The sequence below is a fragment of the Toxorhynchites rutilus genome, chromosome 3 (assembly GCF_029784135.1).
Source record: "Toxorhynchites rutilus septentrionalis strain SRP chromosome 3, ASM2978413v1, whole genome shotgun sequence".
Classification (NCBI taxonomy): Eukaryota; Metazoa; Arthropoda; class Insecta; order Diptera; family Culicidae; genus Toxorhynchites; species Toxorhynchites rutilus.
Genome location: NC_073746.1, coordinates 146708255 through 146852433, shown reverse-complemented (window position 1 = coordinate 146852433; position 144179 = coordinate 146708255). Strand labels below are relative to the sequence as shown.

At 39.3% G+C, this 144179-nt stretch overlaps 1 protein-coding gene across 3 annotated transcripts; it reads left to right on the top strand.

Annotated features, from left to right (window-relative positions):
- Nucleotides 1–32042: 32042 nt before the first annotated feature.
- On the top strand, nt 32043–101261 carry LOC129778752 (neural cell adhesion molecule 1-like). 3 transcript variants are annotated; one of them, XM_055785848.1, is made up of 10 exons: nt 32043–33007; nt 85981–86150; nt 87504–87581; nt 90844–90976; nt 91054–91173; nt 91243–91348; nt 91439–91536; nt 100585–100627; nt 100700–100942; nt 101061–101261. In XM_055785848.1, exons 4-9 carry the CDS (start codon nt 90877–90879, stop codon nt 100710–100712), a joined length of 480 nt encoding a protein of 159 aa, XP_055641823.1. In that variant the 5' UTR covers nt 32043–33007; nt 85981–86150; nt 87504–87581; nt 90844–90876; the 3' UTR covers nt 100713–100942; nt 101061–101261. The 3 variants fall into 3 exon arrangements, with proteins under 3 accessions (XP_055641823.1, XP_055641821.1, XP_055641822.1); XM_055785846.1 differs by having other exon boundaries at nt 100585–100942; XM_055785847.1 differs by lacking the exon at nt 85981–86150 and having other exon boundaries at nt 100585–100942.
- The last annotated feature ends 42918 nt before the right edge of the window (nt 101262–144179 follow it).

Genomic DNA, 144179 nt, shown 5'->3' with positions numbered 1-144179 from the left:
AACAGTGGAAATCCCATTTCTTTTCTGCCACCGGACTGAACAGTGGCTTATAAGCCTGTGTCAGCTCGGAAATCCATTCAGTTGCTATTGGACAATAGTTTCTCTCGCTCGCTCGCCTAAACACAATGCGATTCTCTTCAAATCCCAGTTCTTTTCTGCTACGGGACTGAAAAGTGGGAATTGCTAGAATTTTGGTTTTCTCTCCCATTCCGAGTTCTTTTCTGTCGAGAGACTGAACAGTGGAAATCCCATTTCTTTTCTGCCACCGGACTGAACAGTGGCTTTAAAGCCGGTGTCAGCTCGGAAATCCATTCAGTTGCTATTGGACAATAGTTTCCCTCGCTCGCTCGCCTAAACACAATACTTTTCTCTCCCAATCCCAGTTCTTTTCTGCTACGGGACTGAAAAATGGGAATTGCCAGAATTTTGCTTTTCTCTCCCATTCCGAGTTCTTTTCTGCCAAGAGACTGAACAGTGGAAATCCCATTTCTTTTCTGCCACCGGACTGAACAGTGGCTTATAAGCCTGTGTCAGCTCGGAAATCCATTCAGTTGCTATTGGACAATAGTTTCTCTCGCTCGCTCGCCTAAACACAATACTTTTCTCTACCAATCCCAGTTCTTTTCTGCTACGGGACTGAAAAGTGGGAATTGCTAGAATTTTTCTTTTCTCTCCAAATCCGAGTTCTTTTCTGCCAAGAGACTGAACAGTGGAAATCCCATTTCTTTTCTGCCACCGGACTGAACAGTGGCTTATAAGCCGGTGTCAGCTCGGAAATCCATTCAGTTGCTATTGGACAATAGTTTCTCTCGCTCGCTCGCCTAAACACAATGCGATTCTCTTCAAATCCCAGTTCTTTTCTGCTACGGGACTGAAAAGTGGGAATTGCCAGAATTTTGGTTTTCTCTCCCATTCCGAGTTCTTTTCTGCCAAGAGACTGAACAGTGGAAATCCCATTTCTTTTCTGCCACCGGACTGAACAGTGGCTTTAAAGCCGGTGTCAGCTCGGAAATCCATTCAGTTGCTATTGGACAATAGTTTCCCTCGCTCGCTCGCCTAAACACAATACTTTTCTCTCCCAATCCCAGTTCTTTTCTGCTACGGGACTGAAAAATGGGAATTGCCAGAATTTTGCTTTTCTCTCCCATTCCGAGTTCTTTTCTGCCAAGAGACTGAACAGTGGAAATCCCATTTCTTTTCTGCCACCGGACTGAACAGTGGCTTATAAGCCGGTGTCAGCTCGGAAATCCATTCAGTTGCTATTGGACAATAGTTTCTCTCGCTCGCTCGCCTAAACACAATGCGATTCTCTTCAAATCCCAGTTCTTTTCTGCTACGGGACTGAAAAGTGGGAATTGCTAGAATTTTGGTTTTCTCTCCCATTCCGAGTTCTTTTCTGTCGAGAGACTGAACAGTGGAAATCCCATTTCTTTTCTGCCACCGGACTGAACAGTGGCTTTAAAGCCGGTGTCAGCTCGGAAATCCATTCAGTTGCTATTGGACAATAGTTTCTCTCGCTCGCTCGCCTAAACACAATACTTTTCTCTCCCAATCCCAGTTCTTTTCTGCTACGGGACTGAAAAGTGGGAATTGCTAGAATTTTGCTTTTCTCTCCCATTCCGAGTTCTTTTCTGCCAAGAGACTGCACAGTGGAAATCCCATTTCTTTTCTGCCACCGGACTGAACAGAGGCTTTAAAGCCGGTGTCTGCTCGGAAATCCATTCAGTTGCTATTGGACAATAGTTTCTCTCGCTCGCTCGCCTAAACACAATACTTTTCTCTCCCACTTCCAGTTCTTTTCTGCTACGGGACTGAAAAGTGGGAATTGCTAGAATTTTGCTTTTCTCTCCCATTCCGAGTTCTTTTCTGCCAAGAGACTGAACAGTGGAAATCCCATTTCTTTTCTGCCACCGGACTGAACAGTGGCTTTAAAGCCGGTGTCAGCTCGGAAATCCATTCAGTTGCTATTGGACAATAGTTTCTCTCGCTCGCTCGCCTAAACACAATACTTTTCTCTACCAATCCCAGTTCTTTTCTGCTACGGGACTGAAAAGTGGGAATTGCTAGAATTTTTCTTTTCTCTCCAAATCCGAGTTCTTTTCTGCCAAGAGACTGAACAGTGGAAATCCCATTTCTTTTCTGCCACCGGACTGAACAGTGGCTTATAAGCCGGTGTCAGCTCGGAAATCCATTCAGTTGCTATTGGACAATAGTTTCTCTCGCTCGCTCGCCTAAACACAATGCGATTCTCTTCAAATCCCAGTTCTTTTCTGCTACGGGACTGAAAAGTGGGAATTGCTAGAATTTTGGTTTTCTCTCCCATTCCGAGTTCTTTTCTGTCGAGAGACTGAACAGTGGAAATCCCATTTCTTTTCTGCCACCGGACTGAACAGTGGCTTTAAAGCCGGTGTCAGCTCGGAAATCCATTCAGTTGCTATTGGACAATAGTTTCTCTCGCTCGCTCGCCTAAACACAATGCGATTCTCTTCCAATCCCAGTTCTTTTCTGCTACGGGACTGAAAAGTGGGAATTGCCAGAATTTTGCTTTTCTCTCCCATTCCGAGTTCTTTTCTGTCAAGAGACTGAACAGTGGAAATCCCATTTCTTTTCTGCCACCGGACTGAACAGTGGCTTTAAAGCCGGTGTCAGCTCGGAAATCCATTCAGTTGCTATTGGACAATAGTTTCCCTCGCTCGCTCGCCTAAACACAATGCGATTCTCTTCAAATCCCAGTTCTTTTCTGCTACGGGACTGAAAAGTGGGAATTGCTAGAATTTTGGTTTTCTCTCCCATTCCGAGTTCTTTTCTGTCGAGAGACTGAACAGTGGAAATCCCATTTCTTTTCTGCTACCGGACTGAACAGTGGCTTTAAAGCCGGTGTCAGCTCGGAAATCCATTCAGTTGCTATTGGACAATAGTTTCCCTCGCTCGCTCGCCTAAACACAATACTTTTCTCTCCCAATCCCAGTTCTTTTCTGCTACGGGACTGAAAAATGGGAATTGCCAGAATTTTGCTTTTCTCTCCCATTCCGAGTTCTTTTCTGCCAAGAGACTGAACAGTGGAAATCCCATTTCTTTTCTGCCACCGGACTGAACAGTGGCTTATAAGCCTGTGTCAGCTCGGAAATCCATTCAGTTGCTATTGGACAATAGTTTCTCTCGCTCGCTCGCCTAAACACAATACTTTTCTCTACCAATCCCAGTTCTTTTCTGCTACGGGACTGAAAAGTGGGAATTGCTAGAATTTTTCTTTTCTCTCCAAATCCGAGTTCTTTTCTGCCAAGAGACTGAACAGTGGAAATCCCATTTCTTTTCTGCCACCGGACTGAACAGTGGCTTATAAGCCGGTGTCAGCTCGGAAATCCATTCAGTTGCTATTGGACAATAGTTTCTCTCGCTCGCTCGCCTAAACACAATGCGATTCTCTTCAAATCCCAGTTCTTTTCTGCTACGGGACTGAAAAGTGGGAATTGCCAGAATTTTGGTTTTCTCTCCCATTCCGAGTTCTTTTCTGCCAAGAGACTGAACAGTGGAAATCCCATTTCTTTTCTGCCACCGGACTGAACAGTGGCTTTAAAGCCAGTGTCAGCTCGGAAATCCATTCAGTTGCTATTGGACAATAGTTTCCCTCGCTCGCTCGCCTAAACACAATACTTTTCTCTCCCAATCCCAGTTCTTTTCTGCTACGGGACTGAAAAATGGGAATTGCCAGAATTTTGCTTTTCTCTCCCATTCCGAGTTCTTTTCTGCCAAGAGACTGAACAGTGGAAATCCCATTTCTTTTCTGCCACCGGATTGAACAGTGGCTTATAAGCCTGTGTCAGCTCGGAAATCCATTCAGTTGCTTTTGGACAATAGTTTCTCTCGCTCGCTCGCCTAAACACAATACTTTTCTCTACCAATCCCAATTCTTTTCTGCTACGGGACTGAAAAGTGGGAATTGCTAGAATTTTTCTTTTCTCTCCAAATCCGAGTTCTTTTCTGCCAAGAGACTGAACAGTGGAAATCCCATTTCTTTTCTGCCACCGGACTGAACAGTGGCTTATAAGCCGGTGTCAGCTCGGAAATCCATTCAGTTGCTATTGGACAATAGTTTCTCTCGCTCGCTCGCCTAAACACAATGCGATTCTCTTCAAATCCCAGTTCTTTTCTGCTACGGGACTGAAAAGTGGGAATTGCCAGAATTTTGGTTTTCTCTCCCATTCCGAGTTCTTTTCTGCCAAGAGACTGAACAGTGGAAATCCCATTTCTTTTCTGCCACCGGACTGAACAGTGGCTTTAAAGCCGGTGTCAGCTCGGAAATCCATTCAGTTGCTATTGGACAATAGTTTCCCTCGCTCGCTCGCCTAAACACAATACTTTTCTGCTACGGGACTGAAAAATGGGAATTGCCAGAATTTTGCTTTTCTCTCCCATTCCGAGTTCTTTTCTGCCAAGAGACTGAACAGTGGAAATCCCATTTCTTTTCTGCCACCGGACTGAACAGTGGCTTTAAAGCCGGTGTCAGCTCGGAAATCCATTCAGTTGCTATTGGACAATAGTTTCCCTCGCTCGCTCGCCTAAACACAATACTTTTCTCTCCCAATCCCAGTTCTTTTCTGCTACGGGACTGAAAAATGGGAATTGCTAGAATTTTGGTTTTCTCTCCCATTCCGAGTTCTTTTCTGTCGAGAGACTGAACAGTGGAAATCCCATTTCTTTTCTGCCACCGGACTGAACAGTGGCTTTAAAGCCGGTGTCAGCTCGGAAATCCATTCAGTTGCTATTGGACAATAGTTTCTCTCGCTCGCTCGCCTAAACAAAATACTTTTCTCTCCCAATCCCAGTTCTTTTCTGCTACGGGACTGAAAAGTGGGAATTGCTAGAATTTTGCTTTTCTCTCCCATTCCGAGTTCTTTTCTGCCAAGAGACTGAACAGTGGAAATCCCATTTCTTTTCTGCCACCGGACTGAACAGTGGCTTTAAAGCCGGTGTCAGCTCGGAAATCCATTCAGTTGCTATTGGACAATAGTTTCTCTCGCTCGCTCGCCTAAACACAATACTTTTCTCTACCAATCCCAGTTCTTTTCTGCTACGGGACTGAAAAGTGGGAATTGCTAGAATTTTGCTTTTCTCTCCCATTCCGAGTTCTTTTCTGCCAAGAGACTGAACAGTGGAAATCCCATTTCTTTTCTGCCACCGGACTGAACAGTGGCTTATAAGCCTGTGTCAGCTCGGAAATCCATTCAGTTGCTATTGGACAATAGTTTCTCTCGCTCGCTCGCCTAAACACAATGCGATTCTCTTCAAATCCCAGTTCTTTTCTGCTACGGGACTGAAAAGTGGGAATTGCTAGAATTTTGGTTTTCTCTCCCATTCCGAGTTCTTTTCTGTCGAGAGACTGAACAGTGGAAATCCCATTTCTTTTCTGCCACCGGACTGAACAGTGGCTTTAAAGCCGGTGTCAGCTCGGAAATCCATTCAGTTGCTATTGGACAATAGTTTCCCTCGCTCGCTCGCCTAAACACAATACTTTTCTCTCCCAATCCCAGTTCTTTTCTGCTACGGGACTGAAAAATGGGAATTGCCAGAATTTTGCTTTTCTCTCCCATTCCGAGTTCTTTTCTGCCAAGAGACTGAACAGTGGAAATCCCATTTCTTTTCTGCCACCGGACTGAACAGTGGCTTATAAGCCTGTGTCAGCTCGGAAATCCATTCAGTTGCTATTGGACAATAGTTTCTCTCGCTCGCTCGCCTAAACACAATACTTTTCTCTACCAATCCCAGTTCTTTTCTGCTACGGGACTGAAAAGTGGGAATTGCTAGAATTTTTCTTTTCTCTCCAAATCCGAGTTCTTTTCTGCCAAGAGACTGAACAGTGGAAATCCCATTTCTTTTCTGCCACCGGACTGAACAGTGGCTTATAAGCCGGTGTCAGCTCGGAAATCCATTCAGTTGCTATTGGACAATAGTTTCTCTCGCTCGCTCGCCTAAACACAATGCGATTCTCTTCAAATCCCAGTTCTTTTCTGCTACGGGACTGAAAAGTGGGAATTGCCAGAATTTTGGTTTTCTCTCCCATTCCGAGTTCTTTTCTGCCAAGAGACTGAACAGTGGAAATCCCATTTCTTTTCTGCCACCGGACTGAACAGTGGCTTTAAAGCCGGTGTCAGCTCGGAAATCCATTCAGTTGCTATTGGACAATAGTTTCCCTCGCTCGCTCGCCTAAACACAATACTTTTCTCTCCCAATCCCAGTTCTTTTCTGCTACGGGACTGAAAAATGGGAATTGCCAGAATTTTGCTTTTCTCTCCCATTCCGAGTTCTTTTCTGCCAAGAGACTGAACAGTGGAAATCCCATTTCTTTTCTGCCACCGGACTGAACAGTGGCTTATAAGCCGGTGTCAGCTCGGAAATCCATTCAGTTGCTATTGGACAATAGTTTCTCTCGCTCGCTCGCCTAAACACAATGCGATTCTCTTCAAATCCCAGTTCTTTTCTGCTACGGGACTGAAAAGTGGGAATTGCTAGAATTTTGGTTTTCTCTCCCATTCCGAGTTCTTTTCTGTCGAGAGACTGAACAGTGGAAATCCCATTTCTTTTCTGCCACCGGACTGAACAGTGGCTTTAAAGCCGGTGTCAGCTCGGAAATCCATTCAGTTGCTATTGGACAATAGTTTCTCTCGCTCGCTCGCCTAAACACAATACTTTTCTCTCCCAATCCCAGTTCTTTTCTGCTACGGGACTGAAAAGTGGGAATTGCTAGAATTTTGCTTTTCTCTCCCATTCCGAGTTCTTTTCTGCCAAGAGACTGCACAGTGGAAATCCCATTTCTTTTCTGCCACCGGACTGAACAGAGGCTTTAAAGCCGGTGTCTGCTCGGAAATCCATTCAGTTGCTATTGGACAATAGTTTCTCTCGCTCGCTCGCCTAAACACAATACTTTTCTCTCCCACTCCCAGTTCTTTTCTGCTACGGGACTGAAAAGTGGGAATTGCTAGAATTTTGCTTTTCTCTCCCATTCCGAGTTCTTTTCTGCCAAGAGACTGAACAGTGGAAATCCCATTTCTTTTCTGCCACCGGACTGAACAGTGGCTTTAAAGCCGGTGTCAGCTCGGAAATCCATTCAGTTGCTATTGGACAATAGTTTCTCTCGCTCGCTCGCCTAAACACAATACTTTTCTCTACCAATCCCAGTTCTTTTCTGCTACGGGACTGAAAAGTGGGAATTGCTAGAATTTTTCTTTTCTCTCCAAATCCGATTTCTTTTCTGCCAAGAGACTGAACAGTGGAAATCCCATTTCTTTTCTGCCACCGGACTGAACAGTGGCTTATAAGCCGGTGTCAGCTCGGAAATCCATTCAGTTGCTATTGGACAATAGTTTCTCTCGCTCGCTCGCCTAAACACAATGCGATTCTCTTCAAATCCCAGTTCTTTTCTGCTACGGGACTGAAAAGTGGGAATTGCTAGAATTTTGGTTTTCTCTCCCATTCCGAGTTCTTTTCTGTCGAGAGACTGAACAGTGGAAATCCCATTTCTTTTCTGCCACCGGACTGAACAGTGGCTTTAAAGCCGGTGTCAGCTCGGAAATCCATTCAGTTGCTATTGGACAATAGTTTCTCTCGCTCGCTCGCCTAAACACAATGCGATTCTCTTCCAATCCCAGTTCTTTTCTGCTACGGGACTGAAAAGTGGGAATTGCCAGAATTTTGCTTTTCTCTCCCATTCCGAGTTCTTTTCTGTCAAGAGACTGAACAGTGGAAATCCCATTTCTTTTCTGCCACCGGACTGAACAGTGGCTTTAAAGCCGGTGTCAGCTCGGAAATCCATTCAGTTGCTATTGGACAATAGTTTTTCTCGCTCGCTCGCCTAAACACAATACTTTTCTCTCCCAATCCCAGTTCTTTTCTGCTACGGGACTGAAAAGTGGGAATTGCTAGAATATTGCTTTTCTCTCCAAATCCGAGTTCTTTTCTGCCAAGAGACTGAACAGTGGAAATCCCATTTCTTTTCTGCCACCGGACTGAACAGTGGCTTATAAGCCGGTGTCAGCTCGGAAATCCATTCAGTTGCTATTGGACAATAGTTTCTCTCGCTCGCTCGCCTAAACACAATGCGATTCTCTTCCAATCCCAGTTCTTTTCTGCTACGGGACTGAAAAGTGGGAATTGCCAGAATTTTGCTTTTCTCTCCCATTCCGAGTTCTTTTCTGTCAAGAGACTGAACAGTGGAAATCCCATTTCTTTTCTGCCACCGGACTGAACAGAGGCTTTAAAGCCGGTGTCAGCTCGGAAATCCATTCAGTTGCTATTGGACAATAGTTTCTCTCGCTCGCTCGCCTAAACACAATGCGATTCTCTTCCAATCCCAGTTCTTTTCTGCTACGGGACTGAAAAGTGGGAATTGCCAGAATTTTGCTTTTCTCTCCCATTCCGAGTTCTTTTCTGTCAAGAGACTGAACAGTGGAAATCCCATTTCTTTTCTGCCACCGGACTGAACAGTGGCTTTAAAGCCGGTGTCAGCTCGGAAATCCATTCAGTTGCTATTGGACAATAGTTTCTCTCGCTCACTCGCCTAAACACAATATTTTTCTCTCCCAATCCCAGTTCTTTTCTGCTACGGGACTGAAAAGTGGGAATTGCCAGAATTTTGCTTTTCTCTCCCATTCCGAGTTCTTTTCTGCCAAGAGACTGAACAGTGGAAATCCCATTTCTTTTCTGCCACCGGACTGAACAGAGGCTTTAAAGCCGGTGTCTGCTCGGAAATCCATTCAGTTGCTATTGGACAATAGTTTCTCTCGCTCGCTCGCCTAAACACAATACTTTTCTCTCCCAATCCCAGTTCTTTTCTGCTATTGGGAATGGGAATTGCCAGAATTTTACTTTTCTCTCCCATTCCGAGTTCTTTTCTGCCAAGAGACTGAGCAGTGGAAATCCCATTTCTTTTCTGCCACCGGACTGAACAGAGGCTTTAAAGCCGGTGTCAGCTCGGAAATCCATTCAGTTGCTATTGGACAATAGTTTCCCTCGCTCGCTCGCCTAAACACAATACTTTTCTCTCCCAATCCCAGTTCTTTTCTGCTACGGGACTGAAAAGTGGGAATTGCTAGAATTTTACTTTTCTCTCCCATTCCGAGTTCTTTTCTGCCAAGAGACTGAGCAGTGGAAATCCCATTTCTTTTCTGCCACCGTACTGAACAGTGGCTTATAAGCCGGTGTCAGCTAGGAAATCCATTCAGTTGCTATTGGACAATAGTTTCTCTCGCTCGCTCGCCTAAACACAATGCGATTCTCTTCAAATCCCAGTTCTTTTCTGCTACGGGACTGAAAAGTGGGAATTGCTAGAATTTTGCTTTTCTCTCCCATTCCGAGTTCTTTTCTGTCAAGAGACTGAACAGTGGAAATCCCATTTCTTTTCTGCCACCGGACTGAACAGTGGCTTTAAAGCCGGTGTCAGCTCGGAAATCCATTCAGTTGCTATTGGACAATAGTTTCTCTCGCTCGCTCGCCTAAACACAATACTTTTCTCTCCCAATCCCAGTTCTTTTCTGCTACGGGACTGAAAAGTGGGAATTGCCAGAATTTTGGTTTTCTCTCCTATTCCGAGTTCTTTTCTGCCAAGAGACTGAACAGTGGAAATCCCATTTCTTTTCTGCCACCGGACTGAACAGAGGCTTTAAAGCCGGTGTCTGCTCGGAAATCCATTCAGTTGCTATTGGACAATAGTTTCCCTCGCTCGCTCGCCTAAACACAATGCGATTCTCTTCCAATCCCAGTTCTTTTCTGCTACGGGACTGAAAAGTGGGAATTGCCAGAATTTTGGTTTTCTCTCCCATTCCGAGTTCTTTTCTGCCAAGAGACTGAACAGTGGAAATCCCATTTCTTTTCTGCCACCGGACTGAACAGTGGCTTATAAGCCGGTGTCAGCTCGGAAATCCATTCAGTTGCTATTGGACAATAGTTTCTCTCGCTCGCTCGCCTAAACACAATACTTTTCTCTCCCAATCCCAGTTCTTTTCTGCTACGGGACTGAAAAGTGGGAATTGCTAGAATTTTACTTTTCTCTCCCATTCCGAGTTCTTTTCTGCCAAGAGACTGAGCAGTGGAAATCCCATTTCTTTTCTTCCACCGGACTGAACAGTGGCTTATAAGCCGGTGTCAGCTCGGAAATCAATTCAGTTGCAACGGGAAAATAGTTTCTCTCGTTCGCTTGCCTAAACACTATGCTCTTTCTTCTCTCGCATCCCCATTTTTGTTCTGCCATCGGACTGAACAGTGGCTCTTCTCTCCCAAACCTATTTCTTTTCTGTCTGTATGTAAAGGAAATCGGGGTTTTCGAAAAAAAATTTTGATGCCAAATGTCTTAAGATTACATGAAACGTCGAGTTCTGGTGTCATCTCGAATATATATTTTTTGACGTGGGACTACGTCTAACCGGAATATATGGAGGGTAAAATGAAAACCTAAACACAGAACATGCAGGAAAAAATGAAAGATTTCGAATGCTTATAGCTCGAACATTTCGTACTGGATAGGAGAGATGTTTGCATCACTTGATAGGGAATATTTCTACGCATCTATCGCAACTAACAAAATGTTGTTTTTCATTAGATAAACAATTGAATAACTGTAAAATATTAGGCGTTATCTAAACGCCCTAACTGCATCGTTTTGATTGGCCCGATTTTCGGTTTCCAACCAAGCAGCCTTGGGGAAATCGGCATTGCAAATACATGAAAGTAGGGGGACTTTTGTTCTCATCGAAAAATGTTCCCTAACACAGACTTTAAAACCAAGCAGCGAAATCGGCATTGCAAGCACACGAAAGAGCCTAGAGGCGAGTGAACTGAAAAGTTTAAACCCTCTTAAAGCCAAAAAGAAGAAAAAGAACACACGAAAGTAGGGTGAGCTTTTGTTCCCACCGAAATGTGTTCCCTAATAGAGATTTCTAAACCAAGGTGCCTGGAGAAATCGGTATTTCAAATTCATGCAAGTCGGGGGTATTTTTGTTCCGACTGGAATGTGTTTCCCTAACACAGACTTCAAATCCATGAAGCGTGGGGAAATCGGCATTGCGAATTCATACAAATCGGGGGTATTTTTGTTCCGATTGAAATGTGTTTCCCTAACACAGACTTCAAAACCGTGGTTTCTGGGGAAATCGGCTCTGCAAATAAATGCAAACTGCGAGTACTTTTGTCCTCGCTTGCCTTTGTGCAGAGTGGAATATGTCTGTCCTAACATGATCTTCTAAACTTAGGAACCTGGGAAAATCGTGCAGCCACTAGAAGCGAATGAACTTCCCAGTTTCAAGCAAATTCGAGATTCGAGAAGTATGTACACTTTTGGGATGTAAACTTCAGAGGGAAATGTAAAATAAAATAATCGTTTGATAATTTTTTTTTGTCTTTATTGGAAAGATTTTCAGCCTTAGGCTGGTTCATCAAACGTTTGATCATCATACCAAACGTAAAAGGTCCGCCATTAAATTTACTTGTAACGAAGAACAATCAATCACAATAAATGAATTGACTTTACACGGCATTTGTTCATTTTTTTCACTCACAGAGCAAATATATTGAACTCAATTGAATTTGGAAACTGTTTCATTCAATCAAGAATTTAATCAATACAAACGAATGATTGCTCAGCTAAGGTAGTTCCACGTGAACCTTGCGGTTATATCAAAGATATAACCCACTAATTTTTTTTTGATCAAAAATCGACACTCTGGGACATAAGACATTTGGCATTTGGTTTCATGCAATTTTATAACATTTGGCATCAACAAATTTTTTTCGAAAACCCCTATTTCTTTTACAGACAGACAGAAAACAAATGGGATTGGGAGAGAAGAGTCACTGTTCAGTCCGATGGCAGAAAAGAAACGGGATTTCCACTGTTCAGTCCCGCGGCAGAAAAGAAATGGGGATGCGAGAAAAGAAAGAGCATAGTGTTCAGGCAGGCGAGCGAGAGAAACTATTTTCCAATAGCAACTGAATGAATCTCCGAGCTGACACCGGCTTATAAGCCACTGTTCAGTTCGGTGTAGAGGTGGGCAAAACAGTTCACTTTGATGAACGGTTCAATCACTAACCGTTCACTAAAGTGAACTGGTTCTTTCAGACAGTTCACTCACTCTTTTGTATGACGCAGGGAAATGTTAATGTAAAATGAAAAATAAGTGTTACCTAGTGTTAATGTTGTTTATTCAATTGTTTGCTAATGAATGATCACAACATTTTGTTGAAAATAGTTCAACACAATATAAAATCCAACTATCGAGCTACTTCGTTTTTTGTTTGTTTTTTTTTTGTTATTTTCAAATTACATTTCATCTGTCAAAATATCACACTTCTTCAAAACAATTTCGCCAAATAGATCGTCAACCAGTTGGAAACTAACTAAAAATTTCTAAAAATAATAGAATGATATTCTAATTATTACTTTTTTGACAGTTGGTCATAACTCTCAGCTGTTTGATGCTAATGTTCGATTGTTTCTGGATATCACAGTAATCAGTTTCAACTGTTTTGTTGAAAATGTGCTTTTTGAATAAAATAATATAATAGATATAGATTTATAATATAGTCCACCATATCCAAACATAGCTGATGAACAGAAAGAAGACTGGGCATATGCGGCATATTTTTTTTTCTTAGTTAGGAATTTCCTAACTTTTGAATAATTAAATTCCAAGTTTTTACATTTTATGATTTTTAATAAAATAAATTATTGATTATATCATCGACTAGCCCAGGCTGGGAAGAGGTAAGATGTGATCTTTCCAACAAAATCAACTATTTATTATATATTTTTTTGAATACTTATATTTTCTTTTTGTTGCGAAGGCGGGTTGTTAAGAACCGCTTTGTCTATTCGAATTCAACGAAAAACATAAAACACTTACTGGATTCAATTTCAGATCGATATGATGAATCATTACGATGTAGAACAACACATTAGACTCCAAAGTAGACTACACTGCAACACGTTGAATGGATTCGAATTAAAAATTGTGGAATAATAAACTCTTCGATTTTGTTATATTTTCTTTTTAATATGTATTTCTTTCAAGTTATATGGAAAAATTAAAAATATAAATATAAAAATTATCATTTGATATTATGGCTCACAAAAATCAATTTGGATAAGTTTTTTGTAGTCAGTCTACTCCGCTTTTCCGTGCAAATGTTTCCTGGACGCTCAGATCGATAAACATATGTGTTTCTAGTGTGCATTGCTGGTACTCCTGTTCACATCAACCAATACAATTGGATGCGGTTAAGGAGTTAAAGGAGACAAAGGACCCGGTTAAGGAATAGTGTATCGCACGGTTCCACATGGCAACATCCAGTGTATCAAACCCGCTATCCGTTGTTTAGCTCACCGTGATGGTGTCAACGAAACCCTTGCAAACCGACGCACAGAAGCCGAAGATGCCAAAGCCAAGGAAAGCAGCAGCGACTCCGAAAAAACTACCGCTGCCAAAAAGTTAACAACTACTACATCCGACTGAAACCTCATTACATTAGCACGCAGCAGATTCCATACAACCCATTTAACCATTCCAGTTCTTTTCAGGACTTTCGATATTGCTTTGAAACGAAAGAGTTTAATTTATTATTTTCCACTTATCATAAAAATGATATAAAACTACGATCAAAAATACTGTTTACTTTTCATCATTCTTTGTGTGGACACCGACTGGACAACATCGTTGCTGGACGGGCTGGACGGCGAGGGATCGAGTGCCTTTCTCAAGGCAAGAGGGCGGAGGTGGTAGCGCTGGAGTAGAATAGAGTAGAGTTTTCAAAGGGCCTTTCTCAAGGCTAGAGACGAATGAACTGCAAAAGTTTAAAGTCTCTATAATACAATACCTTCCTTCCTTCCTGTTTACTTTTACATTTTCTTTGATCATGTGCAACTAACAGGAAACTTATCACGTCAGAAACATACTTTCCATCAACCAACCTGACTGGATGCAGTAAGGGAGGCGAATGACATATGTATGCATATATATATATATATAGCGAAACGGCTCCGGTCATACACAGCACGTTTCAGACAAATGCCTCAAGGAATTTTCTAAAATAATATTTTGCCGATGCCTTTGCGCGAACTACACAGGCGAGTAGCACCATAATAGCAAATCAAATGTCGAAGTTCGTGATATGGGTGCGTTCATCGCTATTCGGTTCGGCGTCGGTTTAACCCTTTCATTACGGCAGTGTGCTCCGCCGAAGTGCTACCCCTGTACGAAGCACTGCGCCGAAAAGTATGCACATCGCGCTGGTGTGATCGAAGAGCAGTATGAATTTCATGTCGTCTAAAGACGACGCTCGTACACACAGCTCGTCGCGTGGATGTCGTCTATAGACGACATTCGTACACACAGGACGTCGCGCGGATGTCGTCTATAGACGACGCTCGTAACGGATGGGTTAACCATCAATAACTACGCTTGGCAACATTGACATCTGGCAATTTTCATATAAGATTTTTTCCCCGCATGTTAAAAGTGGTTTTTCATGTACATAAAAGCGTAGCGTAGTATGTCAACTGCTTCCCGGTTAGAAAATAAATGAGCGACCCGTCCAATTTCAAACGCTTATTGCTCATTCATTTCATGATGGATTGATGAGATGTTTGCATCATACGTTGTCGGCACTCCATAATAATTTTTCACATTGAATAAAATAATATATATCATGTAACTAACAATCGAACAATTAAAAAATCTCAACCACTATCCAAACAGAAGATACCTAGGCCTGATTGATCGAAATTGACGTCATTTCTTTTTCGCGCCCGATTCGTTCGTTCACCGGCAAGCTGTATGACAATCGAGGAGGAGGCGCCTACTTCACACATACCAAATGATATAAAAGGATGGAGCGTTCGTGGATTTTATTCATTTTTACAACGGACGTGGAACGGCCAACAGTGGAGAGCAGCAGCAGTGGACGCGGCTAATGTATAGACGAGCATCGAAGCTGTGTTGTCAATAGGCTAGCTGTGCCTCACATCAAGCTTCTATGGCAGTATAAGCAGCGACAAACTACTACTACTCTACTAGTGGCAGTAGCAAGCATCGCGAGCGGAGCATTTCGGGCACGCTCTCTCCATCAGAAGTGCGAGCACATGCTTCTTGGAATCGTGAAAGTGCAGCAGTGAACTTCAAGACGAGCATCGAATCTGAGCGGCCAACAATTGAGCTGTGTCTCATATCGAACTTAAGTGGCAGTAGCAGCAGCAGCGGCGGTAAACATCGAGGCCTAACATCAACAATGGAGCTGTGTCCCGCATCGGTCCAGTACTGATGGCAACAGCAAACATCATGAGCAGAAAGTTTCAGGCATGTTCTCTCTTTTTGCTGATGCTGCTGCTCAGTCAGATTTCTCATTTTGTTCGACGCTCAGATAGGTAAACATATATGTTTTTAGTGTTTTAAGTGTGGTCACATCAGATCAACATCAACCAACATGACTTCATGCGGCAAGGAAGGCAAAGGAGGATCGAAGCGTATCGCAAGGTTCTACATGACAATATCCAGTGTATCAAATTCGCTATTCGCCGTTTAGCTCGACGTGATGGTGTCAACGAAAACCACCAAAATAAAAACAGAAATAAGCAGCAGCGGCTCCGAAAAAGCTACCGCTGCCAAAAACAACATAAGTGAATTATTGTTTTTATTGCTCCATAAAGTTTTACGCGAGTAAATATGTCGGAATATATGTTCACGCAATATGAGCGCCAATCTCGTAAACGTGCATCGGAGCTGGAACAACTTTCTATCACTGATACCGAAAGCTCGATTGTAACACTGGTGAAATGAACAAAAAATACCCAACAACCAAATCAAACGGCTCTTTTCAGGGCCATCAGATCATTGTCAAAGAGATTAACAATATATTTTTTCAAACATCCAAAATCAGCATGCGACAGATAGCCTAACGTAATCCTACGTCAACTATGCGGTCGTGTCTCGGACACAACCTTCTGTGACTTTTTTAATAATCTGACATGTTACCGTTCTATAGAATTTGGTTTTATACCACACAAATGAATCGCTCCAAAAAGCAAACAAAGTATCAACACTGTGAATATATGCTATATTATGAGTCATGAGAGACTGTCCAAATTATTTTCGTTTTCCAAAGTCTTTTCCTAGGGAAGAAATATTGATTAACAAATCAACTTAATGAATTGTTCACTACCTTACCGTAAGCTTCAAAATATAAAAATAAAATTTGTGAAAAATAACAATTCAAATGAACAATTTGAAAATCAACGTATCCTCAAACAGCTAACCAACACGAGTTTTAATTTGAAAATGGCAGTATCGGCTTCTTAGTTTTGTTTTGTATTTTCTTAGGGCTATCGTTTGTTTTCATTCGTTTATTTAAGCACTATTCACCTTTCAGCACAGTTCAGCCACCGTTCGTTCGTTCACTTCCCACTTGTACTGCGGTAATCACACACAGTTCGTTCTGAACTGTATGCATAGTTCAGCCAGCGGTCAGTTCGTTCTGAACTGTATACACAGTTCCGCCAGCGGTCATCTACACAGTTCGTTCTGAACTGTGTTCGTTAGAGATGACCATTTTCATTGGCACCCTAATGATGGTTCTCGAATACACACAACGGAGACGCTCACGATAAGAAAAAAAATTCACCGCAGCATAGTTTCTCAACAAAAGCCTGTATTCCGGTTACCATTATTTTTCTCACTGTGGCTTTTCCGAAAAGGAAGATGTTCATGGTGTAACAAGACCATATTTATCATGTTTAGGTTTTCTGGATTTTGTTATTATTTAGAACTAAAAATGTTGCGCTTGTTTGATGTAGGAATTAATCATCTATGTGATTTACAGCGACTTCTCGATTTTGGAATTTGTATTGTAGGTCATTAGCGTTGGTAATTTTCGTAGCAAAATTAACTGATTTAGCGGTAAGGTTTAGTCTCAATAAATTACAAACAAAAAACTCCAATAAATCTAGCTGGTATTAACTCTTTTTCTATCACAAAAATTCAATTCAATTAACTCTCAGAATCACATAAAACAAATTGCACTCACTGTCTTCTAAGATCCGTTTAACCAAAGCACAATTTGCTTCAGAATCCCTTTTTTAAAAACGATTCTGACTCCTACAAGGCATGGGTTAGTGGGTAAATAGAGGATATTTGTACAGTTCCCTAAAGCCTAAATGTACAATTCTAGGTTTCATCTGTATAATGGTTGATTGTCCTGTCCGGAGGAAGCCAAACCTATAATTGTGGGAATTTCTCCAGATCGTTGTACAATAGTTTTTATATACAATGAATGATATATTTCAAAACATAAAATAACCGGGCAAACGTAATGCACCAGGCAATCTTATGCCCCCCGAAGCTCACTAAAGCTCGGTCGGATCTCACTAAAGGATCGTATCCTATGTTTCAAACAGACCGGGCAATCAGTTTGCTTGAACACATGTTTGTTTGCGAGAGACCGTCGCTTCCGATGACGGGTCGGCGGCTGACTCGGATCGCGTTACCTCGGCGGAGGCTCGGAGGCCGCCTCAATTCTTATCCTGGTTAAACGGGGACTTCACCCTCGTTATATTGACCTCAGAATAAATTTCGAAAAACCAAGACGGAAAAAAAAATGGTTTTAGTTCTAGTTAAATGGCGATGCACGGAAAATGTCTATAGGTGAGGCCACACTAAACAGCATGAAGCATGACACTTGATACTTGCAAATATTGCCTTTTTTGTTGTGTTTATGAGTTGCCAAAGGTATATTGAAGTGGTTATGTAATGTGGAATAACAGCAGGTGCTGGTATAAGAAATATTTAGAGCCCCGCAGGTCGATAGTTTGGTCCAAAGATGATGAATTCTCTTGACTTTTTCCAGTCAAGGCCGATCTGAACTTTTTGGGTTCTGATGAAGGCATACTTGGAAACATGTGAGGGTAACGGAGTTCATTTCATCTTCTGAGAAAGATCGAAGAAAAATATCCAAAATTTTTGGAAAAAAATGGGTGGGTTATATCTATGATATAACCGCAAGGTTGACGTGGGACTACCTTAGCTTAGCAATCATTTGTTTGTATTGATTAAATTTTTGATGGAATGAAACAATCCCCAAATTCAATTAAATTCAATATATTTGCTTTGTGAGTAAAAAGGTTGTATAATTCTATGTAAGGTCAATTAATGCATTGTGATAGATAATGTTCTTCGTTACCAGTGAATTTAATGACGGTCCTTTTACGTTTGGTATGATGCCTAGGACAAAATATGTGAACGGAAGAATTATCAAATGATTATTCTATTTTACGTTTCCTTCTGAAGTTTGCATCTCTCAAGTGTACGTACTTCTCGAACCTAGAATTTGCTTGATTTGATGATTTGACGAACCTAGAATTTTGGCACTAAGTCTCTATTTTGACATGTACGGCGAACGCATATTGCTTAATCAAAAGGCGTTATTGCAGCAAAACATTAACAACATTTTGCCCAATCATCAAATGATATGCGTTCGTACCGGCCTTTGTAATCCGTGTTAGGAAAACACTTTTCGGAGTGCAAAAAAATGCGTGTGCAGAAGTACCCCCGGCTTGCATGAATCAACAACTTCAACTTCTACTTTTTATACTTCAGAGGCTTTAAACTTGAAAGTTCATTCGTCTCTAGTGTCTGTACGATTTTCCCACGTTCCTAAGTTTAGGCGACCGTGTTAAGGGAACATATTTTAGTTTGCACAAAGGCAAGCGAGTACAAAAGTACTCGAAATTTGCATTTATTTGCAGAGCCGATTTTCCCAGACATCTTGGTTTTGAAGTCTGTGTTAGGCAAATTTCAGTCGGAACAAAAATGCCCCCTACTTGCATGAATTTGCAATGCCAATTCCCTCACACACCTCGGTTCTGAAGCCTGTGTTGGGGAAACACATTTCGGTCGGAACAAAAATACCCCCGACTTTCATGTATTTGCAATGCTGATCTCTGCAACGCTCCTTGGTTTAGAAGTCTGTGTTAGGGAACACATTTTGGTGAGAAAAAAAGTCCCCATACTTTCATGTATTTGCAATGCCGATTTCCCCAAGGCTGATTGGTTTTGATGGCTGTGTTAGGGAAACTGTAGATCGGGCCAATCAAAATGAAGCAGTTAGGGCATTTAGATAACGCTTAACATTTTACAGTTATTCGATTGTTTATCTAATGAAAAATAATATTTCATTAATTACGATAGAAGCGTAGAAATATTCCCTATCAATTGATGCAAAAATCTTTCCGATCCAGTAAGAAATGTTCGAGTTATGAGCGTTCGGAATCTTTAATTTTTTCCTGAATGTTCTGTGTTTAGGATTTCATTTTACCTCCCATATACTCCGGTTAGACGTAGTCCCACGTCAAAAGTCGGTGTTGAAGATAATAAGTAGTCAAAGATTAATGATTAATGATTAATGAAGGTTTGAACAGGTCGATTTATCTAATAGATAATATTTATGTTTAATCAAATCAATTACCAAATATTATAGAACAAAAATCAAAGCGAACTGACTCTTTTGTCAGAATTCATAATAAACGTTTATAATGTTTCTTGTCTTGGAAATTCGAGAAAAATTTCGCTCGGCAGCCTTCACAAAATAACCACAACATCGTAACACCTTCTAACCTTCAAAATATGCAAACCATCTGCGGAAAATTGTATTTGTTGCCATCGCACATTTCAACACTACGTCTGGCAATCATAAAAAACTTCAGGATTGCTGTTCGTATGCTTTTGCAATGTCATCTGGAAAACCAAAATCACGCAGGAGAATCGGAGAACGGAGAATCATTAGAAGTGCAATAAAGCGTTTACCGCCAAAATTTTCACACCTGGAAAAAGTATTTATGCCCAAGTCGTGCCAGTCCCTAATGACATTTTAAAGGTTATCGTGGTTATCGTGGGCTGCATACAACGTCGAGGAATTGAAGTTTCACCCGGTTAACAAAAATCAAATACCTGATTCCAATGCTAATATGCTGATCTAGCCAGACATAATATCACAATTGAACTTTCTCAATATACATATCGCATCAAAACAAGACGATTAATGCTCATAGAGACATCTTTCAAGCGCCTTGGAGCTTATTTCAGTCACGTAATCGATAATTGTCATTGACTATATTTTTTGCTATCCGCTACTCTCGAAACGTTGCTCAGAAGGTGAAAATTATTTCACGAAAAAGACATCCTTCGCAAGTTGACACCTATCCTCCATGATGAAGCATTATCGCCCTCTCTACCCCTACTCGACTAGAAGTAGTTCGATACGATAATTAACTAGTTTCTGTTCTGTCCCTTTTGGTGCAGTGAAGCAACAGTGTGATGGCATCACGTTTGGGAAGATCATTTGGGGCCGCACATTGGGAAAGGTGTACAACTGTGTTCTCTAAATGCTTAACATCTGTGACAGCGATAAGAGAGAAAGACAGAAACGTCAGTGTTGTTATAGTCCTGCCACGAATAATAACAATTGGAAAAATGAAGGAAGCTTCTATGTTCACACATCGAATCGCACTCGAACTCAATTATGCATCAACTGATCGGAACTGTTTAATTAAAAAATAATGAGTAAGTAGAACCGAATGATTAGGTTATCCGGATAAACTTTTCCGGATTTGTTGTCGAAAAACCCCCCCGAAAAAAAGAAAGAGAAAAGGGTAATCCCTCCTAATCCTCATCCGTCGAGGGCGCGTACAAAAGTTTTCGGATTAAAAAAGCATGTTGTGCGTGAGCACCGAAGTGAAGTTGTGTTTGCCACCTTTTGTCGATTTCTTTTCAAAAGAATTTTCGTTTGAGGCGGCTGCAACTTTTTACTTATAGCATCGATTTCTTCGAAGTCATTTCGGTGAGTTGTCAGCACAGGGCTTATCGCGTTTTGACGTAGGACTACGTCTTACATTAAGGGTACCAAATCAGAAAACAGGTCATGTTTTTATGAAATAAAGTTAACGTTAATAACTAGTTTTGCTGCGAGCGGATTTGCATACCAATCGAATCGGAAATTTTCTAAGATATGTTTGATATGCTATACATTACAATCCCATTGTCTATATATAGTTTAAATTGATAAAAATTGGAAGCATTCCCATTTCCCCATACATTTGTTTTGTCCATTTGTGTGCTTTCCCGAACAGAGCTGTCAATAACGGGCAACTTATGCAGCCGCTAAAATAGAAACAACGAAGGGGGATAGCGAAAAGAGAATATTTGCAAAGTAAACTCCACCCTTGCATAGTAAGTAAGCTGTCGCTAGCGTATAAGTATTGCATCTACTCTGAGGAAAATTCTCAGAATCTTTCTGCGCCCGAAACAACAAAGGTTGCTTATTCTGCTCGTTTTGTGTTTTCCCTCAAGCTGTGAACGCTAGCGAATATTTCACATGAAGTGCATCTGGCATTGCAATGGCAAAGGCAATGGCATTGCCATGGCAAAACAGGCGAAAAAAGAGAAGAGTGCAAATGATTATACCTCGCTTCTGTGGTCTTCGGTGTTTAGCTTTGTGTGTGTGTTGCTTTCGTTGCGCGAAACTTAGAACTTTTTCTTTCCTGTACATGTGAATAGCACGAACGATTTTTCATGAACGGTCATTCTCGCGATGTTTCATTTTTATCACTGTAACTGTGTGCATCTGTTAGACGCGTGTTTGATGCTTGTTGAATGGCGATGCACGGAAGATCGGACCTCTCTTTAAATATTCAGTGCAATGCGTACATTGATATAAAGAAACAAACTGCGACATATGGCCAATTAGTGTAATGTTCTCGCATAGGCGAGTGTTGGTACTGGCAACACGGCATAAGTCGAGTATTAATTAGCGGTGGTCGAAACGTCGTTGTGACAAAACACAGGAAGAAATAAAAGAACGGGAAGAACACGAGCAGTTATTGTCTATAGACTCGTCATCATTCCTGCATGGAGCATGAAATTAAAAGGTTGTGTGAATTGAACAGTTTGAGTACTTTTTCTCAAAATTATATTTTTTTAAACTATTCCTAAAGTCTATCTAAAATTATTTGTTCTTAAAGTTAAAACTATTCTATACATTGTAAGTACCTACGATAAAATTATTTATTTACTAAATTACTCTATACTCAACCTAACCTTACATAATCAAATAGGAAGTGGAATCGAATAGTTTGCTGTTTGCTGAAAATTTGTCTTATACTACACCGGCAAACCGATTTTTGTAATTTAAATGTAATACTTGTGAGCTATTGGAAAACTAAACTAATAAACTTACAGCTAAAGCTGCGTTACAACGAAATACAAGATTTGTGACTGGCTCGAAGAAATCAGTCCGAAAGGCAATTTCAGAAAACATAACCCAACAGCAAGAAAGAATCGTTGCTTCTCGAAATGATTGTACAAAACCACGCAAGCGATTAAACCCTTTAAGAGTCCCCGGAACTTTTCACTAAAGAGTTATTTATGAAATTTCGACGGGTTCGCAAATAATATCTGAAATGATAAAGCAACAAATTAAAAAAAAAAAGATTGTCGTGTCTCGGATACAACCCCTCGAATTTTTTTTTCTCACATATTGGTAATGCTGAAACTTAGCTGTGGGTAATAATAAACTAAACTCCATTACCAGGCTGTCAAAAATGTGTTCAAATCAAAACAAATCACAGTTGTGCAAAATGTTTTTGGAAGAAGAGTTGAGTAAGCTTCATAACATTTTGAGCGATAATCCGCTCGTGTTTCACGCTGATTCGAACTTCTCGGGAGAAACTTCTGTCACACAAATTCGCTGTAATTTAATTTACCGCCCATTAACCCACTTCTTCGTTGTATTCCCAGCTCTGGGAATGTGCCGGGAAATTGCCCGGAAACGGCGGCTCTATCTATTTCCAAAGCTCACCTTATAAATTATGCATTCATGTATTTAATGCGTGTGCAGAGAGAGTGTTTCAAGTGTATTTCACGTGGCCGAAGTAGCTCATAGCGTGGATGGTAATTTACAGACAATGGTAGCACGTTTGATCCACTTGACTGGTACCGTGAATATATAAAGTATTTCCTCTTTTAAAGATTATTAAAGCTGTTGTTTAAATCAAAATACCTGCGATTCGAACGAGTTTATACATCCTCCAGTATCTTCGCATCATACCTCAGCTGATATGAATATTAATTGAGCATTGAACGAAAAGACAAAACAGAAGCCATCAGCTCCGATTATGTATCTTGAGGAAATATCCCTAGAAACTTCAATTGATATTCCTTTATCAAGTATTTGTGATTAAATTGTTCTCAAATGTTAGGTGTAAAATGGATTAACGTTTTAAAATGAACTCCAAAACTGAGTTTTTGGGTTAGAATTGAATACGAAGTTATAACTCGATTGCTTATACCGAACTTTAGATGGGCTACCATCTTGAACAGCACGCATAAGGTTCTAAATACTACCACATGAGTTTCATTTCTTTCATTTCTTTGTTTCATTTCTCAATCCTTATGCATGCATTTATATATGGTAAAGGGTCGATAGTTATCGCGTCGTCAGAAGGCTCAAAGTAAGCTCATCAAACGTGGCCCATGTTAACAAAAATTCCCCTGTGTGAGCTTTGGGTGCCCCCATTTTTACGATTGAAAGTTATAGTGTGACACGGTACTGAATATAAATTAGCTTCTAAATTAATTTCACCAATAATGACCTCACAAAGCTGAGATAAATGGTCAACGATGAAGAACAAGGGCAGTGCGGGTCAAGTGGACTTTCACCAGACGTTCGAGTTTCGCAAAGTCGTCCCATACACGAACGGACCTGCACAGAGTATTCAGTTGGGGTATTCCTATTTAATTATTCACTGAATACATTTCTGCGTAGGAGAATTCCATTTTCCAAAGCGGCTTTAAATTATTTCTTAATCTATTTAGACAGGGATTACCGTTACTGCTGCTACGGAGATCGTCGCCCTTTTCCAACAGAGCTTCCCCCGGGCGCTGGCGACACGATGAAATTTCGTGCAAACAATCGGCAGAGAATAACAATGCGGAGGCGTTAATGAGAGGGATTGTGTGAAACATTATTTGCGAACTTTACCTCTGCTTGAAAACTTTGTCATATTGTTCGAGAATGGTCTACCAATGCCAAACAGTAGGATGACAGGAACTTCTAGTGAAATGGTCGGGTCATCTGGCCATTTTTCCTCAAAATAGGCCTCAGTTTCGGTAATCACTTCATCATCGGCCTTAAATTTCTTGCCAGTTAACAGTTTTGCTGAAAAGTTCATAAGGTTGACGTCTAGATGGCGCCTCTTGCATAAATCTACTTGACTATCACAAAGCACCATTTTTCAATAGATACGTGTCAAACTTCTTTGACAGCAATCGATCGATTGGTTCGTGAGTTACAACATAGAGAGTGAAGCAACTTTTGTTATTGTGAAAAAAAAATGGAAAAATCACAAATCAATGAGAACGATGGCAAAATTCCATTAATTGGACTTCGAATTGCTTCCGCATCCTCCGTATTCTCCAGATCTAGCCCCCAGCGACTATTTTCTGTTCGCAGACCTGAAGAGAACGTTCGCTGGCAAGAAATTTAAGACTGATGATGAAGTGTTTCGGTAATCACTGAGGCCTATTTTGAGGAAAACCCGAAAGAGTACTACACTGCGTTTCATAACTATAGAACCACTCCATTTTTCTAAGTTTGCAGAGATAGTCGGTTAAATTGAAGTATAAAGTTTAGAATACAATAACTATCTTCATTTATAAGACTGGTAATTTGAACTTTATTGTTGTGTTCAGTCGCGAAACATTCAAAAAGCTAAAATTCCAGTATTCCAATAACAGAATAATAGATGCAGGTTACAAGAAGTATGAGTGATTTGAAAAGCTCAACCGAACAGTATCCTCTGCGTAGAACGAGATACACACTACAACATAGCGCAGATTGGTCGAAACCACCCCGAATTGATTATTTGAAATGATTGAGCACTAACAATAACCTACAAATTGTAAACATATTGTAATTCATGTGAAATTTACGTTAATTTTATTAAAGAGTGAGTGTTTTTCCATTTGGTTCTACAGTTATGAAACACTGGAATTTTAGTTTTTTTAAATGTTTCGCGACTGAGCACAACAATAAAGTTCAAATAGCCAGTCCTATAAATGAAAGTAGTTATTGTATCCTACACTATATACCGTCGATGGGGATGAAATGGGTTAAGGGGGCGAAATTGGGGTTGAAAATGGAGAAAGTTACTATTAGTAATATCTTGACAAATATTGCGAATATTTTTGAAAGCTGTAAGCCGTTTAATAGGTGACATATTTCCACAACTTCCAATGTATAATACTTAACTGTAGTACAAATAGTTATTATTTAAAAATTCATTAAAGTTTAATGTGTAAATAGCCATCAAATAACACCTCAGAAAAAAAGCTGATGCCCAGCATTATACAGAACTACTAAAATTGTAAATATTGGATAGAATGATTCTTTAAAGTCTTTCCAGATGAGTCATTACTGATTTTGAACAGCGAACTATTTTTTCCATTCGAATTTCAATATTTTAGAAAAAATCGCTTATTTACACTGAGTGGGGGTGAGAATGGGTCAAGCGCAAAATTGAATTCCACGCCAAACCGATATAGTGATTGTCAGATTTCCATGAAAATTGGTAGTTTTATTCCTCATCGTAAAATATTAGACCCGTATGTTTTATTTTTTTCCATCAGGGTGTCCATTTCCATTTTAATATGGTCCGAAGAATCAACTTTTCCCCCATTTTTCCAAAAATGATCGTTTTCAAAAATTCATAACTTTTGAACTACTGCGCCGATTCAGATGATCGATATATCAAATTAAAGCCAATAAGCTAGCTTTGACATAACAAAATTAAAAAAAAATTGATGCGTAGATCATCCAAATCGGTACAGCAGTTCAAAAGTTATGAATTTAAAAAAAAAAGTCATTTTGGGAAAAAATAGGAAAAAAAATGATTTTTTGGGCAACCCTAAAATGGAATTGATCACCCTAATGGTAAAAAATACGGGTCTAATGTTTTACGATAAAGAACAAACTACCACTTTTTACGAAAATCTGAGAACCACTACATCGGTTTGACATGGAATGGCTGTATACGAGGGTCGTTCAAAAAATAAGTTTCAGTGCCTCAGAAATCGCGGAAAAATAAAGTTAGGACAAAAAACAAGGTGCTTTCCGTAATCTACGTTTTATTTTCTATTTTTCTACATAATCACCGTAACGTTCGAGGCATTTTTCCTTGCTCCCCAGACCTCGCTCCTAGCGACTATCACTTATTACCGGTGATGAAACAGGCGTTCGGCGGTCAACGATTCGATAACACTGAAGAAATTCGTGACGCAGTTACATCGTACTTCAAAAAGTTGGACGCTAAGCACTTCGCACTCGGAATAGAAAAACTCGTGCCACGCTATAAAAAATGCCTCGAACGTTACAGCAATTATGTAGAAAAATAGAAAATGCAACGTAGATTACGAAAATCACCTTGTTTTTTGTCCTAATTTTATTTTTCCGTGATTTCTGTGGCACTGAAACTTATTTTTTGTACGACCCTCGTATAACCATTTCCATCGCACTTCAAGGTAGATTGACACTATTTTCGTAACTCAAATAATCATTCAAGACACTTACATGTTGTTAAATTATCTTGAAATTATTCTTAGTATAACATTCAGTACACAATTCTTAATAGAAAGTAATATTCACTACGTCGATCCATAGTCACCCCTTCTAAGGGCCGTAGTTCATTTATTCGTAGTTCAGTGAAAACTTAATATTATTCAACAATTCCTTGAACACTTACGAGTGTTCATCATTCGAGAACATTTATACGTAATCAGAATTGTGTATTTCTCTAATTTACGATAATTATTTAACAAAAAGCCAACTACCTTTTTTGACCCATTTTCACCCCCATCGACGGTACTTCAATCTAATCGACTTCTTACATATCTTTCTCTGGAAACTCAGAAAAATCGAGTGGTTCTAAAGTTATGAAATGCAGTGTATGAAAATGGTATCAAGTTGCTAGTCGCTGTATCGCCCTCGAAGGCAATTATGTTGAATAATGAAATTGAATTTTCCAAAAATAAAATGTTTTACTGTGTTACCTAATAAACTTTTCAGCCGAACTGTTATGTATGTTGCAATTGACGAATTTCATGTCGACTGACCATTATTGGCAGCACCATCTCAGATTGCGGTCATTTGAGCAACGTTGCACACTTCAAATCTAAAAAGTTTTTTTTCCTTTAATTTCTACTACAATTTCCAACTAAAAATTAAAAGATCTACAATTTTTTTTTTCAAAGAAGAAAGTGAAATTGCTAGATAGTTTGTTGAAATTGATTGGTCATGAAAAAATATAACGAAACATTTTAAAAAAAGGAACTGAAAAAAGTATTCAAAAAATTAAAATTCATTTTTCAAAGTTTTTATATAAGTTCTCAAAAAAAAATTACGAATGGCCAATAAGTCATCCATACATCGAAAGAATGGAACTTCTACAGGAAAAAGTTTTTTTCTAACAACGACTTTTCCATGTTTTCTTTGAAAAAAATACAACTGATCCTAAATTTGTTTAACCTATTAAGGACATAGCTGTAAACAATATTTTTTAACAAAAGTCATTGGTGTAATTTTAATTATTGGCGTTACAGAAACCCTTCTTCAAATCGTCAAAGATTTAATTAAATTTTTAGATTTAGTTAAATTTAGATAAGTAATTTTTATATATAGAAATTTAGATAAGATTTAGTTAAATCTTCAAAGATTTTTTTTCGTTCTTCCGTTTTCCAGAAAATGACAAAAAATCGAAAAATCGCCAAACAAAAACATTGGCCAAAACCTAAATTTTTGTTCATCACAATATGTGATCATTTATCAAAGTAATATTATAGAAAAGTTTACATATTTCTTAATTTTATAAGGTTATGTTTTTATTAGGTTAGGTGAGGTTATGTACTTTCCGCACATAGTTGCTTTAAACCGAATTTATTGCCCAATAAAATTATTAAAATTATTGAAAGAAATTGATAGTAAGTGGTTGCTAAGAGACTTAGCTAGCATTTGATGCCAAAACCTTACCATATGGTTGCTTTCCGAAGCCATGAAAAGTTATCAAAGTTACTGTTCGATTTTTCGAACGTTTGGCATAAAAGGAGTTAAAGTCAAACTAGCGATACAGTTTATTTGGAAAAGCCGCACAATTAGAGCCATGTTCTGATAACCCAAGAGATGAAGTAGCGTTAGACGTTTTCTTCTGCACGTTCGACAGCGGAACTCAGAGGTACAATCTCGACTATAGTGGTCGAGGCGGAGAAAGTTTCCGCACAGCTTGTACGAACTAACAACCTGGAAGCGCCCATCGGCCTATCCAAAGTCAACTTCACAGAAGCAGGACAGTTTCTATAGCAATGTTGTGTAGAGGAATATTAAAGTTATATTTCTCCCAAAAAAATTGTTCAATCGATGGTTATGTATTGCGATTTTATTATGACATCGGTTCTTGATTCACACAAACTAGTCGCACAAATAATAATATTGCACCTAAACAGTCACAAAAATGAGAAGTCGCACAAAAACAGATTTTTCTGTAATCTATTCCAAAACAAGATTCATGCAACTAAACAGAATCGAATAATGAAACTACATATGACCCATTCCAGCGTGACGTGACAACGGGTTGACTCAGTAAAACTTTTGACTTGTTTTTCTCGTTCTCATGTATAAATCACACGATTTCCAAATGGTAAACGATTTTAAAGTAAAATTGAGAATTTCCTACAAGAATCTTCAGTTGGAGAATATTTTGCAGTTGAATTCGCTTGTTGCCGTAACAACACCTGTCTTTTTGCGGGTTCCGACTTTTGAACATTGATGTTGTATTTTCAGTTCCGTTTCAAAACATACAAATAAACTTTCTTCTATGATTTGTCAATGAAAGATGAAAGAAGATTCCTGTATACTCATTTTTCTAAAAACTCGCAAGAACTTGCATTTTGACGGCATGCACTTTGTGACGTGACAACGCGCTCTGTGCGAATAAACAGTCTCCACGAAGCGTTGTCACGTCACACAATCAGTAAATTTTATTAAATAAGAATGTCACCGTATTGTAGCAAGCGCTATACTATTTTTTATGTTTTTTTTATTACTCTGAATACTTCTTACTTTCCTCTGAGATCTCCTCTTCCCTTTCCAAAAGTCCATCCTCTAGGGGAAGGTGGTTCTGAACCTACCCTCCTTTGTCGCTCAGGAACGGTGCTTCCTACTGAAATTTCAATAGTGTCAAATGAAAGGTGTCATAACGCTGACAATTTGATGATAACGAAACAAAGCAATTTTTATTGTTTATGGTATGTTCATCAAACTAAGCTATATAGAATGAATCTACCTGTTACCTGTAATACACGGTATGTCCTTATTTGGGAAAAGTCGGGGTGGTCCTAAACCGACCTCCAGTTTTTATATCGTGATTATTCAACACGTTCACTCTGGCGCTTGCCATCAATGTCTAGCACAATTCTGGTTCATCGGGTGGCGCTCACGACAGGGGGAACGCATTTGATTTTACTATCAGAAACTTTTAATAAACTTTTTGTATGCATCAACGCACATACCTGTGCAAGGGCGTTTATGTTTGCGTGTTGAAGATGGCTTTGACTTTGACGTTGACTTTGATCGTTGATCATTGATGTTTGCGTGTGCATTTGTATGTGTACTTTCTTTGTATAACTCCACACACGTCGCTCTAAAGCTAAGTTCTTTCCACTCAAACATTATCTCTCTCTCACTTAAATCCTTTCTCTCACAATCAAACATTATTCTTTTTTTTTTATTCCTCTTCACGCACCCATGGATATATGCCAATATAACCATTCACGATCGTATTGTGGGATTTCATGCAAATCCCGGTCTTTTACATCCGTTTTTAACGAACCGGATTCCAAAATGGCATCGGAATACGATATTCGACTTCCGCTGGTAAGCCCATATCGTATGAGGTTTCCATATTTTTTTAGCATTCAATATTACCATCAGCAAACCGGAAGTTGAAACAAGATTATATTTTACATTACGGAATATACGTTCATATATTGTTTATAAAACAAAGGGAAAAGATCATTTGTATGTTTTGAAACGGAACTGTAATCAATTAAATTAATCATTAATGTTCAACAGGCCGAACCAGCAAAAAGTCAGGTATTGCCACGTCACAAAAGTATTTGACTGACAACAAGCCAATCTAACTACAACGCGGACTCGATTATATACAGTTTTTGATTTCTTTTCACTGTATATAATCGAATCCTGTATATAATCGAGTCAAAAAAAAAATTTTTTTTATTTGTTTTTTTTGGATGTATTTTTCGTTTTTTAAAATAAAAGAGGAATTTGATTATTGATGTATCCCCTTAAAGTCAGAAGACACCTTTCTCACATGAAAAAAATAATTTTTTCCAGATTATCTCAGGAAGTGATAGTCGATCATATTTGATGAAAAAAATCGTCCTACGCATATGTTCAAATTTCAACAATGACAGAGATATATAACTTTTTTTTTTGTCTCGGACTCTGTTGCCTCAACCTGACTCTACATTAAAAAATACGCTTCGGAAGACGATTCTGATGCTTTCATTCGAAATATGAGAAAATTTAGTACAGGATATAGTAGTGGAACAACTAAATTAGTGGATTTCAATAACATTTTGGGAGTGAAAAACTTTAAAGTTAATAATTTTTAATGCGTTATCATTAATTTTATCCTAAAAAATTATATTAAACTAGATTGTTTCTATCAATTAAATTGAAGGTTTTTAATCGCTCTACAATTTGTTCTTTGACGTCCAACTTCTATCTTTCTTAATTTGGCTGCAATATGGATATAAACAATTCCTGGTGAAAATTCAAGCAAAATGTTCAAAAATTACGATTTTTACCCCACTGTACATGTAATAGCCACTTAAACTTCACCTTAACGTTGAAAGGTTACATTTCTTCTTGAAATTTAAAAAAAAATATTTTTCCAAACTGTATATAATCGAGTCCAAAATTGTATATAATCGAACCACATAGAATCGAGTCTGTATATAATCGAGTCCGACCTGTATTAAATATTCTGCAACTGATGATTCTCGCCACTTGAAATTGAACTTGAAATTTTCTTAATTTTACTATAACATCGTTTAATTTTGTGTTTATAGTGAGTCAAAACGTTGTTACGTGACACTGGAATGGATCGTATACTTTTCGTGACGCGACAACAACTTCTGGAGACAGTTGATACTCCTCTATTTGTTGACCGATCTAAATCTAAATTTTGTGGGTTGTCGACCTTCATTGTTTGCTCAGATAAACCCAAGCATAAAAATGTTTGAACTTATGTTCATCTAATCAACTAAAAAATGGTCTATTTTTGTGACGTGACAGCGCTTCAAAATACCTGTTTTTTAAACGCTTGTTTCTCATAAATTACAAAATGAAACGTAGGTCTACCCACGGCTCTTCAAACAAGCATTTAATCACCCATTCAATGGTATATAGAAATTGAAGTTTGGTTTAGCATGTGCAGTGATATGTCAAGAAACATAAAAATAGTTCAAACCTGAAATATTTGAAATATAATTATGTAGTTTTTCAAACTCGCCTCTCTCAAAGGTTGGTGCATAAAAATTAAATTTGTTTCAACAAATTTATGATATAGCTAGCTTTTTCAAATAACTTTTTCAATTTTCTCCTAAAACTAGATTTGAAATTTGGTTCTCTGGTGCATAACCTCATGGAATGGGTCATATTTTTCAGCAACATTTTACAACCCGGTTCGTGTGAAACATTTCATCCTGCATGGTATATCTCAATCGAACCACGTGTTCGAGTATGCTCGGAGAACGCGTCCTATGCTGGAACTCGCGAGAAACCCGAACCGTAAATGTTCGTGAACGGTTTTTCTCCTGCGCTCGCTCGCTCGGCCGAATCCGTCTGACAGCAGCCGGTCGATTGCCTCACTGCGGCAATGGCACCCAAGATGTTGCAATGTGGGCAAAGCTTTGTTCAGTACGTAATCAACGGTTCCAGCGGCGACAGTTGCAGTGCAAAACGTTCACAGCATCCGTTTCGTGCGTGTGGAAGGATCTCAAGCGCGGGAAATTCGCACTTGATTTCCGCATCCGCGTGGAATTGTTCAGCGGAGCAAAAGAATACGGCTCGAGTGCGTTGGTGCGCGGAATAATTCATTCGTGCCGAGAATTATGTGGAATTATTTTTCGGGGCTTCGCTCCATCGTCAGACGTTTTATGGGAGGGATTCTCTTGCGGATGTAGTTTCTCCGCCCGTCGTTGTTACAACCGGAGAATTAGGCGAAGCAAATTTCATTGGAGCAGTTCCGGCGCCCACTTGCAACAATAGCGCTGGCAGAGAGGGAAGCAGATAAAGTTTCGCACATTGTTGAAAGTTCGGGCTCTTCAAGGGACGCTGTGACGAAACGAAGTGTGTATCCGCAGGGAATAATCGTTTGGTGAATTGTTACGGTGCTCGACGAATTCTTGCTGCTACATTGTGTGGTCCCTGTCGAAGCCTTTTGAAGAGGTTTGCGTGAGTGAAAATTGTAAAATTCATTAATCACAAAAAAAGGAGAACATGAAGTGTTTACTTGAAGTGTGTACTTTGGAATTAATTGCTGATTAGTTGTTACAGCTACAGCGTTATTAATAGAAGTGTTGAACGATAAATAAATAGATCGGTTGAGCGGAATATGTGATGAGAATATACAACTAAGCCCCAATTTGAGTAATTTGTGTACCAGATGAATGTTTACAACAATATATAACAATCAGTTATTGAATTGAATTGCAATTGCCTTCGGCACAATGAAGGATTCTACTTTAAATGCGCTATTGAAACAAATCTGAGCAGTGGCAAGTTACAAAGATCATTTAGCGATGGGTTCGCTTGCGATTGGATTGTAGCAAGCTGAATTTTGTAAAACGTGAGTATCATTCAATGAGATTTGTTCATTTATATTGTTTCTTATGTAGCGTATCAAATATTATTCGATTCTATTTGGGTAAAGTGAACTTTTCTTGATAAGTCGATCGATACAAGAAGTTCACGTCTTTCGATGGACGCGTATGGAGATTTGAATTATTCATAGATAATCGGTTTGAAAGACAAATCTAACACTGCCAAAAACATTAAGATGTAAAAACGTTAAAAACGTTGAAATAGTATTAGTATTTAATTATTTTTCATAGAAACTGGAATCTTGGTCCCATACTATACTACAGGAAAAACTGTTTTTGTGCGGTTGCTTTTTGTACGATTTTTCATTTGTTTAGGTGCGATTTTATTATTTGTGCGATTAGTTTGTGTAATTCAAGACCCAATGTCATAATAAAATCGCACAAATGAGAAATCACCCAAAAAGGGACCGCACAAAAACAGACAAATGTAGGAAGCATAATCAACAAAGCTTCCTTCCTATGAATCGCCCGATAGAAACTGTTTTCGTTCATAACACAATCAAGGCTCACATATTCTGATGCGGGAAGATTATTATGAATAGTACATGAAGGGTTACAATTTTGCAAAGGTTTTTAAGTAATTGATTGATTGATTGTGTTATTAACTCTTTCTTATGGGATATAAATGATATGGCGTGAATACCCCTGAAACCCTGTACTTATTACATCGATATGCAGTTTGCTTTGTCCTAGAATACCAATAATGTTAACGAATGTTTTTTGAAAAATATATTACATAATGTTTCCAAGAAGATTTCTAGATCCTTTCTTGCCATTGTGGCAACAATACACGAACTGGTAATGTGTCGCAATCTATTTCTCTATGTCAATGCACGCATTGCACTGAGTATTTATCGCGTTCCCAGCGGTCTTTTCGCTTTTAACACACATACTTGGTCACATGCGATTAAATATTTTTTCCACCAGCACCCACTGTTATTCCATATTCATTTAACCACAAAATTATATATAAACAACATAAAAACAACAAAAATGGCAATATCTACAAGCAACAAATGTCATGCTCCATGTTGTTCAGTGTTGCCCCAGTTGTATCTTACCTATAAACATCTTCCGCCATTCAACCAGCACTAAACATGCGTCCCACAGAGAACGCACGCGGTAACACACATATGCATCGATGAAAATGAAACATCGCGAGAATGAGAATATGTTTCTCAAATTCTCAGCCAAAACCATTAACAAAGCTAGAAGATGGCTGCACCAGAACGGGATGACATGCGCATGACAGCAAATACAAATGGCAACTAGGGAAGTAAAGAGAGTGCGCTATTTTTACGTACAAGATATGAACAAATTGAAAATTTCGCGCAACGAAAACAAGCAACACACATAAAGCCAAATACTGGTGGCTCAAAGCGACTTAATATATACACACCTGTAATCATTTGGCATTCTTCTCAAAATAAACTCCTCTGTTAGTATTATAGGCCTCGATGTGTTGATTGCAGTGCAAGAGGCACAGCGAGTGGAATATTCACTCGCGTCCACATCTCGAGGGGACAAATCTTAGTTAATATCAGATTCGATTGATATGTATATTTGGGTGAAAATGAACGTGGTCATTTCCAATTTCAAAAAATTACCCCACAAAAAATGTTCACCACCTCGAAAAAACACCCTATGCTAAATATCAGCTCAATCGGACTTAAAGGAGAGTGGCGCAAAGCGGTCGAAGTTTGAGTTTTTTGAAAATCGAAAAATCACCCAAGGAAGGAGTAAAGGAAATCGGGGTTTTCGAATTTTTTTTATGTCAGATGTCTTAAAAATGCATGAAACGAGATCTAGTGTCATCTTTTTTTTTTTGTCAAAAATCGGCACTCTGGAAAATAGTTTTTTTTTCGTAATACGAAACGAAAAGTATGGTTTTGGGTGTAAATAAAAATATTTATTGAGCTGAGCTGAAATTTGACATAGGGTGTTTTTTCGAGGTAGTGAACATTTTGTATAGGGTAGCTTTTCGGAATTTTAAGGTCGATTTTTTCCCACACATTCATTGCCACCCTAAAGCATATCGACAAAACCCGTTCGCAGCGGAAATAGTTAAAAAACGTAATTAACATTAACTTAGTTTCAGAAAAACATGACGTGTTTTCTTTTTTGGAACCCATAACGAAAGACGTCATTCTACATCAGAAACGATACACTATTGATACACTAGTAGGATTGCCTCAGAAGATCAGGAATTCGTAAATTACGCGAAAACGAAACGCGACGATGGAAGCTGCAGATAGAGTATACTTCTAATAAACAATCCTTTTATTTTCTAGACAAGTAAAACAAATATTCCGATACAGAAGATCTCGCGAATACATTGACATTTAACTGAGATACAATTTCTAATTATGTTTGGAAGATTATAACTATACCCTGTCCAACTTTCATAAGACCACCCTATATATCTTACCTAACAGTTCGGCTGAAAATTTTATAAGGTAACATAGTAAAACTATTTTTTTTTTTTTGGCAAAATTCAGTTTTATTTTTCAACATAATTGCCTTCGAGGGCGAGACAGCGATTATAGCGATCTTGCCACTTTTCGATACCATTTTTATAGTACTCTTTTGGTTTTTCCAAAATAGGCTTCAGCTTCGGTAATCACTTCACCATCGGTCTTAAATTTCTTGCCAGCGAGCATTCTCAGATCTGCGAACAGAAAACAGTCGATGGGGGCCAGATCTGGAGAATACGATGGATACGATGGAAGAGTCAATGTTTTAATACATTTTTCAACTCATTAAGATGTATTTATTTAAGAATCGATAGAATCGAATTTCTAGACTTCAATATACTTATTTTTACCCATAGAAGTTGGACAGAGTGTATATTTGAATTGATGAAAGAATAACAAAACATGTTGTTTTCACTTATGCAAAACAAAACTACTTTCTTGTCAACCTTCCTCTTACTCCGAGCACTTCAAACGTAAAGTCAAATCCGTAGGTTGCATGAAAACGATCCAAATTCGAGGAAGGCCAAGGCGGTGAAGTTGACAGGCACAGTTTTTTGCGCATTCGTCTTGAAAATTGTGAGGATTTTTCACATAACATATGACGAAACCAGAGAGGCGTTTTTCTTCGTTTTTGAGTTATGATTTTTCAAAGTTAATCGATGGTCACTTTTTTCCAAAAATGACTTTGCTCAAAAGTTTATTACTTTTGAACTACTGGACCGATTCAGATGATCGATATATCAAATTAAAGCCAATTAGCTAGTCTTTTTTTTTTTGAAAAAATGAAACATTTGCCAATTTATTGAATTCTAGTCGCATGCATACAGTCTAGTCGCATAGAAATATTGAACGAAGATTGAAAACATGTTAACTTTAAAAAATCATAACCTAAAAACGAAAAATAACATATCTCTGATTTTTGGATATGTTATGTAAAAAAACGGCAAACGCAATAGCTAAACAGGAAGGTTTAACCGAACAAGATGGGAATATCGAGTGATAACAAAAACACAACACCAAAGGTTCTTTCCAGAACCATCAACATATTCATAAAGAGTAAACAGTAAACTAATCCATTTTTCAGGTAGATAGGTAGGTATTCACGTAGGAGAAGAAAATAAAACAATATATTTAAAATATATATTTAACAAAAGCTGTCCCCTTTGTATAGTCCTACGTCACTCCGGTTATGTCCCCGACATTACCCACCCGTCTTTTTTTAGTCTATTTGATGTTTGCGCTAACGAAATTGATCTTTGTTCGAAAGTGGAAATGGATTTTAATGTGATAAATCGCGCTCCTATATCTTCTTCTATCTATATAAACAAAAATGGATCGCCGAATGTGTTGATGAGAGCAAAACTCGAGAGAGGAATTATCCGATTTAGGACTGTCTTTATTCTATCAAATTTTGTGTATCAAACATTTATTCCATGTTACGGAGAAACATGTTATTTGCAAGTGGTTGAAAAATCTTGAACGTGAATTGTGTCTGAAAATAATACCCTAATAATAATATTATAATGACGAGTTTTGGTAGAAGTACTAGGAATTTTATAGTAAAAGGTTATTTTAAAGGGTAGTTTTTTTTACTTAAATATAAACATGTTGCCTTAATTCTATGGTCAATACGGTAGGTAACTGGACAAACCCTTAGAACATTTTAATGATCTGTCAATGTCAAAACGTTAGTCAAAATAAACATTTCCATCATGATGGAGTACACGAGCAACGTCAAAGTTGAAACTTTAAGAGCGTTTGATCCAATTCTCGGCCGTAATAAGTGCGATTCACATACAACATACACGTCACGTTCACGTCCCGTCACGTCACGATACGTCAATGATTCTACCATGCAATTCTCATGAAAACATTCACATACACCAGCAACGTAACGACCCGTCAGCATACGTTCAACGAAAACGACCGGTAGGGTTTGTAGAAAAGAATAATTGACGGAGACGGACGGCTCGTTTGGTTTTTGTCTGGGCTTTGTGTCTCGGCTTTTGTTTTTATTTGGTTATACAGTAATTTACATCTACATCGACATTAAGCTAATTAAACAGATCTGTGATGCAACAAGTTTAATTAGACATTTTTATCTCTAGTTGGACATTTTTGTAAACATTGAGTTCGGGGCCCAAATTATGGCCCCACATTGAAAGTCGCCACCAGTCGCAAATGTCCAATTACTGGTCAAAACCGACTCCAATGCGAAACTGAGTGGTGCCTCAGCATATCGCTTTATAAGTAACTAACTGTACTTTTTATGCCAACATATCTCTTAGCTCCAAATTTCGGAGTGAAAATCATTCGCGATTAGTTGAAAGAATTATTCTATTTATTATTGTTATTGCATAAGGGTCGGACTTCGGGGTTTAAGCATTTAAATAATTGAATTCTCGCGTAACTTTTGAAAAGGTCCTATGTAACAAATGTAAACAAATCGAGTTAATGGATGCATGCTATTAGTCATTGAATGCATTACAAAAACAATCGTTCACGTATCTATTTTCTTCATCTTTTTATCGCCGATACAAAAAATATCCAATGTACAGATTCGTATTTTAAGCACCCGGCTGTTACTTCGGACGCCACTTTCCGCCGATGCCCGAAACGTCCGAAGTAACAAAGCAGTCAAAACAACACGAAGTCGTACTTCGGTCGTTTTAAGTTTTTGTTTCTTACAGTAGTTGTTATCGATTTCAGTTCAATTCAACGGGTGATAACAATAATAATCTGTCTTTAGAACGAAATGCTGATTTTTGGATTGTTGTTTAGTAGTTAGTTTCAAATTCTTATCGTACAACGTAATATGTCCAATGTGCAAACGCGGACAGTCAAAACGACCAATGTAACATTTTTCGCTCATTGGCTTCAACTTTAATTTAATTTGTTTTTTTGGACTATAGGCTGTAAGCCCGTTAGCCTTCTTAAAATTAAACGTGAATACAGAACTAAACATAAAACATACAAACTTAGAATTTATACATTCAGTTGGTCTCTAAAATATAATCTTAATCTTCTTCGAATTTCTTCTGATGTCATATTTACAGAAACAACATTTTGCAGCACGTTGAACTCACGCATAAATCTGGCTGTCGGTTCATGCTGGGTGTAATTTCTGTTCCTCAGGGGTGGGTCAAACATCCTCCGTCGACGAAGAGAAACGGGGCTGGTGTTAAAACGAATCCTGTCGTAGAGACGCGGGCTTTTGATCCGTCCGTTCAACTTTAAACTCAAATTACGGCACAACAGCTACGATTGGTTTTGGAGAGTTATTCTTGATCGCTAGTGGTGAGGGGAGCGATAAAGGTACGCTGTTAAGACAATACGCGGAATAATGTTCGGGTCTTCAACTTCGTTTTTCTCGAGTTGACGAAAATGTTACATTGGACCTTTTCAAAAGTTACGCGAGAATTCAATGATTCTCATTGAATTTTTCAAAAATTTAGAACTGATTCTAGGCATGCTGATTTGAAAGAGGGCATTGCAATTTAAAATTGTTGTAGGTGGCGACACCATGAATAAAATTAAATAAATCATTCGTTTGGCATTTGACGTGACGGTGCTGGTGGAAGCATTGACTGCATGTGTGAATTGGTGGAGACGTTGACGGAACGTAGACGTTCTTCTCCGTAACGTGCTATGTGAATCGCACAATAATCGTCTCAGCCGGCAGACTGTGCATAGTTTAGTGATCAAATTTGAGTCTACATTTTCGCTGCCAACGAAAAGACGCCCCACACAAAAATATCTCAACCACTAGTGCATCCATCCGAAATGACCCAAATCAGTCAATTGCATGGCGTTCTCAAGAATAGGGCATCTCCCAAGCCTCATTGTGGCGTATTTACCTTACAAGAAAAATTGACTCAAGAAATAAAGCCACTTGACCATGCAAAAAACCGAAACTTATCCGATTAGGCTCTGGTGAATCTTGAAGGAAATTATGATTTTCATCACAAAATCGTCTTCAACGTACAAGAGTACAAGAAATGTTTCTGTGATAGTATGGCACCCCTCCCTCCACTGGAATGGAGATGGTTTTCCATAAAAATATTACACATATTTCAAACAAACATATTCCAACCAAACATGACAATTAAAAATTTTCGGAAAACTCAGAAGGAAAATTCGGAAAATTTAATTCGCATATGTTTTACAATTACATAGTGACAAGCGTTGTTAGTCCATTTAATGTTTGCGCTAGCGAAATTGATCTTTGTTCGCAACTGGAAATGTATTTTAATGTGATAAAACGCACTTTTACATTTTCTTCTGTCTATATAAATAAAAATGGATCGCCGAATGTGTTGATAAGAGCAAAACTCGAGGAAGGGATTGTCCAATTTAGGTCTGTCTCTATTCTATCATATTTTCTGTGTCAAAAATTTATTCCATGTAACGGAGAAACATGCTATTTGCAAGTGGTTGAAAAATCTTGAACGAGAATTGTGTCTGAAAATAATCTGATATTATAATGATGAGTTTTTGTAGAAGTACTAAGAGTTTTATAGTAAAATGTAATTTTAAAGGATCGATCAACGATCAATCAACGAACAGTTCTGCGATTAGACCCATGAACGTGCGCTCAGTAAGAAAACGTGAATGTTTGAAGGTATTGATAACAAAAAAATGAATTTTGGGCGAAGCGTAGTTTGCCGGGTCAGCTAGTGTATAATAAATCAATATTTATACCCACACTCGTTCTGTTAGAATTAATTTTTAACGCTGTAACGACTACTAAGACATTATTTATTACTCAGCTGATGAAACAAGTTAGAAGGATAAGGAAAGAATGGGAAAAAGTTGTACTCAAGCACGATAAAAAAAAATTCTTGTCAAATGGAACAATGTGAGTCGTATCCAACGAAGAGCATTTCAAAATGCAATCCTTTGATATAAGTTTGAACATTGAACAGGAAAAGAAAAGTCTTCATTCAAGTACTGATTGTGTCTCGTGATAAACATTGTGCTGGATGAAACAATTATTAGTGGAAAATATACTGGGAAGATGAATAGATAAATGTCAAGCACAGAACTCCACTCAAATATTCATAACCTAATCCCACAGTGGAAGTATCAGATCAGGCTAATAAATCATAAACAATACAAAATTTCGACTTTCCGGCTATGATATATAGGCTGCATTCGTAATGGCCTCAAGTTTGAACAACGTTCAAACTTTGCTCGTTAATGTGAAGAACAATGATTCATTGAAAATCCTGAAGTGTTGAGACAGCAATCGTTAATATCCCAGCCGGCGTCGTTCCACTTTTGTTTCGTTTCAATGTCTTTTTTACGGAAAATCATCCTCATCTTTTCTGCTCCATCACTATATAGCTTTAACTTTCATGATAATGTAGATGTGATCAATTTTGTCCACTCCTTTTTTTGCATCCCCAATCAAGCATGAATAATAAAATATATACTGTACTACATACCCATTGAAGAAAAAAGTTACAGGAGGGTTGTGTCCGAGATACGACCGCATAGTTGATGCAGGATTGATTTTGGATATGTTGGAAAAACTACATCGGTAAACCTTTTGATAATAATTTGCTGACCCTAAAAAATGCCGTTTTGTTTGGTTGTTCGGTATTGTTTGTTCACTACACCAGTGTTTACCGAGTGATGATGATAGAAGGATGGTAAACAGTCGATGGATGGTGCGCAATGAGGTACATATAGAGGTGGAGCAGTAGGCGAAGTATATCTGTATTGGCAAGCAAAATATCGTGTCGTAATTATTTGCATTCAATATGGAATGTATATGGAAGAAACAAAACAATGTTGAAAGTTCTCACGATTGCATGATATTTTGAGCCAAAATTTTCACGAAATCATTCAACTGTTTGTTTTTTAACAGATGACAATTGTATCATGGCTTATTTCGATTATCTATGTGGTAAAAAGATCCAGAGAACAATCGTATGCTTAGTTCATGAAATCAGTAACATTTCCGGCGAAATTCTGATTAATTGGCAATTATTCTCTCACAACATACACACCGAAACTAAGAGCCCTCGAAACATACACTTCATAACGTTAAAATAATGAAACTTCGTTTGTTTCTATGAACGCGGGGGAGTGAAAATGGCACATGTAAATATCACTTTTATCCGTCTTTTTCGACGTGATTTCACAAATATTCATTGCACACTATTACATAAGCCTCATATTCAGCGGAAACTCTAAAAAAATTTACGTTTTTAATTGATAAATTACTTCCTAAAAATAGCATTTTCACATGAATTCGGAGGGCAATCAAAGATAAACACAACGACTGACGTCACTATTTGAGAAATAGTTATGGCAGCGCATGCTATGTCGCACGAAACTCTACCATCTTCATTACCTTTTTTCCAGGACATTGGATGGTGCGTATCAGATATAAGATGCCGAAGTGGAACAAGATATGATGAAAACCGCCCTCTGTGATCTTTGACGAGATACCTCCTATGTTATGCATGGATGAAATAAAGAAAAAACTCACCAATATAATATAAGAAAATTACCAATACCGAACGCAATTATCAATTTTTCTCATCAGTAAAAACTTGTTACTTTAATATAGAGAAAACATATTTGAAATGGAAAAGGTGATTTTCCCTTATAATTTTTACTTTCTGAGTGTTTATTCAACCCAATTCGAATTTTAATTGGATTAACAACACCTATACTATACTATGTGTAGAGCATACGAGAAATCACTTTTTCTAATATTTCTTCACTTTTCTAATTTTTCTCGCCGTATAAACTTTCATTGTGTGAAAATGAACACAACAAAATAGACAACTTGAACCATACGACCCGTTCTGGAGCGGGAACACACCTCGGTTATTTATAAAAATTGGAATAAATCATTTCATATATCAAGTTATTTTAACACAACTGCTACCATATAAAATTCTACACTTACACTTGAGCTAAATTTTTCAACGATCGGTCATTGATATGAAATTTCACGAAGCAACCAATATTAAAGTTCCTAATTAAAATTTTATTTGCTAGAATTAATCATATCACTTACCTTATAAATAAAATCGCTAAAAAATAAAGCGCGGTCGTCGTGAACAGTCGTAAACGGTCGTAAATGTTCGTATTCTTGACGTAAACACAAACATAGTGAGAGAGTGAGCAGTGAGCAGCTGCGATGCGTTTTTTGTGTGAGAGAGTGTGTGCGTCTACGTGTGTTCGTTTGCGTGTACATTTGCGTGTATGTGTTTGTGTGTGCGTGTGTGTTTTTTTTTTTTTTTTTTTTTTTATAGAGGTGAGGAACGCTCTTCCAGCCTTATCTGGGAAGGGATAACCCAGACGTCGAGTGGGGATCGCACCCACAAAAACCAAGCCCTCTACTCGTAGCCTCATTCCCCCCGGGACCACATCAAGGCGACTACTTCAGGGGGCGGCTGTGCTCATGCACTTCACGAGTTTTCAACGCTAACTAGCGTTGATCCTTCCCTTTTTCTCTATACATCTCATTTACGTTTCCGTTGTACTCCGCCACGCACATCCGCAGCACAGGCTTCCTTTTACCCGTCGAGACGTGTACCGATTAGGAATTGCCCTCCAACTTGACGCGCAACCCGTCACAGTCACCCTCGCGGGGTTTCTCACCTGTCGAGACGTGAACCGATTAGGAAGCGCCCTCCATCTTGACGCGCGCCCCGTCACAGCCACCCTCGCAGGATTTCTCTTCCCAACGGAGCGCCGATTAGGCAGTGCCCTCCAACATAACGCGCACTCCGTCACAGCAACTCTCGTGGGGGTACCCACCGATTTGATGATGCTCTCCTAGGCTCTCGCTCCGCCGAAACGACCCTCGCAATGTTCCTCTCTCAATCCACCCACAGGCATTGCCAGCATTTTCTTGACCCTGCTCTCCAGATTCCGCTTATCCGTCGAGACGTGTACCGATTAGGAATTGCCCTCCAGCTTGACGCGCAACCCGTCACAGTCACCCTCGCGGGGTTTCTCACCTGTCGAGACGTGAACCGATTAGGAAGCGCCCTCCAACTTGACGCGCGCCCCGTCACAGCCACCCTCGCAGGATTTCTCTCCCAACGGAGCGCCGATTAGGCAGTGCCCTCCAACATAACGCGCACTCCGTCACAACGACTCTCGTGGGGTACTACACTTTGCAACAGCCCTCGCATTTGTTCCTCTTCTATGGTCAGGGGTTATTACTACGCTGGTCGGCCCTCCACTTCCGCTGTAGCTCGGACATGATGTGTATGATTACACTGTTCACAGCGTTCCAGGTGCCCTCGTCGCGACACATTTTCTCTACTATGTTCCCGGCATGAAGGGCAGGCAGCCCCTCGCGTCTTGCGGTGAACCTGGGACACACAAATACCACGTGTTCTGGTGTTTCCTCCACATCTTCACACTCCGGACAGAGTGGCGACGTTGCGTGCCCGAACCGGTGCAAATATTGCCTGAAGCAGCCATGTCCAGACAGGAACTGTGTCAGATGAAAATTCACCTCCCCGTGCTTCCTGTTCAGCCAGGTCGATAGAACCGGTATGAGCCGATACGTCCACCTGCCTTTCTCCGCAGTGTCCCATTCCTGCTGCCACTTCAAGAGTGATTCTACTCTCGCTGTTTTCCGGATACCCCTGATTTCCTTTCGTCTGTAGCACTCTCTGTCTTCCGCCAGAGTTATGCCAATAGGGATCATGCCGGCGATAACGCAGACTGCCTCCCACGAGATCGTCCTATACGCGCTCGCAACTCTCATCGCCATGAGCCGAAACGTACGGTCCAGTTTTCTACGATTCCGGTGGGTTTCGAGAGCCGCCGACCAGGCTGGTGCTCCGTACCGCAGTATGGACGAGGATACAGCAGCCAGGAGACGCCTTTTGCTACTGCAAGGTCCTGCGTTATTCGGCATTATTCTCGCTATCGCGCTAATGGACTTCTCTGCTTTCTCGCAGACGTAGTCGACGTGGTTGTTGAAATTCAGCCGGTCGTCGATCATAACTCCCAAGTATTTCAACCTACGCTTAGAAGTTATCACGTGTTCCCCGACTGTGATTTCCGCTCGCTGCACGGCTTTGCAGTTACTCACCAACAATACTTCCGTTTTATTATGAGCAATCTGCAGTTTCGCTGCTTGCATCCAGTTCTCTACTGAGACGATGGACTCGATTGCAAGCATCTTCACCTCTTCGAGTGTCTCGCCTGCCACTGTGAGAGCGATATCATCCGCGAAGCCCACGATCTCCACGCCTTTGGGAAGCTTCAGATTCAGTACTCCGTTATACATTACGTTCCAGAGCGTTGGGCCCAGGATAGAGCCTTGTGGTACTCCGGCCGTTATATTCAACGTTGTCTGCCCCGTGCTCGTCTCGTAGACTAGGACGCGGTTCTGGAAGTAGCTTCCTAGAATTCTGCACAGGTACCCAGGAACCTTCATACGGTGTAGGGACTCGGCAATGGCTTCCCAGCTAGCGCTGTTGAAAGCATTCCTCACGTCGATCGTTACTATAGCACAATGTCGGTCGCCCCTCCGCTTTTGCTGTGACGCCTTCTCTGCCTTTTCAACCACTGTCCGGATAGCATCAACGGTGGACCTACCTTTCCGGAATCCAAACTGCATCTTTGACAGACCATGGTCACTCTCCGTACATTTCGTCAGTCTGTTGAGGATAATCCTTTCCAAGAGTTTCCCAAGAGTATCCAGCAGGCATATAGGTCTATAGGATGTTGGTACCCCCGGGGGCTTTCCTGGTTTTGGCAGCAACACTAACTTTTGGATCTTCCATTTCTTAGGAAAGTGACCATCATCCAAGCATTTCTGTAGCACTATCCTGAAAATGTACGGGAACGCCTGAATCGCCGTTTTCAAGGCCGCGTTGGGGATTCCGTCGGGGCCGGGCGCTTTGTTTACCTGCAGTCTCTTCGCCACTGCTACCAGCTCTTCACTGGAAACTTGAGAACGTTCGGTAGCTATTTCGGCGTACGGTGTCGGTGGCCATATCGTAGGATCATGCATCGGAAATAAACCCTCCACAATGACCTTCAGCTTCTCGGGACACGATTCGACGGGCGTCACAGGTCCTCTGATCTTCGCCATCACGACTCGATACGCGTTGCCCCATGGGTTGGCATCTGCATCTCGGCACAGCTCCTTGAAACAGTTCGCTTTGCTCAGTGTAATTCCCCGTTTTAAGGCGGCTCTAGCTGCTCGGTACACCGTATTTCGTTCCTCTCTATCAGCGCTATTTCGTGCTCTCTGAACGCGTCTTCTGGCTTGAAGACAGCTAGCGCGAAGGTTGCGAAGAGAGTCGTTCCACCAGTAAGCTGGGCGTCTTCCATTTTTTGGTACAACTTTCCTCGGCATGGTAGTGTCGCATGCTCTCACCAGTAGATCTGTCAACTTTTCTGCGTTCCAATCTGAAGCTCCGCCAGCTAGACGAAGTGCTTCGACGAAAAGGTCATTGTCGAAAGCATTCGTCTTCCACTTCCGCTCACCGCTTGTTGTCCTCCGAACTAGCACGTGGTTTCGTTGACCGATTCTGTACCGGATCGCCTGGTGATCACTGTGCGTATACGACTCGCACACTTTCCACTCCGTACTCGCCAACAGCGACGGACTGCAAAAAGTAACGTCGATGATGGATTCGCGCCCATCTTTCCGGAAAGTGCTAGTGGTACCTTCGTTTAGTAACGTTACTTCCAGCTTTGCTAGAGCTTCCAGTAGACTGTACCCTCTGATGTTGGTGCATCTACTTCCCCACTCCACCGCCCACGCGTTGAAGTCGCCTCCAATGACGATCGGTGTTCTACCGATTAGTTCCTCGGTCATTGCGTCTAGCATCTGGTGGAATTGCTCAGTTGTCCATCTCGGGGGTGCGTAGCAACTACACATGAAGATTCCATTAATTTTGGCGATTACGAAACCTTCATGTGAACCTCCAACCACTTCCTGGATAGGATATCTGCCCATCACCTGTATTGCAGCAATCCCTAAGCTATCCGTCGCCCAGCTGCCATTATCACGGGGTACTCGGTACGGCTCCGCTATGATTGCAACGTCGCATTTTGTCTCTGTTGTCGACTGCCACAACAGTTGCTGAGCTGTGTTGCAATGGTTCAGATTGATCTGAATTATCTCCGTTACTGCGATTCTGCTAACGCCTTCTTATACGAGGGACACTTGAAGCTTCCTGTCGCATGGTCGCTGCCGTTCTCTGGTTTGCAGAGCAAGCATTTCGGTTGCTTCGTGCAGTCTCTCGCAACATGCCCTTTCTCAGCGCATCTCCTGCACAGTTCAGACCTGTCGGGGCCTGTGCAGCTTCTTGCCTGATGTCCAAAGCCCATGCACTGGAAGCATCTCTCCATCCGCTTGGCCACCCGGGGCACCATCTTCAGCGAGCAAACCGACCAGCCAACTTTTATTTTGGTCGTTTCTACCATCTTATTGGCTGCGACTGTTGAGAGCCGTATCGACGCCGTCTGCGTGCCACCATACGCCTTCCTCATACGGATCGTCATTGGTGTATTGTCCAGCTTACACTGTTCTATTAACTCGCGCCTTAACTCCTCGTCTGTCGTGATTTCGTCGAGATTTCTGCATTCGACCACTGATTCCTGGGATAGAGCCCTCACCTTCGCCTCCTCACCGAGCGACTTCGCAACCAGTTCCTTGAAGGCTGAACTTTTGACCGCCGGATCCCTCTTGAGCTCGAAGAGCATCTCTCCTTTCTGGGTGCGCCTGGTTTTCACCACATTCTCTCCCAGTTCTTTCAACTCCGGATCGTCTCTCACTTTCCGCAGGAGTGATGCGTAAGTCACTCCTTCCTTCACCTCGACGATCAGAGCATCTCCCTTACTTCGCTCGTGTCTGGGCCTGGTTTTTTTTGTCTCCTGCACACCTTTCTTCTTTTCTTCTTTCTTCTTCCGTTTCTCCGTCTGTTTTTCGACAGTTCGCCATCCACTGCCTTCACCTTCCTTTTTGTTTTCCAGGTTGTCATTTTTAACCTTCTTCAGGTCTTCTTCATCCCCTGGGGTATCCCTCTTCCTTTTGTCCGATCGTGGGTTTCGTGGCGTCTTAGGCGTCTCCTGTATCTCGACGGACATCTTCTCCCTTGCTTCAGCGAGTGCTTTTTCAACAACCTCTGCTCGCGTGATCATCTCCTTCTGTTCGCGGTCAGCAGCCGTAACGGCGGATTTGATGCTTGTGACTAAATGTTTGATCTTAGTATGGACATTGTTTTTGTCCTTAATGAACTCGTAGAGCTCGTTCACTTTTTTCTTGACCTCCATCAAGCTTGACCTCCCGACCTGCAGCCCTTCTAAAGAAGTGGTGGTGTTGGCTTTATGCGTTAGCACTTGTATCAGGCTAGTCTCTCCTTGTTGTGGATGCTGTTGGTGTCCTATAGGATTCGCTATGGCTGTCTGGTTGCGAATTGGTGATCTCTGGAGCTTACCGCTCCTTGCGAACACGCTCGCCTCTCCCGTTGGTGTGTCTTCATTACCGTCGTTTCGTCTGTTGAATTGTTCGATGATATTCATGTCTGTTGGGTCCCAACTTCGGGCCGCTATCTCCGCTCGTTGTACATAGTCGCTATCAGTGATCCCATGGTTGTCTATGCAAGCAGTGAGGCCATGCAGGGGTTGACACGGTCCTTCATAGGGACCGTGTTCAGAGCCAGATCAGCGCAAGTCAGGAATGTGACATCTGACGCCTAGTACCTAGTGCCTGAGCCTAGACGAGCATCGAACGTACCCGAAGACTTGCCAAGTTATTACCGGGACGGGGGCAATCGCACTATTAGCCTACACGCCGTTTCAGAAAGGTGTCACCCTTCCTTACTCAGGGAACAGGATAGCACGACTGTCAGCCTTTAGCGTCGTGTTGAAATCGTTTCCGTATCGTGTCCGTTTTCTATGTCGTAACCAGTATGTCGTAATCAGGATCTTACTGGCGTCAATCCTGATGTGCTTGGCACTCCTTTCGTGGCTCCTGTACACGGTATTTCCCCCGTGCAATCTCCAATAGGCTTTACCGCGCCCTTACTCGCGTTGTCACCCGATTAGTCGCCTCATACGACAGGGACAGGGACCAAGACCCGAAGTGCTATTCTAGGCCGGCAACTCCACGGCACTGTGTGCGTGTGTGTGTGTGTTTGCGTGTACGTGTGCGTGTGCGTTTGCGGGAGTGTGTATTTTGGTTAGTTGGTTGGTTGATGTAATCAAAAACAGTGTGAGAGAGTGAGCAGTCAGCAGCTGCGATGCGTTTCTTTGTGTGTGAGACTGTGCGCGTCTGCGTGTGTACATGTGTTCATTTGTGCGTGCATGTGCGTGTATGTGTTTGTGTGTGCGTTTTTTTAGAGCAGCGAGTGGAGAGTAGAGAGAGTGGAAAGGAGAGAGGAGAGAGTAGAGAGTAGAGAGAGTAGGGAGGAGAGAGTAGAGAGTAGAGAGTAAAGAGTAGAGAGTAGAGAGTAGAGAGTAGAGAGTAGAGAGTAGAGAGTAGAGAGTAGAGAGTAGGGAGTAGAGAGTATAGAGAGTCATACTGGCTCATACTGGCTCTTAATCTGAGCGCCGACGGGCTAACAGGAACATTGGTGAGGGCATGCGATACAGCGATGCCGAGAAGACTGAACCCGACGAATGAACGACGTCCAGCCTACTGGTGGAACGAGACACTCAGCATCCTCCGCGCTAACTGTCTACGAGCCAGAAGAAGAGTCCAGAGGGCACGAACCGATGTAGAGAGAGAGGAGCACCGCGCGTCTTTCCGAGCGACCAGAGCCGCCTTGAAACGAGAGATACGTAGGAGCAAATCGAACTGCTATAGGGAGCTGTGTCGTGACGTCGACGCAAATCCTTGGGGTGAAGCATATCGAATCGTGATGGCGAAATTCCGTAGTTCAACGACTCCCATGGAATTATGTCCGGAAAAACTCGAGGTCATTGTGAATGGACTCTTTCCGCAGCACGACCCACCGACGTGGCCACCCACACTGTACGGTGAGGACGAAGCAGAGAACGCACAAGTCACCAACGAAGAACTCATCGCGGTGGCAAAAGGTCTAAAGTTGAAAAAAGCACCCGGCCCCGACGGAATCCCCAATGTGGCCCTGAAATCGGCGATCCTTGCTTTCCCCGACATGTTCAGGGTGGTGCTGCAGAAATGCCTGGATGACGGTCTCTTCCCTGCGGAATGGAAGATACAAAAGTTGGTGCTGCTCCCGAAACCAGGAAAGCCACCTGGAGATCCAGCGTCGTATAGGCCTATTTGTTTGTTGGATACTTTGGGAAAGCTCTTGGAAAGGGTTATTCTCAACAGACTGGTGAAATGCACGGAGGATGACCACGGATTGTCGAAAATGCAGTTCGGGTTCCGGAAAGGAAAGTCGACAGTGGACGCTATTCGGACAGTTATCGAGAAAGCTCAGGTCTCGCTTAAACAAAAACGAAGAGGCGACCGTTACTGCGCGGTGATTTTGATTGACGTGAAGAACGCCTTCAATAGTGCCAGCTGGGAGGCCATCGCCGAGGCGCTACACAGATTGAAGGTCCCTAGCTACCTGTACAGGATACTGAGGAGTTATTTCCAGAATCGGATCCTGGTATACAACACAGACAGGGGACAGATAGTGAAGAATATCTCGGCGGGAGTTCCACAAGGCTCCATCCTAGGTCCTACGCTTTGGAACACGATGTACGACGGTGTTCTAAGGCTGAAGCTACCCAGAGGTGTGGAGATCGTGGGCTTCGCGGACGACATCGTAACAACGGTAATCGGCGAGACGCTTCAGGAGGTGGAAATGTTGGCGACTGAGGCTGTAGACATGATCGGTAGTTGGATGGACAGCGTAAAGCTCCAGATGGCACATCACAAAACCGAGGTGCTGTTAGTGAGCAATTGTAAGGCAGTGCTGCGGGCAGAGGTATCGGTCGGAGGACATACCATCGTTTCGAAGCGGGCGGTGAAGTACCTCGGAGTCATGATCGACGACCGGCTGAACTTCAACCAGCACGTCGACTATGCATGTGGGAAGGCGTCAAAGGCCATCAACGTGGTGGCGAGGATCATGCCAAATAGCTTTGGCCCAAGCAGCAGCAAGAGGCGTCTCTTGGCAAGTGTATCTTCGTCGATACTGAGGTATGGTGGCCCTGCCTGGTTGGCGGCTCTGGAAACCCACCGAAATCGGAGGAAGCTGAACAGCACATTCCGACTCATGGCCATGCGAGTCGTAAGTGCTTATAGGACCATTTCGACAGAAGCTGTGTGTGTAATCGCCGGAATGATTCCCATCTGCATCACTCTGGCGGAAGATAGCGAGTGCTACAAGCGACGGGAAAGCAGAGGTATCCGGAAATTGATGAGAGCGGAGTCGTTGGACAAATGGCAGTATGAATGGGATACGGCAGAAAATGGTAGATGGACGTACAGGCTGATACCGGTACTTTCGACCTGGTTGAACAGGAAACACGGTGAAGTTAACTTTTACTTGACGCAGTTTCTGTCTGGGCATGGCTGTTTCAGGCAATATCTACACCGGTTCGGGCACGCAGTTTCACCCCTCTGTCCGGACTGTGGAGATATGGAGGAAACACCGGAGCACGTCGTTTTTGTCTGTCCCAGGTTCATCGAAAGGCGCGAGGGGCTGCCTGCACTTCATGTCGAGAATATTGTGGAGGAGATGTGTCGCGACGAGATGATCTGGAATGCCGTGAGCAGTGCAATCACACAAATCATGTCGGAGCTGCAGCGAAGGTGGAGGGCTGACCAAAGTGCTGACAACGTCCGACGGTGAAAGGTGAACAACGGCGACGGCTGTTGCAAGAGATGGTACCTCACGAGAGTAGCTGTGACGGGGTGCGCGTTGTGTTGGAGGGCACCACCTAATCGGCTCTCCGCTGGGAAGAGAAATCCTGCGAGGGTGACTGTGACGGGGCGCGCGTCAAGTTGGAGGGCGCTTCCTAATCGGTGCACGTCTCGACAGGTAAACGGATACTGCCGCGGAGAACAGCAAAAGGCCTACCTGACAACGCCTGATCGTGGCCTGGATGGAGGAACACCGCGAACATTTCGAAGGAACGAGCATCAAGGATGAAGCCACGATCAAAATGGTGAATACCCCACGAGAGTAGCTGTGACGGAGTGCGCGTCAGGTTGGAGGGCACTGCCTAATCGGCGCTCCGTTGGGAAGAGAAATCCTGCGAGGGTGACTGTGACGGGGCGCGCGTCAAGTTGGAGGGCGCTTCCTAATCGGTTCACGTCTCGACAGGTGAGAAACCCCGCGAGGGTGGCTGTGACGGGTTGCGCGTCAAGTTGGAGGGCAATTCCTAATCGGTTCACGTCTCGACGGGTAAATTCAAAATGCCTGCGAAGAGGACATCAGCGCAGTGGAATTAATAACGAATGGAAAGAAAAAAATATTGAGAAAAAGGGAAGGACAACGCTAGTTTGCGTTGAAAACTCGAGAAGTGCATGAGCACAGCCGCCCCCTGAAGTAGTCGCCTAGATGTGGTCCCAGGGGGAATAAGGCAACGAGTAGAGGGCTTGGTTTTTGTGGGTGCGATCCCCACTCGACGTCTGGGTTAACCCTTCCCAGGTAAGGCTGGTAGAGCGTTCCTCACCTCTTTAAAAAAAAAAAAAAAAAAAAAAAAAAGAGAGTATAGAGAGTAAAGAGAGTAGAGAGTAGGGAGAGTATGAGGAGTGGAGAGAGAGTAGAGAGTGGAGAGAGTAGAGAGTAAGGAGAGTAGAATGAGTAGAAAGTAGAGAGAATAGAGAGTAGAGAGAGTAGAAAATAGGGAGAGTAGAGAGATTAGAGAGTAGGGAGAGTAGAGAGAGCACAGAGTAGAGAGTAGAGATAGTAGAGAGTAGAAAGTAAAGAGAGTAGAGAGAGTGGAGAGTAGAGAGAGTAGAGAGTAGAGAGAGTAGAGAGAGTAGAGAGAGTAGAGAGTAGAGAGTAGAGAGTATAGAGAGTAGAGAGAGTAGAGAGTAGGGAGAGTATGAGGAGTGAAGAGAGAGTAGAGAGAGTGGAGAGAGTAGAGAGTAAGGAGAGTAGAATGAGTAGAAAGTAGAGAGAATAGAGAGTAGAGAGAGTAGAAAATAGAGAGAGTAGAGAGAGTAGAGAGATGAGAGAGTAGGGAGAGTAGAGAGAGCACAGAGTAGAGAGAGCACAGAGTAGAGAGTAGAAAGTAAAGAGAGTAAAGAGAGTAGAGAGAGTAGAGAGTAGAGAGAGTATAGAGTAGTGAGAGTAGAGAGTAGAGAGTAGAGAGAGTACAGAGTAGAGAATAGAGATAGTAAAGAGTAGAGAGAGTAGAGAGAGTAGAGAGTAGAGAGTAGAGAGTAGAGAGTATAGAGAGTAGAGAGTAGGGAGAGTATGAGGAGTGAAGAGAGAGTAGAGAGAGTGGAGAGAGTAGAGAGTAAGGAGAGTAGAATGAGTAGAAAGTAGAGAGAATAGAGAGTAGAGAGAGTAGAAAATAGGGAGAGTAGAGAGATTAGAGAGTAGGGAGAATAGAGAGAGCACAGAGTAGAGAGTAGAGATAGTAGAGAGTAGAAAGTAAAGAGAGTAGAGAGAGTGGAGAGTAGAGAGAGTAGAGAGTAGAGAGAGTAGAGAGAGTAGAGAGAGTAGAGAGTAGAGAGTAGAGAGTAGAGAGTATAGAGAGTAGAGAGTAGGGAGAGTATGAGGAGTGAAGAGAGAGTAGAGAGAGTGGAGAGAGTAGAGAGTAAGGAGAGTAGAATGAGTAGAAAGTAGAGAGAATAGAGAGTAGAAAGAGTAGAAAATAGAGAGAGTAGAGAGAGTAGAGAGATGAGAGAGTAGGGAGAGTAGAGAGAGCACAGAGTAGAGAGTAGAAAGTAAAGAGAGTAAAGAGAGTAGAGAGAGTAGAGAGTAGAGAGTAGAGAGAGTAGAGAGAGTAGAGAGTAGAGAGAGTAGAGAGTAGAGAGTAGAGAGAGTACAGAGTAGAGAATAGAGATAGTAAAGAGTAGAGAGAGTAGAGAGTAGAGAGTAGAGAGTATAGAGAGTAGAGAGTAGGGAGAGTATGAGGAGTGAAGAGAGAGTAGAGAGAGTGGAGAGAGTAGAGAGTAAGAAGAGTAGAATGAGTAGAAAGTAGAGAGAATAGAGAGTAGAGAGAGTAGAAAATAGGGAGAGTAGAGAGAGTAGAGAAATGAGAGAGTAGGGAGAGTAGAGAGAGCACAGAGTAGAGAGTAGAGATAGTAGAGAGTAGAAAGTAAAGAGAGTAGAGAGAGTAAAGAGTAGAGAGAGTAGAGAGTAGAGAGAGTAGAGAGTAGAGAGAGTAGAGAGTAGAGAGTAGAGAGTATAGAGAGTAGAGAGAGTAGAGAGTAGGGAGAGTATGAGGAGTGAAGAGAGAGTAGAGAGAGTGGAGTGAGTAGAGAGTAAGGAGAGTAGAATGAGTAGAAAGTAGAGAGAATAGAGAGTAGAGAGAGTAGAAAATAGAGAGAGTAGAGAGAGTAGAGAGATGAGAGAGTAGGGAGAGTAGAGAGAGCACAGAGTAGAGAGTAGAAAGTAAAGAGAGTAAAGATAGTAGAGAGAGTAGAGAGAGTAGAGAGTAGAGAGAGTAGAGAATAGAGACGGTACAGAGTAGAGAGTAGAGATAGTAGAGAGTAGGGAGATTAGAGAGAGTAGAGAGAGTAGAGAGAGTAGAGAGTAAGGAGAATAGAGAGAGTAGAGAGAGTAGAAAGTAGATAGAGTAGACAGTAGATAGAGTAGATAGAGTAGATAGAGTAGAGAGAGTAGAGAGTAGAGAGTAGTTCGATTCCCGTTCTGGTCGGGGGAAATTTTCGTCAAAGAAATTTCCTCCGACTTGCACTGTGATCACGCGTATTCTTTGGCATAGAAATCTCAACTAAGTACTAATAAAAATGACGCAAGTAATACTACGTTGAGACGGCGAAGTTCCTCTAGGAACGTTAGTGCCATTGAAGAAGAAGAAGAAGAGAGTAAAGAGATTAGAGAAAGTAGAGAGTATAAAGAGTAGAGAGTAGAGAGTAGTGAGAGTGGAGAGAAAGTGGAAAGTTTAAAATAAAGAGCAGAGAGTAGAGAGAAGAGAGAACAAAGTATACAGCAGATAGTAAGAAATGAAGAGTAGAGAGTTGAAATTCAAAGTCAAAATTGGAAGAGCAACAATTGATCGCAGAGAAAGAGTAGATGTTCGAGACATAGAAATATTTGGACTAAAAAAGAAACATTGAATAAAAGAAAAGAAAATAAGTTGCGAGAGTCTGTTTGAGTGCAACAGCAAAGCTATTCCAATGACTTTGCGGTAAACTTATTAAAACATAGAATTGGGCCGCTAGTTGCAATACAAAAATGCTATCGACTTGCCTATATTTGCAATGCCGATTTCCCCCACGCAGCTTGGTTTTGATGTCTCTGTTAGGGAACCGCCGCATGTGTCGTCAATTTCGACCAATCAAAAGTGAATATTTCCGTTAGGATAGGGGTTAAGATTTTTCAATTGTTCTATAGTTAGTTTCATGACATATATTATTTTCTTCAATATAAAACATTGTTACGAAGTTCCGAAATCGATTGACGCAAAAATTTCATCAATCCATCATGGAATAACTGAGCAATAAGCGTTTGAAATTGGACAATTTTCACGATGTGCTCGATTTTCGATTTGTACCCCAATATGTTCCCGGAAGACGTAATCCTACGCCAAAATAAAATCGACAGATCGATTACACTGAAAGAAATGCTGAAACAGGTGACACAGGTGAAACAGAGTAACACTGGGCCAAGGCTGCAAAAAGCAGACCGAAACGGACTGGTTGTACACTTCCGGGTTTCAAATAACCGCTGAATAGGATTGCATTACTGAAATATGGCATGCAAATGTTTTTTTAGTTTTATGCGAAGCTGCAGAGTGAGTGCTCGTAGATGAGAACATTATTATTTTTCTGCCAGAAGCTGCGACAGCAACCTCAATAATAGTAACAAGATGATTTTACTAGATACATAAGGTCAGGCAAAATACAGCCTGTTATACAACCGGTTCCCTTACCAGGCAAATTACCTGCTAATCGCGAGTCATCCACTAATAATCGGTTACTAATCCATATACAATGATGTGAATATAATAGAATTTAGCCACTTCAAACCTATGCAACCATGGCTGCGAAAACTAACGAATTTGAAGAAAAGAAGCTAAGCTATAAAGCTTTCTACTTTGATAACTATTTGAACACCTAAATCATCGAATAAAATGCTTTTCAAATGAAGCGAATAAGAATCAAACTTCGGACACTAAATCAAATTTCGGACAGATTGAATTCAAATTTCGGACACTTTATTTTGTAATTTTTTGGACGAAAATTACATTACACTTGATTATATTTTATAGTCAACTACGAAACAATTACCAAGCAATTACAGTAAACTGTTAACAATGATGAGAACTGATGAAACACGGGAGAAATTTAAATATTTATGAACGGGTAAATTCTACAAGCTCACGCTAAACAAATGTCAAACACAAACGATAATCAGTAGTGGTGTTGAATTTTTCCTACTATGCAATCATTCAAATGTAATTCCCAAATGAAGTGATAGGTGTGAAGGCCGTGCCAGATGATGGTGGGGGAGCGAGCGTTCTGCTTAAGCACTTGTGGAAGGACACTAGCACACTTTCATGTCCTTTGAAAGGACGGATTGGTTCCACAAGCACGCTAACAGAACCACCTCGATCACAAGTGGACTGTATCACTTTTTGGCACTTTCTCCTGGATGGTTGCTGGTTCTTTGGTGGAATCAGGATGATGATTTGCTAATTACTAGTTGATGGTTTTGGCTTTTTACAACTTTATTTGACACGGTTTAAATACACGGAATTGACCTGTACTCAGTGGTGGTTGGAATTGGAGTGAGAATCAAATTAAATTAAAGGATAACATGTACACACATTCTCTATATACAAGGAGTTTTCTTCTCTTTCTCTCCCGTTGCATTGGCTGGTGATAATATCGAGCGGGCGGGGCATGCGTTTCTGCTTTGCTCGCGTGTCAGGCCCAGACCTGCGATTTGTCGTTAGAATCAAGTGATGATACTCACACAAAGATAATCAACAAATTTTGTACTACGATTATCTTTAGTGACCATCCCAAAGTCAGTCCAATAGTGTGAGAAGCAGTGCTGAAAATATTCACGTTCACGACATTCAAATTCAGCGAATTGCTGCCTTCCTTGTATTGATAACCTATTGCTCAAGCGAGAGTCGATAAATATGGAACAACATTGTCAATGAACCCCAGTGGAATGAACATCAACATCAGCTTGCCATGAAGTTCATTTTTCATTTGCACCTTCCTTTTCGTCATGGTATTCGTAAGGTCGAAAAAGAAGATCATTGCGTGTTAGTGAAAATCAAAGCATAAAATTCAACGTCACCAATTGAGAGTAAAATCGATTGATGGTAAAGGATGGCAATCCATCATACAAAATTCTTGTTTTTGGCGAGTTCGGCAATAGAATGTATAGAATAACTCTTGCTACGTTTTATGAATCTACTCACAATTGCCCGGAAATGACATACACCACCATTTATATGTGGGTGACACGTTTTCAATAAAAATTCACTGCAAGCGATGAAGATCAACTTAACGTTCGTGATAATCACCTGAAATTATTAACAGTAATGGAAGTGCCTGAATGCAGGCTTTTCGAAATTCGTTCATGCTGTTTTCGTTCAATATACCAGACAAAGCCCATGCGTCTCGACTCTTGTGTTATACTCATTATGACAGATATGATGTTGAGTTTCAACAGAAGAGAATTCATCCGATACTGGGAAAAATCTAATTCCTTCATTCGTGAATAAATTTTGATAATTTGTGGCACTGGTGAGAAGAGTATTATCACAACACTAAAGGCTGATTTAGACGATGCCAGCCAGCGCTCTAGTTGAATTATCCAGTGAATAGAGAACAGACACTCTGTTCAAGTTAGAGGCCAATTACTTGTTCGATACTGGTAAAAGTAACTTGAAGAGAGTGTCTGTTCTCTGTTCACTGGATACTTCAACTAGAGCGCTGACTGGCATCGTCTAAATCAGCCTTAACGCATGGTGAACTTCTACTTGACAGTAGTAATCCGAGCTCCTTGGTGGGTGTCCTGTCGCTGAAATGTCAGAATAGTGCGACACTCAAAAGTCTAGCTGATGGTTTGGTGTTTGGCGATATTCACAACATTCGCCTCTTTGTGTTCGTTCTTTGTGACTAGGGATGCCAGATGTGAATATACAGCTTCATTTTAAATACAATTCGAAGAATATTGTGTTTTCAGGCATGTATTTTCTTTTCAACTTTTCAGACGGCCTTAACGTTTTTAGCGGCACTTCGCCGACTCTACGTAGTAATAAACGTGTCATTTGTATTAGTACTTAGTTTGTGGAATAACACGCTATCACTATCCCCTCTATTCCGGCTCCCGATCGGGTTTGAAATTAGCAAAAGGATGCATTTTGTAAGCCGTTCGACTTCGATTTTTTTACCAAATTTGTTTCTCATCATTGCAAGGATACTAAATTTGCAGACATGTTCGCAATTTTACTGATATTTAATGTCCTGTCTATCCTGTTGCAAACTTCCCTGCGCTTAAAACCCCTTTTTTAAAACATTACTTTGCTATTCTCGCGGTTACAAAAGTATCTGCATCTCAGATTTCATCAACATTTCAGATTTTTGTCGAAGATTTTCAAAAAAATCATCTGGCATCTCTGGGGGTGTATTTACTCTGACAAAGGCCAACACGAATACAACAAGTCAACAAGTATTTTTGTATTATACAGCAAATATTTTTGTGTACAATGGCTCTCTGAGTTGACCGCTACCGATCGCGCCAGCTGTCCAAACTGGACTACCACAAAACGCAAGTTGCGCATCTGATTAATCTTCGCTCCCAGGGAGACTTCCCGCATCTCATGTTATACGGTCCTTCCGGGCCAGTAAGAAAACTCGCATCATGTATCTGCTGTGGAAACTTTACCAACCGGGTTTGAAACGGCTACGCAATGAAATAATAAACTTCACAACGCTCTCGAACCGGAAGGTGGAAATTAGTACCATCAGCAGTAATTACCACATCGAGTTGAATTCATCGTTTACCGGGATATATGACAGGGTGGTCGTGTCGGATTTGATCAATCAAATTGATCCCAGCGGGTAGAGTGAATATGAGACTCGTCTTGCCCGTGGTGGATTAGCTGACCAAAGATACCCAGGATGCGCTGAGAAGAACCATTGAAAAGTATGTGTCTAGGTGCAGATTGATTTTGTGCGCCAATTCTACTTCGCGGGTTATTCCCGCGGTGAGAAGTCGTTGCTTGGGAATAAGGGGGCCGGCTCTATCTTAGGAGGATATTCTTAAAATTTTTAATGTAATATTGTCCTTGTTTGTTTCTTGAATGTAACAACACTATTTGCATTCCAGCACATTCCTTCGGAGAAAAGAATTAAGCTATCCTCATGCTGGAAGCTTGCAAGGTACAACAGTAACCGTTCACGGTCAACTAAGAAGTACCGGAAATTGACTGGCAAATATTCCATCGAGAAACCGCCAATCAGATTGTCCTCGAACAAAGTCCACAGAAGCTGGAGGGGGTGAGCGAACGGCTATACGAGCTGCTATTTCTAGGCGTTCTATCGAATGTTATAATCTGTGGATTGGTACCGAATCTGGTTAAAAATTGCGGTATGAGTCTGAAGACGCAAACATTCAATTTTGCCGGGCATTATGAACACTGGATGCATCAAGGAAGCAAAGATATATTCCATCTGGACGTGTTCGTGGCGCAGTTTGTAATACTGTATAAGAAGTTTCTCAATAAAGCCTCAATAGAAGTGGATGATTTTTGAGCGATTCTTTGAGATCGCAATTTTCTTTCGTTTTATAAAAAATTAAATTTTTGTGTTCATCTCACGTTTATTAACTAAACTTCAATAGTTGTGATAAGGGTTAACTCTAAATAAAAAAAAAACGCCTTTTCGGGTTTTACTTCAACAAACACATCTAAACCAAGGAAAGTGAAGTGGAAGGTAAAACGTAATGTCAGAATTGCCGTTCGGACGTATCCCGTAAGTTTGAATTTATTTACATAGATGATATCCAAACAACTCTAAACATTGGCTACAGTTTCGTCGGCAAAGTTGATTGCCGTTCTGAACCAGCACAAAAAACAAAGCTGCAAATTATGCACCATGTCGGTACCACGATCAAAGCATTCCCTGAATAAATCATTTCACATTAGCCGAGCCAGCTGGCGGAAGCATATGCATAAAGGTTACTAGGTTACTATTTTCAACGACAATTGTTTATTTATTATACTGCTTCAAATACCTTCGACGAACAACGTCTTGCCATTCCTCATACGTCTTTTCTAAATAGTGTAAATTACGAGCCACCTTTTAACTCCACCTTCTTGATCTAAGCAACCGTCGCGATTATCAATAATGATTGGAACTGTATGATCATCACATTTCTACTACCATCATACGCCACAACCGAGATGGAAAATGAAAGGTGGGAAGATTTTTAAATCTGTGACGTCACATATTTTGTTTATGTATGTTACTTTTTTTATAATAGTCCACTACATAGGAAACGTGTTGTTATTAAAGTAAAAATAAGCAGATGAAATGAACAAATTAGTATTTTTTCTTAAATCAATGCTAGCGTTCAAAATCATAGGGGCCCAACTGAAATTTCAGTATTGTTGAGGTGTTCTAAACTTTATTTCAATCTTATTTTACTTCTCGTTACATCGACCAAAAACGTAAATGAACAAAGTCAGAGTTACAAAATCTTTATTTCTTTGGCGGAAAACATTTTACAGCGCATGAGAAAAAAGTAGCAAGTTTTTTCCCGTGTAAAATGCACTTGAAAAATAAATTGAATAGACTCCATATGACCTAAATTGAGACGAAAAGTTTTCTGCTTCCGTCCTAGTTTTAGACGAATGAAGTGTTCAGCACCCTAATTGTGAAAAAAGGAATTACAATTGCTGACAAGAGATAAACTACCATGAAGATGCTCTAAAATCCAAACATAGTAAAAATTAGAATACTAATTCTGATATTAGATAAATGATAAATAACAAAAATGAAACATTTTGGTTCGTGACATGTTCTGTTTATTTTTCAAATGATGAATGTAACGCGAAAAATATTTTTTGGAAATATGTAATTATTTTCTGTATATCCTTTTTCAACGTTATTCGTTGACACATTCAATTTTGTACCATTTGAGTAACTGACCAGGCATAAGTATGTGAACTTCTTATCTTCCTGGCTACTAATACAATAAAAGTTTAACACAAGCAAAACCCGTGAATCTTCCCACATTATATTTTTCATCTCGCGCCACAACCACCGCTCTCGTAACGTAGAGTTGTAAACAGAGCGATCGGCACTGAGAGGCATTGGAACCAACCGTCATTTGGTAAGGTGTCAGAAACAAAAGAGTGAGTATCACTACTGAATATTTGGATCTCACGTGCCGTGAGAGGAATTGAGTGACTATGGTCAGATTTTTTGTGACATTGACGGTGATGGATTGCAGCTCTGGTCAGGACATGTTGGGGCGCGAACAATAGGGAAACCAAGGAATTACTCTAAAGAAGCAATTGTGATATTAATTTTATAGTTATATCATCAGTGCATTAAACATTTCAAGATATTAGATCAAAGTGTCCGAAATATGATTCCGAACGGTATAACATGTATTTGTGTGGATGCATACAGAAGCGTATTGATTTTAATGGAAAATATTTTAAATACACATTTTATTTAAAAACATATTTGAAAACCATTTATCAACACCAGTTTGTTTCCACTCTGTCACATATGGATCACCTCTCGGAGCATTTGGCTTTATTTAGCACTTAGTTTTATTTCATCAACCATTCCGTGACAGAAAATATCTAGAATAAATCCTCAGGATATAAAAGTGCTTGTTTCTAGATACGAGTTTCCACTAACCATATTAAATATTGCTCCCTCAGCAAACATCCAAATCATTTGATGATAATTAGAACCGATCTCTCGGAATCTGCTCAACGTATAGGATGGATTTCAACTCTGTTTTCCTCATGATTAATTCGTAGCTCTATCGGCAAAGAATTACAAACTTTGCCGATGAATGTATACCATTCTGATTTATGTGGCTAATATTTCTTATCAAGGCACGACCAGCTTAGTCCACTTATTAAGTTTACTAACAACACTATCGAAGGCGTAACGCTACTGAGGAGCGACACGTGATGCTCGTTGAGAGCATTAATCTTGTTTAGCTATGCGGCAATCGTTTCGGTTATTTATGATACGGTCGGTTTGAAAAACCCACTGCTGAATATTAGATTGGTTGCAAAAAAATTATATAGATTGAATCGAGTTGAGAAAAAAGTCGAGAGGATTTTTATTCGAAATATACCACCACAGTCTGTCTGTCGCCAAGCATCTGACAGTCTGAAAAAAAAACGCGCTTATTCTATTTACAACAAGCCAAAGTTCCCCAGCATTTGCTTTCCATGAAAACAGATCTTTTTCTGCCAACACAAACAAGCTCATCGTCGGCCCAAATTGTACAAATTCCATTGACCAGATTGCACAACCAATTTCAGGTGAGCAGAGCGCGTCGCGAACCAGCCCCTAGTGAATCCTACCAAGACAAACAATGAAGACTCAATCGGTGCTTTGAATGAAGAAAAAACACCAAAACTAAGCGAAAAAAGTTTCGGCTAGTTTCATCAATCGAAAAGTGAAAATCCAATAAAACAAAAATAAAAAATGCAGAATAAAGGTGAAAACAGAATGCCGCGTTGTGCTTTGCTTCTCATCAGCTGTCATTGATTGCGTTTTGTGCTAAAACATTTGCCCGACGCAGTATGCTGATTTGTCATCACATTCTAGCGTTCGCGTCGCCTCTTTTCATGTAAACAAACACAAAGTAAAATTCAATCAGTCCACTTCAACCAACTTGTGAATCTGTAATCAACTTGTGAAAAATAATTAAGCATCAATTTCCGTTTATTCACCATTACCTTAAATATAATGAATTCAGCCGATGTTCAGTTTGCATCGGTTGCCTAACTTTGCATAAGTATGAATACATAATAACTTCTTTATACTCCTTTTCAATGAATTTCAGTTGGTATGAAAATCTTGTTCTTGTTGTGTCCACGAATCAGTTGAATGTTTTTAAAAACAACACATTGACATATTTGGCGCTAGCAGTTTAGAACAAATGTTGGCGTTTAGTACAACGATGCTAAAGACGCAACGCATTATTGTGGGCTGCTAAATGGAAACACACATGTTTCAAATGAAGTGTCCAAGCACAATTGTCGCGACGCAACGTATAGCGCGGCATTCTGGTCCCACCTTAACACTTTCTTCGCCCAGAGCAGTCGAGTTTCTTGCGGGGCCCAAATTCAACTGTCGGTGTGCTAGAGGAATAAGCGGGCAACGATAATAATGGATTTGGGTTCGATTCAGGACTACTTTTCTGTTAAATCCGAATGAAATCACACCGAAAGATTTTAAAAATAATGTTTCGATCAATTTTACAGTGTTGCCAATGATTATAAAAAATGAAATTGAACTGAATGTACTTGCTCCTATATACTATATTCGAAGACGACGAAAAACTACAATTTTATTGGAGAATATGGAATATTCTGTTCAATCAATTGCGAAGATTCTGTGAGTATAGCATACCAAGATCATATGTCCCTTTTCTTGGAAAATAATCGTCATAATCACATTTGGCAATTCCGTGATTCGTTTTCATTGTTCTTTGCGCTTGGTAGCTTGGTAGCTGAAAGAAGAAGCAAGTTGCAAGTTTTTTTTTTTTGAGAATGAGAATAATAATTGCGCAACTCATATAGTCCTCTGTTTATTCCAAAAAGTCCAAAAAGACGCACATGTGTTTTTTTTCATCCTCAAAATGTTCTCCGGACGGCGTAATAGTAAATCTGAAAAGGAGCGATGTGCAGCAACTCTACAGATAAACATGCATACATACTGGGTCATGCTAAATAAAACTGTTTGAAAATATAGTATTAAAACTATATTTTTATGTTTTTGATTTTTTGATTATTCTACATATCCCATACTTACATTTAAGTGCCTATTCTATCAAATTCCGTTTGAAAATCCTATTCAAATTAAACGAGGATAGTGTCACCCATATCTGGGTGACGGGGCCTCCCAGGAAATACACCCGTCACCCAGATCTGGGTGACGGGGCGTTGAAAGTGTTAAATCATCAGCGATCTAATCCTGCTAGCGAACTTCCATCTCAACAATCACAAAGCGAACGGTGAGTACTATCCCGATTAAACATGAAATCGAAACATCGACAGGGCGAACACGAAATTATTGCGACACATTCAACAGGGCATAACTTTTTTACTATTGGGTAAAAATCAACCAAATTTTGCACACTTTCTCATTGATGTGTATTGTCTACATGCTGTCAAACTCGAAGTCGTGTTTTTCGATTCAACGAAAATGGAGGTGAACCAACGCGAGTCTTTCCAAACACCTGGAATTTCCTGACCTGTCGCACCGGCAGTTGGGAAAAATGTTGAACATTCACCATTCAACCGTCTCCAGAGTGTTGAAGCGGTTCCAAGAGCGGTTGACGTTGGACCACGACAAGAGCGGTTGACGTTGGACCACGGGTTGGACGGCTAAAACTCGGGCACGGGAGCTCTACGAGAAGATGCTGACAAAATATGGCTGCTGTGTGATGGATTTTCACCGGCAAGAGCAAGTTCGATGTGGACGACAAATTTAAGAAGAAGAAAATGTCGAAGTTCGCCTCCAAATATCTCGTTTGGCAGGCCATCTGCTCTTGCGGACTGAGGAGTGAGCCTTTCGGGACAAAGGGCACAGTAAATGGCGAGATCTACAAATCTGAGTGCCTCGAGGAGCGCCTTTTGCCGTTCTTGCAGCAGCACGACGAAGCTCCGCTATTTTGGCCAGATTTGGCATCATGCCACTATTTTAAAAGTGTCCTGGAGTGGTATGAGGCCAATTATGTCCATTTTGTTCCAAAGGACATGAACTCGGACATGAACTGTCCGGAGCTGCGTCCGGTGGAGCAGTACTGGGCAATAATGAAGCGGGAACTTCGGGAGAGCAAGAAGACAGTCAAAGACGAGAAGGACATGTTAAGAAAATGGAAAAAAAACTGAGAAACTGGTACCGGATGACACTGTAAAGTCTTTGATGGAGGGCATCAAGCGAAAATGCGTTAAATTTTACACTCAAGGCTCCATCGATTAACTTTTCTTTTGATTTTTGAAGTAAATATATGTATAAAACTACCCTAAAATTTTGATTTGATTCTAAACATTATAAGAAAATTGGCATGACTTTTTCGGTGTCGCAATAATTTCGTGTTCGCCCTTTATGCACTATACACATTGTAAATATGTGCGAATTGGATCGCTTATTGGAAAAGTGCGGGGGAGTGATAGAGAGACAAACTGCATTAAAATTAATTGGATTTTCGGTCACTCTGCGAGAGATTTTAGATTGTAATCGAGCAATTATTGGTTATTGAAACAAAGCAAATTTTTATTGGGTTATTCAGTGGATTATTTTCAAATATTTTGATATTCTTTAAAATCGGTCGGGGGCATAGGATGTCGTTTCGCATATTAAAAAAACTGAATATCGAAATAAAACAACATTTGTAGTTTTTTTTCTAATTAAATCGAATATTTGTTGTCAACCATTAATTGCTTAAGGGGGTATTCTAGTGTAGAGACACGAATTTCGGACGTTTTTTCGAACTCCGTAAAAATAAAACAAAGAATATTTGTACTATACATTATATCATTATTCGTTTATCTATCTTTCAACAATAAAACAAAAATAGGACGGAAAAAAAATATTCATAATTAGAATAGTTACATGCTGGTGAAGTGAGGGTGTTCAAAAAAAAGTTGTGCCATGGCGTACACGATTCCAGTCCTTCTGGTTATCTGAAACAAAAAATTCGAACAGATTCTGAATCAGTAAAGATGTCGCTATGGCATGAACCTCGGACAAGTCAAAAACATGGGTTTTAACAAAATGGCGGCCGTTTGAAAACAAAAATGCTGTTTAAAACGTTTTTTTTGCGTTTACCGATTTTTTAAAAATAGTAAAATTAAAAAGTTATAATTTTTTATTGGTTCATGCGATAGAGAGATGTATGCAGATTATTTTCATATAAATTTGACATAAATCGGTTCAGTAGAACTTGAGATATCGTGTACGCCAGTTAGAAAAAAACTAGTTCCGAGAGAAACGCGTTTGAAGTTCATTGTGATGGCCGTAACAGGTTAGATACCACATCACTAAGATGGCTCTAACTAGGTAAATAATAGGATTTTCGATAAGTTCTTTCTAGAGTATATTCTTGAATGCCTAAACTACAGAAATATGGTAAAAAAAAAAATTCGATTTTTTTCAGATTTCTAGACTAGAATACCCCCTTAACCTTGTACGAGTAAATCTCAAAGCAGTTCATCATTGAAGTAGTTAAGTTATCTGACTATGCACTAGGCTGCCAATGAAAATGGTCATCACGAATTTCAAAAAGTTACCCCATAAAATGTTCACCACCTCGAAAAAATGCCCTATGCGAAATATCAACTCAATCGGATTTAAGGGAAAGTGGCGTAGAGCGGTCAAATTTCGAGTTTTTTTGAAAATCGAAAATTAAACCCAAAGGGGGTTTTCGTTACAAATGTTGAAATTTGAGATTTTTTAGAAAAACGAAAAATCACCGAAAATCGAGGTTTTCAAAAAAAATGTTGATACCAAATGTCATAAAATTGCATTACTCGTCGAGATTTACAGTTATCACGAATTTTTTTTTTGTCAAAAAAAATGTTTTTTTTTGCACTTCCGCCTGAAAAATCGATTTTTGACAAAAAAATTAAGAGATAACTGTAAATCTCGACGTATCATTCAATTTTAGAACTTTTGGCATCAATTTTTTTTAAACTTCTAATATTTTGCATAGGATATATTATTGTGCAAATCAACATTTCGTAGTAAGTTCCGAATGAAAAATCGAGATAACTATTTTTCTTGGCACCCAAAACGATACTTTTCGTTTCGTAAAAAAATCAAATTTAATATTTGCTCTTTGTTCCATTGTATTTTTACGACACAAGCACAAAATATACTGTCATTAGAAAGCGCGTAACTTTTTAACCTGTCAACCGATTTATATAAAGTTGGCTGCGTTTGAAAGGTGAGACCTTTACCTTTCTAATGTCATCAACGTTCAACAAATGGCGTTAAATGAAAACAACAGAAACATTTATTTTTATCATTTTGCGTGAGAACTAACGGAACACGCTAAGGTGATTTGTTTGACACTACTTTTCCGACATTTGAGCAATTATCGTTTGTTTGTTTAGTTTCAACATAATTGTCCTAATTGACTTGATTGGATCAAGTATACACACAGTTGTAGTATAATTGAAATAAAAATAGAAAATTGTAGAGGCACCTGTATTTCACGGAAACGCCACAAAGAAGAACCCGTGGTCTTCTCGGAATAAATTGTTGGCTATGGACAAACAAACTGTCAGAGAATTAACTCCGGATCGCATCAACCGGGAAATGTGTTTCATGTCAGTGCTGTTAATTTCAGAGTCTAGTCGGATTCGAGTGAACATTTTCTTTGTATTCGTTAAAAACGATCTCAATACGATGTATGGTTGAAGCTGTTAACACATGTTCGGACCAAGTGTACCAATACAACAAAACTAAACTAAAATTGAACACACCTCGTATATGATAAAGATTGTTATGAGCAGGTCCTACTTTTCGACGACTAGAACTGGAACGAACAAGTTTTACGAATTTCCACTCCGAACTGTGTTCTGTGTTGTGTTCTAAGGGAAAAAAGAATGGAATTTTACTTCAGAATGTAAAAAATAGAACAAAAACGTAACCATTAATATATTTGTCGCCATCACTTGTGTCTATTAGGACAAATTAGTGCGAATCTATGTGATTCGAACTGATCATATCTCCATCCGTTCTCTCGAGCCATTTCTCCGTAAGAGTTGTCAACATATTTCGCCACGCCTACGCATAGGTGCTTGTTTTCTGCAGATAATTGTTACGCTTGACCCCAAATTCGTGCTAAGTAATAAACGGGAAAACACATCGAGTCCATTAATTAATGATGACAAGGACATATGACCTAGAAACCCTCCACTCGATTAACCTGTTTCTGATAATGTATTATGGTAAACGTTCGTTCGTTCGTGATCTATTTGTCCGAATTTATATTGCTATACAATTTCAATTGATTTCGGTTCATGAGTATCCACAAAACCCCTTTTAATAACGTAAACTAATAATATTAATAAGAGAGAGAGAGCACTTGAGCGCAATATAATTCGGCCAGATAAAGTCCGGTTCATCAAAATTAAGCGTCGGTTGACGAAAACTTGATTGCACATTCAAAATTTATCCCCGACATGACAACAGTCTCTACAAAACAGTAATGAAAATTCGTCCTTTGTCATGCCACAGAATAAATTTCACATAATATTTCCTGCATGGGCTTTCTCTGGCAAGCAACTCATTTTGCTCTACTGCCCACTTCAATTTCCGGTCGGATGTTTAATTACAGTATTGTAGTGTATGTCATAATCGTTTATCCGCAATATCATTGCTTCTTGGGAAATTTCTGGGTAAAAATGTAAATGAATCTGCTGAAGAAGCAGATTCTATCGACGACACAAAATAGCTGTGTCTATTTCCGAAAATAGCATTCTGCACGAAAGCAACTTGCTTGACTCAACGTGAGATGATATATGCGAGCTAATCAATTATACAAATTGCGCATTCTAGATAAAGGCAACACTTCTCACGTAATCGTATTAATTTTATACTCAATTCAACTTCCCAGTACACTTCTGGGCAAAATATTGACTCCACCGTATTGCTCCCAATGTGAAACAAATAAACTCGCTCGGAAACAACATTCGAGTTGATTCTACTAAAATAAATCTTTTACTTCAACATAATTTATTATGTTTGTTCGAACGTGCGTTTATGTGAGTTTATGTGTTCTATTCCACCGAACATTTGGTAAATTGAAGAAGGAAATAAATTATATTCAGACCTGAATGGCTTGCTCGAGTCGAGCCTCGAAACTCACTCTCTAATAGCGAATTCGTTTTTAAAACTGAGTCAGTGCCAAACTGACTCTGTAATAAAAAAACGTTTTCAGTTTCACGAATGCAGTGTTTTGTTGGTGTGCGTTATATAGTCTGATTTGTTTATATTCGCGACGATAAATGTACAGTGTCGACGTCTAATGGCGATATTAATGCTTGGGAGGTAAATTATTCTCTATCAGAAGTGCAGTGTAAAAATATAAAAGTTTGAATGAATGTTTTCACTTCATATTGTTTTATTACTTAAAACACTTATTACTCTGACACTTACTTAACCATTTGTCGATGCATTTCCTGGTTTTTCCACAAATAATTACTATTATAATATAAAATCATCATTAGCCACAGTTTTCGTTCAATATGTTTCTGTGATATCGAAAAAAAAACCTCTTATTTCATCACATGAATTAAATATTCGATACGTTAAAGTAAATTTTCATTCATAATTTTGATTTTGAAAGCAGGTTTATTCCACCTGAATATCCATCATTATTTTCGCCTCCCAATGAAAGCACACGTAGATTAATGCCGTCTGCTCGAATATACTTTCAAAGTCAGAATCCGAATTGGATTACGATTCCAATAATACAAAAGCAAAAGCAGCAGGTTTTTCATCTTCATAGTTTTTATTTTTAGATTTTCCAAAATATACTCGGAACTTGACAGTTCGGTATAGTTGTATTGGTGAACCCGAGTGCCAACCCGTGAAACATCTCAGTGCGAAACTAACAGCTTTCGGGGCGAACCAGTGCGACACTGAGTGCGAAACTGACTGAATAAAAAAACGCTTTGACAGCAGTTAGTGCGGCACTGAGGTTGAAACTGAACAAAAACGAATTCGCTATAAAGTGGCTTTCAATATTTTCTTTTAGCTCTACTTCTCCTCCCACTACCATAAAAGGGGTGGACATATTGCTAGACGACGTGTCGCAGGTTTTTTTTCCGGTGCTCACATGAACAGAATAATCAGAATCAGTAAATCAATCACGATTATTTTCCAGCAGCAGTTTGTTTCGTCGCTGGACTTGCTGACCTAAAACGGATATTAGCAGAGAAAGAAATAAATGGTCGCCGCGATAACCAGCAGTTGAGAATAATGGAATCGATGGTTTGAATGAAAGACAGATATTTAAACAAGATGGGGATTTTAGGGGCTTTAACATATACTGGCGTACCAGACTATTTTACAATGTTTTGTTATCGATATTACTCAATCGAATGTTTATAGGATGGGTGGATTGCGTCAGTCCAACAGTTCTGGTGAGATATGGGAACATATTAGTTTGGAGAAAACCCTTTTCTCGAAAATTACATGTCTTCATCTGACATAGAATAATCCGATTTAGGTCGAATACGCACCGTTTTGTTCGATAGATTGTTGCCATTTCGAACGCTACTGTATTGTGCCTCTCTTAAAGAAAGTACCGTCCCTATTGACAAAAGAACAAGCTTCTATTGAGGTGAGTTTTTCACCAGCAAAAATAATTTGCCTTAGACAGGAATAGGTGATAGTCATTTATCCGGTTCAAACTGTAAGGTGGATGTACAAAAACTTTCCAATCCATACCCCAAGCTCTTCTCATTGTTATTAGTTTAAGAGTATTTCATTTTCACAGATGATTTGAAAATATATTTGAAATAAAAGCTCGTTCTGAAGCATCTAGGTTCTATGAAGTTTGAAAGAATTTTTGGGTAATGCGATTGTAAATGATGGACGCGTACCGTTCTGAATTATATTTCGGACGCTTAAGGTTTATGATGCAGATATCAGATCTCAACTTTATGCACAGATATTATTTGGTTGATATTTTTAATAAATTAGTTCAATATGCTTTTAAGCTTTCCACTTTGGTACCAATTTAATTGAAAACATAAAAAAATCATCGAATAAAATGCTTTTCAAATAAAGCGAATAAGAATCAAACTTCGGACACCATTTATAAAAAAACAAATTTCGAACAGATTGGATTCAAATTTCGGACACTTTATTTTGTAATTTTTTTTAATGAAAACTACTTTACACTTGATTATATTTTATAATCAACTGCGAAACACTTACCAAGCAATTGCAGTAATCTGATAACGATGATGAGAACTGATGAAACACGAGAGAAATTTTAATATTGATGAAGGGGTAAACTCTACGTGCTCACGCTAAGCAAACGTCAAACACAAACGGATTTTTTCCTACTATGTAATAATTCAAATGTAATTCTCTAGTGAAGTGATAGTGAAACCAAGGAATTACTCTAAAGAAGCAATTGCGATTTTATCAGTGCATTAAGCATTTCAAGATATAAGAACAAAATGTCCGAAATATGATTCAGAACGGTAGTTGAATTTTCCTGGATTATGTGCAGTTCAAAAGGTTAAGGAAAAGGCACTGAAATTTCATTTGAAGATCATCATTTTTTATACCCTCCACTAACCCCCACACCAAAAGACTCATAATCCTGGTAGTGGACACTTACTAACATGAATGAAAAAAAAACACATTTAAAGAAAAAAAAGAAACGCTGCGGGTAAACTAATAACTACTAAACCGAGTGAAATCCCAGTGGAACTTAGTTCCTTTGAAGGGATTCACTCAAAATAGAAAAACAAAAAAAAAATGGACAAAACCAATGATAACATTGATGGCTTTGGAAAAATATTGTAAACTGATTTACAATAGAAGAATAAAGAAAAAAAATTAATAAATAAAATAAAATGAACCGAAAAATCTACAAATTTAACAATTAAAAAATCGAAATGATAGAAGTCTAAATTAGTTGGCACTTTCAAATAATATACTCATTTACGTTCCTGATTATACGATGTTTCAGCTTACTTTTAAAGATATTGTCATTGGTTATTGCTTATTGGTTGGGAAGTGAGTTAAATTTAAGTGGACCGTAGCTCATAATGCGCTTGAAACCCAAAATTGTATATGCTCTATATGCTCGTATATGCTCGGGTCGAGAAATTTATGTTATGATGAAAAGTACTATTGTGTAGAGTACTGTGTACAAACATAATTGTTTGAGTATCGCACAATCCTAAATTGGAATAATTCTGTGGTGTAAACGTGTATAGAGTGCAACTGTCGGATATAGGAATGGAAGATTAAAGATCACTTTCACACATCTATTCTGAGTGTCTGATTTTTTTTTAGTTTCGACTTAGCAGCATGACCCCACAAAATAATTAAATATTGAAGTATAGAATGAATACATGCGAAACAGAAACGCAGCAATGCTTCTTTGGGTAAATTTGGTATAAGTATTTAAACACATTTAAAGAAAATAGACTTCAATATATATTTACCTCAATCAATGGATAAAAGTATAATTTAATTTGAGGGCGCAATTTGGGCCTAGCTAGTTTAAATAATGCTTGACATTTTACATTTATTCAACCGTCGAGACATTTCCGATCAATTCATGCAATCTTGTTAAAGGGTGTGTCACATCAAATTGCATCACGGAAAAAACGCTGTAGAAATTCGCCCAGTAGACCGATCCTTTTGAAAATTTTAGACAGTAAAATAAAAACTATTAAACAACTTTTGGCATTTTCTTTTTATTCATACTTCGAGCCCAAGCCCGTATGCTCGCACCTTCCTCTTTACCCCGTCCATAAGGTTCTGTACAACCTCAGGTTGTAGTTTTTTTTGAACAGGAATCCATTTTCTCTTGAAGTCCGCCTCCGATTTGACAACTTTTGGGTTCTTCCGGAGGGCCTGCTTCATAATCGCCCAATATTTCTCTATTGAGCGAAGCTCCGACGCGTTGGGCGGGTTCATTTTCTTTGGCACGAAGGTGACCACGTTGGCTTCGTACCACTCCAACACGTCCTTTGAATAGTGGCCAGAAGCGAGAGCCGGCCAGAAGATGGTCGGGCCCTCGTGCTGCTTCAATAGTGGTAGTAAGCGCTTCTGTAGGCACTCCTTAAGGTAAACCTGCCCGTTTACCGTGCCGGTCATCACGAAGGTGGCGCTCCGCTTTCCGCAAGAGCAGATCGTTTGCCACACCATGTACTTTTTGGTAAACTTGGATAGTTTCTGCTTGCGAATCTCCTCCGGAACGCTGAATTTGTCCTCTGCGGAGAAGAACAACAGGCCCGGCAGCTGACGAAAGTCCGCTTTGACGTAGGTTTCGTCGTCCATTACCAGGCAATGCGGCTTCGTCAGCATTTCGGTGTACAGCTTCCGGGCTCGCGTCTTCCCCACCATGTTTTGCCTTTCGTCGCGGTTAGGAGCCTTCTGAACCTTGTATGTACGCAGGCCCTCCCGCTGCTTGGTCCGCTGGACGAATGAACTTGACAAATTCAGCTTATTGGCGACATCCCGGACCGAACTTCTCGGATCACGTCTAAACTGCTTAACTACGCGCTTGTGATCTTTTTCACTGACGGAGCATCCATATTTGCCGTTCTTCACCTTCCGGTCGATGGTTAGGTTCTCGAAGTATCGTTTTAGTACTCTACTGACCGTGGATTGGACGAGAAAAATGACAGTGAAGCATGGCCAACGTGATCTATACACTCTTATCTGATTATAAGCGAAAGCTGAAGATATAATTCCTAAAAATTAAATTTCTACAGCGTTTTTTCCGTGATGCAATTTGATGTGACACACCCTTTATCAATTGATTGCAATCTATGAATAAATTTTGATGTTACAAGTGTCCGAAATCTTATATTATTTATGACATGTTGATTTTTCCAATCTAATATTTTAAATTTTTGTTTTGTCGTTCATATCTTTCTGTTAGATGTGGTCCTACGTCAAAAACCTGTAAGCATTATTTTCTTAACGTAATCTTTTTTAATTTTCTACAATACAATTTTCTTAACCAATCAGATATTTCCGTTAGGATAGGGGTTGAGATTTTTCAATTGTTCAATAGTTAGTTCCATGACATATATTATGTTCTTTAATATAAAAAATTGTTATGGAGAACCAAAATCGATTGACGCAAAAATTTCATCAATCCAACATGGAATAGCTGAGCAATAAGCGTTTAAAATTGGACAATTTTCACGATTTGCTCGATTTTCGATTTTCAATTTGTACCCCAATATGTTTCCGAAAGACATAATCCTACATCAAAATAAAATTCATTAAATCATATAATAACTCGAGAACAACCCTCCAACCCTGTAAATCGTAAACCAACCCACAGATCCTCAAAGAGCATTCACGTCGATTTGTGCCACAACATCGAATCGAATTTTTCGCACCTGCAGCTTTGGTAGATTTATTTTGATCCATTTCGTTTCTTTAATTGTCGTCCTTTGTTAATGGTTCCCCTCCTGGGTATAACTAACGACAATGGTCCCATAAAGCGTCCGCGTAAAGCAAAGTACAAATTTATTGTTATAGCTTCCGTGAAATTAATCCCATCAATATTCATGTTTTGCGATCGAATTGTCGGATTCGATTAATAACTGAATTAGCCGTCACCTCGCAGCACAACCAAGCGAAACATTAACCGAAATGGTGGTTGGTAGCAATACTGAAGTTCGTACTGGAACTGGCAATCGTCTGCAAATTGCGGTTTTATCAGCTGTGGTTGAACTATTTGCAGTGGCGACCGGATGTAAGATGAATAAAAAAACAGATAAAAAGTTGTGACCCATGGCAGCTAGTTGCATGTTGCGGGGATTCTGCTTGAAAAGTGTGAACAACATATCATGAAAGTTTTCCGTTCGACGGAACCCATTTTTGAACTCTCCAAGTCACGTTCGAATTGAATTCTGCTGTCGAATTAGTGGACGAACGAAAAACTTTTACCCTTCAGCTAGAACGGATTGTATTTCTGATCTTGTTTGTACATGCCTATACTCGGAGTCACGTTTCCAGAGTGCAACCGTCTGTTTGAGAGTTTATTTATCAAACAGATTTAACCTTTTCTCAAGCGAACTGTAAGAAGGCACTGAAGCGAACGACAAAGTTTTCACCCTGGCTCTGGATCACCACGGGAACACATCAAAGCACAATCAAGTCGATGCTCTGCCTTCATTCTTCTCGAGTCATATCAAAGGGCAACCCTTTTCATGATGGTGCGATATTTTTGCGGCACGTATAAACGGATCCATGCATTTTTCTCACTTCAGATAATTTTAGTATTGAGTGTATAGCAGGATTTTTTTTTTGTTTGTTTGCATCCAATTTGAGAGTTGCAATGATATCAAATCGTTTAATCATGCATGAAATTGTATTAACTCAGACACAGCGACCTTAGCAACTAGTGGAAGCACAGGCGCTTGGATAGTTTGGAACGACATCGACATCGATAATGTTTTCTACACAGGTAGAACGGAAGGATGTGCATGTGGAAAAATCTCACTTATTCATACAAAACTTTGTAACGACATGAGATCTATCTAGCCTATCCACTGTCCACTATTCTCTTGGATTCGAGCAGACGGACTTTTTGTTAAATAATATTTTTTTCACAATTATACAGATCCCATTGATAAATTCCATCAAATTCCTTTCAACAACAACAAAAGGCTCTATTCTTTCCCAAGAATGAGCAAATTAATTACGTTTCTACCACTACCACCAACCCTATCCCCGGAATGTGTACATCTGAAAAACCTTTCATCAACAAAGCCCAACCTCTTCCGGGCCATTGTGCGAAGCTGTTATCGATGGAGACGACGGGTTGATCAATTTGTGTAAAATCTATCAATCATACGGTCCCTATGTGATACGCTGGAAACCCTCTTCTAGTTACGAGCCGGTAGATGAAATCCTACAGACCGCATTACTTATGCCTCGGCTGAATCAATGGAGAAGATGATTGAACCCTTTCGCTGAGAATGACAAACACAATGTGATTGAATGTGTACTTCTGCGAGGCAAATCGAAACGAAGAAATAAACCAGAAATATATGCCCGATTTATTCAGTGAAGCGTTTTTCCATGGTTGAATCGATTGGTGTTTTACGGTCGGGGGAATCAACCACCGAGTCACGACGTTCGATGAATGGTATTACCCCGGATTTGGTTTTGACAAACCGCATTTAGGGAAACATGCTGTCCGAAACGATTGGACTCTCAGGACGATGCATGATTTTGTCAAGAAAATATGTCCACTGATGTTGTTCGATTGGCAACCAACCGTGCGCCTCCACGGGAGAGAGGAATCGGAGTTAGATTTTTGATCAGCGTTTTTGTGCCACCAAAAGGAAAAGCCACAGCGTGATGGTTGGAATCTAAATTATGCGTGCCACATTGCGTCTCTCGGATGGTGGGCAGAATGCAGAGTGACAGAATTTATTTCCTCGCGTTAGATAAATGAAATGTATTTCGTATCCGCCCCGAATTTTCGTGGCAAATATGCGCCAAGTAGTGGAGAGTATTAGTTCTATAACTCCTCCCGGATAACATCTGGCCACAAGAAATGGAGTGTAACTGTTAAACTCGGCCAAAGTCATGATGTATCGGCGTTATGTTTTTCGGTTGTGGATCGATCCGTGTCATAAATTTTGGAACAGCAGGATCAACCCCACCACACTCTGGTTGTGTGTGCCTTGTAGAATGGAAACACGGAGAAAGCATAGCAGTAAATTTTCTTTATGATTGGCTCGGGAATTATGAAAATAAATAATTTAAAGTCTTTTGGTTTCGCCGTAATTTTGCCAAGTTATCTTGGTTTTGTTGCCACTCTTCTCGTGCTGGGATCGGACGGTGAAACGGGACTAGCGATGTGCCAATCTACCGAGTTGGCCAGGCATTTTTTCAGATCGCTATCAGATGGGCGAAATACTGCCCAGGAGCGGTGACAAGACAGAATCGTTTCGGGTGCTCATAAGTGTGTTATGTGTATCAATCATGCCACTTGGGTTATGTCCTTTGATGAATCATACTGCGTGATGGAGCGAAATAAAATAAAAGTTTTTCTACGTTGATGAACCGGGAGGTAGAGTAGCTCATTTCATTTGCGATGATTATGATAATGGACGTATTGCACCCGGAGGAATAATCATCCTAATAGCGTCTTCAACTTTTTTTTTCGTAATTATATAATCAGCCCTCTTATTGCTGTAGGAACTATAGCATCTATTATAATCAATTATGCCTTGAACTGAACCTTGATATTTGTTCATCGATTGGAGAGTTACATGATGATAGGAGCATTTCTACTCAGTAGTTTGTTGATTGACATTACAAGCGAAAATTAAAAACCTAGTTGTTGAATTGATGTTCAACTAGACTTTTTCTCTAAAATCCTTTATTAGTCTACAGTATAACATCACATTTAAAGTTTACAAATTTTCTAAATGAAATTTAACAGCATTTGCGTCAATATCGTCATTAAATTCCACGTTAATGAATTTGACGTAGTTTATGAAAAGTTTCATTATTCTGTATCTGTTCTCTCTTGAAGTGTTAATGTTGTGGATGCGGGTTCTCCAGAAACAAATGTTTCGTGATTTTGCACGAAAAGCTGTGTGAACTGTCTTTGTAGGTTTAGCATTTTACCTTTTAATAGGTTTATCGTGGAAAGCATCAATCGATTGCCGTATAAGGTACTGTAAGGCTCACGGAGTTGAGCATGTAAAGTTTGATATTTATTATGGAAATCATCAAACTTTTGCTTAGTTTTCCATTGTAGAAAGGATTTGATCCTTAGTTTTGCAAAGGTTAACCACCAATGCATCAATGAACTATAATTTCGCCTTTGGCGTGTCCAGTAATCCCACTTCAGTTGAAATTCTTCCATATTGTCCTGACTCAAAACGTGGGGTCTTATTGACCAGTATCCTCTACCTACATCTCTCCCGAGGCTTGGTAAACATAGCCTCATTGTTAGTGCATGATGGTTAGTAAACGAACAGACGTGAGTGTCAATTTGTCTTAGATCTCTCAGTAATGCTGACGAAACATGGAAACGATCAATGCGGGAAGCCGAATTATGCGTAATGTAAGTGTGTTGAGTGTTTCCTTTCCGCAAGTAATCCCACACATCTGTAATTTGATTCTGGTTGACTGTGTTTCTAAACGAGATGCTGAAGTTGCTCTCTCCTGTAGCGTCCTTTGGGTGTATTACAGAATTAAAGTTCCCACCGAGTATCACATGTTCGGCTGAGTGGCGGAGATAATATGCAATCGTTGAATTAAAGAACTCTTCCCTTGAAGCTCGGTTCTGAGTACCAGAGGGTGCATAGACATTAATGATAGAGACCGTATCGTGTATTCTAAGAGAAATTAATCTAGAATCTAAACTTCTATCTACCTGTGAGAATTTAATAAAGTTTTTCAACGTTATCGCGGTTCCTCTTCGAGAATTATCGACATTCAATATAATGTTAAATCCTGGAATAGTTATTTTATCATTTTCCACTTCCTGAAGAAGTGCAATGTCCAGTTCCATAATTCTGATAAAATGCTGAAGAGAATTAAGCTTATTTTGATTAGTAATGTTATTAATATTAATTGTAGCAAATTTGTAACTCATCGAAGCCATTTCAAAGCATTATATAGTTGTTATATTAGTCACTGCTTGATTTTTTTTGGCCGACCTCGGCAGCGTTTATCGACTACAGTAAATGCATTTGATTCATCACTGGTTTCATCGTCATCTGGTTTATACTTACCCACTTGTTATTTACCGTCAGTATTGAAAACATTCAATAACGCTTGAATAGTACTAGGAAGTACTAGGTACAGCGTTATCTGTTTTTGAGTTAGTCGCCTGTGTCTTAGTTGTTTCGGAGATGTCAGATCCTCCTGATTATCCATTGACTACGTCTTTTCCACTTCTCGTCGTGATCGGTTGATCAGGAAGAACAGTATCCACGTACTGTACGTTTCAGCGTCGTGTCAGAACCTGTCGCAGGGTTTGCTTCGCCATCTCGTCCAGAAGAATCCATGTTGATTGACGAGTCCAAGACGAATCCGGATCTTCCCGATGTGCCAGATGTTCCTTTCCTCGCAGATTTAGCGGTATGGGAGAGTCCTGTTGAATCGCCTCACACAGCACCAGCATACGAGGATCCTCTTAGCCGATCGTTCAAACAAATTTTCTGTTCCAACAGCTTCTTGTTGTGAACGCATGTTATCCCAGTATGCATGAATTCTCCACAGTGACGACATGTTTGTCTTTGCTTTGGGTATGTCAAATATGTAGTTTCTCCGTCGATCGTGATATACGATTTGATCGGTTCTCTGAGAACCATTTGAACTGATTTGTCGAATGCCAGATGAGAACCCAGGGAAGTGATGTTTGACATTCCACAAAAATTCTTGTATAAAGAGAACTTCTCCGTAAACCGAGATGTGCTTTCGGATTTGTTCATCCGAAATGTTTTCGGATAAGTCATGGAGTTTCACTTCCACACAGCCATCCGCCATACAAAACCTTATTTTGTATTTAACTCCTTTGATTTCATAATCGTGTATGTTGTCGTATTGGTCAACAATTTGTTGAGCAATAGCTTGTTCCGTTACCTTAACAAAAGCACAATTTTCTGTGTTGCTCAATTGTATTTTCACCAGCTGAGTACGTGTAATGCCGAGCTGAACCCCGACAAATGTATGTACCTCTTCTGAGGTTGGCTTTTTTGGTATGTTCGCGAATTCCACACGAAACGTGTTTTTTCGCGGATTTTGCGGCTGCTCATCTCTAACGGTTGTCTGAGATGAGACGGCGTGCGGAAAACTATCTCCGGCCTCAATACCGGGGCTCCGGGGCGCGGCACGCCGCCGAACTTCACTGGTGCTGAACTTCTTCAACCGAGCCACGAGTGATCAGAACAACGTGTTAACGCTTCTACTGTCGAAGCCTCACTGCTAGCTAAGACAAAGAGCCTCCGCAGACTGCATACATTTTATCCGACGATAGTTTAGTTTGGTTGGACCTTAGTTTGGAGGCAATTGGGAAGCCCATCAAACTGTTTTATCGACCGATATTGAATCGGTGTAATGTGCGCATTTGCATACCTCTCGGTACTTGACAAAAGACCAAAGACCAAACTATCGGTTGATAAAAATTCTACAGTCTGCGGTGGCTCTAATGAAAAACACTATCACTGGAAGCTGAATGCGAGGAAAGACCCGGCGAAGTTCGTCCCGTCCAAAACTGATTTTTTAAAATTTAAATCATTTTGGACATCCACGATTCTTCCTAGAATTGTTTTTCGACGATATCGTAGTAAATCTTGCCTCATCATCGACTCGTATATGTTGAAGTTCAGTTAACTGACGACATTGTTGGAAATCACAAACGGCAATTTAACGCACACAAAATTAATAAGGACATCAAATTCAAACTTTAAACCAAAAAATCCATTGTGAACAAATACTTTAAATAAATTACTTCAAAGTTTTAGATGTTTTTTTCCAACTAATCAACTGATTTTCATAACTTTTTCGTAATAAAAACCTGTTGCATACCGTAATGCATCAATCCTAAACATAATCATTCAAATTTGTTGACTCGTCCTATACGGATACTGAATCATTTTTATTCAAATAGATATAAGTGAACAAAATTTTCTAAATTTATCACTTTTTGATTTTATATATTTTTTTTCCAAATTGTCTATTGATTCGTTTTTTTTATTATTGAAACGCAACTCAATTCATCAGGTTTTGTCCGGTTGATATTTCATCTGTTGGTAGCAGGGTTTGTATGCATTCCTTCGATTTGACATATGACGAATTTCATGCCAACTCGCCTGAGGAGTCGGCAGCACGATCTCAGATTGCAGTGAAATGTTATGGGTTCAAATGCATTGGTCACATAAGCAACTTTGCATACCAGATTTTCCATATTTTTTCACAAAAAAATATACTCAAAAACTATAATATCTATAAAGTGTTGATCAAAGGAGGAAATATTGGAAAGAGTTTGAAATTCCAATTCATCTGAAGATGAGCACATTTACAGAAAAAAAGTTTTTCTTACAACTTTTTCACATTTTCTTTGAAAAAAGTGTCACGTTGGATCAAATTTGATAGAGCTCCGAACTGTTGATGGAAAAAAGTAGAAGGGTCTGAGCCTAGGGGCACGGACGGGAGTTTGACGTAGGACTGTGATTGTTCAGAACACTTGCTTATTTTTAATGTAATTCGTTTCATTGTTCAGAAATCTGTTAGTTTCACTCTTTTGAAACTCTAAATAGTAAAAGGGCCGTTTGTTGTGTGTACTCATAACCTTCAAACGGTTTGTAATGAACAAAGAAAGACAATAAGCTTCTGTCAGGAAGTTCAACTGTCTAACTGTGTGACACATAACAGGGTGGAATGGCAGATTTTTTTTTTGGTCTGTATTATAGTGACTTTCAACACTTGGTTGGTTCATCTCTTTAACATCACCAATTTTTAGAAGAATGTCGAGAGTGAGAGTTCAACTCGTGACCTTGAGCGTCAGAGGTACGGATGTTACCACTACGCCAGATCGCCTCCCGGAATGGTAGATGAACTATAGGTGGATCGGTAAACAAAAAAATATCGTCATTGATTACACTAAATATAAAATTTATGGGGAAGAAACGAAAAGACGAGTTGAAAATACTCACGATTTCGTGATATTTTGAGGTAAAATACACATGAAATCATAAAGTTGCTTTATTTTTAATGGATGGGTATGGTATTGTGATTTCTTTCCATTGTCTTATTCTTTATTAGTCTTATTCTAAGGCATCGAAAGCAGTTATTTCGGTGAATGGTAGATGAACTATAGGTGGATCGGTAAACAAAAAAATATCGTCATTGATTACACTAAATATAAAATTTATGGGGAAGAAACGAAAAGACGAGTTGAAAATACTCACGATTTCGTGATATTTTGAGGTAAAATACACATGAAATCATAAAGTTGCTTTATTTTTAATGGATGGGTATGGTATTGTGATTTCTTTCCATTGTCTTATTCTTTATTAGTCTTATTCTAAGGCATCGAAAGCAGTTATTTCGGTGAAATAATTTTCGTTTGCAGACAAGTCTTTGCATGATAATCGCTGCCTCCTCCTTATTAATGAACCATTACGGTATGGGTGACACTTTCCTCGTTGCTTTGATGAAATCTTGCATGAAGTATGAGTGATGCATGAAATATTGCATCTGATTACTTTTACATCTTGCTTAATTGTTAGATATAAAGAATTATTACACGCAATTTTGTTTTACATACAACGTTCATGGGAACGAAGTTGAAAGAAAGAATGCATAATACATTATTTACCTTCGCATCCACTCGCAAAACATACCTCTTTTATTTGTTAAATTGCTTACTTGTTGATCACTGTTGATGTCTCAGGTGAAAAAATACTGGATAAATTTGCCATCTAATGGTATATATTATAACGTACATCGTAAGAACGATTCTGCGTAATATGCATTTGAAAACTCTTAACAAACGTTATATTTTTCGTAGAGTGACCCCTCTATATAGAAATCAAAGACGTAGTCCTACGTAAAAATTACAAATTACATATGGTTTAAAGTTAAGATAGAAACATGAGATAATATATAAAATATGGATTTTTGTCAAAGACGTCAACATTTTATCTCTTATAGCTTCTGAAATATATGACTTTTTTGCGAGGATACTTCTTCAAAACTATTGTTTTACTCTTGACATTTTTGTGTGTAAATTATCAGGAATGATATGTTTCTAAATGAATAAAAGTAGATGGGTAGGACTGTGAGGGCTTGTAGTAATTGCATTTTAGTTGAGTTTTTTCATTGCTCAAAAATCTGTTATTTTTAACTCGTTTGAAACATCAAATGGAGGTCCTGGGAAAACAGTTTCTTATATCAACTTATATTCTTTAAACGGGAAGGACGAGATACAATCAGGAACCACATAACTTGGACACGAGGAACTCGACACTATTTATTTTATATCGATGTTCCAAAATGTGCACGGAATACCATTAAAGCCATTACTACCCTTTTTTCTATGTATTTAATTATGCAGAAGAGGACAAAGAGTCATCATTTATCAGTGCATTTCTGAATAAGAGTCTAAATAGATTAGATTCATATAGATATAAACAAGAGTCTAATAAATCAATAACTGCACAAATATAGTATGGATAAAATTAGCATTTTCTCCTACGTTGTCACGTTGTCCGGAATATTGTTTGCAGAGGTTCGTAATAACTTTATAGCCAGGTTAGGTATCCTATGGTCATGAGTGTTCTTTTGGGAAATTCGTGTAACTGCAGGATTCAATTGATCTCATCGGGTGTTAAGTTCTGCTTATTTATAGGAAAGGGAATGGAGGACGGACATGTGAATTCTGAGAAGTGAATCGGGCAAAATAATAACATAATCACTTCTAACGAAGGCATATATGAGTAACATAATATTAGGTTGGGTAAAAAGTAATCCATTATTTTTGGGTGAAATCCAAAACTATTTTTAATTTACTTCGGATTGTCCAATTTGGGTCAAATATACACCGTTTTGTTGGAAAATTTGTTGCCATTCTAAAGGTAGCTTCACAATGTCTCTATCACAGAGGTCTTGGTTTTTATTGACGAAAAGCTCTAGCAATAGATTTCTTCAATCTTCTCTTGATCCCAATTTCTTATCACACTAAAAATTTTGCAATGCGGTGGTGATAACCACTTGGCCAAGCCAGGTCCGAACTATATGGTGGATGCGTTTAAAACATTAAAAAAAAAAAAAAATTATACCTGTCGACTCACATTGTGAACTAACTCCCGAATGTAGGCAAAATATTGCTCGTTGTGTGCGTTATATCCATTTTAATCGTCAAATTTTTAACCTTTTTTACTATATTCACTATTAATGCTTTAAACAAAACAAAAAAAAAGCTGGATAAATTTCCTTTCTAACGGTATACAATATAACATATATCGCAATAACGATTTTTCGTAATATACAGGGTTTTCCAACTTAAAATTCCGAAAGTAAATTGAAATAAAACTTAGAATTCGAATTTCGATGAAACTTTTATTTCAAATTAAAGTTTGGTTTATGCCATTATGTGTCAAATACAACATCATTCAAATGTCCACCTAGGGCTTCCTCGCACACCTTGATCCGGAACAGGTAATTTTCGATGACTTTTCGGCACCTATGGGGCGGTATCTCGGTCATAACTTCATGAATGTTGTCTTTCAAATGTTCAAGAGTTTGCCGAGAGTTGGCATAGACACGGTCTTTCACATAACCCCACAAAAAAAAGTCTAGCGGGTTCAAATCGCATGATCTGGACGGCCAATTGGCATCACCAAAACGCGAAATTATGCGTCCCTCAAATTTCGTTCGCAATATGGCCATGTTCGGTCGTGTTGTGTGGCATGTGGCGCCGTCCTGCTGAAACCACATGTCATCCGTATCCATATCTTCAATTTGTGGCAAAAAAAATCGGTTAACATGCGGCCATAGTGCTTACCACTCACAGTTATCGTCTCGCCGTCCTCATTTTCAAAGAAATACGGACCGATGACTCCACCAGACCATAATGCGCACCAAACAGTGACTTTTGGCGGATGCAATGGCCTCTCAACAATCACGTGTGGATTTTCTGAGCCCCATATACGGAAATTTTGGGTGTTCACATAGCCACCGAGCTCGAAATGTGCCTCATCGCTGAAGAAAATTTTATGCGAAAATTCAGCATTTTTCTGCTGTTGTTCGTTCACCCAATCGACGTATGCCCGACGCATTCCATGGTCACCACGCTCTAATTTTTGTACCAGTTGGAATTAATATGGATGTAGGTGCAAGTCCAAATGCAAAATTCGCCACAATTATGTGTTTGACAAGCCCAAATTGCTGAGCACGCCGTGGAATCGAAAAATTCGGGTCATCCTCCACACTGGCAGCAACAGCAGCAAAATTTTCGGCCGAACGCACATTACGATGATGCACAGGTCTCACAATATCCGCTACGGATCCAGTTTGTTCGAATTTACGCACCACATTAGCGATCGTGTGCTCTGTAGGCCGTCCATGACGACCAAAATCCGTCCGTAATGCTCGAAAAACATTTGCCGGTTTTTCATCATTTTATAGTATAATTTAACAAAATTAACACGTTGTGCGATGCTAAAACGATCCATATTGTAAAATGGCAGACATTCAACTAACGATATGACGCTTTGGTTGACAGCTATGTCAAACGGTTGTCAGCGCAGGGCTGTATACTTTCGGAAGCCCGAAATGGAAAACCCTGTACGTTTGAATTTTTTAATGAATTGTTACATGCCTCATTTTCAATTTTGTAGAGTGACCCCCTCCCCCCTATTTAGAAATCAAAGATATAGTCCTACGTCAAAAGTTTGCAGAACATGTTAATTACAAGAATTTTCTTGCATAAATGTTACGAGTTAAACATTAGTTGTGATTTTACAAAGAAAAACATGAAAAAAATATTATTAGAAAAACCCTTTTTCCTGTAGAAGGGCGCCACATTGTGACGTATGGACGTTTGTTTCGTTGATTGTTGATTTTTATGAACTATTCATATGTTTTTTTTAGAATTCGAAAAAAACAACTCTTGATGAAAATGAATTTTAATTTATTTTTTTTAAAATAGTTAGATATATTTTAATAAAAACTTCAACAATTTCCTACATTTCATTATTTCATAATAAAATTCATTTTTGTCAAAAGAGTTTTTTTTAAATTCACGGAAAAAAATATATACGAATAAGTATACTATGTGTATCTTGAAACATTTTTGTGAGAGAATGCTTGCGATTGACAAGTTTTGCAATCTTTTAAAGTAGGACTACATCTTATATTAAGGGTGTCAAATCAGAAAACAGGTTACGTTAATATGAAATAGAGTTAACATTAATAAATATTTTTGCTGCGAACGGAATTTAACGATTTGCATACCAATCGAATCGGAATTTCTCTAAGATTTGTTTGATATGCTATATATTACAATCCCATAGTCTGCATATGGGTTAAATTGATGAAAATTGGAAGCATCCCCATTCCTCAATACATTTGTTTTGTCCATTTATGTGCTTTCCCGAACAGAGCAGTCAATAACGGGCAACTTATGCAGCTGCTAGAATAGAAACAATGAAGGGGGATAGCGAAAAGAGAATATTTGCGAAGTAAACTCCACGCTTGCATAGTAAGTTAGCTGTCGATAGCGTATAAGTATTGCATCTCATCTGAGGAAAATTCTCAGAATCTCTCCGGAACTATTTATTAAAAAAAAGATTGCGTAGCCCTTCGTCCAAAGCGGTCGTGTCTCGAATACAACCCCTCGATTTTTGTTTTTTGTAAAATATCGACCTCTTTATTTATGTTAACATGTGAAATTCTAATTTATTTTCAGGTGTTAACAGTAGCGTTGAGTCTGGCAGGGCGCAGCAGGAGACCCAAAGTGTCATTAAAAAGTTCCCTCCGCATCCGTTTTTTGACTTTGACGTGCCGCGGAATATAACAACCCGCGTGGGCCAGACGGCATTCATAACTTACCGCGTCGAACGGATTGGAAACAAATGGGTACGTGCAAGCAATTTTTTTTGAATAAAATCGTTTTTGCAAGTTTGCTACGCGGAGCGATGGAACTGTCTTGCCAATGGATTATAAATTGACACAGATATTAATAACTGCAGCTAGTTGACAATACGTGTTCCTTCGGTTGAGTGACTTTATCTTGAAATTTTCCGCTCGAAAGCGGAAAATGCTAAAGTGTTTAAGGAACCATTCATGGGGAAAATTCAACACTGAAGCTTGTTGTTTTCTACTATAAGGTGTGGATGATGTCTAGTAAAGTGTGAATGAATTCAATTAAATTTGTACTCACCTGTTAAATAGAAGCAATTGATAATTGAATATTAAAGATTTATTGACCTGTCGATTGAAAAAAAAACTTAAGATAGAGATTGTAATAATTTAATGATTTTAGTTTTGGATGATCCATAATTTAATAATTTAATTCACTTTGAATAAACTGTTCATTCTCATACTTTTGTTTGAAACTTGCGATTAACCTTTGCCTCGCCGGAAACGTTACCGATAAAAAAAAGTCCAAGCGAATAAATCAACAATGTAGGTGCCATCTCATTGCAAAATTTCCAAGAGCACAATACATGTCACTCTATGCCTATCATTGATCCCTCCATCGCCGGTTTCCACGAAGAATTCTGCAGAAAGCTGATTGAAACCAAGGTTAATCCCATGTCAGCTATCGATAGCATGTATTTTTGACAAAAGAGTCACGCATACCTGACGCGAATCCTACATAAAGGCGGATGCGATTGACATCTTTCATCGATGGATGGCGCAGTAGAGCTAGCACAACCTTCCAACATCCTGCTGAAAGGAAATCTGCTGATTCTGTTTGATTGTTATGGTTTCGGAGGCAAGCGAAATTAAACTCATTGTATGGTTTTTCCCTGAAGGTTAATTTGCACCATTTCCAAAAAATTGCGCATGAGTAATTGGAGCAATTATTTCTTGATCATGATTAATGCTGTTATCGACAGCATGTCATTCGTGTCCGCTGTGAAACATAACTGCTACATTGAGTTTCCAGAGTGTGCCTCATTAAAAGCGTCTTTTCGTTAATCATTTCCGCTGATATCGTGTGGCAAAATGTTCATAAGGTATGGTTAACCAATTGGGAGACAACACCTTCGTGCCACTAGAGACGACATCTAGGTAACCACACATTAATCAAACCCTCTTCATGAAGAACTTCCACATCGTTCATTAAGAGGATCGTTTGAGGCGAAATTCTTGGGGAACGGTTAAGTGTCATGGGAAGGGTGTTATTTATAGATATTCATTTTACTTCCCACAGTATAAATAAATTACCGATTGTTTGTCCACTTTCTTCCACCTTCTTGACAGGTTTCCTGGATAAGAAAACGATATCTACACATCCTGTCAGCGGGAATGGTTGTTTATAACTCTGACGAGCGTTTTCAAGTAAGTGGGTGTATGTCTTTAAATACAGTAAACGTATTTATTCAAATCATAAAATACATTTGTTATATAAAAATACCACTATGTAGAATAATTGATCATGCATGATTTGAAATTCGCTTTGATGATATACTTACTTTAACTCTGTCTATATGATGTCATTAACAGGTTGGTTCGGAACCCTTATGATACATATCAGCACATTTTTCAATCAAGCTGAAGCTAGTTATTCTTAGACTAAACCTAATTGCTATCGGAGATAGGGAGCAGACAACTTTGAACTGCTCCCTAGAAACATTAAAATCGATTTGCTTCAAATTGCTTCAAATTGAGTGTAATTAAATCACACAGGAATGATTACGCAGATTCCTCCTTCTGACCTAGAATTTACGCGACTTATTAATTAGGGCCGATTTTGGCTTGGACAAGAACGATATCGAAAAGAGCCTTCATTGTGTCAATTCGTTCGCCTCAATGATTCAACCTTAGTAGTTTACAGCAGTATTCATAGCTGGAAATATTTCGAAGATAATTCGAAGGAAAGAAAACGACAATAAAATTAGAGCAGCTTCTTACAACAATAAGATTCTTTGATTTTGATTTTGGATGAATTTTTGTTCCCCCTTTTTGCTTCACAATTTATTCATAGATCATGTACAAATGTACAAATCGATTGGAAATATTAGATTGGAGAAAAATTTATCCATTATTTTTGGGTGAAATTCAAAACTATTTTTAATATGCTTCGGATTGTCCGATTTACACCGTTTTGTTGTGAAATTTGTTGCCATTCTAAAGGTAGCTTCATAATGTCTCTATCATAGGGGTCTTGGTCCTTGTTGGCGAAAAACTCTAGCAATTGTTTTTTTACTTCTTCTCTTCACTCAGGAAATTTTACAATACAATGAAAAGGTGGTAATCGCTTGGTGCCAGGTCCGGACAATATGGTGGATGCATTAAAACATCCCAATCAAGCTCTCGGAATTGTATGGCCTTGCGCTGTCCTGATGGAACAAAAAACCTCTTCTGTTGGTCAATTCTGAACGTTTCTGGGCAATTACAAGTTACAAACGGTCCATTTGTTAACAGTAGAAATCTTTATTTAGTGTATTGCACTAAAATAAAAATAAAAAAAAAATTAGAAAAAAAATGAGGAAAAAGTTTAGAAAAAAAATTAAGAAAAAACTTTGAAAAAAAAATTAAAAATTTTGAAAAATTTGAAAAAAATTTGACCAAACTGAATGGCTCTTGTGAGTTTTATACCATTCGAGTTTGGAACAAATTCCGGTGGTTCGAACTTGAAATAGTCAATAACTATACCGGCCACGCCCTTACTGGAAACAATGTTAGCATACTCCTACGATTATCATGAGAGGGATAAGTGTTATTGAGAAAGGGTAGGATCCAGCATTCACTACGGTAATGATGTGATTCTGTTATCACGGACGTTCAACCAGCGAAACCCGAAAATCAAGTATTTCAGATGTGCTAATCGAAATTGTCCGTTAAATATTTGTATTCGAAGTTATCCCCATTTGATTCTGCACATTTCGCCCAACATATTATGGATTCCTTTCCAATAAAGTTTTGTTTTTTTTTATGGGAACCATTCGCCGGCTCATTTCTCGTCATTGTTATATTCGGCAAAGCGCTGCTCTGCAACTGCATGTCCCATTGAAGCAAAAAAAAAAACGATAATCTGACGGGGCCATGTCTGGAGCATATGGCAATGTCTCCCAGTTAAAAGTTTTTTTGTGTCCTACACGGCTTTAGCCGTATGCGCCGGTACGTTGCCATTGTGTAATATCATTTTACCGTGACTTCGGGCTCATTTCGGTCTTTTTTCCATTAATGCAAAGTTTAATTTTATTATTCGTTGTTAGTAGCGACCGATTCATCTGGTTTTAGTAGCTCATTGTACACCATACACTCCTAGTGCCACCACAATCAGAGAATCGACTTCAGACCGGGACGATTTGTGTTTGCAGTGGATGGACCGATTTCATCAGGTTAAAGCCTTGACTTTTTGGGCTTGGGGTTCACGAAATAACGTTATAACAAGCAAACGATGTGCTTCGGCCGCTTTATTCTTCAAATGAAAAGAAAGATAGCGACCGCCGTTTTATTCGGAAAGAATCTCGACATTTTAATACAATTTTAATGAAGAATTTCATGACTTTTGAGTCACCCTGTACTGCAGTGGAGCTTTCGCATGTCAAGATATAAATAAAAAAAAAACGCTCTCCTGGCAGCCATTCGGCCGTTTTGTGCGTTTCGAATTTAAGGAATTTCTAGTGAAATTTAGTTTATTTGACCTGATATTTGCGACAAATCAACAGTTTGGATGCTGTTCACATATTCTAGGGGAGGTGAAAAGATATGTTGTTCAATTTCAGCGATTATTTCGCATATTTCGCATTTGGTTGTTTGGAGGGGGAGCAAAGTGGAGGATTACTACTGACAATGGTCTGTTTTCAAAAGCTGATATACCTTATCACCTTCTGCTCCTAAAGGGGTCCCTTTCGTGGTTTTGACCCAGAAAAAATATGCCACCCCAACCAATCCGCTTACTATCTTGAACTACAACAAGTTGATCTACAATATTCTTCGAAGAACAGGAATTTTAGTGGTATGTGGACACCGGAAATGGGCATGTTCCTTAGGGCGGCCACATTCCCCCCAGTTCCCCTATATGCTTCTAATGCTGTCCTGCTCACTTTCCAAAAGTACCAAGCGAAATCTACAATACTGGTTAATAATTCTATAAATATACTTCTTTTGAACTAGTAGTTATAGGGACCAAGCAGAAAGTTTCGAACAAATCTGCTATTTCAACAACATTCGAAGAACCGGTAATTTTGAGCAGAAAAAATTGTATGTTCGTGCAATAAAATGCGCAGCGTTTATGCATATAATTAGCATCACATTATCGGTCGGATCGGAAGTTGTTGAATCGGGGCAGGAAATTATTGAATTTCTACCATTCCCCATCGTTCTGCAGTCGGTACTGGATCCAAACACGTGTGAAAATTGTTAATTGTAAATTAATTTAACTGAAATTATACAAGTTTCCTTCCTTTGTGAGGTTCGACTCGAACCGTTCCACCAGAGGTGGTTTTAGTTTTGACTCAATATGTAGTTATGGCTGAATTAGGAACACGTGGAATAACGAATGTTTATTGTCGGAATTCCTGTAGTCACAGTTTGCAAGCATTCCCATAGCTGGTTACGGTATAATTCATTTGGGATTATATTTCTCTAACAGGTCGCACGATCGGAGAAGTCCGAGGTATAAACGATGCAAATTAAATTTGCCCAGCAACGTGATTCTGGCACCTACGCGTGCCAAGTCAGCACAGTGTCTAAGATGTCAATGACATTCCAGTTAAATGTAGTAGGTATGTTACGAAGCGGATGTTGGATGAATATGCCGCAGTTTGATTGTGTCTTTTTTCTCTCATTTCCATTGATGCAGAAGCGAAAGCTCTTATTGTCGGACCCACAGACGTATATGTGAAAATCGGTAGTGCAGTGACACTAACCTGTGTCATCACCCAAGGGCCACACGATTTGGGTACAATCTGTTGTTACCGAGGTAAGCAAACTAGTTTTGCCCCTAGTTGAACTTTTACGATGTGAAATATGTTTCCTTCTCATCGCACAGGGACGAGCATAATCACACCAACGGAAACTCATCCCAACGAGACGTCGATCACATATCCTTCACGAATATCCGTAGAACTGAAGTGGACAGAAGCTTTAACTTCTAGGTAAGTTATCCAATCTAAATTCTCGTTTTCTGGAAAATATCAGAAAATACAAAATGGATTTGTTTTTTTTTTGTTCACCAATGCACACAGACTGGAAATTCTGGATGCTAAATTGTCGGATTCGGGTAACTACACCTGTATGCCTACATCAGCGGAAGCCAGCAACGTTATAGTACACGTACTGAACGGTAAGTTGTTTCCGGGGCAAATGGAACCAATCAAATTCGGGATTGCAAATTCGCTACCACGCAACATTGTTCTAGAAGACCATATGCAGTGTGGAATCACAACCCAGATTTACACTAACCCAGATTCTAAAATTCCATTGAAAATTTACCTCAGTATGTACGGCATTTATAATCATTTGTAAGCAGATTTCCCTCACTCATTCCAAGTAACAGCAAACGAAGAATATCTTCCAACTGAGTGAAATGAAAATCGACATTTTAATGATGCGAAACGGAACAATTGAAAAAGCCTTTCTGATCATAGCTGTGAGTGAAAAGCGAGAACGAATGAAATGAATCGGAAGGAAAACAACCATTGTCCATTATGTAAATCGATTTGTGTTTATTTTTCTCTGTCCTATCAATGCTTCGAGCTAAATAGACAGAAAATTAATTAACTTCATTCGACTCAACAACTCGTATAGTCACAGAAACCGTATTTAATAGAATGTACCGACCTCCGCTGCGGTGCACAGTGCGTTGAATATATGGGGATGCGGGACAAAACAACCCTTATATTAAAATTTATTATTTGCATTAAAGACTTATGTAGTATACGCAATCGCAAAAGTGTCTTAAGCGCCAAATTAATAGTGTATAGTACAGGGTTTTCCATTTCGGGCTTCCGAAAGTATACAGCCCTGCGCTGACAACCGTTTGACATAGCTGTCAACCAAAGCGTCATATCGTTAGTTGAATGTCTGCCATTTTACAATATGGATCGTTTTAGCGTCGCACAACGTGTTAATTTTGTAAAATTATACTATAAAAATGATGAAAAACCGGCAAATGTTTTTCGAGCATTATGGACGGATTTTGGTCGTCATGGACGGCCTACAGAGCACACAATCGCTAATGTAGTGCGTAAATTCGAACAAACTGGATCCGTAGCGGATATTGTGAGACCTGTGCATCATCGTAATGTGCGTTCGGCCGAAAATATTGCTGCTGTTGCTGCCAGTGTGGAGGATGACCCGAATGTTTCGATTCCACGACTTGCTCAGCAATTGGGCTTGCCAAACACATCATTGTGGCGAATTTTGCATTTGGAATTGCACCTACATCCATATAAAGTACAACTGGTACAAAAATTAGAGCGTGGTGACCATGAAATGCGTCGGGCATACGTCGATTGGGTGAACGAACAACAACAGCAAAATGCTGAATTTTCGCATCAAATTTTCTTCAGCGATGAGGCACATTTCGAGCTCGGTGGCTATGTGAACACCCAAAATTTCCGTATATGGGGCTCAGAAAATCCAAACGTGATTGTTGAGAGGCCATTGCATCCGCCAAAAGTCACTGTTTGGTGCGCATTATGGTCTGGTGGAGTCATCGGTCCGTATTTCTTTGAAAATGAGGACGGCGAGACGATAACTGTGAGTGGTAAGCACTATGGCCGCATGTTAACCGATTTTTTTTTTGCCACAAATTGAAGATATGGATACGGATGACATGTGGTTTCAGCAGGACGGCGCCACGTGCCACACAACACGACCGAACATGGCCATATTGCGAACGAAATTTAAAGGACGCATAATTTCGCGTTTTGGTGATGCCAATTGGCCGTCCAGATCATGCGATTTGAACCCGCTAGACTTTTTTTTGTGGGGTTATGCGAAAGACCGTGTCTATGCCAACTCTCCGCAAACATTTGAAAGACAACATTCATGAAGTTATGACCGAGATACCGCCCCATATGTGCCGAAAAGTCATCGAAAATTACCTGTTCCGGATCAAGGTGTGCGAGGAAGCCCTAGGTGGACATTTGAATGATGTTGTATTTGTACCCTGTATATTAATAGTGACATAAAATTAAATTGTTTTCTGGAATGCTTCTCCTGTTTAGATAAAAGGCTAATAACACACAATCTTTTATATCTCATCCGACGACACAGTGACCTAAACGCCACCGTGGTGATTTTTAATTTTTTTATACATTTTTTCGTCTAAGTTGCTAATGCTTCATTTTTAACAATTAAATACATTTTACTCTAGGGCAATGTTTGATTTATATATTCTTTCTCTTTGCATAAAAGACTAATGCTTTATACGATTTTGTTTGCATAAAAGACTAACGTTTTGTATATAATTGAAAAGTATTTTAAACGCCAAATTAATAATGTTATGAAGAAATAAAATGCTTTCCGGAATATTTCTCCTGTTTGGATAATACACAAATAATACAATCTTTTATTTTTCATCCGATGGCAAAGTTACGCAAACGCCACTGTGGTGATTTTTCAATTTTTAAACGTTTTCTATTCTAGGGTCACATTTAATTTTTACATTCCATACATGTATTGTATAGCAGGAGAAACTCTACACTATTTATTATTTATTTATTATTTTGGAATTTTCCTTAAAGGTATTTTTTTTTCTCTATTTTGTAATATTTGTTAGTTTATGAAAAAGTACAGCTCTTTTAATTAATGTGATGAGAAAGCTTATGTCTTATTTCTTTTCTTACATATTTCGATTATTTTGTAAATTATACAGTTTCATTAAAAAGACAAACAGAATCAATTACAACTGTATCAGAAAAAAAAGAAGAAATATCATTGACATCCGTGTGATGATTATTCGCTATAGTTTTTCTCTTCCCTGCTATGGAAGGGTCAGACAAAGCAGCATATAGTTCATCAAGTCCTTATTTCTGTAAATTCTTGATGCTTTCCTTGTATGCTTCAACCTGTTCTCCCTGATTAGCCTATGTGTAGCTTCTAAAGCCTCTTTCGATAACTGGCCAATGGGCAGATCAAATGCTTCCATAATATTTGAACTGTGTATCAATAACGTATGCACCTTTACAGGCATAAAATACCATCCGTACAGGCTTATGTAGAGATCCCTTGTATCCGACGATAGTTTCTGGTATTTGGACATTTCAATCTTTCGCCCCGACGATATTATACGGAGAATTGTAGTGAATTTCGTTATCAGCTCCAAACTTACCCCTGTTATTTCCGAGCTGGTTTGTGGATCCGAGAAAAATGTTCGTGCAGTGTTGCCGTCATTGCCCATCCTTGACTTGAACGCCTATTGAATTTCTCGCTTCCTGCTTTCATACTCTTGCTTATGTTCAGCAGTTTTCGCTTGCAAGGTTTTGAATGGCAATTTGTTGAAATGAATGATAGTTATTATTTATACACTATTAAACATTCTATAATGCTAACCTGTAACCGATGTGAATTACGCATTCAAAACATTTTATCTTGCAATGGAGTGGTGACAGGCCTAGCTTGTAAGTTTCGGTATTTGGTACTGTCTCAACAGCCTCCGATGTATTCATCTCTTTCGGAAAAGATCCACAAATTAAGCATTTTGCAGAAGCTTTATTTCCGGAAAGCACATTTGCCACCTTTCCATAAATCATAGTAAGATGGAATTCAAAATTTACAATGATCTGAGCGCTATCGTTGTTGATGATGAAAATCTGTAACGCTTTAATTTTCTTCTCCATTTCTGACTGAATACCAAGAATAGCTTGTGAGTCTTCCTTCGTGAACACAAATTTAAGCGGTCTACAGTACGAAGCGGTCTACAGTATTGATGTTGGCCGAGGATTCATCCAGATGATAGCGTTATTTACGGAGTCGATCAGTTTTAAGGGAAGCAGCGCAACGACTAACTTTCGTCTGAACTTCCTGCTTCCGTAAACTTTTGCTTGTATGTACTATGCCCTGAACTGCCGTCAAAACCCCATTTACAGACGAGATTGACTGAAGTTGAAGTCATTAGCGAAATTTCTTTGACGATGCTAGCGGAGGTGCAATTCATAAGATCTTGTTAATCTACTTCAGCGGACGTCTCGGTCGCAGAGATCAATTTAGGTGTTATTTTTGCTTTTTCTTGTTTCAATGCATAAAGACTTGGTAGCAAATTTGGATGTATTTCATCCAAAGTACTTCGAAGTACATTGTACTTTCTTTCAGAGAGATCTAAACCAACATATAGAGACAGTGCTTGTGCCGCCGTCAGTGTTTTCTCCTGATTTCCACTCGAACAATTTGATACATTGGCAGTGAATGCAAGCTCTTCAGGTGCATTGTTGTTAACAAGATCTTCAACACGTCGCCTTTTTGACTTTTTCGAACATTCGTTAAACGATTTCTGAGGTCTTCCTTCACCAATTTGAGAAACAGACTGCAAATCGTCTTTAGTTTTACCTTTCTGATATGCCGGAAGCTTAACTGGTTTTGACAACCAGTCAGAATTTTGCTTTACGAATTTTGAATATGATCTGCAGCATTTCGACCATCTCTGTTTAATTTTGTAGCAATAAACTTTGCAAAATTTCAAAAGCCCTTCTTAAATTTTTTTAGAGGAATCATTCGTATCATAAAAACTCAACAAAAAAGTGAAAAAACTTAGTTTGGTACTTAGGTACTTAGTTTGGGTTAATATAAAAGTGATTTTTTTGACTTTTGCCTATGGGACGCCACACTGTGCGGTATTTGCTTGAACTATACGGAAAGCAGATAGATTTGACGGAACAAAATTCACATCATGCGGAGGCTATAAAGTCTTGTCCAGTTAGAATCCGTACGGAAGAAATCATTTATATCTCGGAGATAGAATGACATACAAAAAAGAGTGATCAACCAAAAGAAAGATATATTCTTGCACTTTTACAAAAAAATGTCCTTAAAATTATTTTTCTTCATTTCTGATGAAACTTCTCACTTTTCTGGTGATTCCTCCCATCAAACGTTGCACAGCGGCAGTGTCGACCTCTGTGGCCAGTTTTTTCCAGAATCTGGTCATCCCTGCAGCGTCCCGAGCCATTTTTCCGGTCTTCTTTAGCTTCCGCTTCATAATCGCCCAATATTTTTCAATTGGGCGGAATTGGGGGCAGTTTGGTGGGTTGAACTCCTTCTCGATAAAATCCACCCCGTTGTCGCGGTACCACTGGAGAACCTCCCGGCTATAGTGGCAACTCGCTAAGTCAGGCCAAAACTTAACGGGACCATTGTGTGCCTTTATGAAAGGCAACACACGCTCCTTCAGGCACTCTTCCTTGTACAATTTCGAATCCATGGTCTTTGTAGTGATGAAAACCGGCGTCTTCGCACCACAGGTGCATATACCCTGCCAGATCATCATCTTCTTGGCAAATTTGTCCATGAACATGAACTTGAATTTGGCGGGGACATCGCCTCGTGCCGTGGAAAGATAAAATTTTTGTCCCGGAAGTTGGCCGAAGTCCATTTTTACATAAGTTTCGTCATCCTGGAGCAGGCATCCATGGTACTTCGTTAGTACCTGATAATACAACTTACGAGCGCGAGTTTTCGTCACTAGACTCTGCTTCATCGTCCTATTTGGTTGCTTGATTGCTTTGTAGGAATGAAGTCCAGCTCGGTGAATGATTCGTCGAACGGTACTACGAGCGGCACCGTATTTCTGAGCGATATCATGTTCGGACAGTCCAGGGTTTGCTCTGACGGTTCTCAACACCTTCCAATTCAGCTGACGATCGTAGGTTCCGCTTCGACGCTTCTTTTGAACCGCCCGGTCCACGCTGTTCCGCTCGCGGAATCGTCTGAGCACATCACATACGGTAGTTTTAGCGATATCCAACTGTTTCGCGATCTTCGCACCCGACCACGTTGGATTGTCAACGTGGGTGTGCAAGATTAATTTTCTTCTTCTGTCTTCCATGTGGAATAACTCCGGACTTACGGCACGAAAAAATTTGAAACTTTTACCACCAGAAGAGGAAACATTTGTAAACAAACCGCTGTAAAAACTTTCTTGCAGCGGCCACTGACTGTGCCGCTGTAAAATGTGCAACGCGTACGGATTCTAACTGGACAAGACTTTATGATAAGTTCTTGGTCTAGAACAATTAAGACGCGTCCACATTACGCCAATAGGCTTTGGCCGCCCGGTAAAGCCGACTCAATGTGGACGTACCGCCCGGACTTGCCGACGTGCCGAAAACCGACTAAAATCAAACCGAACCAAAAACCCGAAACAAGTGGGTTCGGTTCGAGAATGTCTAACCAAAACAAAACGAAGTAAATTATCGTTGACGACATTGTGCTTCTTGTGTTCGTGACAGCTTCGTGCATCCGATGGGACTTCGGCTTCGTGCACCCGATGGGGCGTCCACATTACATAACGAACCGATTATGCCGCCTGGTACAGGCTGACCGGCATCATTCTGCATAATGTGGACGCGCCTTTATACTCAACCTGCGGCCCGCTGGTCGCATGTGGCCCTGCGGACTCTTTTGGTTGGCCCATCTTGTGTTACTTTATTTGAATAAATCATCACCTATTTTTATGACGAAGAACTACGTCTGTAATGGTACCAAATCTGAAAACAGAGGGGAATTATCTGTAAAATTTTAAATCTTCTACAATTCAAACCATGATCATGATCATCATTACACAGGATAGATATCGCACACAGTGATGCAATTTTGTTCGGAGGAGGCAGCGCGCCGATCTATATGCCGCTCGGTGAAAGGTGCTGCTGCATTTTTTGCACCACATCAAAAATCTATAAATATGCTTGAAAGTCCATCGAAATCAAGATTGGTCGGCGGTTGATGCATGTCGCCGGATGGCCGTGAAAGTACCATCAAGATTGAGCTCGCTCTGGCCAACCTCAGTTTCTGTTTTGCTATTTCATATCGTTATGTACAGATTGGTTGTGTGTGATTGAATCACACTTATTATACATGTTATGCACTATTAAATAGATAACGGTGGTGAAGGAACAAATATATCGAGAAGAATTTTCACCTGTGTGCATTGGTAATAAGGACACAAATCTCGTGTATCGTTCTGGCGAGAAAAATGCGTGTCGAAAATAGGAAAAATGTCTCCAAATTGATTGGCCTCTTTTTCCTGACATTGTCCGTAAACTGAATTATCAAATTATCTGTTCTTGCAGTCACCAAAATGTTGGAAAATCTGATGGTCCTTGGTTGGGTGTTTCGTAATGTGGATAATTTTGCTGTTCTATGGTGTTTTTGCAAAGTTTTATTCCCGTTTGGTTCGCATTATTAACCATGAAAAAGGTTGCCAACTACAATTCTAAAAAAACAGGAAGAATGAAAATAAAAATCAGGAAGAAATCAAGATAGCTCATATTGGGTGAATCGGAAAGTTCGTGCCGATTTTTGAGAAAACATAATAAACATTTGATTAAACATTTGCTTATTGGCGCTTGAAGGCCGCCTCGTAAAATTATGCTTATGTTTTCTCAAAACTATATCCTCCTAGAACATATTTGTTTTCTCGTATGATTATTACAGAGTAGTAGTGTTCTATGGATGTGAGTTTACAGTCCTATTTTCTATTTCACATTTTTCTACAGATAGATTTCCAAGACGTATATATTTGGTACATTAGGTTTATGCTGGCCATAGAGCTGAAGTTTTTGGTTATTGAGAAAATTCTTCAGAGATCTTTTGTTCATTCATATTTTTCTCAAATACCTACAGCGTCATCACAGTGAATTATAGAGGTATCAATATTAAGAATTTCTTTGAATTCAACGTTCATACTGTAGAACAAATTTTTACTCACCAAATGAACAAAGCATACCAGCATTGGGTGAATTGATTTTTTTAAATTTTTATGTTATTTGATTCGATAATAGATATATTACTATAATTTCACCTTTCAAGTTGATTCTACTTTGAATCTGGCGAGCATAATTGTTTCATGAAATTATTTCTATTTTGAAAAGCCTCGAAACATTTGTGCGTAGTGAAAATAAATCGACATTTTCACTTATTCACTTATTCGGGATTTGTCCTTATCATGAAATAAAATTTTGTTTATTGAGCTAAATATTTTGATTTTATTGAGTCCTTTAACTAAAAATTTACCGACTCCGACTCCGACTCCTAACACAATGAAATTCCTTCCGACTCCGACTCCGACTCTGACTCCATAGCCTTTTAAGGCTCCCAGAGTTTCTCAGTTCATTCGCCTTTCGCTTTAAAAAAGGACAGTTGGGAAACTAAACTTAAAACTCGTTCTTGAGAAAGGCCATTTGGAAAGCATCACTGTCGTTGGCTAGATTAATAAATCGGGAATTACTAATTGGTGACTTTTTCCGTTCGATCATTTTATTTTCGTGAATTCGAGCATTGCTTCCCGGTTAGGGTGGCATCATAGGGCAGCGATGAGACCTGCGTTCTTCGGTGGAAAATTGAAGGTGAAATTTTGTGCAGTAGTTGTCACAACCACGCCACCAATACACATTCGATTCGGTTCGGATTTTCTGTTGCTATTCAGAGTGTATTTTGAAGCGTTTGAAATGTAATTTTGCTAAAGATACTGAAAAATAGTGATATTCAGCAAGTTCGGGGTTTCAGTGCCGCTCTACACAACGAGCAATCAACAGTACATGTTAATTCTGAGAGTTAAGTTCAAATTGGCGTTTTATTGCTTCACGAATTGGTATTGGTCCCTCACTCAATGAAAGCATTCTTGTCAGTGCTACCAAAAGTTTGTATAGAGAGTTTCATTCTTAAATATGATTGTTTCTCGCCGGTTATAATTACGTTTTCCAACGTTAACAATGCGGTCGTGTCTTGGTGGTGTCCTTCACTCACGGTTGTGGCCCCTCTAATAAAAAGGTTGAGTAACGCTGGTGTAGAATATATGGCTAAACATGTACTTAAGAGCGATTGAAGTTACAACTTTACCAAGAGTAGCGGTATCATGTCTTGTATCAAATCGTATATGCCATCTTTTAGAACCATCGTTTAGGAACCCTCGTTTTAGAATTCCCAAAATCTCGTTTTGAATTATTCGAGTTATTCAATATTGAAACATTAATTTCGAGTGCCCCTCAAAATCGTTTACATTTCAACTAATCATCACATAAACTGCATCCGGTATGGTCGTTATTTCACACATCAACACGTGTCACGGACACGCCAATACAATCCACAACGCCGTATATATCATATTTCTTCATTCCATTGCCCTGATTGAATCTTTTTATGGTGTTGTTTTTCCCATCTCATCTGTTTACAGAGGAAAATCCTGCGGCCATGCAGCGAAGTGACACCATTGCCAGGTACAGCATAACGGTGCTCCAACTCCATCTGGTGGTAATGCTAGTGATCCTGTTTTCGCGGTATCGTGTTAGCTGGTACTCGTAGCATCTGCTGTAAAGCCCCCTCGGCTCAGTTTGTTTTGTCGGCTGAGGATGGATGTATAATTGTTTCTGCGGAAAAAAAAACCTCGGCGCGACAGGACGAGTTGTTCAGTTTCTCGGTGACCGAACACAAAACTGCGGGCACCGTGGAAAGACCAGAGCTTCATGGGGCTCACAGGGAAGCGGAGATCATTTTAAAGCAGGAGCACAGCGAATGCATTTTCATCGAATAAGGTGCGTTGAGTGGTAACATAGATGGAATAAGTATACTATAACACATGAGTCATTGTGCCCACATTATCTTCTGAGTTTTACATCAATTACAATTCGATATTTTTCTTATTCTTTTCAGGGTATTTCGCAACGCATAAACTGATGAAGTGAGATTAGAGAAACGTAGTTAATTCGAGTAGAATAAGTTGAGACAGCGGTTCATTCATGGGAATACCAGATCATGTGTAAATAGTAGAACGATAAGTTTGTTTTTAAAAATCATAAACGTATGAACAGATTCTTCGGAAGGAAGAGACCAATACCTTACTTGCTGTGATGTCCCCGAAAAAAATGAAGTTTAAAATTATTTATCGAATTTTTACTGTTCCTATCACTCTCCCTTTTCCAGTAGATATTTTGAAACAAAACAAAAATATTGTTCCAAATATAGTGGGAGGAATTGCGAAAACTTTAACTGCACATTGGCTATTATATTTGGAAATAACATAAATCAACGTTCATCTGTTTGACTCCACCATGAAACCACTTATTTAAAAAAGCAGTTGACCACATTTGCTCTCCTTTTCTGTCCACACAGCGTTCCTCTAACTAAAATCACTTCTGAGAAATGTTTTGCTTGGCTCCGTTCCTCTGCGGGTTCCCAGTGCGGTAAGTAATTCCACCCAATTCATATGATTTCGGTTCCGGAACGGTGGGAGTCTGGGACTTTTTCACGTGAATCAAGACTCATAATTCATTCTCTTAACAAGATTACCGCTTGGACTAACAAAATAAATGCTCTGAAATGCCCCCACAATGGCTCACGGTAAGGCCATTACACGGTGATAAATATGTGAATGATAGCTTCATTTGAGGCAGCCTTCATGAAGGATAGCTGCATGAACAAAATCGGGGCAATAAATATTCACGTAAAGATTATGAGTTCACAGTGGGGCGATGAGTTAAATCAGCATCATTCATTCCATAGCGTCGTTAAATTGACGGAAATGTAGCTGATTGATACATAATTTCCATTCATAATATTATGAACTGCAAAACCAAGAAGCTCGAAATGATTCCTAAAACGCTGTAGAAATTTAATTTTTAGGAATTATATCTTCAGCTTTCGCTTATAATTAGATAAGAGTGTATAGATCACGTTGGCCATGCTTCACTGTCAATTTTTCGTAAATTTGGAAAAATGACGTCGAACGAAAAAGAGCGTCGTGAATTAATCCTGTGCACTCATTTCGAGAATCCGGAGTTGTCACATCGGGACATCGGTAAGATGCTGGGAATCGTCCAATCCACGGTCAGCAGAGTACTAAAACGATACTTCGTGAACCTAACCATCGACCGGAAGGTGAAGAACGGCAAAAATGGATGCTCCGTCGGTGAAAAAGATCACAAGCGCGTAGTTAAGCAGTTTAGACGTGATCCGAGAAGTTCGGTCCGGGATGTCGCCAATAAGCTGAATTTGTCAAGTTCATTCGTCCAGCGGACCAAGCAGCGGGAGGGCCTGCGTACATACAAGGTTCAGAAGGCTCCTAACCGCAACGAAAGGCAAAACATGGTGGGGAAGACGCGAGACCGGAAGCTGTACACCGAAATGCTGACGAAGCCGCATTGCCTGGTAATGGACGACGAAACCTACGTCAAAGCGGACTTTCGTCAGCTGCCGGGCCTGTTGTTCTTCTCCGCAGAGGACAAATTCAGCGTTCCGGAGGAGATTCGCAACCAGAAACTATCCAAGTTTGCCAAAAAGTACATGGTGTGGCAAGCGATCTGCTCTTGCGGAAAGCGGAGCGCCCCCTTCGTGATGACCGGCACGGTAAACGGGCAGGTTTACCTTAAGGAGTGCCTACAGAAGCGCTTACTACCACTATTGAAGCAGCACGAGGGCCCGACCATCTTCTGGCCGGATCTCGCTTCGTGCCACTATTTAAAGGACGTGTTGGAGTGGTACGAAGCCAACGGGGTCACCTTCGTGCCAAAGGGAATGAACCCGCCCAACGCGCCGGAGCTTCGCCCAATAGAGAAGTATTGGGCGATTATTAAGCAGGCCCTCCGGAAGAACCCAAAAGTTGTCAAATCGGAGGCGGACTTTAAGAGAAAATGGATTTCTGTTTAAAAAAACTACAACCTGACGTTGTACAGAACCTTATGGACGGGGTAAAGAGGAAGGTGCGAGCATACGGGCTTGGGCTCGAAGTATGAATAAAAAGAAAATGCCAAAAGTTGTTTAATAGTTTTTATTTTACTGTCTAAAATTTTCAAAAGGATCGTTCTACTGGGCGAATTTCTACAGCGTTTTTTCCGTGATGCAATTTGATGTGACAAACCCTTTACAATTATTGACATGATTAATATCCGAGACGAAATTTCGGTTTGTATTAAGGCATATCATTGAAACTTTTGCCGCGTTTCTCGGAGACATCTCCGTTTGAAAAAAAAACCAAATTAGTGGTTTAGGTTTCATGATCAGCTGCTTTTCTCTTTCTGTCACTTCCGGGTTTCCTGTCGATGATGTCGAGACATACTCCGATTTGTTTCAGGACAATTCACAAGACACACACCGTGGAATCGAGATAGTTGAATAGTTCAACTAACTCGCGAGTGGACAGTGCTAAATTTTTATTGCGAACGTGCAGGTTTGGGTGATCACGGATCGATTCTTAGACGTTCGATGTTTTCCGTTACGATTTCCAAGAAAATCGAGAATATCGATTTTTTTGCTTTCGATTTGTTTCGATCTTAGAAAAACTTTTTATAGATTTGTTTATTAGTATACATCTATTTAATCTCACCAAAACCCACCTGAAAATTGTTCAGAACATTATGGGCCTGATTCTCGAATACACTTCACGGTGGAAACGGAAAGAAACGTATCCGCGATGACAACGGTACGGTGTCGACATCGGGATACGAGATTAGTTTCCCACTAAACTTATCATTATAATATCAAATTATCTTCAGATGAAATTTTTGTATGAGATTTACATTACATTACATTACATTACAATTACATTACACGAAGAAAACAAAGTTTTCCACTCACATTGAATACCACTTTGATACGGAGAAGTTAATTTTCATTAATGATTTTGTATTTGAAAAGTGCTCATTCTGCCTGAAAACTCATTATTATCTTCGACACTTCACTAACTCGTAAAACGTAGTTCAATGGCGTGCCGTTTATTTTGTTTCCACCGTGAAGTGTATTCGAGAATCAGGCCCTATGTCAACATTTGCATCAAACACCAATTCCTATATATCTCTACCATAGCCAAAGAAAAAACGATTTCTTTTTTCTTTCAGTTCTTCAAAAAAAAAATGTGAACTAACCCATTTTTTTACAAATCAACTCAATATATATATATTGAGTTGATTAGTAAAAAAAATATATATATATATATATATATATATATATATATATATATATATATATAAATGGATTTCTGTCTGTCTGTCTCTCTGATTCTTATGGACCCGGAAACTACAGAACCGATCAACATTCCGATTCCGGGGAATGAGAAGGCGGACTCGCTAGCTAAGGTGGGTGCTTCAGAAGGCACACTTTTTGAAAGGCAAATTGCTTATAACGAATTTTTTCACATTCCTCGTCAGGACACACTCGTTAGTTGGCAGCGCATGTGGAGTGAAGATGAGTTCGGTTACACACGATTATCCCTAAGGTCTCGACGAGTGCATGGTTCAAGGGATTGAATGTAGGTCGTGATTTCATTCGCGTGATATCTCGGCTTATGTCCAATCACTACTACCTAAACGCGCATCTCTATCGCATTGGGCTCGCAGCAAACAATCTTTGTGATTGTGGCGATGGCTACCACGACATCGAGCATGTTGTCTGGTCGTGTATCCGGTTCCATACTGCTCGCTCTCAGCTCTCTAGAGCACTGAGAGCACAAGGCATACAATCGGATATCCCCGTCCGGGATATCTTAGGTAGCCGTGATCCTGTTCTTCTGCTTCATCTATACCTGTTCCTCAGAAACGCCGATGCCATACAAATTCATGATGACGATGAAACGCTGCCATACAAATTCAACACAAATTTCTACATTAATCGGGAATTAATCAATCAAATGAAACGAAATTTGGCATGTGGAGGTTTTAGGGTGCAATAAATGATTCTATGGTTGTTAGACTCTCCAACCCCCCCTCTTTAAGGGGGGCTGCCATACAAATGAAACACAAATTTCTGCATTCCTCGAGAACTAATCAAGCACAATTTGGGATGTGACGGTTTTTGGGTATAAGAAATGTTTCTATGACCCCTCCAAGTTTTTTTTTCTGAAAATCAATGATTAAGAATGTTGGGATGGGGTTGAGCCTAAGGGCACGAACGGGATCTTAACATAGGACCCCGATTGTGTGTAATAATTGCATTTGAATTTAGTTTTTTTATTGTTCTAAATCTGTTTTTTTTTCTCTCTTTTGATACATCGAATGGAAGCCCTGAAAAACTGTTTCCTGTATGAACTTGTATACTTAAACTTAGAACTTAGTTTAGAAGAGATAACGTGGTAGAATCCGGAACCACATTCTGTTCAAAAATGTACACAAAAATACCATTGAAGCATTGAGTATTCTATAGCCATAAGTGCTCTCTTGGGAAGTTCGTGTAGCTGCTGAAGTGAATTGATCTCATTGGGTGCTAAGTTCTACTTATGTTTAGGAAAGTGAAAGGAGAATGGGCATGTGTATTCGAAGAAGTGAAGCGGGTTTCTTAAGAAGACATATAAGGGAAGCATAATATTAAGATCGCGAATACTCAAGCTATCATAATCTGATATGCGTGAGTATACCCTTTCGATCTTCTAAATCAGCAGCCAGTTAAATTCATTAGTTGCGAACAACATGCTCGATGTTATGACATTTTGAACCACAATTACATAAACTGTTAGTAGCAAGACCTACACGATGAAAATGTGAATTTAGAACGAATTGATTGGGCAACATACAATACAATAACTGATAAATGCCTATCATCGGTAAATGGAGAATAATTCATTATACGCATCAACTCACATTATGAACTAACGCCCGAATTTAGGCAAAAAGTTTGCTCGATGCGTCGGGGAGGAAAGCGAGTTGTTAGTGCAATCGAAGGAAAACATACCCATTTTAATCGTCAAATTGTTAACCTTTTTTTACTATATTCACTGTTCATGTCTCAAGCAAAAAAAAAAAGAATGCTGAACAAATTTCCTGTCTAATGGTATATAACACAACATATTGCATAACGATTTTGACATAACATGTCTTGGACTAATTATAAGTGACAAGTTCTAGAATACGCATCTACCAGCGCATATAGGCAGAACTTTCTTTGACAAAAAACTGATTAGATCGGAAATTGAATCTCGTGCTCTCATTATAATATTTGTGACACTATGGGCCCTATTATAGAAATCGAATCGAGGATTCGATACAATCACCATCACTATCACACCGAGTAAAATCTGGAATAGAAATCGAGGAAAACAGCTCGATTCGTTACTCTGCTCGAATGTTAGTAGCCGTGCTAAAATATTTTGAAACGAGTTTGAAATGTTTCACAAAGCACTATAGAATGGATGCCAAATCTTTTTTTGAGACATCTGCTATGAAAATTATAAATATCTATATTTCCAAAAGTGTTAATATGGTTATGTTTTGGAGAAAACTGATATTTCCTCGACGTATGAAGCTTACTAGACGTAATGCATGCATGGATGTGTAATAAAAACGACATCATGGAACAATTTGCTTCACAAAAAATATAATTATTAGAAAATGAAATTTCTCATGTATTTTCACAACTGCAATCTATGGAATTCGTAAGGAGTCACGCTTGAATCCCACTTTTCTTGACAAAATATTTGCTTGTTGCATGTGATTCTCTTTTAGCGTCGATTTCTTGTTGTAGCGGCGTCAATAGCTTTATTGTATTGGGCCACCACCTGTGGCCCTAAATTCGCGCTTGTTGTGTGCTAGTGTTTTCTTTACCTTTCACCTCATGTCAATCCAAATCTGTAATTTAAAAAAAAAATTATTGTTTTGCAAAACATTTCAGCTTTAGCAAAGTTTGGTATAGTATAGCAATGAAAAAGAAAATTGCTGTCAAAAGTAACACGTACAAATGTACGCCAGCAGAAATATGCAATTTTTAGGTAGGAAATTCGGTTGATAGTAATTCAAAGAATATGATAAAATTTACTTATGAAGTTATATGGATCGTAGAAGAAACACTTACTTTCTGCCATTCTGAACCAAGACACATTGATGGTCTCAGTGCATGAGGCTCCTCAATGAATTCCTTCCACGTTTCCTTAACTGAGATTCTATTTGAACTGCCTCCACAAATACCTCGAGCAATGTTTACATTCGCTTTCATTAGTTCAACGAGTCGTTCAAACTGGTGGTGTTTTGTCTGTGCACTCATTTTCAGCCACTAAAATATGCTCTGGAAGTAAGTTCTGCATTCTAAATTATAACATGATTAATATAAATAATGCTGGATTGAACACTTACCTTGTTTAGACTATTCTGGCAGCACCGTAAAACAAATACTGATCAAAACAAACGAACATGTGTTGAAAATTGCATATATTCAAGCGTTTCTGAAATGTTTCCCAAATGAAAATGTCAAGGACGCAAACCAAAACAAAATAATTCTCTGAAGATATGCAACAAGCGAACCATAAAACAGGAAGTGGGTTATATCTATGGTATAACCGCAAGGGTGACGTAGGACTATCGTTGATTTAGAGATCATTTGTATGAAGTTGAATCTGAATTCATTCAGAATGAATGAATATTTGGAGAACTTCGAAAACGAGAGCGTTACGTTGGTGGCACACGGTTTTATGCATCCAATATTGGATACGGAAATATCCTACTGATGGGGAAGAATAATCTTCAGAAGCTATCCTGTTGATTGCGATTGATTGAAAAATCACAAAACCTAATGTATTTGGTCACAGTGTTACATGGATAGAAAACATTAAAATAAACTCTTTCATATGAATGTAATTTTAAATTCCCAGATAATCTGCCAGAGGAACTGGCAGATTATTTTCAGTAACGATTAGATATTTCCACATTTTCCTCGATACTGGAAGCCCACCACTTGATAATAGCACTTGATTGAAACATATTTGGTCACAGTGTTACATGGATAGAAAACATTCAAATAAACTCTTTCACATGAATGTATTTTTAAATTCCTAGAGGAACTGGCAGATTATTTTCCGGATCTTTCTCGATCCAAACGGAAAGAATTCCGTGCGTGTATGTGTGTGTGTAGCGGCTGCTTCGAGATCTTCCCGGGGAACCGTTTGTAGCATCACTCTCCTCCTGATGGATTCCCTTCTGGCCTAAGGTGCACAAACAGGCTCTTGGTGACACCGTTCATCCGCGCTTTCATGATAAATGAAGAGCTTCACCACAACAGCGACAATATGCTCCAATCGCTGTTCAATTAGAACTGAGTGGATTTCCGAGCGGCGCTCGCTTATATACCGATTGGTGATTTCAATAGCCTATTTTGAAAGCAAATTTAAGACTATTGAAACAAGTTTTTGGATCAGAAAGTAACAAGTATAGAACGCGTAGACATTTTATCTATCGAATGAAGTGTTTATCATACCATTTCGTTCAGTTGTTTAGGAGCTATTAACACTCAAAATCTTGGTCTCCGGCGTAACGCTTTCGTTTTCGAAACTTTGATTTTACACCCCGGTATAGAAATGAAAGACGTAGTCCTACGTCAAAACTCGAGAAGTTCTGACACTTGCATCGATAGCTATCACTCGCTCGTTGGTATCGAATTGCTCGATTTCTATAATAGTAAAACAGAGCTAACGAGCAAAATTCTTATCACCTCGACCCTATACCACTTGAGCTTGAGCTTGGGTAGACTGTACAATTCGTAGTTGCTCTCCGTGATTGACCTGAACCAACCAAATTGCACAAAGAACACACAGAATGACGCTTGGGACTAGCAAATCATTCTCGTTGTGCAATTTTCGGCGATTCAAACTTTAAATGGTCAATAACGACGCCGGCCACGTCCTTACAGTCACCAGGGGAAGGGAAGGAATGTTAATATGATATTCGCCGCCCGAAGGCCAGAAGGGTCGCCTCTATAGCGTGGTTCCCTAGCGTTTATCATGGAAGGGATAGTTGTTAGTGGGAATGGTTAAGAAAAAATCAGGATTCACTGCGGTAAGTGATGTGATTCTAAAATCTTAAATTTTATTTTTTTAATATTTAAATTTTTTAACTTTTAATTTTCAATTTTAAAGTTTTCAAATTTTTAAATTTTAGAATTTTGAAACTTTTTTTGAAATTCTCAGATTTTCAGATTTTATTTTTTTGATTCTTAGACTTTTAGAATTTTAACAATTTTTATTTTTGCGTTCTTTAATTTTTAATATTTAGATTTCAACACGTTATGCCCCGACTTTCTCCCGCCGCGCCCTCCATTCGGTGCGCATCAAGAGCGTCCGCACAACATCAGTGTCGGTCCCAGCTCCCAAATATATTTATTGTATAAATAAAAAATACTCAGCAATTCGACTAGACAGTAGTCACATTTTGTAAAACATCCGAAACCAAACCGTACATATTTTCATTTTACTACTCAACAACGGATGAAGAACCTCTAATCTGAGTTTATAAACTCATTCTAGTGCCTGGAATTTAAAAACCAGGAACCAAAAAACTAATATAAATATATAAATGCTTTCAACTAACTCACTCCAAATGAAAACTGAAATTAGAGCCTTCTGACTCAAATTATGAAATTTAAAATCTCTAACATAATTAAACCCTGGACCTGACCATGAACGCCACCCAACGGCGAAAACAAGACGAAGTGTATTTAACCTTGCATACAAATCATCTCGTCCCCACCGCGAAATGGCGCTCAAAGATTCGATGCACCTATGAACGAAAATGCGACCGAATCGTATGCAATTGCGAAAAGCAGACGAATACACAGAATTGCAGCGGTACGGCAGCCAATGCAAATCAAATGAAACCAGTATGATGTATGTGTGATAGAGAAGAGAACCTTGCTGGAGAAGAGAAGAGAGACTTTGAGAAAAACAGCTCCACTTAGCTCAACAAAACAAACACCCTCTCAACACATACACACAATTAGGAACGTCACCGCACATAACAGCGTGTGATCTTTAAGAGCAGAGAGTCCGTGGTACGCGAGAATCAAAGAGACTTGCACCTCATATCGCTTCCAAACTTTCATCTGAAATACTGCTTAAGAGAATACAAATAAAAAAAAACTTAGCTCGCGATTTGGCCATCGCATAACGCCTGCAGATTCTCCCTCGGTGATACATTCACTGCGGCACACAAACACACACACACTTCGTATTAAAATGGAGGAAAAAGAACACACGATAACAAAATCCCGTCCGCATTATAATTAATCGTGAATAAACGCGCACAACTTTTTCTTCAGAAATATGAACGTCACTTGCAAAGGCACACAATGTTTTCAATACTTTTTCCATTTTGGAAAGATCACTTTTTCGCCGATTTTCGAATTGCACACCAGCTGACGCGGAGCGAAGAAAAATTATGTCTACACCCGACGACGGTCCGATCCTCCTTCCTCTATAATAGGACCCTATACCACATTACGAATCTCGCGAAACTTTTGAAAAGGACCCATATGCGTTGATCGATTCTCCTTAAAAATATTCTCTTTCGTTAATAACTCAGCGCTAGACGCATTTCCTGATGTGTTCGACGATCAGGAGTGTAGAAGGGAATCAGATTAGCAAACTATGTGGCAAAACTGGAGCAAAATCTGCCCGCAATGCCGTGGCTATCGAGAGAGAGTAAGTGAATGAGTTGCGTTCGAAAGTTTAAAAGAGTTCAAAAGCTACGCGAGAAATTATCTTCATCCTAGCAGTTTAATTTTTTCCGTCAATCTATGCAAATAGCTATAAATCGCACCAGATAACGATTTATGTTTAATTATGATTGATGATTTTTTACAAGTAATTGTTTATTACTTGGATGAAACTCACCATAGAAATAATGAAAAAAGTTAAGAAAAAAGTCTTCAATACTACGAATTGTCTTCAATTATGGCTAACTAATCTCAAATGAGTTGCCTGAAATTTCTGGAAGCAATGATTAATTACGCGAGAAGTTGAAATTAATGGTTATTAATCTACTTGGAAATATTGTTCGTAAACAAGTTACGGATTAATTGGCTTCTGCACGTGAAGCAGATTACTGAGCTCTTTGACGTGTTCTCATTGGAAACGATGAACACTGTAGACCGGAAGTTGTTACATAGAATTCATCCCGTCGAGCTGCTATGATTGAACTGTATGTGAATTGATACTTTTTGAACTCCATCCCAATAGTTGAGATCAAAATTATTATAATATCAGAAATAAAGATTTTTTTATTAATTAGTTTGATAGAGAATTGAGCAACCACGCTCTGTTGTAAATTTCTAATTTATCTAATCAATTAATTTCTAATCAAAAACTATGAATGTTTTGGTTGAGTGTTTTTGTTTCAGATGTTCACATGATTCATTTTCATATTGTCACTCTGCTACATGGTCATGTACTTTTAAATATTCAAAACAAACTGAATAAACGAGAAAGCACAACTCGTATTCTTACAAACGAATAATTTCTATAAACAATATATTTTATTTTCTTTCCATTGTTTTCGAAATGTTTTGCGAAGGAGCAATAAAGGAACACATATTTCTCTAGGAATGAATCAAACCATAAGCACAACATTTTCATCACTCATTCTTCCGAAGTAGTATTTAACACGATGAATATATAAATTACCCCTCGTACACACTTACACAAGTAATGGCAAGGCAATCAAAACGAATTATTGTGTTCCTTCCTGGAATCAAAACGCCAACGAAAATCTCACGCAAATAAATTCTTGCTCCATACCTAATTTTTCATCCGATTAGGGTCATGTGCTGGCAAAGACTCGACACCTTTCAGCAGTAAATTTCACCGCCTTGAGAAGAATGACAACAACAATAGCTTTGCAACAATGCTTTCATTGAAATGAATTATTGTACAGAAATGGGGAAAAGTCATTTCCCTCGCCACAGTGGACTCAAACAGGGAAAGCCCAATTCTGGGCTTGTCCTCTATCTAGTTCCGCTTCCGACCAGAAAACGCAGGAGTCTACTTTGACGAGAAGAATTATGTGTGCCGAACCTTAAAAGAGTAATGCTAAGATAACGAAGGTTCAATTTCACAGCTGTATTTCCATCAGGTAGACCGGCCAATAAGGAGATTGGGCAGAACGCCTCCTTTGCATCACCCACACCTCATTTCCCCAGACGATAGGATCGCTTTTGACTATGGTTCTTCCAGATGGTGCCTTTCGAGCCATGGGATCGACCAGAAGATAACCACCCAATGAAAGTGGTCGGCACGATATCAGTTCTGTTTATTTTTAGCTTCTTCATTTTTAGGAGGAGGAAAACAATGTAGAAAATACACATCTTTTCATAGAAATATTTTATTTCCTCCCAATTCAGCCAATCTTCCAGACCACTCTGTCTGGGCAGAGATCTTTTCTGTTTTCTTTCGTCAACAGGAATCTCGTTACGATTCATTCCAGTTCAATGTACTTTTTGGACATTCTAATCTGTAGTGAGAATGGAGAACAAGCAATCTTTGTTATGTGTGAAATAAATTATGTTAATAAATGTGAAATGAAATATAATACACTTTCGGTCGAGATCGAGAAAGAGTGTGAAAACATTTCCCACTCGAAATTGCTTGACAAACCTTCTCCTGGCTTTTCATTGGATTAAATTATATCACGATGCAATTTCGTTCTTGGGTTTTTATTATAATTGTTGCGATGCGCACGATGTGCACGGATTTCTGATGCGGATTGGCATGCAATGGATTAAGTAAATATTTCGAGTTGAAGTCGTACGGAAAGAAATTTAAAACCGTTGAGGTTGAGGTCTTCACGTAATTCATGTTCGAAATTGTTCAATTCACAAGTTTAGAGAAATCAAGAAATAATATATAAATAATATATATATATATATATATTTGTGCGATTTAGGTCTGTCTTCATTCTATCATATTGGATGAAAAATCTTGCACGAGAATTGTGTCTGAAAATAATTTGATATTATAAGTATTGGTGGAAGTACTGAAATTTAATAGTAAAAAACCCATGAACAGCGCTTAGTAAGAAAACGTGGATGTGAAAATGAAAGATAAATTTAGGGCGGGTTTTAGCCTTGGAAGTGAAAGCACAAAGCAACTTAGTTCCGCCCAAAATTTATCGTTCGTTATCACATCCACGTTTTCCTACTAATCGCCGTTCATGGGTTTTTTACTGTGATAACTACATTCGGTGATTCATTTTTATATTATTATATTTGTATATATATATATATATATATATATATATATATATATATATTTATTTATATATAGATAGAAGACGATATAGGAGTGCGTTTCATCACACTAAAATCCATTTCCACTTTCGAACGAAGATCAATTTCGTTACCGCAAACATCAAATGGACTAACATTTGGATTTTGGAGTTTCCAGAAAATTTTCAATTGCCATGTTTGGTTGGAATATGTGTATGGCAGCCCCTCCTCAATGAGGGAGAAGGAGTATATTACTGCCATAGAATCATTTATTGTACCCTAAAACCTCCATATGTCAAATTTCATTTCATTTGCTTGAATAATTCTCGAGTAATGTAGAAATTTGTGTTTTATTTGTATGGCTGCTTTCGTTATTATTGATTGTGTTCGTTTTTTTATTGTTTTCATAGTCCAAAGGCGCTATAGTTTTTTTTTTTTTTTAATATTTTTTCAAGAAAGCTGAGGATTTTTCACATAACATATCTCGAAACCAGGGAAGCGTTCGTTTTCGTGTTTGAGTTATGATTTTTCAAAGTTAGCCGATGGTCCAAAAAATCATTTTTTCCCATTTTTTCCACTACTAAAAATCATAACCTTTGATCTATTGGACCTATTTAGATGATCGACGTATCAAATTGAAGCCAATTAGCTAGTCTTGTTTGAAAAAACATTACACTCTGAATAAAAATGGATTTTGTTTTCGTAATTATTGATTATATATGTTTTTTATAGCTTACATCTTTTCGGGACCAAGAGCGTCATATTTTTCCTCAAAGCTGAGATTTTTCACATAATATATCCGAATACTATTTTTTTTAAAAAAAAGATAGCTAGTAGACTTTAATTTGATATGTCGATCATCTGAATCGGTCTAGTAGTTCAAAAGTAATAAATTTTTGAGGAAAGCCATTTTTGGGAAAAAGGGCAAAATTATTTTTTGGATCATCGGATAACTTTGAAAAATCATAGCTCAAAAACGAAAACAAACGCCTTTCTGGTTTCGAGATATGTTATGTGAAAAACCCTCAGCCTTCCAGAAAAAATATAAAAAACTATAGCGCATTTGGTCACGACACTATGAAAACAATAAAAAACGAATACAATCAATAATAACGAGAGCAGAATTCAAATCCAGGTATAATATTTTTTCAAAAAAGACCAGGTGATTGACTTTAATTTGATGTATCGATCATCTGAATCGGTCTAAAGGGTGTGTCACATCAAATTGCATCATGAAAAAACGCTGTAGAAATTTAATTTTTAGGAATTATATCTTCAGCTTTCGCTTATAATCAGATAAGAGTGTATAGATCACGTTGGCCATGCTTCACTGTCAATTTTTCGTAAATTTGGAAAAATGTCGTCGAACGAAAAAGAGCGTCGTGAATTAATCCTGCGCACTCATTTCGAGAATCCGGAGTTGTCACATCGGGACATCGGTAAGATGCTGGGAATCGTCCAATCCACGGTCAGCAGAGTACTAAAACGATACTTTGAGAACCTAACCATCGACCGGAAGGTGAAGAACGGCAAAAATGGATGCTCCGTCTGTGAAAAAGATCACAAGCGCGTAGTTAAGCAGTTTAGACGTGATCCGAGAAGTTCGGTCCGGGATGTCGCCAATAAGCTGAATTTGTCAAGTTCATTCGTCCAGCGGACCAAGCAGCGGGAGGGCCTGCGTACATACAAGGTTCAGAAGGCTCCTAACCGCGACGAAAGGCAAAACATGGTGGGGAAGACGCGAGCCCGGAAGCTGTACACCGAAATGCTGACGAAGCCGCATTGCCTGATAATGGACGACGAAACCTACGTCAAAGCGGACTTTCGTCAGCTGCCGGGCCTGTTGTTCTTCTCCGCAGAAGACAAATTCAGCGTTCCGGAGGAGATTCGCAAGCAGAAACTATCCAAGTTTGCCAAAAAATACATGGTGTGGCAAGCGATCTGCTCTTGCGGAAAGCGGAGCGCCCCCTTCGTGATGACCGGCACGGTAAACGGGCAGGTTTACCTTAAGGAGTGCCTACAGAAGCGCTTACTACCACTATTGAAGCAGCACGAGGGCCCGACCATCTTTTGGCCGGATCTCGCTTCGTGCCACTATTCAAAGGACGTGTTGGAGTGGTACGAAGCCAACGGGGTCACCTTCGTGCCAAAGGAAATGAACCCGCCCAACGCGCCGGAGCTTCGCCCAGTAGAGAAATATTGGGCGATTATGAAGCAGGCCCTTCTGAAGAACCCAAAAGTTGTCAAATCGGAGGCGGACTTCAAGAGAAAATGGATTTCTGTTCAAAAAAAACTACAACCTGACGTTGTACAGAACCTTATGGACGGGGTAAAGAGGAAGGTGCGAGCATACGGGCTTGGGCTCGAAGTATGAATAAAAGAAAATGCCAAAAGTTATTTAATAGTTTTTATTTTACTGTCTAAAATTTTCAAAAGGATCGTTCTACTGGGCGAATTTCTACAGCGTTTTATCCGTGATGCAATTTGATGTGACACACCCTTTAGTAGTTCAAAAGTTATGAATTTTTGAAAAAAGTCATTTTTGGAAAAAATGCGAAAAAATGTTTTTTGGACCACCCTAAAATTGACGAAAATCTGAGAACCACTATATCGGTTTGGCATGGGATGGCTGTATATACATACATTGTTCTTTTTCGGATGCCTTCGAATGCAAGGCGAACTCGATTATATACAGTTCCGGATTTATTTCCACTGTATATTATCAGATCCTGTATATAATCGGGTCAAAAATATTTTTTTTTATCGTTTTTAATGCATATATTTTTCGTATATATGAAAGAAGAGTTTATTTTTTTATTCATCCACTTAAAGTCATAAAATACCTTTCCCATATAAAAAAAATCCTAATTCATTCGGGGGGTGAAAGAAGATCATATTTCATGAAAAAAAATTCTTCCACGAATATGTACGAATTTCAACAGAGTTATAGAACTTTTTTTTTGTTTCGGACACTGTTGTCTCAAACTGGCTCTACATTAAAAAGTACGCTACAGAATACAATTATGTTGTTTCTATTTGAAAGATGAGAAAATTTAGTACAGGATATAGTTGTGAAACATCTAAATTAGTGGATTTAAATAACATTTTGGAAGTAAAAAACTTCAATGTTAGTAATTTCTAATGTGTTATTATTAATTTTATCCTAAAAAATTATATTGAATTTGATTGTTCTTATCAACTAAAATAAAGCTTTCTAATCGTTCTACAATTTGTTCTTTGACACCTAACTTCTTTCTATTTTAATTTCGCTGCAATATCGATATAAACAATTCCTGGTGAAAATTCCAGCAACATTTTCAAAAATCGCTATTTTTATCCCACTGTACATATAAAAGCCACTTAAATTTCACCTTATCGTTGAAAGGTAACATTTTTTTCTTGGAATAAGTCATATTTGAAATATAAAATAATCGAGTCTGTATATAATCGAGTCCGACGTGTAATTGTTTCACGATTCATGATATGCAACCAATGGATGAAATGCAAATTACCAGGAGGATTTTTCAAATAACGTTTTTAATGTATACTTAAATATTATTAATACATCTTGTACATTAAGATAAACTCATCAGGAAGTTAGAAAAAAAGTATGGGTCGTAATAACAGCAAACGCTCTGTGTAGGGTGAAGTTCACATAGATTTCATGTTATATTATAAACATCATACGAATCATAACAAGACAGATTTTCATATTTTCATGGTAGTCGGAAAGTTTTCTTCCATTTCAACATAAACTAAGAACAGTAACAGCAAAGCACTCACTAACCAAACTTAATATAGCTAATTGGTTTGGAACAATTAAAAAATTATAGGAGGTTGTGTCCAACATACGACCGCATTGTTGACGTAGAACTACGCTGTTATTTTATATAAGTCGCTTGTTTATACCTTCGGATATTATTCTATAATGCTGTGAAATTTTAGAAACAACTGCTTAGTAGAATAATCGCTGAAATGATTTTTTCATTGTAGAATCGATAATTGACGATAATTGATTGATGATTCATTATTGCCCTCGCAAAACAATCGTATGTCGCCATTTATTTCATGTCAATGCATTGAAAATTTACCTCGAAGGCTATTCCGGTGGCCTTTTTCGAAATTGAGATAGACTCGGCTACAGTCGATTATATACATGTTGCACCAGCACCATTATTCCATATCTCATAACTTCATCAATATATCTTTGGCACCGCATGTAAACAACAACAATGACAACACTTGCAAGTATCAAATATCATGCTACATGTTATTTAGTATTGCCTCAAAGGAATCGCACCTCTAGATATCGTTCGTACAAACTAAGCGTAAACCAAGCGCCAAACAAGCGTTCACCATAGCATGCATACAGAGTCATACATTGGTGGCTTGAAACTACTAGCAATATAAACATTTCTTATCATTTTGCGCTATTCTCAAAAGAAACGCTTCTGTTAATATTACTGGCCTCGAAAAGAGTTGCATTACTTTCTCATGCTCGAGAGAAGCGCAGCTGTCTCCCTTAGTGGAGGAAGTTTTGCTACTGGCAAGCAAAACCTAATCACATACAAAATTCCAGAACATTTACTTTGTAGATGACTATACAAGAGAAATAAACTCTTTTTGTTAATAACAACCTCGAAAACAGTAGCAATGCTTCATTATGATCAATATTAGCGCAAATGCAATCCATGTTGAAGGCAGTTTTGCGACTGGCACGCGAACTCAAATAACTTATAACATTCCAGTAAGAATACAAGATGCTTAGTATTCCCAAATAATTTTTTGGTGCACAACCTTAACGTCTGCTTCGCCATAACGTCAGTTTAATGCATTGATGCATTCTCAAATGCACAAACGAAGCCCTTATGAAGACGGAAAATAAACAATGTTAACTGCTTGGAAAAAGACCGAATTATGCAACACAGCTTGTACTCTGCTGTAACACCCATCGATGCGAATTCTCTGATGAGTTTGTCAAGAGCGACCGCCTTCACCACCAGCGGGGGAGCTTGATTTTGGTTGCTGCCTGGGCGTTTACATCTTCGACCGACGCGCCGAAATCGCCTACTTCGCTGTTGTTCGGTGCGGTGTCACATTCGCGAAGGCTCGGTTCAGTGCGAGCGCTTCTCACTGCACCAACACCGCGTGCATCATTAGATGACGCTTACCTCGAAATTTTATTGCCCCTGGCAATGCGTTCGTTTTTTGCAGGGCTCGAGCCTGCCTTCCTCTTCTTCTTGCTCATCGCACACTACGCGAAGCGTCCAATTTATGACGCGGAAAGAAGAACACACGATACGAATAACGCGAAAAACGAACAGAAAAATCAAACGACGATTTCCAAGTTGGATTACCACTGGTGGGGTCCAAACTTAGATCGAAGCGCAGCGAACGCAAAGTGAACTGGATTACTCAACAGTCCGATGCCGAATGAAAGTTTGCCTCAGCGAGATCCACTGTTTATACTCTAGGCAAGTATTCCCCTTCATTCTTCTACTTTTCCTTTGTTCACGGAGACTTTAAATCCTACGATTTCCCCTCCGTTGGTCGTCGATAAGTTGCTCGTTATTGATAGCTCTGTTCGGGAAAGCACTCAAATGAACAGAACAAATGTATGGGAAAATAGAAACACTTAAAGTTTTCATGAATTTTAACCATTTACTAACAAGGGTATTCTAATGTATGGCATATTAAACAAATCTTACGGAATTTCCGATTCGTTTAGTATGTAAATCGCCGAAATCCGTTCGCGGCAAAAATAGTTATTAACGTTAACTTTATTTCATAAAAACGTGACCTGTTTTCTGATTTGACACCCTTAATGAAAGACGTAGTTCTACGTCAAAAAATCTCATTCCACCGCCGATTTACAGTTCACTCTACCGAAACAGTAGAAAACATTTTGCCACCACATTCATTAGAGAAGAAATCGATTTGAAACTTTCCCAACCTCGGTCGTGTTTTCCTCACCACCATCTTCCTATGAGTGTTTCATGTTTCTTCTCTCCGAGATCCGATTTATCATCCCCAAACCTATTTGATGCTGTGGGATACATCTGCGTTACGTTTTGTTTGGTGAACTTTTCACCCCATATTCATCTCCTAGACTGGTCAGGAAGACATGTAATGTTTGTTTACTTTTCTTGCGAAGTAATAACAAAGAGTTTCCAGACCATTCTGTCAATGGTGGAAAATGTTACAATGAAAAAACATGTCTTGTGTAGAGGTTAGACATGGATAGAACTTTATTGAAGAATGAAAATTGGAACACCATCTAGTCAATTTTGAAGTAGTAAAATGTTTCTATCACGTGTCACTTTCAAAAATATAGTTAATGCAATGATTGATAACACCTAAAACTCTTTTTGGTGTAGGGAAAATGAGAACTGAATTGTCACTTTTTTTATGACAGAATATTGTTGACAAATCATGTTACTAGGGAAAAATTTTGTGAAATATCAATGACAAAACCTGGAAAGGTGTAAAAAGAGTTCGACAAACAACGAATATTGATCGCTAATCTAAAATCGCAAGGGATGACAAACAAGCCTAATGAATTATATCATCATTATATCATCAAGAAGGGCATTCATTTTAGTTTAATTATTTTTTTTTACTATACAATCATGTTGAAAGTATTCCATATTCCACATTTATGCCGGATCCACTTCACAGAACCATCCATTGGAAATTATAGCTAGTCTAGTTTCATGATGATGAGATTATTCACATAAATATCTTTTTCCCCCAGACATTTCGATCCCTGACATGTAGGAGCAATACATCCCGCCAACAAGTAATACATTAGAATGAAAAACAAAAACACGGTCTCATTAGCATGCATTCCGTCCTTGTCAAGGATTTTGTGTGGGAAACAAACATATCGTAACCTATGTTTACCCTCGAAATAAGCCACAAGTATACAAAGTATCTCGGGGCGTAGGCGTTAGCTCATAATCTGCCAGCTTTGGTTAGAAAATAAGAACTTTTAATGGAGCAACTTTTTTCTCCTATCGACAGAAACAAACGAAGTATATTTATACAAAATGATGAGACAACACTGACTGAAAATGTAAACATTCTATATCAACTCACTTTAAAATGGACATTTTAACACGAGCCGCTGTAAATGAAGGGATGCCATTATTGATTTAGGATGACGAGCACCATCCACAGTTGCTGTCCACGACAAAGAAAATGGATGAGCAACGTCAGACAATTAAAATTTTGCAAGTCTCGCCCCTTTCTTGCCTTCACGGTTGAATTAATGTTGTTCTTTTCAATGTTGGACCCTTTGGATTCCAGTTTAATTTTGTAGGCTTGATAGATATGATAGATATGAGTGTAATTAAAATGAACATATTTCGGTATTCACATTTTTTGATCGAATTGATTTGATTCAATCATGAAATATTTGTTATTTAATTGAAATTGACTACTAGACGTAATGGTAAAACATTATATAGATAGAAATGCTCATTATTATGTTTTTCAAAATATATGGTCGTTGTTGACGCTGAACTGGGAAATAATTTTAATCAATTCTCACGTTTATCACTTCGAATGTTTATTTTTACTTTCCAATCCTTCGACAACTTAAAACATGTGTTCCAATGACGAAACATTTATGTCCTTATTATTTTTATCTTCACCCCCAATCACCTTATTATTTAAAACAGATAACAAGGAAACAGTTGAGTACGCACCAGATTCACCATCTACCCAAAGCAGTGTTTTAATTAATTGAATGAGTAAGGATAGGCATTTTCCCAGCGGGAACAGTTTACCGCTTCGACCAATCGTAAAATGCACATAAACTCTATTACCATGACCGTACCCACAATGTACTGCGTGGTCGGACAGGAAACACACAGAGCCTTGCACCGGGAATAATGATGACCAAGAGGCGTAATAAATTTGCTTTGTCATGAACCCCTGCAAGCTTTTACCAGATTGTGTTCTGCAACGGTAAATGTGCTGCTGGGAATAAGCAGCCTCGTGGCTAAAACAGGTCTCAACTATTTCCCTCAACTTAGTCAATGAAGGCTTGCAGAGAAATAACCTTAACAAGTATACCGTCGTTCGGAGGTTTCATGAAAGGAGTTGCTAACAGCAACAATAGAACAAAGGATAAAGCATGTGATCACACCAGCGAACCCGCACCCCAGAATCAGAAAGTGAGTACATTTTTTTTCTGATATTTCATCACTCAGAGATGCTCATCCCATTGTTTTCATACTGTCCAGCGTCCAGTGAATTGCTTCCAGTTCAGCAATATACACTGAGCAAGGATTCTGAAGACTGTGGAAGGTGCTACGAAATTCGCTGAACACTCCAAATGCTGAGGACTCATTCATAGAGGACCCATCGGTAAAGTACATATTATCACAATTGATACGCCCATACTTTGCATCGAAGATCGTTGGAACGAACTCCGATCGATGATAATCTGGAATTCCATGGATATCCTGCTTCGTGGACAGATCAAAATGCACAGAGGAATTGATGTAGTCAGAAAAACACGTTTGGAAATATACGAAGAAGGATCAACCTGCATGGAGATGAATTTATGGTATGAACTCATGAATCCAGAGTGAAAATTTAGCTCGATCAGTTACTCAAAATTTCCGATCACCGATCCAGGAGATGCATTTAAGTGGAAATTAGCATTTAGAGCTCGACAGTTATTCTCGAGACAAAAACTGACTTCGACAAAGTTGTTACATATGATAAAGGGTGTGTCACATCAAATTGCATCACGGAAAAAACGCTGTAGAAATTCGCCCAGTAGACCGATCCTTTTGAAAATTTTAGACAGTAAAATAAAAACTATTAAACAACTTTTGGCATTTTCTTTTTATTCATACTTCGAGCCCAAGCCCGTATGCTCGCACCTTCCTCTTTACCCCGTCCATAAGGTTCTGTACAACGTCAGGTTGTAGTTTTTTTTTTAACAGAAATCCATTTTCTCTTGAAGTCCGCCTCCGATTTGACAACTTTTGGGTTCTTTCGGAGGGCCTGCTTCATAATCGCCCAATATTTCTCTATTGGGCGAAGCTCCGGCGCGTTGGGCGGGTTCATTTCCTTTGGCACGAAGGTGACCCCGTTGGCTTCGTACCACTCCAACACGTCTTTTGAATAGTGGCACGAAGCGAGATCCGGCCAGAAGATGGTCGGGCCCTCGTGCTGCTTCAATAGTGGTAGTAAGCGCTTCTGTAGGCACTCCTTAAGGTAAACCTGCCCGTTTACCGTGCCGGCCATCACGAAGGGGGCGCTCCGCTTTCCGCAAGAGCAGATCGCTTGCCACACCATGTACTTTTTGGCAAACTTGGATAGTTTTTGCTTGCGAATCTCCTCCGGAACGCTGAATTTGTTCTCTGCGGAAAAGAACAACAGGCCCGGCAGCTGACGAAAGTCCGCTTTGACGTAGGTTTCGTCGTCCATTACCAGGCAATGCGGCTTCGTCAGCATTTCGGTGTACAGCTTCCGGGCTCGCGTCTTCCCCACCATGTTTTGCCTTTCGTCGCGGTTAGGAGCCTTCTGAACCTTGTATGTACGCAGGCCCTCCCGCTGCTTGGTCCGCTGGACGAATGAACTTGACAAATTCAGCTTATTGGCGACATCCCGGACCGAACTTCGCGGATCACGTCTAAACTGCTTAACTACGCGCTTGTGATCTTTTTCACTGACGGAGCATCCATTTTTGCCGTTCTTCACCTTCCGGTCGATGGTTAGGTTCTCGAAGTATCGTTTTAGTACTCTGCTGATCGTGGATTGGACGTTTCCCAGCATCTTACCGATGTCCCGATGTGACAACTCCGGATTCTCGAAATGAGTGCACAGGATTAATTCACGACGCTCTTTTTCGTTCGACGACATTTTTCCAAATTTACGAAAAATTGACAGTGAAGCATTGTCAACGTGATCTATACACTCTTATCTGATTATAAGCGAAAGCTGAAGATATAATTCCTAAAAATTAAATTTCTACAGCGTTTTTTTCCGTGATGCAATTTGATGTGACATACCCTTTAGAGCGCTTATTTTCATGTTGCCAAAAATAGGGTGACCAACATTTTCGATGAAATAAAAAATATAACTTTTTTATCTCTATAGATAGAGGTAAACATAGCTCTACAATGTTGTAGTCCCAGTTATTTAAAACATCTTTGTAGAACAAAGTTTTTTTCTATCTCTTGAAATAATCGATATAGCGCCTTTCTCTAAGTTGCGTTAGGGTCACCATTAAAAAAACGGTTTTTTGCGCTAACTTTTATATTTTAAATTCTACATACAAACTGTCTTCGAAAGACTTTTAGAACATACTGATACAAACATTTTTCGACGCTGAACTTGTCAATATCTCAACTTCACTAAAAGTTATTGATATTTCTTCCTAAAAAAAATACGCTCTCTTCAATCGCTCGCCATTCTATCTGGGGCAAACATAAACAAAGTTTGTTGACGATATTTGAAAGAACAGATTTCACTCTATATAATATGTGATTTTCAAAACTATGTTGTTTTCCGTGTTTGAGTAAATTAAAATTGAGATCATGAGTTATTGGGTAAAAAAAAACATCAATTACTTTGAGTAGGATTAAGATATCGACAAGTTCTACATCGCAAAATGTTGGAATTGATAAGCTATAAAAGTCATACGAAGACAGTTTTGATGTAGAATTTGAAATATATGAAAGTTAGAGGAAAAAAACCCTTTTTTTCATGGTCACCCTAATGCATCTTAGAAAAAAAAGCGCTAAATCGATTATATTAAAAAATAGAAAAAAGCTTTGTTCTACAAAGTAGTTTAAAATAACTGGGGCTACAACATTGTCGAACTATGTTTATCTCTATCTATAAAGATAAGAAAATTAAATTGTTATTTCATCGAAACTTTTGGTCACCCTATTTTTGATAACATAAAAATGAGCGCTCTATCATATGTAACAACTTTGTCGAAGACAGTTTTTGTCTAAAGAACAAATATCTCCCACAAAGTTGATTTTGGCGCTTTCTGTCTAAGTTGCATTAGGGTTACCATGAAAAAACTTTTTTTTTTGCTTTTATTTTACATTTTATATAAATTCTACATCAAAACTGTCTTCGTACGACTTTTAGATCTTATCAATACCAACATTTTGCGAAGCAGAACTTGTCAATATCTTAATCCTACTCAAAGTAATTGATGTTTTTTTTACCCAAAAACTCATGATTTCAATTTCAATTTACTCAAACACAAAAAATAACATAGTTTTGAAAATCACATATTATATAGAGTGAAATCTGTTCTTTCAAATATCATCAACAAACATTTTTTATAGTTATCTCGGAAAGAATGACAAACAAATGAAAAGAGCGTGTTTTTTTTTTTGAAAGAAATATCAATAACTTTGGGTGAAGTTGAGATATTGACAAGTTCTGCATCGCAAAATGTTTGTATTAGTAAGCTCTAAAAGTCTTCCGAAGACAGTTTGTACGTATAATTTAAAATATAAAAATTAGAGCAAAAAACATTTTTTTTCATGGTGACCCTAACGTAACTTACAAAACATGCGCTAGATCGGTTATTTCAAGAGATAGAAAAAAAACTTTGTTCTACAAAGATGTCTCAAATAACTGGGACTACTACATTGCCGAACTATATTTTCCTCTATCTATAAAGATAAGAAAGTTAGATTTTTTGAACGACAATTTTGGTCACCCTATTTTCGACAACATGAAAATGAGCGCTCTATTATATGTAACAACTTTGTCGAAGACAGTTTTTGTCTAGAAAATAACTGTCGAGCTCTAAATGCTAATTTCCACTTAAATGTATCTCCTGGACCTTTGTGCACTGGTCACAACGACTGAGTGAGTTGTGACGACAAAGTTGTTCAGTTTCAAGTCAAAACTTCCATAAGACAATGGTGCGAAGAGATGACCCGATCAATCTTTGGTTTGTTTTCGCTAAAATCCTTTCTAAAGTATATTCTTGAATGTCTAAACTTCAGAAACATGAAGAAAAAAAAGTCGTTTTTTTACAAATTTCTAGACTATGATACCTCTTCAATTCAACAATATTTGAATTCAAATCGGATAATATTTGACGATTCTGCAATACGCAAACAGTACTTTTCTCCTCGAACATCGTATTTTTTTCGGAAAAATAGAAAATTAGTAAATAGTAAATAATAAATAGGTGTACAAGCTTCACGGATTTAAAAAAAAAGACGGGTGGGTAATGTCGGGGACATAACCGGAGTGACGTAGGACTATACAAAGCGGACAGCTTTTGTCAAATATATATTTTAAATATATTGTTTTATTTTCTTCTCCTACGTGAATACCTACCTATCTACCTGAAAGCTGGATTAGTTTACTGTTTACTCATTATGAATATGTTGATGGTTCTGAAAAGAACCTTTGGTGTTGTGTTTTTGTTATCACTCGATATTCCTATCTTGTTCGGTTAAACCTTCCTGTTTAGCTATTGCGTTTGCCACTCGCCACAGCTTTCACAGTTGGAAAATTTCTTCCCATCCAGCTTGTGACATGTTGTTCAGTAAATTACATTTAATGCGACGTGCCGGAGAAACACTTTGCCACTCACTGAAACTAATTGTTGCCTTGATGAGCGCCGAACCGAAGCTGCTCTGTTCTTGATGCGGATTTTCTGATTGTCGTGAGCAGCTTTGCAAGCCAACTCGAGCACTCCGACGGCCGAAACTCTATAATCGCTGTTAGGTATACTGGTGCTCCGGCACCAATCCGTTCGGCCTAGTTACCCTTGCGGAGCAATCAGTGAATGCGACCAACAGGGAACTGGAGACCTGCACGGTTCGAGTGAGACTTTGCCTTTCCCTTAACTTGTCGTCCTTTGTTACGTCCACGATGCCGATGCCATACAACCACACGGGTTTACGGTTTGAAAGAAAATAAGATATTTTTTTTTTTGGGGTCCGCGTGTTTTATACTCTAGCGGTACACACTCACAGGATAGAGACAAATCGGCAGACTCAGCCAGAGGGGCGAGCCCAACGAGACGAACGAATGGGCGTTAAAAGGGAGCGATGGCAAAAAAATACATTCATTACGATTTGTTCGCTCGTTGGATTCACATGCAGGCTAAAAAGGGTCCTTTTCAGGATCACAAAATTATCTTCAATCTAAAGAGTTTATTGTTTTGTTATCACTCGATATCCCCATCTTGTTCGGCTAAACCTTTCTGTTTAGCGATTGCATTTGCCACTCGCCACAGCTTTCACAGTTGGAAAATTTCTTCCCATCCAGCTTGTGACATATTTTACAGTAAATTACATTCAATGACACGTCGCATTACCACCACTCAGTATCGGATTGGAGGTAATTTTAACCTGTAATTGAACATTTGCGATGACAGTGGTACAGTGTCGACTTTCAATGTGGGGTCATAATTTGGACCCCGAACTCTATGTTTACAAAAATGTCCAACTAAATATGTCGCATTACAGGTCCGTCCAATTAGCTAAATGTCGAGATAAGTGTAAATTACTGTACTTTCAATCAGAAGCAATTTAAGAATTGGTGAAAATCAATAAGCTCAGAATAACTGCCAAATTCACATACTCGTCATATCCTGGCAAACAAATTATGAAAAAATCAATTTGTGTTTTATTATTATTTTGGATAATGTTTTAGAAAGCATTGAACTGTATTTCCTAAACTCTTTTTTGGAAGGTTTAATGGCCCTGAAAAGCGCCTTGTTTTATGGAATGGTTCCAATTTAGAAAACTTAGTACTTGTGGTTTTGAAAAAAACCATTTCGAACGCCCTCGATGCCGCCTTGTTCTGGATTTGCCACCAAAGCAGTTTGTATAAAGAACAAACTTTTTTCTTCTGCTACCTGACGCCGTTTTGCGATTGCGTTTGCCATTCGCCACTCGCTGCAACTGCCTGTTGTCTTGATGTCCACCGAACCGAATGTGTTCTGTTCCGAATACGGGTTTTCTTATCGTCGCGAGCAGCTTTGCCAGCTAACTCGATCACTTCGGCGGCCGAAACTATATAACGCCGGCTAGGTGAACTGGTGCACTGGTACTAACGCGCTCGGCCTAGCTATCCTTGCGGGAAACTCCAGATCAACACGGTTCGAGCGGGATTTTGCCTTTCCCTTCACTTTTCCTCCTTTACCATGTCCAGACATGGCTGCTTGGGTTGGTTTGTTGATGTGTTGTGATGCGAACCGAAGTGGTGTACGGTTTGAATGAGAATGAGCGTTACGGCAGCGGAGCGGGGATTTTTAAGCTGACTGGCTGGCTCGAGAATTACGCATGTGTGAGACTGCGACCAATGTTTCGTTCATTTTTTTCTTCTTCCTTTCCAATCGTGCTTCATTCTATTTCGCTGCTGCTCTGGTTGCCCGTTTTGGTCGGTACTATTTGAGGAGCACAAAATGGACCAATCAAAAATGGGCACATAGTGCATTTTGACAATGCTTGATATTTCACAATTATTCAATTATTTATCTCAAGAAAAATGAAATGTTATTCGTTATGATAGATGCGTGGATATATTTCCTATCAATTGATGCAAAAACCTTTGCGATCTATTGAGAAATGCTCGAGTTATAAGCGTTCCAAATCTTGCATTTTTTCCTACTTGTTCAGTGCCTAGATTTCCATTTCCCCCCTATATCTTCCGGTTAGACGTAGTCCTACGTCAAAAAATTATAGGAGATTGTGTTCAAGACACGACCGCATTGTTGACATAGAACTACGCTGTAGATTAATTCGAGTCGTTTGTTCATAGCTGCGGATATTATTTTATAATTCTACGAAAATTTTGAAAAAATGAAAATGTTTTTTTTTATTGTAGAATCATTTGGCGATAATTGTTTGATGATTCATTCTTATGCTCGCAGAACAATACATGCTAGAGGTAAGCGCAGCTGTCATCCTTAGTGGAGAAAGTTTTGCTACTGGCAAGCGAAACCAAATCACATATAAAATTTTAGAACGACATTTACTTTCTTGGTGACTAGATAAACGGAATAAACTCTATCTGTTAATCACAACTAAAGTGTAGCACTGCTTCAATATGATCAAGATTAGCGCAAATGCAATCCCAGTTAAAAGATGTTTTGCGACTGGCTCGAGAGCCCAAATACATGAATACTCGCGTAACTTTTGAAAAGGTCCAATGTAACATTTTCGTCAACTCGAGAAAAATGAAGTTGAAGACCCGAACATTATTCTGCGAATTGTCTTAAAAGGTATCGATCTTTATCACTACTTTTACCACTAGCAGTCAATAATAACTCTGAAAAACCAATCGTAATAGTTGTTCCGTGATTTAAGCTTAAATTTGAAGCCTCGGAGCCAAAAATGTTACATTGGACGTTTTGTCTGCCCCTGTTTGCACATTGGACATATTACGTTTCACGATAAGAATTTGAAACTAACTACTGAAGAACAATCGAAACATCAGCATTTCATTCTAAAGACAGATTATTATTGTCATCACTCGTTGAATTGCACTGACATAGATAACAACACCTGAAAGAAACAAAAACTCAAAACGACCGAAGTACGACTTCATGTTGTTTTGATTGCTTTGTTACTTCGGACGTTTCGAGCGTCGGAGGAAAGAGGCGTCTGAAGTAACAGCCGAGTGCTTAAAATCCGAATCTGTACATTGGATATTTTTTTGCATCGGCGATTAAAAGATGAAGAAGATAGATACGTGAACGATTGTTTTTGTAATGCATTCAATGATTGAAAACTAATAGCGTGCATCCATTAACTCGATTTGTTTACATTGGTTACATAGGACATTTCAAAAGTTACGCGAGAATAGTTTAATATAACTTATTGAATAACTTGGTATTCCCCAAATAATTTTTTGGTGCACAACCTTAACACCTGCTTCACCATAGCGTCAGTTCAATGCGTTGATGACAGAATGAAACTGAATGAAAAAAGGCTGAATATTTGACTCTGCAGATATTCATTACCAACACACTAGCGTAAATATTTACCTCCCGCTATCTCCCCTCCTTGTTTATATTTATCATTACCATTGCATATTTTGCAACACCAAGCAATCATCAATCATAGCTTGAAAAATTAGGCGATTGTTGCATCGTTACAGCGCCAGTGCACACGGGAGCAGATACAAATGGGGTTTCAGCGTAGCGAAGATGCACTATTTTTACGGATAGGTAATGAAGAACGCACGTACGCACACAAATATCCATATATCGATGGCTTGAAGCAACTAAATATACACACACTTATCTCCGTTCTGCGCTCTTCTCAACAGAAGCCCTTTCTGTTAATATTGCCAGTCTAGATTAGCTTAGCTGTCATACTTCATTGAGAGAGTTTTCCTACCGTCATGCGAAACCAATTCACTGACAAAATTTCAGAACATTGGCGAAACTTGGTGAGCTGACGATACTCTAGCTTGATGATTCCCCACGCAATTGTGTAGCTCAAAACTTTATTGCAGTTTGATGCAATGATTGCAATGCCAGAGACATCAGCGAGTGAGTAAATGGTCGCGTCCACAGCTCAATCCGAAGCGAATACATGCGATGACGCGAAACGAGGAAGAACAAGCGATATTCATTGCTATGAAATACAAAACGATACTGAAAGTTTGCCTTCCTTCCTTGCTCGAGACTTTAAACTTCTTCAGTTCATTCGTCTCTAACCTTCAAAAAGGCTCTTGGAAAACTTTACTTTATCCATAATATTACTCCTCCACCCACATTGTCTTGAGAGAGGCATTCGATCCCTCGCCGTCCAGCTCGCCCAGCAACGATGTTGTTCAGTCGTTTTCCTCACGAAGAATGAAAGTTTGTCCAGCGAGATCCACTGTTTATACTCTGGGTAAATATTCCCCTTCGTTCTTCTTCTGTTCCTTTGTTCACGGAGACCTTACATCTTACGTTTTCCCCTTCATTACTCGTCGATAAGTTGCTCGTTATTGACAGCTCTGTTCGGGAAAGCACACAAATGGACAGAACAAATGTATGGCCAATGAGATTGCTTCCAATTTTCATCAATTCAAACCATATACAGACTGTTGGATAGTAATGTATAGCATATCAAACAAATCTTAGAGAATTTACGAATCGTTTGGTATGTAAATCGCCGAAGTCCGTTCGCGACAAATATAGTTATTAACCTTACCTTTATTGCATAAAAACGTGACCTGTTTTCCGATTTGGTACCCTTAATGAAAGACGTAGTTCTACGTCAAAAAAAGTAGTCATTTGAAATATAAAACTAACTGCTACTTCGTTCAAAGTATCCTCCAGCGGAAACCATAACCATCTTTCATTCATCAGATAGAATGTGCGCTGATTGTTTTGAAATTGTCCTGTTGTGAAGATTTTTTTTTTGTTATTTTTCCATGAGATCAAGCACTTTTCCACTCTTCAGAAATTTCCGACGCTGTGGGTCGGAACAAACAGTAATCTGAGGAAGCAATGTGTGAGGAATATGGTGGGTAAATAAAATCCTCCAGTTCACTTTCTGTAAATAATCCTTAACAGATCTATGAACATGTGGTGGCGTTATCATACTGTAAAATTATCTCACGGTGTTCATTCTTGTCGTTCTTCCCTCAGAGCTCTGTTCAAATATATTAATTGTGATCGGCATCGTTCACCAATGATTGTTTCAGTCGATAGGCTTTTCCAATCTTTTTCGATGGCTTACTTAACCAAAATTATGAAATGAGTTGTTTACAATATGTTTAACACGTTCAGTGCCACGGTCTTATGGCGACTCTAAGGAAATTTTTAAACGTATTAGGGCCATTGTTTCTTATCGAAGTGGAAGGTATTCTTGTTCGAAAGGGAATGCTTATAAGCTTATATGTTCGTATTAGTTACCTTTGTTATCATATGATATACTATCGGTCACCGGTGACTGGCGCAGCCTGGGCGAAAACTCTGTGTCAGTCACCGGTGACTGACGTGGCAATCAACGTGTTTTTCGACGAAGCGTATTTTTTTAAAGTTTCGATGACTATCCGTTGCACTTGGTTTGGGAAAAATGCAATGAAACTTACCGCAAATTGTGTTTTTTTCGGTACAAACGACTAGACGTTTTCAATGTGATAAACAAATTGTGGTTTACACTTGTCAATTTCAATATAATGCAGTCCGATATTATAAATCAGTAAAGTAATACTTGCACACATAATGAAAAACAAAAAAAAATAATTTATTCAATCAATAATTAATCTCAATGATTGAGTCCATCGTTTCAAAGGGACTCGTCAGTATTGCCCTTGCTTTTGAGTCAATATTTGATATGCTGAATAGACGAAATGCAATTCATTTCGCGGGAATGAATTCCCGTGGTGGAATTTATTTCAAGAGTATAAAATCAATACTTCCTGTTTTCGAAGATCAAATACCAGCGTAATGTTTTCACCCGGAATCAGTCCCGCGTATGCCACATAGCGAACGACACTTTACCAACAATCTACACTTTACTTTACTTACACTTTACTCTGGCGGCCATCACTCATGCTCGGCTCGTGCAGCGGAAGAACGCCTAACTCCACCAAACGGATTTGGAGCCTGCAGTCGTCGCTCCAAATCCAGCAGCCAACGACGCGCGCCATGATTAATGGTCATCACCCACGCCAAGGACGCCTAGCAGCGCCTGCCTTCGTTCCCAGAATGTGTTCTTCACCCTGTGACGGCTATATTTCATCCCGACAAAAGGATAGGCGACTTTTCCCACCTCGACGATGGTAATGATGGCGATGGTGGTAGAAGTTGATGCAAAGAAAGCTTTTTTGTTCTGTTCTCTTCAAAGTACATTTCCGTTATTGCTTCGTAGCCTCGAGACAAGCACGTTCCATTCAGCGATGTTGTCCTGCTAACGGTGCTCGTTTTTATTTCAAACAAATTAGTTGAATGCATCCGGTCCACATCGCTCAGTTGAGCGGCAATTAAAACATTAGCACAATCGTCTTGTGAAGATACGTTGTTGGAAATATGACCTAGTCAAACTGGCGCATAGAAGAATATGAAGTTATTTTAAAATACACTTGCCTTAGATCAAGAAGTGATTTGTAATATATGGAATTTTATTTATTTTTTAGCAGCGTCTTGAATATTATAAAACAATTCCACAGGCTGGATTAAGCTTAATAAAACCTTAATCCTAATGTATAATAATTCACGCTCACGAAGTTGACATAGGTGCATAAAATGCAACACTGGACAACAATGGTGGACAGTCGATGTTCCCCATAACCAAATCGAACACAAAAAGCCGTCGTAGATTCGAACGTCTGGAGGCTAGCGTTTCCATAGCGATGAGTCTACAGCGGCTTTCGTAATCGGACATATTCGCTGGGTCCGACCACGGTAATGAGCGTAGGGCGTAACGGACGAAGCTGCGTTGCACTCTCTTCATACGAAGTGTTAAGGCTGATTTAGACGATGCCAGTCAGCGCCCTAGTTGAAGTATCCAGTGAACAGAGAACAGACACTCTGTTCAAGTTAGAGGCCAATTACTTGTTCGATACTGGTACAAGTATCTTGAACAGAGTGTCTGTTCTCTGTTCACTGGATACTTCAACTAGAGCGCTGACTGGCATCGTCTAAATCAGCCTTTAGGGTTGTATAAAATGGAGCCCGCACACATACGGCATACGAGAGACGAATGAACTGCAAAAGTTTAAAGTCTCTATAATACAAGACCTTCCTTCCTTCCCATACGGCATACTCCAAGATACTACGAACTAATGAGCAGTAAAGTGCCTTCATTGCGTAAACATCCTTGAAGTTGCTGGTGCTACGTCGAACAAATCCTAGGACTGAGAACGCTTTGGCGGTGGTTACGTTAATATGTACGTTGAATCGCATTTTATTGTCGATGATCACACCAAGATCGCGGATGAAATCGACACACTCCAGGGGTACGGGTTCAATTCAATATACAAATTCGATTCGAGATTGTCGGCGAGAAAATGCGATAGACTTACACTTTTTCAAATTCAAGGCACCATTTTTGCAGTTCGTTAATATCGGCCTGAAGTGCAGCAGTCGAGGTGAGATGTGACGGATCTATAAATCTTCAAATCGTCGGCGTAAAGCAGTTTTGGTGACATCAATCGAAAGCACAGATCGTTCACGAACAGCACGAAAATCAGTGGCCCCAGCGAGCTGCCTTGTGGCACGCCAGATGTAATGGAGAATGCACTAGAATACGAACCGATATTGACGTACGCCTGTCGCTCAGCCAGATAGGAACGCAGCCACTCGGTGATCCAGTGAGGGAAACCCAGATGACGAAGTTTCGTAACGGCGAGGTCGTGAGGAACTTTGTCGAACGCTTTGGAAAAATCGAAAGAAATGGAGTCCATCTGGTGCTTCTCTCGATTTCTGTTAATATGAAACTGGTGAACGCCATGAAGTTTGTTGTGGTTGACCGCTTCCTCACACAAATCTGCTTTGTGTATTGGGCAGACTTAAACTGTCTTCCATGACTTCGGGAAAACACTGTGACGGAGAGATTTATTGAAAATTGTTGAAAGCGGCTTTTTTAGAGACTATGCACATTTTTTCAGGAACAACTGTGGAAGATTGTCTGTCCCAGGTCCCTTAGAAGCGTCGAGTTTTTTAGAGTAGTACAAATTTCAAATTCTATTATGATGGAAAGTGGTAAATTCACATCAAAAGCAGGATAGTCTTTAAAGCTGAGAGACGAAAATACCGGTGAGTTAGTGCTATTTACGCTTTCGAAGAAATCAGCGAATAAATTGGCTACTCCGATCGGGGAATCAGCAGTCTTATCTCTTAACGTCATCTCAGCGGGGAATTAGTTACAGCGTACATGCTTACAAAAAGCAGAGGGATTTTGCTTCGCGGTCATTTCCATGTGATCAATGTAGCTACGAAACTATGCAATTTGGCAAACGTTGTACAGGGCTTCAATCGAACGAAGATGATTGCGATTATCGTCTGTCCTTGCTCGAAAAAAGATCGAGTATACGACCATTTGAATTTAATAGGCTGTTGATTTGGTGTAGACCAGAAGCAATCATAGTTTCGATCAGCATAATCTCTTGTTCAGAAGATGCGTTAGATGGCAGCAATCTCTGGTGGTCTGAGAATTTATTGCAAGAAATCGCTTGAAAACATGCATGAATTTGCTTGAAAATGAAGTGGATTGAGTCCGCACCACTTAGCTTTTGATACGTTTCCCTCATTTCATGTGTGGCAGCATTTGGCGACGCCATGACGTTTTTAAAGCGAACGTTCTTCATCAAGTCGGTGCATCCTTTGCAGGACCAGAAGACAAAAAAATTTCCGCAGATATCTCTGTAAAATGTTTCAAACAAATGAACGCACTTATAATGGAAAGTTGCTTTGCAAAAACCGTCGCATACTACTTCATTCGTGGTCATCGATTTCGCACAGCTATTGCAAATTTCCATCGCAAATTCAAAGCGTCACCCAAGCGTCACACTCAAACAACGTTTGTTGATAGCGGCTAAACCGGCAACCCTGGTCTTGACAAATATAAAAGCGGCTGTTCCGTGGTAGTACTCACACAGGCTCAATCGAGTGGTAATGATGCTTGGAGTGTTTACCTTCTTGATGTTGAAAGGCGAAAATGATTATAATCAATCGTAGCGAAATGAAAATAAAATGATCTGGTTGAGACTCCAGCTGGATGTTTCGGGTCACGGAATGAAAAGAGCAGCAGCAGCGGGTGGCATATATTGTCGCGGGTTCGTACAGGTCTGACACGCAGTACAATAATCAGCAGAAATGTTTTAATGTTATTGATTGTTGTTCAGCTGAGGTGTTTATATTTCGGCAGAGATGTTGTTTTGATTTCGGCGGTCGAACACATACAGCAGAGTTGCGGCAACAGTGCAGAAGGAGAGCGGCGAGGTGGGAGATATTTGATGCAGGCAATGGCGACGGGATTTTCACAAACCAACTCTCTAGACAGCTCGGAATTTGATAAATTCGCTTATCCTACCTGACTGCGAGGTGCAACGATGGTGGCGGAGAATATGAGCGGTTGCGGGTGATATGACGTGGCGCTGAGCAATTACGGGTTGAGAATTTCCTAGGAATTGTCGATTGTTTGAAGACAACAGTGATACACAGCTACAGAACACAACAGAGTTCAGAGTTTTTTCAATCAATTTCCAATGCTCATATCATATTACATATTGCATCGTGTCACTAACTGAATCCAATTTCATCCGTATGCAATGCTGTCCATTATACAGTAAAACCTGTTTTTGTGCGGTTTTTTTCTTGTGCGGTATATTGAAAGAAGCATATTTGACGAAGTTATCGTCCATTTAGTTTATTTCGATGGTTTATATGCATTTCAGTGCGGAAAAAGCATATTTGCGTTTTAATTATCCACTTCTGATATCTTTCCCCTCCTCCCATCAAATGCTCTAAGTTTTTCTAAGTTTTTGCATGACATGATTTCTAACAGCAACACGTTTCGACTTGCAACTAAAACCACAAAACAGCCACGCGCAACCGAAAAGGTAAACTGTCCCATCGCAAAGCAGGGAAACAAAAGGAAATTGAACAATGAACGGCGTGCTTTTGAGTTATTTTCTTGGGGGAAACTTTTTTATGCGGTCCCTATCTACCGCACAAAAAAAGTTTTTTTCAAAATGTGCACCGAACACGATTTTTTAAAGCTACTGGTTAAGCTTTGCACATTTTTTTGACGTTGGACTACGTCTTTCATTTCTATACCGGGGTGTAAAATCAAAGTTTCGAAAACGAAAGCGTTACGCCGGAGACCGAGATTTTGAGCGTTAACAGCTCCTAAACAACTGAACGAAGTGGTATGATAAACACTTCATTCGAAAGATAAAATGTCTACGCGTTATATACTTGTTACTTTTAGATCCAAAAACTTGTTTCAATAGTCTTAAAATTGCTTTCAAAACAGGCTATTGAAATCACCAATCGGTATATAAGCGAGCGCCGCTCGGAAATCCACTCAGTTATAATTGAACAACGATTGGAGCATGTTGTCGCTGTTGTGGTGAAGCTCTTCATTTATCATGAAGGCGAGGATGAACGGTGTCACCAAGAGCCTGTTTGTGCACCTTAGGCCAGAAGGGAATCCATCAGGAGGAGAGTGATGCCACAAACGGTTCCCCGGTACGAGATCGGAGCAGCCGCCACACACACACATACACATACACGCGCGGACCTCTTCGTTTGGATGCCATCCAGCATCGAGAAAATTCCGGAAAGATTCAACCGTTGCTGAAAAATAATCTGCCAGTTCCCCTGAGAACTGAAAAATACATTCATGCGGAAGAGTTCATTTTAATGTTTTCTATCCATGTAACACTGCGACCAAATATTTTTCAATCAAGTGCTATTGACAGGTTGTTATCGAGTTAGCATTAACCACTGGTGGGCTTCGAGTATCGAGGAAAATCTGGAAAAATCTAGTCGTTGCTGAAAATTAATCTGCTAGCTCCCTGGGAATTGAAAAATACATTCATGCGAAAGAGTTTATTTTAATGTTTTCTAACCATATAACACTGCGACCGAATACATTTGGTTTTGTGATTTTTCAATCAAGTGCAACTAGCAGGGAAGCTTCTGAAGATTATTCTTCCCCATCAGTAGGATATTTTCGTATCCAATATTGGATGCATAAAACCTTGTACCTCCAACGTAACGCTCTCGTTTTCGAAGTCCCCCAAATATATATTCATTCATTCAGAATAGATTCAGATTCAACTTCAAACAAATGATCACTGAATCAACGATAGTCCTACGTCACCATTGCGGTTATACCATAGAAATAACCCACTTCCTCTTTTTTGTGCGATTTTTTTATGCGGTCCCTATCCCACGCACAAAAAAAAGTCTGCCTGTAGTTCCTATCTGGTTCGATATTGCGCCATGGTAATGGTTGTTAATCGCATCACGGTGTTTTTTTTTATCCCATTTCTTTATTTCTCAGGCTCATCAGCATTTTATCTGTAACAGAGCCGGGTTTTTGTTATCGTGTACCTGTACATATGTATATGTTTCTATAAATTGTAAATTACACAGTAGTAATAGTAGCCATTCAGGCGTTAGGTTTTTCTGTTCCATTACATTATGGTAAATTAGTCTGTAGTAGCCATTTAGGCGTAAGGGTATTCTATCTGTTCTTCCATTGTTCAGTAGACCGGACAGCGGAGACAGTTGATATTTATCATTGTTGGGCTATTTATAGAACAGCAGCCCGATGTTTCTTGCAGAGCAGAGCAGTTGTATGGATGAATCGATCTATTTTCGACGCGTTCGCTTACCAAGCGATCGATCGTGAGTTCAAACTCAGGGCCCTCAATTTGTGTTATAGAATAACTACGTCCACGCAACCATCATCAGCGATGGAAATCGATCCACGGCGGAACAAAGATCGATTCATCCGCACAACTGCTCTGCTCTGCAAGAAACATCGGGCTGCTGTTCTATAAATAGCCCAACAATGATCAATATCAGCTGTCTCCGCTGTGCGGTCTGCTGAACAATGGAAGAACAGAAAGAATACCTTTCCGCCCAAATGGCTACTACTGTGTAATTTACCATAATGTAATGGAACAGAAAACTTAACGATTAAATGGCTACTGCTAACTACTGTGTAATTTACAGTTTATTGAAACATAAACATATGTACATGTACACGATTAAAACCCGGCTCTGTTACAGCTAAAATGCTAATGAGCCCGATAAATAAATAATAAAAAATAAAAAATAAAGTAGTTAACATTGTTTGTTTTCCGTCATCATAAGGGCTTCGTTGGTGCCTTTGAGAATGCATCAATGCATTAAACTGACGTTATGGCGAAGCAGGTGTTAAGGTTGTGTGCCAAAAAAATTATTTGGGAAATATCAAGCATCTTGAATGACTTACTGGAATGTTATAAGTTATTTGGATTCGCGTGTCAGTTGCAAAACTGCCTTCAACTAGGATTGCATTTGCGCTAATATTGATCATAATGAAGCATTGATACTATTTTCGAAGTTGTTATTAACGAAAAGAGTTTATTTCGCTTGTTTAGTCACCAATAAAGTGAATGTCGTTCTGGAATTTTGTATGTGATTAGTTTTCGCTTGCCAGTAACAAAACTTCCTCCACTAAGGGTGACAGCTGCGCTTCTCTTAAGCATGAGAAAGTAATACAACTTTTCTCAAGGCCAGTAATATTAACAGAAGCGTTTCTTTTGAGAATAGCGCAAAATGATGAGAAGTGTTTATATTTCTGGTAGTTTCAAGCCACCAATGTATGGCTCTGTATGCATGCTATGGCGAACGCTTGTTTGGCGCTTGGTTTACGCTTAGTTTGTACGAACGATATCTAGAGGTGCGATTCCTTTGAGGCAATACTAAATAACATGTAGCATGATATTTGATACTTGCAAGTGTTGTCATTGTTGTTGTTTACATGCGGTGCCAAAGATATATTGATGAAGTTATGAGATATGGAATAATGGTGCTGGTGCAACATGTATACAATCGACTGTAGCCGAGTCTATGTCAATTTCGAAAAAGGCCACCGGAATAGCCTTCGAGGTAAATTTTCAATGCATTGACATGAAATAAATTGCGACATACGATCAGCTAGTGTATTGTTTTGCAAGGGCAAGAATGAATCATCAATCAATTATCGTCAACTGACTCTACAATGAAAAAACCATTCCAGAGATTATTCTACTAAGCAGTTGTTTCTAAAATTTCACAGCATTATAGAATAATATCCGAAGGTAAAAACAAGCGACTTATAAAAAATAACAGCGTAGTTCTACGTCACAATGCGGTCGTATCTTGGACACAACCTCCTAAAGGGTGTGTCACATCAAATTGCATCACGGAAAAAACGCTGTAGAAATTCGCCCAGTAGTCCGATCCTTTTGAAAATTTTAGACAGTAAAATAAAAACTATTAAACAACTTTTGGCATTTTCATTTTATTCATACTTCGAGCCCAAGCCCGTATGCTCGCACCTTCCTCTTCACCCCGTCCATAAGGTTCTGTACAACGTCAGGTTGTAGTTTTTTTTGAACAGAGATCCATTTTCTCTTGTAGTCCGCCTCCGATTTGACAACTTTTGGGTTCTTCCGGAGGGCCTGCTTCATAATCGCCCAATATTTTTCTATTGAGCGAAGCTCCGGCGCGTTGGGCGGGTTCATTTCCTTTGGCACGAAGGTGACCCCGTTGGCTTCGTACCACTCCAACACGTCCTTTGAATAGTGTCACGAAGCGAGATCCGGCCAGAAGATGGACGGGCCCTCGTGCTGCTTCAATAGTGATAGTAAGCGCTTCTGTAGGCACTCCTTAAGGTAAACCTGCCCGTTTACCGTGCCGGTCATCACGAAGAGCAAGAGCAGATCGCTTGCCACACCATGTACTTTTTGGCAAACTTGAATAGTTTTTGCTTGCGAATCTCCTCCGGAACGCTGAATTTGTCCTCTGCGGAGAAGAACAACAGGCCCGGCAGCTGACGAAAGTCCGCTTTGACGTAGGTTTCGTCGTCCATTTCCAGGCAATGCGGCTTCGTCAGCATTTCGGTGTACAGCTTCCGGGCTCGCGTCTTCCCCACCATGTTTTACCTTTCTCCGCGGTTAGGAGCCTTCTGAACCTTGTATGTACGCAGGCCCTCCCGCTGCTTGGTCCGCTGGACGAATGAACTTGACAAATTCAGCTTATTGGCGACATCCCGGACCGAACTTCTCGGATCACGTCTAAACTGCTTAACTACGCGCTTGTGATCTTTTTCACCGACAGAGCATCCATTTTTGCCGTTCTTCACCTTCCGGTCGATGGTTAGGTTCTCGAAGTATCGTTTTAGTACTCTGACCGTGGATTGGACGATTCCCAGCATCTTACCGATGTCCCGATGTGACAACTCCGGATTCTCGAAATGAGTGCACAGGATTAATTCACGACGCTCTTTTTCGTTCGACGACATTTTTCCAAATTTACGAAAAATTGACAGTGAAGCATGGCCAACGTGATCTATACACTCTTATCTGGTTATAAGCGAAAGCTGAAGATATAATTCCTAAAAATTAAATTTCTACAGCGTTTTTTCCGTGATGCAATTTGATGTGACACACCCTTTATAATATCATTAAAATCGGTCGAGCCGTTTCGGAGGAGTTCGACCACGAACATCGTGACACGAGATTTTTATATATATTGATTCTGTGTGTGTTTGAAAAATATAGCAACGAAGATGGTGAAAAAAAAACTATAGAAATGTCGAAATTCGTGTTAAAAGTACAAAAAATACAGGAGATACATGTTAAGTTCGATGCAGTAACAAGAAAACGTATATACCTCAAATAATCACATTAACGAGCAGTCTTGTGACGATCTTCTATAAGCGATTTTATGGACATGAAGCGATAAATTCGCGAGTCTTCAAGTTTTTTCCACAGTAATGTGGTGGGAAACGTAATTTTGATCTGCTCGAATGATATGATTAATGAATAGTCTATTTTTTATCGGCCGGTACTGAATCGGTACAGTATTCGTATATGCATATCGCTCTATACTGATTAAGTTGTCCGACCTATCTATCGGCCGACAAAGGTCTGTAGACTGCGGGGGCTGTAATAAAGACAAAAAAATCTAATGTTAAGGATAAAGCTAGATAAAGCTATAGGAATCACTGCTAGCAAATGGGATAGAAGACATAGAGTATAATCGGTTAAGCTCATTATAGCCAAGAAAACTCTAGTCCAAAAAAAGCTTAGGTCGAACTGAGAAGTCCCGCTGTCCTCGATCGCTTTGCTAATACGATCGCTTTCGAGTCCAAACAGCTGAGCAAACCTCAATCTTAATTTGGTCGAAATTTCAGGCTTTTTATAATATTCCGAAGCCATAATCATGTCCAATGGAACTCGTCATAAAGAACAAATCAGTTAGTTGTCCGGGAAGTTCGCGCAGATTTTTAGGAAACATCAAAAACATCATTTTTATAGATTGGTAAAATTTTGTGGAGCTATATGAGCATCCTTTCGTTCTAGAATCGAAGAAACTTGAGGTTTAGCTTTGCCCTGATGGACCACAACGCCTATTATATTAGCTAATTGAAGACGTTTTTCCATGCATTTAGTTCGTCCAGTTGCGAGCAGTATTTTTGAAATTGATCGACTGGTTGCTTGGTAAAAGTTCATTGTACAGCATTGTTGTCCAATCCCACCTAAGCCCCAGTTACTGAGAATGATGTGAAGAACGGCTTTGGGAGTAACAAACTGCGCTCGACATTTTTGTAAATCATCTATTTTCCAGGCAACCCAAAATGTTCCCGTAACCGTAATACGAAATACACCTCTATGGTAAGAAAGTTTCAAGCAGTACTGTGTCCACATTCCGTGAACGACACGCGATAGTGGCATCACTATTTCCCGATATGCCGTTGCGGATGTTTCCGTTCCGTTCCGTTAAGTGGCACTTGGGCCGACTATGTGGCTCTATCCCCAGCTGCCCTGGCATTACCTAACAAAGGAAGCTGCGTACCGCTATAAAAGGAACGGGAAAACGTGTGACCATGTCAACCATAACGACAGCAAACAATGTACGACTGTCGTTGTTGCTATTGTTGAATTGAGGCCCACGCTCCGGCATGAATGTGTAGCACTACCTCCTTGTGGGAAATGAACCGCACCGAACAAAACCCGGTGCCATACAAATCAGCGAATGAAGAATTTATGATGTTCCTCCGGGGACATTGAAGGCCAGAGTAGTGTTGCAATGGTGCTATTTGCGAGAAGCTTCCGCCGAATAATTGCGATAATTTATGGCGATATAAATTAAGAAAAACGTCGGAATAAAGCTGTCTTACACAGGCATGGAAGAGTTTCGCGTCACATAAAACGCGGAAGAACTCGTCCGCTGTCGCATCTTATGTTGATGTGTCATCACTTGATGATTTGTTTGCTCTCATAGCGCTGTGACAACATTTTTCCTTAATTGAATTTTCTCTATCCACGTTGTGGAAATCGCTTAACTTAGATGAGAAACCGGCTAGACAAGCATCAGCCCGATGGTATTTACAGAAATTATTTCAATGCCTCGGTAGCAAGGTCAATCGATTTCATGAGTAGATAACTTTTGTGGGTTGTTTGCACTTCCGGTAATGAAAAAGTTATAGTAGACTTTAGTTCTTCTGAAGATGATTCGGGATGAAATAATTGATCGAGATAGAGAAATAAAAACGAATGTTTGATTGAATTTATCGCACCATGAAACTGCAATCAATGGAAGTGAAAATATGAATTGTATCCAATCTCTCGTTTGTATGAAGATATCTTAAAAAATCGCGAGGATAAAGGATTAATACTATCTGTTCGGACGTTGTTTGAAACTAAACTTTCAAAGCAGCATTTTCTTTATTAGCAGCTCAAAACTGCAATGAATTTTATTTCAAAAACTATATGCTTTTAACTAACAAAACTTCAACTTAAAAGCATGAGTAGCTCACGCTACTCTACAACTTCCTTTTCTTCGGCCAGCTAATTTCCACTTACTATCTTCCTGTTTTCTACATTAAGTGTAATTTCATTAATGCAATCTCCAATTAATAATTTCAATAATATTCACTCAAATTAACCATGTTTTTTAATTTGAATTTAGTGCACAATTTTATCTTTTCTTGCTGAGTACGTATATGACAAGGTAACCTGGACTCGAAGTGTGTAACGACACGATTCACTTATACACTCTCAAATATGACATCTAGCTTTGACGGAAAGCAGTGATCGCAAAGCAAATCATAAAGGCAGAATTTCACCTATTCGATTTGATGCATGCTACAAGTCAATGCTTCTTGCTTAATCGTGAGACACGTTGGATTTCCATTATCCACAATTAGCGACTTCATTATATGTCTCACGATTTTATTTTAGTCTTATCAATGCCCTAGACTAAGGAAGGAGAGGTGTGATAACTGCTAACTGCTACTTGCCTAATTCTTTCTAGCTATTAGTACATTATTATGTTTAATCACAATTAAACCGTTGACCTTAAAAAGTTTTTTTTTTACTTATTTTATTTTTGTTGCGAATATTACGTGTTTTGCTAATTTTTTTTTACATACGTCAATAATACGTGATACAGAGGTGTTAGTGAACTATTAATGTTAAAATAACGGAATTAGTACCCAGAATGTGTTGTTTCTGTACTGCTTCTTGAAACTGGTCTTTCTACGGCGGCTCGACTGCGAAAGAATATAGTGGAAAGTCGGGAAAGACGGACACTCCTGTATAATTGATAAATTACATTTTTATTTTAAGCTAGCTGACCCGGCAAACTTCGTCCCGCCCAAAATTTTTTTTTGTTATCAATAGCAATAAAAAAAAAATCAATACCTTCAAACATTCACGTTTTCTTACTAAGCGCAAGTTTATGAGTCCAATCGCAGAACTGTTCATTGATTGATTTTCTAATCGACCCCGTTGAATTTACCTTTTACTAAACAAATCCTAGTACTTCTATCTGAACTCATCATTATAATATCAGATTATTTTCAGACACAATTCTCGTTCAAGATTTTTCAAACACTTGCAAATAACATGCTTCTCCGTTACATGGAATAAAAGATTAATACAGAAAATATGATAGAAAAAAGACAGACCCCTCTCCTCTTCTCCCCTTAGAGAGGGGGGAGGAGCGTCCATTCACCATAGAAGCGTTTCGTGACCCCTAAAATCTTCAAATGACAAATTTGGCTCCATCTGCTTGATATGATTTCGAGTTATGAAGAAATTTGTTTTTCATTTGTATGGCAGCCCCCCCTAAGAGAAGGGAGAGGAGTATCCAAC

What these genes read in the sequence shown, in the direction of transcription:
- LOC129778752 (XM_055785847.1), top strand. Translation starts at nt 90,877, where the DNA reads ATGCAAATTAAATTTGCCCAGCAACGTGATTCTGGCACCTACGCGTGC. An exon ending in ATTCCAGTTAAATGTAGTAG is followed by an intron (nt 90,977 to 91,053) that starts GTATGTTACGAA and finishes CCATTGATGCAG; the next exon opens with AAGCGAAAGCTCTTATTGTC. An exon ending in TACAATCTGTTGTTACCGAG is followed by an intron (nt 91,174 to 91,242) that starts GTAAGCAAACTA and finishes CTCATCGCACAG; the next exon opens with GGACGAGCATAATCACACCA.